At 43.5% G+C, this 144179-nt stretch overlaps 5 protein-coding genes and 1 pseudogene across 12 annotated transcripts; 2 read left to right on the top strand and 4 right to left on the bottom strand.

Moving 5' to 3' along the window:
* The first annotated feature begins 27370 nt into the window (after positions 1–27370).
* Positions 27371–30292, top strand: LOC311141107 (coiled-coil domain-containing protein 42 like-2-like; annotated as a pseudogene). The gene is made up of 7 exons: positions 27371–27384; positions 28034–28114; positions 28226–28486; positions 28575–28761; positions 29310–29531; positions 29644–29802; positions 30269–30292. The product of its transcript is annotated as a coiled-coil domain-containing protein 42 like-2-like (transcript).
* A 713-nt stretch (positions 30293–31005) lies between these two features.
* LOC311141106 (dynein regulatory complex protein 10-like) lies at positions 31006–63525 on the bottom strand (the record flags this gene model as incomplete). The annotated part of the gene is given in 8 exon segments (XM_084176371.1): positions 31006–31121; positions 31124–31164; positions 40687–40757; positions 46378–46512; positions 46712–46832; positions 58510–58648; positions 61564–61702; positions 63446–63525. Coding segments are annotated over 5 exon segments (468 nt in total). The 5' UTR covers positions 46817–46832; positions 58510–58648; positions 61564–61702; positions 63446–63525.
* tpcn1 (two pore segment channel 1) lies at positions 51423–83790 on the top strand. Of its 2 annotated transcripts, none has more exons than XM_084177305.1 (27): positions 51423–51625; positions 65978–66114; positions 66481–66657; positions 66805–66918; positions 67125–67255; positions 67375–67463; positions 67670–67704; positions 67821–67879; positions 70007–70106; positions 70183–70299; positions 70391–70515; positions 70597–70645; positions 77206–77269; positions 77381–77425; positions 77591–77647; positions 77830–77883; positions 78002–78074; positions 78192–78299; positions 80161–80232; positions 80322–80411; positions 80831–80946; positions 81064–81110; positions 81239–81307; positions 81405–81501; positions 81998–82137; positions 82270–82350; positions 82726–83790. In XM_084177305.1, the coding sequence occupies exons 1-27, from the start codon at positions 51532–51534 to the stop codon at positions 82885–82887; spliced, it is 2502 nt and encodes an 833-aa protein (XP_084033431.1). In that variant the 5' UTR covers positions 51423–51531; the 3' UTR covers positions 82888–83790. The 2 variants fall into 2 exon arrangements, with proteins under 2 accessions (XP_084033431.1, XP_084033430.1); XM_084177304.1 differs by lacking the exon at positions 51423–51625 and adding an exon at positions 63761–65767.
* A 126-nt stretch (positions 83791–83916) lies between these two features.
* Positions 83917–91838, bottom strand: LOC311141963 (mitochondrial sodium/calcium exchanger protein-like). Of its 6 annotated transcripts, XM_084177495.1 has the most exons (16): positions 91276–91836; positions 90572–90724; positions 89967–90019; positions 89383–89440; positions 89045–89150; positions 88706–88873; positions 88293–88409; positions 87808–87876; positions 87578–87708; positions 87213–87354; positions 86943–87064; positions 86692–86845; positions 86504–86584; positions 86283–86347; positions 85768–85853; positions 83917–85018 (listed from the first exon to the last, which is right to left on the bottom strand). In XM_084177495.1, exons 1-15 carry the CDS (start codon positions 91471–91473, stop codon positions 85776–85778), a joined length of 1695 nt encoding a protein of 564 aa, XP_084033621.1. In that variant the 5' UTR covers positions 91474–91836; the 3' UTR covers positions 83917–85018; positions 85768–85775. The 6 variants fall into 6 exon arrangements, with proteins under 6 accessions (XP_084033621.1, XP_084033620.1, XP_084033618.1 ...); XM_084177494.1 differs by lacking the exon at positions 85768–85853; XM_084177491.1 differs by having other exon boundaries at positions 84931–85018; positions 87578–87876; positions 91276–91816.
* A 1745-nt stretch (positions 91839–93583) lies between these two features.
* On the bottom strand, positions 93584–126457 carry LOC311141889 (ATPase MORC2-like). Its single transcript, XM_084177387.1, has 27 exons — positions 126315–126457; positions 124583–124744; positions 112670–112723; positions 112355–112389; positions 110301–110369; positions 110066–110156; positions 109750–109858; positions 109360–109519; positions 109124–109235; positions 108879–109004; positions 107165–107244; positions 106982–107064; positions 106789–106874; positions 106559–106699; positions 106299–106453; positions 105629–105757; positions 105426–105531; positions 103523–103742; positions 103085–103357; positions 102504–102758; positions 102006–102146; positions 98997–99054; positions 98738–98876; positions 97282–97455; positions 97057–97150; positions 95281–95469; positions 93584–95170 (listed from the first exon to the last, which is right to left on the bottom strand). The coding sequence occupies exons 2-27, from the start codon at positions 124648–124650 to the stop codon at positions 95102–95104; spliced, it is 3216 nt and encodes a 1071-aa protein (XP_084033513.1). The 5' UTR covers positions 124651–124744; positions 126315–126457; the 3' UTR covers positions 93584–95101.
* Positions 126458–127817: 1360 nt separating this feature from the next.
* LOC311141890 (insulin-like growth factor-binding protein 3 receptor) lies at positions 127818–140722 on the bottom strand. Its single transcript, XM_084177388.1, has 7 exons — positions 140358–140722; positions 140075–140239; positions 136746–137010; positions 136476–136584; positions 136164–136314; positions 128940–129080; positions 127818–128789 (listed from the first exon to the last, which is right to left on the bottom strand). Exons 1-7 carry the CDS (start codon positions 140364–140366, stop codon positions 128769–128771), a joined length of 861 nt encoding a protein of 286 aa, XP_084033514.1. The 5' UTR covers positions 140367–140722; the 3' UTR covers positions 127818–128768.
* Positions 140723–144179: the final 3457 nt, after the last annotated feature.

The raw sequence follows: 144179 nt of genomic DNA, 5'->3' as shown, positions 1-144179 counted from the left end.
ACTCTAAACAGAACTGGCGATCTATAAAATTCCCAGCTGCGCCTGAATCTACCAGCGCCTTATGCTGGGAACGAGGTGCAACCTGTGGGAAACAAACAGGCAAGGTTAGGTGCACGACAGAAAGCTCTGGGTAAGCAGGGCGCCTACTCACCTGGGGGGACCCCCCAATGCTAGACCTGCCATCTCCTCCCCTGGAGGACCCGCCCCAGCACCTAGCCGCAGTGTGCCCTCCACGACCACAGTTGGTGCAAGGGCCGGGTCCCCGTGGGCTCCTCCTCCTCCTTTCCCTAGCGCCAGCACCCCCGAGCTCCATAGGACTCGGCTCGGAGGAGCTGGAGAGTGGAATGGGCGAACCCCCCCCTCCGGGACGCCCACGGGTGGCGAGCAGGGTATCCAGCCGGATGGCCATGTCGACCAGTTGGTCGAAAGTTAACGACGTGTCCCTGCACGCCAACTCTCGCTGGACGTCCTCTCGGAGGCTGCAGCGGAAATGGTCAATATGGGCCCGCTCATTCCACCCTGCATCAGCCGCTAGGGTCCGGAACTCTAAGGCAAAGTCCTGTGCGCTCCTCATCCCCTGTCGGAGGTAGAACAGACGTTCCCCCGCCGCCTTCCCTTCTGGTGGATGGTCGAATACAGCACGGAAGCGGCGGGAGAACTCCGCATAGTTCGTGGTTGCGGCGTCCATTCTCCTCCACTCGGCGTTGGCCCACTCCAACGCCTTGCCGGTGAGACAGGAGATGAGGGCTGAGACGCTCTCGTGTCCCGAGGGCGCCGGGTGTACGGTGGCGAGGTAGAGCTCCACCTGCAGCAGGAACCCTTGACACCCGGCGGTGGAGCCGTCATACGCCCTCGGGAGCGAGAGCCGAATCCCACTGGGTTCCGGAGATGAAACCGGAGGGCTGACCGCTGGAGCTGGGTCGGTGGTTGGAGGTGAGGGCACCCCGCTGGTCTCCCATCGGTGTAGAGTGTTCATCACCCTCTCCAGGGCGTGACAGACCTGGTTCATTCGGTCCTCCTGACCACGAAGACGTTCGTCCATATCGGCGGTCGGCGCGGTCGCTCCTGCTGATTCCATTGTGATGCGTGATTCTGTCAGATTGGTGTAGGTGGATGATAGGAATCAGGCGCAGGAAACCAGGAGGACGTCAACAGATCTTTACTGAGTCCAAAACACAAGGATACGTCGCCAACCCAACCGGGTGGCGCGAACAATTACGCACGAAAATCACAGTGCGAGAAAACAAGGAAAAGCGCACACAGTGCGAGCTCTCGTAAATACACACAACGAGAGAACAACCTCGAAAAGGCAGGCTGACAAAAACAATCACGCATAACACCTGACCCAAACAAACAAACTAAATAAGGGGAACAATCAAGACACAAATAAGGGACAGGTGTTATGAACAGACAAAACCAAAAGAACAAGAAACATAGAACGGTGGCAGCTAGTACTCCGGAGACGACGACCGCCGAAGTCCGCCCGAACAAGGAAGAGGAGCAGCCTCGGCCGAAACCGTGACAATAGAAGCAAACCGGATGGACATCATTAAAATTATCGGAGAGGTTGAGAGTAGAAGAAGTTCAGGAGAAAAAACAAACAAAATATAATTATTGTAAAATTGACTGTGTCCATAAAATGTATATAGTACGTATAAGATGGAAGTAGAGGCCTAAGCATTGTTGTTCACTAGTTTACTCCAATTAGGGAAAGGGTGGTGTGGTCCTTTTTTTAAAGGATATGTATGTGTATGTATGTATGTATGTATGCATGCATGCATGTATGTATGTGTACGTATGTATATGTATGTATGTATATGTGTGTGTGTGTATGTATGTATATGTATGTGTATATATATATATATATATATATATATATATATATATATATATATATATATATATATATATATATATACATACAGTTGAAGTCGGAAGTTTACATACACTTAGGTTGGAGTAATTAAAACTCGTTTTTCAACCACTCCACAAATTTCTTGTTAACAAACTATCATTTTGGCAAGTCGGTTAGGACATCTACTTTGTGCATGACACAAGTAATTTTTCCAACAATTGTTTACAGACCAATTGTTTCACTTATAATTCACTGTATCACAATTCTAGTGGGTCAGAAGTTTACATACACTAAGTTGACTGTGCTTTTAAACAGCTTGGAAAATTCCAGAAAATTATGTCATGGCTTTAGAAGCTTCTGATAGGCTAATTGACATCATTTGAGTCAATTGGAGGTGTACCTATGGATGTATTTCAAGGCTTACCTTCAAACTCAGTGCCTCTTTGCTTGACATCATGGGAAAATCAAAAGAAATCAGCCAAGACCTCAGAAAAATAATTGTAAACCTCCACAAGACTGGTTCATCCTTGGAAGCAATTTCCAAACGCCTGAAGGTACCACGTTCATCTGTACAAACAATAGTACGCAAGTATAAACACCATGGGACCACGCAGCCATCATACCGCTCAGGAAGGAGACGCGTTCTGTCTCCTAGAGATGAACGTATTTTGGTGCGAAAAGTGCAAATCAATCCCAGAACAACAGCAAAGGACCTTGTGAAGATGCTGGAGGAAACAGGTACAAAAGTATCTATATCCACAGTAAAACAAGTCCTATATCGACATAACCTGAAAGGCCGCTCAGCAAAGAAGAAGCCACTGCTCCAAAACCGCCATAAAAAAGCCAGACTACGGTTTGCAACTGCACATGGGGACAAAGATCGTACTTTTTGGAGAAATGTCCTCTGGTCTGATTAAACAAAAATAGAACTGTTTGGCCATAATGACCATCGTTATGTTTGGAGGAAAAAGGTGGGGCTTGCAAGCCGAAGAACACCATCCCAACCGTGAAGCACGGGGGTGGCAGCATCATGCTGTGGGGGTGCTTTGCTGCAGGAGGGACTGGTGCACTTCACAGAATAGATGGCATCACGAGGAAGGAAAATTATGTGGATATATTGAAGCAACATCTCAAGACATCAGTCAGGAAGTTAAAGCTTGATCGCAAATGGGTCTTCCAAATGGACAATGACCCCAAGCATACTTCCAAAGTTGTGGCAAAATGGCTTAAGGACAACAAAGTCAAGGTATTGGAGTGGCCATCACAAAGCCCTGACCTCAATCCTATAGAACATTTGTGGGCAGAATTGAAAAAGCATGTGTGAGCAAGGAGGCCTACAAACCTGACTCAGTTACACCAGCTCTGTCAGGAGGAATTGGCCAAAATTCACCCAATTTATTGTGGGAAGCTTGTGGAAGGCTACCCGAAACATTTGACCCAAGTTAAACAATTTAAAGGCAATGCTACCAAATACTAATTGAGTGTATGTAAACTTCTGACCCACTGGGAATGTGATGAAATAAATAAAAGCTGAAATAAATCATTCTCTACTATTATTCTAACATTTCACATTCTTAAAATAAAGTGGTGATCCTAACTGACCTAAGACAGGGAACCTTTACTAGGATTAAATGTCAGGAATTGTGAAAAACTGAGTTTAAATGTATTTGGCTAAGGCATATGTAAACTTCCGACTTCAACTGTATATATATATATATATATATATATATATATATATATATATATATATATATATATATATATATAAACATGGGGGATTGGAAGTGATGCAGACAATTACATAGTTACAATCTATCTGCAATATTAAGCTGATATACCCCCCCCCCCCCCCCCCCCCCCCCCCCCCAAAAAAAAGAATGGTCCACCACCCAAAGGACATCCAGCCAACTTGACACAACTGTGGGAAGCATTGGAGTCAACATGGGCCAGCATCCCTGTGGAGTGCTTTCCACACCTTGTATAGTCCATGCCCCGACAAATTGAGGCTGTTCTGAGGGGAAAAGGGGGTGCAACTCCTAATGTGTTCTTAATGTTTTGGACACTCAGTGTATAACGCGATCTGTGCATTTGAACAACAGCATAAATACACCTATTTCACTTTTGCATGTCAAAAACTGAATGACCACTGCTGCACATGCTGCTACTGTTTTGAACAGATTAGATTATACAGTGCCTTGTAAAAGTATTCAGCCCCATTGGCATTTTTCCTATTTTGTTGCATTACAACCTGTAATTTAAATTGATTTTTATTTGGATTTCATGTAATGGACATACACAAAATAGTCCAAATTGGTGAAGTGAAATGCAAAAAATAACTTCTTACAAAAAATGCAAGAAAATAAATAATGGAAAAATGGTGCGTGCATATGTATTCACCCCCCTTTGCTATGAAGCCCCTAAATAAGATCTGGTGCAACCATTTACCTTCAGAAGTCACATAATTAGTTAAATAAAGTCCACCTGTGTGCAATCTAAGTGTCACATGATCTCAGTATATATACACCTGCTCTGAAAGGCCCCAGAGTCTGCAACACCCCTAAGCAAGGGGCACCACCAAGCAAGCGGCACCATGAAGACCAAGGAGCTCTCCAAACAGGTCAGGGACAAAGTTGTGGAGAAGTACAGATCAGGGTTGGGTTATAAAATAATATCTGAAACTTTGAACATCCCACGGAGCACCATAAAATCCATTCTTAAAAAATTGAAAGAATATGGCACAACAACAAACCTGCCAAGAGAGTGCCGCCCACCAAAACTCACGGACCAGGCAAAGAGGGCATTAATCAGAGAGGCAACAAAGAGACCAAAGATAACCCTGAAGGAGCTGCAAAGCTCCACAGCGGAGATTGGAGTATCTGTCCATAGGACCACTTTAAGCTGTACACTCCACAGAGGTTGGCTTTTTCGGAAGAGTGGCCAGAAAAAAGGCATTGCTTAAAGAAAAAAATAACATCACGTTTGGTGTTCGCCAAAAGGCATGTGGGAGACTCCCCAAACATATGGAAGAAGGTACTCTGGTCAGATTAGACTAAAATTGAGCTTTTTGACTATCAAGGAAAACGCTATGTCTGGCGCAAACCCAACACCTCTCATCACCCCGAGAACACCATCCCCACAGTGAAGCATGGTGTTGGCAGCATAATGCTGTGGGGATGTTTTTCATTGGCAGGGACTGGGAAACTGGTCAGAATTGAAGGAATGATGGATGGCGCTAAATACAGGGAAATTCTTGAGGGAAACTGTTTCAGTCTTCCAGAGATTTGAGACTAGGACGGAGGTTCACCTTCCAGCAGGACAATGACCCTAAGCATACTGCTAAAGCAACACTCAAGTGGTTTAAGGGGAAACATTTAAATGTCTTGGAATGGCCTAGCCAAAGCCCAGACCTCAATCCAATTGAGAATCTGTGGGGTTACTTAAAGATTGCTGTACACCAGCAGAACCCATCCAACTTGAAGAAGCTGGAGCAGTTTTGCCTTGAAGAATGGGAAAAAATTCCAGTGGCTAGATGTGCCAAGCTTATAGAGACATACCCCAAGAGACTTGCAGCTGTAATTGCCGCAAAATGTGGCTCTACAAAGTATTGACTTTGGGGGGGGGGGGGTGAATAGTTATGCACGCTCAAGTTTTCAGTTTTTTTGTCTTATTTCTTGTTTGTTTCACAAGAAAAAATATTTTGCATCTTCAAAGTGGTAGGCATGTTGTGTAAATCAAATGATACAAACCCCCCAAAAATCTATTTTAATTCCAGGTTGTAAGGCAACAAAATAGGAAAAATGCCAAGGGGGTGAATACTTTCGCAAGCCACTGTACTATTTAGAATAAGCAGCCAGCTCATGACCGAACGAATGCACCAAGGAGAACGCAACAAGCATGCAGATGCAATACGTGAAAACACATTATCTAACTGGGGATAGCTAGCTAACATAATGTCACAAAGCATGATGGGCCTCCTGTAGCTCAGTTGGTAGAGCATGGCGCTTGCAATGCCAGGGTTGTGGGTTCGATTCCCACGGGGGCCAGTATGGAAAATGTATGCACTCACTAACTGTAAGTCGCTCTGGATAAGAGCATCTGCTAAAATGACTAAAATGTAAATGATGACCTAGTGTGACAGGTTAAAGGACATATTCATAGCCTGTTATACACTAAAAAGTATTAGTAAGTTCATGGTATGTAAGGATCTTAAAATATCTAAGGTTAAAAAGATCATGCATCCAGTACTAGTTCATAGAGATTGATAAAATTCATAAATGTGTTAAAATCCGTCAAGTGTAAAAGGGTAAATATTGTAAGAGGAATGTGTAAACGTTATATTGACTACTTTATTTTGTGGTGCCTAATTTAAGGGTAAAAGTGTTAATCTGTGATCTACTAAATGCTCTTAATCTATGAGCCTGAGATCGATTGCTCTGGTCTCCACCCAACTTCCTGGGGAAATCGCGGTCTTTTTCCTCATTATACTAAAGTTTTCAGTGAGGAAACAACTGCATCACTCTCGTGATTATTTCTCCCCTTTTTCAGGTACGTTATTGATATAAAACGAGTTAATTTGAATGTAATAACTTGCTAACATGTCAAGAGAGTTTAAGGTATGTGTTAGTAACATCTTGAGTAAGTTAGAGTTAAGTTGAAGAGAGTATTTAGGTGCGTGTGTGAGTGAAATCTGCTTGGTTGCAGCGAAGATTAGCTTCGTACTGAGAGTAGCTGCCATTTTATGCTAATTGTGAATGAACATGTGCGCTGTTAATAATATATTTGGGGTTATTTGTATAATGTGTTTCGAATACTTTGTTGACATGGTTGATAAATGTAGTTATGGGTTACTGAGCTAAAGCTACTTTGTGTTTGACAGTTATATTGAAACATTTGTATATGTTTTAGTGAATTACAGTTTATGCTATTGTGATTTGAATAAGCTTTGTACCCTACAAAACTCTGGTTCCTGTAGATCTGTTGTTCTGTAAAATGTGGTATTTTTGTAAAAGGATTATACTAAAGTTTTCAGTGAGGAAACAACTGCATCACTCTCGTGATTATTTCTCCCCTTTTTCAGGGGCGTAACATTTTGGAGGCTCCGCTGAGATTGCTGCTCAGATGTCCGGCTTCCACATCCTGGTCGCTGAATTCCGAGCCAGCTAAATCCCTACATAACAACCCAGGCAGGCTGCAGTGAGGAAAGTGTTGCTGTCCGAGGGGAGCTGGAAGTTGGGGATTAAGTACGTGTCAACTGAGGCCGTTGAGAGACCATCAGAGACAGTAAGGACCATCTCATTCAGAGTCAACTCCTGCACAGTAAAGGTTCCTCCTGTCCTGTCAACATGACAACCGCCTTGGAAGAACTACAGGAAGAGGTAGTAGGAGAATTGCACACCCTGACTAAAGACAAGTTACTAGACGTATGTGATTTCCTTGACATATCAGGCGAACAGAGAAGAGATGTTCAAGACAAATCCCGCATATCATTGATGACTCACATTATGATGTTCCTTGAAAGAGAGGAAGTTGTAGAGTTAGAAGATGGCGGCATGTCGGAATTATTGCTACTTAAAGATAAAATGACGGAGATGATCAGTGGCATAGATAGCAAGACAGGGCAAACTGACCATGATATTGAAACAGCCAGAACACATCACAGAATAGAGGGACTGAGAACTGTAACCCCACAACAAGGGGTGGGAAATGAGCAGAGTACTGCAGACAAAGCCAGTGATTCCCCTGCCCATCTTCAGAGGAGTATGCAGCTCTCACCCAGTGCACAGCCCGGCTCATACTGGCGCAAAGAGTTAAAAATTTCTGGTCAGATAGGTGAACCGGGCCAGAAAGATAAACTGACTTTTTCCAGCCTTGCCCATCAGATTGAGAATGGACTTAACAGAGGCTATCCTGAGGTAGAAATAGTAGACGCAGTAATCAGGGCTATTTCTCCAGGCTCACAGCTACGCAGCTACTTGGAAGGTAAACCCCAGCTAACTCTTCCCACACTTAGATGCATCCTGCGTTCCCACTTCCAAGAGAAGAGTGCAACAGAGCTTTACAAACAGCTAGCTTCAGAAGCACAGCATAGCAAGGAGACCCCTCAAAGCTTCCTGATGCGCGTCTTAGATTTGAGGCAGAAAGTACTATTTGCGTCCCAGGAGTCAGAATCAGGGCTTAAGTATGACCCTGCTCTAGTCCAGCGCATGTGTTTACACACAGTCCTTACAGGTCTCCAGAGTGACAGTATCAGGATAGACATGCAGCCTCTCCTGCTTGATAGCGAAACATCAGATGAGGTTTTGCTAGAGAAGCTTAACATTGCTTGTGCTAATGAGATAGAAAGACGAAACAAAAAGCGTTTTAATGCCCCACAGCCTGCTACAACTGTAAGTGTAGTCCAGTTAGAAGATACGCCATCTGCAAAGTGTACTGTGAAGGAAGCCAAAGCTAAGATACCCGCAGAACTGTTAACAGAGTTAGCTGAACTTAAGACAGGTGTAGCTTCCCTAAAAGGTCTCAGTGCAGAGATTGCTCAGATTAAGGAGACATTACAGCAGCCTATGTTTCAGTCATCGCCTTATGCCCATGCCCCGCTTCCAGTTAGGAGGCCAAATAGGGACCCCCAGCCACCTGTTTCCCAGCAGCAGTATTACAGCAACTACAGTCAGCCCCAAGCACCTGACCCTGCGCAGTATCAATATGCACCTAACCTGTATACCAACCGCTCTGCTCAAGCTCCAAGGAGGTGTTTTGTCTGCCAGCAGGCCAGAACAGATGCACGCTGCACACACTGCTTCCGATGTGGGAGTGGAGAACATTTTCAAGCTGGATGTAAAATCCGGGGAGTCAGACCATCAAAAGAGGCCCCTTTAAACGGGGAAGGGTTACCGCTGAGGGACAAGTGTTAACCGTAGCTACCAAAAAGTCCCAGAAATGTGCAAATTGTGCCAGAGAAGATTCATTTGAGAACCTGAAACAATGTTCATCATGTAAAGAGACACTGTACTGTTCCAAAGGATGTCAAAACCAACATTGGACTAAACATAAGGAAAAATGCACTCACCTGAAAATTGACTCTACCTGTGAAAAGCTTTCCTGTACAGAAGAAAATGCCCACTCTTTACCATCCCTAGCTCAAGGTTGCCACCCCCATAAGGTCACCTCGCTAGTCGGTAGACAGTGCCTTGTTGAGTGTCACCTGAATCGCCACCACCTCCAAGCTCTATGGGACACAGGCTCTCAGGTATCGGTCATTGACGAACGATGGAAAGCGGAATCTCTCCCAAACGCAAGGCTGAGGGATGTTTCAGAAATTCTGGACTCACTTGATGATCTAAGATTGACGGCAGCAAATGGGACTGAAATGCCGTACCTGGGATGGATCGAAACAACTTTTCGGCTAGCCTCTGAAACTGACCAAACGAAGGAACTGATCATCCCAGTGCTGGTAATGAAAGGCTGTCACCTATCTCATCCCATCATAGGTTTCAATGTTATTGAGCACATCCTGACAAGGACCGAAAAGACTAAACGGTACAGTACAGTGAAAAAAGCTTTCCCAAGCCTCAAAAGAAATAAGGTGAGGGCTTTTATACAGGCTGTTAGCGCAGAACAGACAGATGAATACGCAGTGAAAACCAAGAAAGAGAAGGTTGCTGTACCAAAACACAGTAGCATTCAGATTGAGTGCCGGGTAGCTTCCCAGCCTTTCAAAGATGACATGACAATGCTTTTCCAGCCAGACCTGAACCCGCAGTGGCCAGATGAACTTGAGTTCTTTGACACACTAGTCAGAGTTAAGAAAGGTGTTTTTCCAGTTGTCATGCTTGATGTCTCTAACCCCACTGACCACGACATTGCCCTGCTAGGACGCACCATAATCGGTACAGTACAAACCATTATGACTGTGTTACCTGCCCAAGTCTTTGAAAAAGCTGTCACCCCAGCCACAGTGAATCACACCAGTGTTCAAACCCCATGTACTGCTACTGAACAGTGGGATCCACCAGTAGGTTTAAGTCACCTAACCGAAGAACAGAGAGAGGTTGTTAGGAAAATGCTTAGAGAAGAGTGTCACTCCTTCTCCAGATCAGACAATGACATTGGCTGCATTGAACGATTGAAAATGACTATTTCTCTAATGGACTCTGAACCAGTCAAGCGCACATACATGTCAGTGCCCAGGCCACTGTATCAGGAGATGAAGGGTTACCTTCATGACCTCATAGCCCAGGGTTGGGTTAGGAAGTCAAACTCTTCATATTCTTCACCTGTCGTGTGTGTTAGGAAGAAGGACGGGACCCTCCGGTTGTGTATAGATTACAGAGACCTGAACAGAAAGACACATCCCGACCGCCAGCCCATCCCTCGGGTCCAGGACATCATGGACAGTTTAGGTGGTAATTCCTGGTTCTCCCTTTTAGATCAGGGAAAAGCATATCACCAAGGGTTCATCTCTGAAGAAAGCAGATCACTGACAGCATTTGTGACCCCATGGGGACTCTATGAGTGGATACGTATGCCATTCGGCCTCATGAACGCTCCTGCAGCTTTTCAGCGTTGTATGGAGGAATGTTTGGAAGGGCTCCGGGACAACATCTGCATTCCTTATCTGGACGACACGCTAGTTTTCAGTAAAACTTTCGACAGCCATGTGAATGATGTGCAAAAGGTTTTGCAGCGTCTCAGAGAGTATGGCATCAAACTCAAGCCAAGTAAGTGTGATCTCTTTAAACCCCAGGTCCGTTATTTGGGCAGAATAGTGTCTGCAGACGGCAGCAAAGTTGACCCAGCCGATTTTGAAGCAGTAAGAGCATTGAAAGAGATCAGACCACAGACTGTGGGCCAGCTCAGAAAAATGCTTGGTTTACTCACTTACTACAGACAGTACATCAAAGACTTTTCTAGGAGGGCCAGCTGTCTGTATGACCTCCTGAAAGCAGATTCAGAGAAATTACCTGACCACCCACGGAAAGCAAAAACAAAGAAAGTAAGTCATGTGGTGCCCTCAAACAAGCCAATCCTGTGGACTGACCAGCATCAACAGGCACTTGAACAGCTGATTGAGTGTCTGCTTCACCCACCAGTCTTAGGTTTCCCTGACTTCACTCAGCCATTTGTTGTACACACTGATGCGTCACACCAAGGCTTGGGAGCAGTTCTTTATCAAGAGCAAGATGGGAAGCTTAGGGTCATTGCTTATGGCTCTCAAACCTTAACAGCAGCTGAGAAGAACTATCACTACCACTCTGGCAAGCTAGAATTTCTAGCTCTAAAATGGGCAATCACTGATAAGTTCCATGATTATTTGTACTATGCTCCGACCTTCACTGTATACAGTGATAACAACCCGCTCAGCTACATTCTGTCTACTGCAAAACTGAACGCAACCACTTCCAGGTGGGTTGCAGAATTGGCTGATTTCCACTTTACAATAAAGTACAGGCCAGGCAGAGAGAACGGTGATGCAGATGCTTTGTCGAGGATGCCACTGGATGTAGAGTCACTGATGAGAGAATGTTCTGAGGAGCTTCCACCAGACACCATTGCCGCCACGATACAAGCAGTAGAGGTACAGAAAGAGCCTTTTGTGCCTTGGTCAATTTCAGCTGCATCTATGTCAGTATCAGCTGAAGGTGAGACAACTACAGCAACAATCAGCTCGATCCCAAAAGAGGGGATAAGAGAGGCACAAGAGTCTGATCCGGTCATCCGTCCTGTGCTCGATTTCAAGCTGTCTGGTTCCAAACCGCCAGTTAAAGAGCAAAAGGAATTCAGTCCAAAGACAAAATGCCTATTCAGAGAATGGGACAAATTGACAATCGACAATGATGGTATTCTTTACAGAATCACTACAGCCCGCAAGCAGTTAGTTCTACCAGAGCAGTACAAAGGTAAAGTGATGGAAGAGTTGCACAATAACATGGGACACCAAGGTACTGACCGCACTGTATCACTAGTATGTGACCGCTTCTTCTGGCCTTATATGCAATCTGACATCGAGCACTATGTGACTAAAACTTGTAGCTGTGTCAAGCAGAAAAAGCCAGGCCATGAAACAAGAGCTCCTCTGACAAACATTGTGACAACACAGCCATTTGAACTGGTATGTATAGATTTCCTCCATCTCGACAGATGCAAAGGGGGATATGAGTACATCCTCGTGATTGTTGATCATTTTACACGTTTCACTCAAGCCTACGCCACCACATCAAAGTCAGGAAAAACTGCTGCAAATCTCATCTTCAATGACTTTTCCCTGAAGTTTGGGTTCCCCTCCCGCATCCACCATGACCAAGGGGGAGAATTCGAAAATCAGTTGTTCCATCAGTTAAAGAAACTCAGTGGCATGGTGGGGTCCAGAACAACACCCTACCACCCGATGGGGAACGGTCAAGTGGAACGAATGAACAGAACATTGTTGCAAATGCTAAAGACACTAACTGAGACACAAAAGTCAAACTGGAAGGAGTCTCTAAACAAACTGGTTTATGCCTATAACTGCACCCGTTGCGAAGTGACTGGCTATTCACCATTTTATCTTCTGTTTGGGAGATCACCCAGGCTTCCAGTTGATATGTTCTTTGGATTGTGCACAGAGGCAGGTTCCAGTAACCAGCGAGACTACGTGGAGAACTGGAAACGAGGAATGGAAGAAGCATACGCCATTGCAAATGAAAATGCTCAGAAAGCTGCTGAAAGAAGTAAGAAGTACTATGACACTAAAGTTAGGAGTTCAGTGCTACAGCCTGGCGAGCGAGTTCTGATTAAAAACCTGACACCAAGAGGAGGACCAGGCAAACTCCGTAACTATTGGGAAGATCAAATTCACACAGTAGTGAGACAAATGGGTTCAGACCTGCCGATTTATGAGTTGAGACCAGAAAAGGGTAGGGGACGCTCCAGGGTCCTGCACAGAAACCTGCTCATGTCCTGTGACTACTTACCTTTTGAGAGACAACCAGAAATGACTAAAGATGACAAAAGTAAGAAAAAGAGACATCAGCCTGGATCACAGCCTCTAGATTCTGATGAAGACAGCGGGGATGAATATGACCTTCATCATGAGCCGCTACAGGTCCCCACATCTCCTACAGTACCTGAGAGGTATGCTGAACCAGCGAGAGAGTCGGAAAACAGGCCCCCACCAGTGAAACAAACAGTTGCGATGCCAGTTCCTGATATGCTACCAGCACAGCCGCTTGTTGAAAATCAGCTGGAGGAGAAAACAACAGTTAAAGAACTGCCTGCTGAGGAGATGAACTTGCCTGCTGAAAATGTGCCTGATGATCGTGCACTAAGTGCCTTTCCTTCATTAACTGCTGCTGCTGAACCTGAGGAACCAGCTTACCAGCTGCCACAAAGAGAGAGACACCCTCCAAGACGTACCACCTATGATCAGCTTGGTATCCCTTCCTGCTACAGTATCCAGCCACAGCAACAGTTGTTCACTGTCTACCCTGCACCAGGACTGGTTCCATGGCTGCCATCACTACAGCGATATTACCTTCAGCCACCCTACATGTATGGACTTCAGCAAACTTGAGGCCACAGACAGAGTTGACATGTTTGACCATGGACTACTGACTGATTTCACAGACTTTCACGAGACAATTAGCAGACTATGCATATAGATCATTAAAACTGATGGACTGTTGACAATAGTATGAGAAAAGACTGCTTATGGACTGTTTATACAGCTGGTCAACAGATATGGACTGTGAATATAACTTCTTGGTTCTATTTGAACTGTGAACTTTGACCTCTGCTCAAGGACTATCTTACAGAAGAGGATTTTCTACGTCCAGTGCTTATAGACTGTTTAAGAAGACAATGTTGGTAATGTTGGGACAACATTTATTTTGTCGGGGAGAGTGTGACAGGTTAAAGGACATATTCATAGCCTGTTATACACTAAAAAGTATTAGTAAGTTCATGGTATGTAAGGATCTTAAAATATCTAAGGTTAAAAAGATCATGCATCCAGTACTAGTTCATAGAGATTGATAAAATTCATAAATGTGTTAAAATCCGTCAAGTGTAAAAGGGTAAATATTGTAAGAGGAATGTGTAAACGTTATATTGACTACTTTATTTTGTGGTGCCTAATTTAAGGGTAAAAGTGTTAATCTGTGATCTACTAAATGCTCTTAATCTATGAGCCTGAGATCGATTGCTCTGGTCTCCACCCAACTTCCTGGGGAAATCGCGGTCTTTTTCCTCATTATACTAAAGTTTTCAGTGAGGAAACAACTGCATCACTCTCGTGATTATTTCTCCCCTTTTTCAGGTACGTTATTGATATAAAACGAGTTAATTTGAATGTAATAACTTGCTAACATGTCAAGAGAGTTTAAGGTATGTGTTAGTAACATCTTGAGTAAGTTAGAGTTAAGTTGAAGAGAGTATTTAGGTGCATGTGTGAGTGAAATCTGCTTGGTTGCAGCGAAGATTAGCTTCGTACTGAGAGTAGCTGCCATTTTATGCTAATTGTGAATGAACATGTGCGCTGTTAATAATATATTTGGGGTTATTTGTATAATGTGTTTCGAATACTTTGTTGACATGGTTGATAAATGTAGTTATGGGTTACTGAGCTAAAGCTACTTTGTGTTTGACAGTTATATTGAAACATTTGTATATGTTTTAGTGAATTACAGTTTATGCTATTGTGATTTGAATAAGCTTTGTACCCTACAAAACTCTGGTTCCTGTAGATCTGTTGTTCTGTAAAATGTGGTATTTTTGTAAAAGGATTATACTAAAGTTTTCAGTGAGGAAACAACTGCATCACTCTCGTGATTATTTCTCCCCTTTTTCAGGGGCGTAACACTAGCCAGTTAACTTTCATTCTGAAATAACTTCATATTTCAGAGTTAGTCAGATATTAGTGTAGAAAGACTTGAAATTGGCATGGCCGCTAACTAGCTAGCATGCTACCAGCTAGCTATAGCTAGATAGCTGCTTATCAAAGGTAGATAACTGGTAATATGACCCAAAAGAATCAACCGAACTATTTCTCAATGTTTCTCAAAATTACTGTAGCTTTGTGATACACCCGGTCTTATGCTGTTTTAGTCCACACATGTCGCCCTGTCACCTACAGTAGAACCTGATGAACAACATTGGGGGAAACAATCAAATTGTCCAGCCACCGTCATGCTTTTTTGTCCTACCAGATCCGCAATGAGAAGGTTCCAGCTATTGTATCCCTCTGTCCTTCGACTCTTGTAAGATGTAGATGTCTGGTTTATCAAGACCCAGGCTCCCATGACTGTTATGATTATTGATTTACAAGTTAATTACAATTTGCTTTTTGCTTTATCGCAATCTGTACCTGATAGCGCAGATCTAGTTTCACGTGCGGAAGTAAGCTGTCTGGCGCGAGAGACTCATTGGGAAGGAGACTAGAGCAGACCCAGAAGTTTTGACTGAATGCACATTTGAGCGTCCCAGGACGGTCCATTTACTTTGTGCTGTTATAATTTATGCTATGAAATCCTGCGATTTCATTGGGGTAGTTCCCCCTCATAGAAAATAGCTGGCAAAACAATCCAAGTAATGTTCTCACGGCCTATGCGCCCCTGGAGGCGGAGCTGTTGCTGGCAGTCACTGAGGAGCAGAATAGTAAGTAACTGAACAGCTTGTTTTGAACAATATACACTGCTCAAAAAAATAAAGGGAACACTTAAACAACACTGTAATGTAACTCCAAGTCAATCACACTTCTGTGAAATCAAACTGTCCACTTAGGAAGCAACACTGATTGACAATAAATGTCACATGCTGTTGTGCAAATGGAATAGACAACAGCAACAGGTGGAAATTATAGGCAATTAGCAAGACACCCCCAATAAAGGACTGGTTTTGCAGGTGGTGACCACAGACCACTTCTCAGTTCCTATGCTTCCTGGCTGATGTTTTGGTCACTTTTGAATGCTGGCGGTGCTTTCACTCTAGTGGTAGCATGAGACGGAGTCTACAACCCACACAAGTGGCTCAGGTAGTGCAGCTCATCCAGGATGGCACATCAATGCGAGCTGTGGCAAGAAGGTTTGCTGTGTCTGTCAGCGTAGTGTCCAGAGCATGGAGGCGCTACCAGGAGACAGGCCAGTACATCAGGAGACGTGGAGGAGGCCGTAGGAGGGCAACAACCCAGCAGCAGGACTGCTACCTCCGCCTTTGTGCAAGGAGGAGCAGGAGGAGCACTGCCAGAGCCCTGCAAAATGACCTCCAGCAGGCCACAAATTTGCATGTGTCTGCTCAAACGGTCAGAAACAGACTCCATGAGGGTGGTATGACGGCCCAATGTCCACAGGTGGGGGTTGTGCTTACAGCCCAACACCGTGCAGGACGTTTGGCATTTGCCAGAGAACACCAAGATTGGCAAATTCGCCACTGGCGCCCTGTGCTCTTCACAGATGAAAGCAGGTTCACACTGAGCACATGTGTCTGGAGTCTGGAGACGCCGTGGAGAACGTTCTGCTGCCTGCAACATCCTCCAGCATGACCGGTTTGGCGGTGGGTCAGTCATGGTGTGGGGTGGCATTTCTTTGGGGGGCCGCACAGCCCTCCATGTGCTCGCCAGAGGTAGCCTGACTGCCATTAGGTACCGAGATGAGATCCTCAGACCCCTTGTGAGACCATATGCTGGTGCGGTTGGCCCTGGGTTCCTCCTAATGCAAGACAATGCTAGACCTCATGTGGCTGGAGTGTGTCAGCAGTTCCTGCAAGAGGAAGGCATTGATGCAATGGACTGGCCCGCCTGTTCCCAGACCTGAATCCAATTGAGCACATCTGGGACATCATGTCTCGCTCCATCCACGTTGCACCACAGACTGTCCAGGAGTTGGCGGATGCTTTAGTCCAGGTCTGGGAGGAGATCCCTCAGGAGACCATCCGCCACCTCATCAGGAGCATGCCCAGGCGTTGCAGGGAGGTCATACAGGCACGTGGAGGCCACACACACTACTGAGCCTCATTTTGACTTGTTTTAAGGACATTACATCAAAGTTGGATCAGCCTGTAGTGTGGTTTTCCACTTTAATTTTGAGGGTGACTCTATCGTATATGAAGATTATGTCTTTGTTAAATGTTTTTCATGAAGAAATGGAATGTTGTTTATGTTAGTATCAAAAGGGAATGTTTTAGTGTAACGCCACATACAACAGACAGGAAGTGTGTTGTAGACAGGGGAGACTGGTGATTGGCCAGAAGAGGGAGCATCTTTTTGCATTGTTTATAAATAGGGGCTAGACTACAGAAAGGGCAGAACGGCCATGACAATCTGAGACGCCGTTCTCCGGACACCGCGGGTCTGTAACTTATGCTGTAACCTTGTGATATTAATAAAAGCCTCTAAATCATTGTGCAGCATAAGCGGACTCTTTGTTGACAGCAATAATTGCCACCATTCACCCGATACGACAACTCCAAATCCAGACCTCCATGGGTTGATAAATTTGATTTCCATTGATAATTTTTTGTGTGATTTTGTTGTCAGCACATTCAACTATGTAAAGAAAAAAGTATTTAATAAGATTATTTCATTCATTCAGATCTAGGATGTGTTATTTTAGTTCCCTTAATTTTTTTGAGCAGTGTAGTTTTGAAACAGGAAAATGTACACATTTAGTGCACTTTTATGAGCATTTGAAACATAATCCATATTTTTTTACCAATCACAAGTGGGGCCGCCACTGGTCTAGTGCTGTATATAGCCCATACAGTCTGCAGTATAGATCCCTGTATGCGTTAAACAACCCTAATCCTGCAGGTTTAGAGTGTCAGAGGCTGTTCAGGTGGAGGACAGAGATCCATCCTAACTTCCCATCTGTTTGCAGCATGGAGCTCTGTGAGGAGGCCCAGTGACCAGCCTGCATGTCTCCAGTATGGCGCTCCATGAGGAGGCCCAGTGACCAGCCTGCATGTCTCCAGTACGGCGCTCGATGAGGAGGCCCAGTGACCAGCCTGCATGTCTCCAGTGAGGCGCTCCATTAGGAGGCCCAGTGACCAGCCTGCATGTCTCCAGTGCGGCGCTCCATGAGGAGGCCCAGTGACCAGCCTGCATGTCTCCAGTACGGCGCTCGATGAGGAGGCCCAGTGACCAGCCTGCATGTCTCCAGTGAGGCGCTCCATGAGGAGGCCCAGTGACCAGCCTGCATGTCTCCAGTGCGGCGCTCCATGAGGAGGCCCAGTGACCAGCCTGCATGTCTCCAGTACGGCGCTCCATGAGGAGGCCCAGTGACCAGCCTGCATGTCTCCAGTGAGGCGCTCCATGAGGAGGCACAGTGACCAGCCTGCATGTCTCCAGTGAGGCGATCCATGAGGAGTCCCAGTACCCAGCCTGCATGTCTCCAGTGCGGCGCTCCATGAGGAGGCCCAGTGACCAGCCTGCATGTTTCCAGTGCGGCGCTCCATAAGGAGGCCCAGTGACCAGCCTGCATGTCTCCAGTGCGGTGCTCCATGAGGAGGCCCAGTGACCAGCCTGTATGTCTCCAGTGCGGCGCTCCATGAGGAGGCCCAGTGACCAGCCTGCATGTCTCCAGTGCGGCGCTCTATAAGGAGGCCCAGTGACCAGCCTGCATGTCTCCAGTGAGGCACAAAAAGACAAACCACCTCTAATAGAGTCATGCTCTGTTCACCAGCCCAGAAACTCAAACAAATTACTACTAGACCCAAATAACCTCCGCTCTCATACACACAGGAATAGAGGCACAGACAGGCAGACAGACAGACAGACAGACACACACACACACACACACACACACACACACACACAGAGGCACACACACAGAGGCACACACACAGAGGCACACACATATGAAAGCGAGGAAAGGGGAGTAGAGACGCACCCCCCAGTGAGTAGTTGGAGGGTTGGGGGTCGACGTGGAGCCAGTGTCCAGTCTCATTACAGACAGGGGAGTTGAGAGGCACGCTAATCCACCCATCCCCCTCCACCCATAAACACACACACGTGCGCTCACACACACACGCACACATACACATACACACACACACAACCCTCTTTCACCACCTAGAAAATCAGCGAGTGTGACTTCAAATAATTGTATTTAATTATATAATTTATTATATTATAACGTCTCATGTCAATCAACAAAAAGTTTAAAAGCAACTTCAGATGAGACTACAACGTCCAGGCCTCAGGCCCTACTTCAGCAGCCAGGCAGCACATGCAGCCAGAAGGCTCCTCCCCCAGTGTTCCCCCAGTGTTCCCTGGAGGTTTGTTGTTACCCGTGTTCCATGATGTTGGCAAACAGCCCAACAAGACCCCTGCAGAGACACTAACGCACAACAAAAACATCAATAAACAAACAAATGCATACACACACTCCTACACACATCCATACACACATCCCCCAATGCACACACACACCCTCCCTTTTACCATCCCATTGTTGGCCATGTTTTCCCCTACTCCCCCCTCCCCAAACACACACACACACACATACTCTCCATGCATCCCTCAAATATGGTCTCTCATCACTAATCGATGAGCCCAAAGAGCATCATTACCATAAACACAGACTTCCTCTCAGGGACATACATGCTTTGTTTGGGCTGTCCTGTTGACCTTTAATAATGGATGTCCAAATGTTTATCGCCGCTCAGTGGGGGAGACAGAGAGAGTGAGGGAGAGAGAGAGAAGGAGAGAGAGAGGGAGAAAGGGAAGCGTCTTTTAGGAAGTTCCACTTTGGTTTTTTAACATTTGTTTTCTTCACGTTTTGTTAGTTACTGCAGATTTAGGCTTTGTGTTCGTGCATCCATCAAAGTAGCTGGAGTTGAGATGTGTGATGAGGTGGAGAGGGACAAGCTTTGATTGGGGAAAAGGGAAGGAAGGATCTATATTGTGACTCGCAAACCTGCTGTAAAATGATTAAGAGTTCTGGCCAAATTAGGAGAGGACGTGAAGTCATTATTATTTATTGTTTGCCATTATAGTTAAGATCCAATGGTGGTTATTGACAAGAGTGGAGATGGGCTCTATCCGAGGGATCAGGACGGGGGAGCTGGGAGGGCATCAGACACTTCCCTGAAGTGTATGTGGTGCCTCCACTCATCTCACTTTGGTCTCTCGGTTGACCCACTCTCCCCAAGTAGAGCCCCACCAGCCACCATACTTTTATTTAATTCACAAGGTATTACAAACTGACCACAGTATTTAGGTGGCAGTCTTTCTCCAATGTATTTGCAATGAAATAATCCACAGAATTTGGTACATTAGGGGAGGAGTAGGAGCTTAAAAGCCCTAAAAAGGCATAGCACCCTAAAGTACAAAGAAGTACTTGCTTTATGTTTTTTGTGTGTTCTCTGTTAAATGTTTGGTTAGCCTACATGTTCACACATTTTATATATGTAATGTATACAATAACTATGTATTCATACTTCGACTCTTCCGTATCCATGGGATGTCCACCACCCTCATATGGCATGTCTGATAAAATGTTTAATCTGGTTCTTCAATGACAGATGGAACAGACAAGGTTTGATGTTATACTTTGATTCTATACAAGTAAAGGCCAACAAAATCCAACTTATTATATGGAATGTGCACAGGCTTCATGATGCCAAAAAAAAGCCTACGGTACTTGAACATTTAAAGAGATTGTCAGCAGATGTGGTTTTCCTGCTTCAAAAAAATTGAAATTTGAAATGTAAAGAGGAGCTGGGTTGGAGAAGCCTATGCAGCCACCTACTGTAGTAACAAAAGAGGTGTAGGCATCCTGATAAATAAGAATACACCCTTTTCCCTTATATCCCAGCACACGGACCAAGGACATTTTCTAATTTTGAATTGTACCTTACAAGGGGAAAAAATAGACATTGATTTAAGGGGCAAACCTGGTGTTTTTAGATATAATTTAAGCTATATTAGATCTAACCCAGACAGGATCTATTATTTTAGCAGGTGACCTAAATCAAGCATTCAGCAGCTGTCACGCCCTGGCCTTGAGAGATCGGTTTTCTTTAGTTGGTTTGGTCAGGGTGTGTATTTCCATGTGTACATTCTATGTTTGTAGATCTATGTTGGCCGGGTGTGGTTCCCAATCAGAGGCAGCTGTCGATCGTTGTCTCTTATTGGGGATCATACTTACGTAGCCATTTTGCCTACCTATGTTGTGGGATCTTGACTCTTGTTTGGCTTGTTTGTGTGTAGCCATTGTGAGCTTCACGTTACGTTGCTTTTGTTGTTTTGTTGTGTGTTTACTTAGTTAATAAACATAGGTGCAGCATTCCACGCTGCACCTTGGTCCAATCCTGTACTCAACGAGCGTGACAGAAGATCCCACCACCAACGGACCAAGCAGCGTGCCCAGGAGGAGCAAACACCCTGGACACAGCGGGAAGCAACATTGGTAGATGCCCTCCTCGGTTGGGGGAAAATTAGAGAGGAGGAATCCGTCCGTTACGGTAAGGTAATGGAGGAGGGCTGGAGTCCGGATCGACGGCAATTCCAAAATGCGAAACGACGAAGGAGACCCGAGAGGCAACCACAAGAAAATGTTTTGGGGGGTCACACGGGGTGGTCGACGAAGCAGCAGGAGGCCGTGAAAGGGCTAACTGTGGGGGAGGAGGCCGCTATTGTAGAGGTCCTCCAAGACCTGCGGATCAGCAGTATGAGAGAGGAGGCCACCACATTACGGGAGCTGTTAGAGAAGAGGGAGCAGGAGCTCTCACTTCAGAAGGAGGCGCTGCAGGAGGCCCAAAGGGAGAAGGAATTAGTGGATGCACGGAGAGAGGAGCTGGCCAGGCAACAGGAGGAACTGAGAGAGGAGTTAACCCTCCAGCAGCAGAGAGCTCGGGCCTTAGAGCAGAGGTTTAGCAGAGCCAACTCCCCGTACTCGCTGTAAGGAGCATGTGTTCATTGAGGAACCAAGTTATGCGGAGATCCGCACTGTGTCGCCAGTCCGCCTTCACAGCCCAGTGTGTCCTGTGCCAGCGCCCCGCACGTGTCGTGCGAAAGTGGGCATCCAGCCAGGACGGGTTGTGCCAGCTTTACACTCCAGACCTCCAGTGCGCCTCCACGGTACAGTATATCCTGCTCCGGTCCTACGCACTGGGTTACCAGTGCGCCTCCCCAGACCGGTATGCCCCGTACCTGCTCCTCGCACCAAACCAGTGGTGCGTGTCTCCAGTCCGGTACGGCCCGTGCCTGCTCCCCGCACCAAACCAGTGGTGCATGTATCCAGTCCGGTACAGCCCATACCTGCTCCCCGCACCAAACCAGTGGTGCGTGTCGCCAGCCCGGTACGCCCCGTACCAGCTCCCCGCACCAAATCAGTGGTGCGTGTATCCAGTCCGGTACGGCCCGTACCTGCTCCCCGCACCAAACCAGGGGTGCGTGTCTCCAGTCCGGTACGGCCTGTGCCTGCTCCTTGCACCAGACCAGTGGTGCGTGTTCCCAGCCCGGTGCGGCCCGTGCCTGTTCCTCGCACCAGACCAGTGGTGCGTGTCCCCAGGTATGGCTGGTGCCAGAACAGTCCGCTCCACCGGTGCCCAGTCCAGCTCTGGTCAGCTGCTCCACTCCAGAGCCAGAGCAGTCCGATCCACCAGGGTCCAGTTCAGCTCCAGTCGGCGTCTCCACTCCAGAACCAGATGTCAACTCCTATCCAGGGTCGGGTACTCCCACACCAGGGTCCAGACAGGGCTTGGTGCATCGCGGGGGGATTGCTGGTCCAGGCCCAGACGTCGGCCCCTCTCCAGGGTCGGGGCCTCCCACACCAGGGTCCAGACAGGGCTTGGTGCATCGTGGGAAGACTGAGAGGGGAAGCATCGCGCCAAGGTCCAGACCGGACCAGCGGTGCAACGGGGAGTCTGCTCCACCGGTGCCCAGTCCAGCTCCGGTCAGCGGCTCCACTCCGGAGCCAGAGCAGGCCGCTCCACCGGTGCCCAGTCCAGCTCCGGTGAATTTATATGTGTATATCTAGTTTTGTATTTCTATGTTGGCCGGGTGTGGTTCCCAATCAGAGGCAGCTGTCGATCGTTGTCTCTGATTGGGGATCATACTTAGGTAGCCATTTTGCCTACCTATGTTGTGGGATCTTGACTCTTGTTTGGCTTGTTTGTGTGTAGCCATTGTGAGCTTCACGTTACGTTGCTTTTGTTGTTTTGTCGTGTGTTTACGTAGTTAATAAACATGTATGCATTCCACGCTGCACCTTGGTCCAATCCTGTACTCAACGAACGTGACAGCAGCTTAGACATAGCAATAAAAAAGGGAAATTCAAGGAGCCGCCAAAGAGGCTGACAAATTTCATCTATATACCATTTTTTACAGGACACCTGGAGATTATTATTCCCAACTACAAAAGACTACTCCTTTTTTTTCTCAAAGTAAGAAAAGCTATTCAAGAATTGACTACATTTTTATTTCCCAAAATGTACTCAACAATGTACTGGATTCTAAAATCTATTATATAGTGATATCGTTCATTCTCCTGTCCCATGCTTAGTTTTACAAACAGAGAATACACTTTGCGACAGAATATGGAGAAAAACACAGAGCGCATCTTCAAGACCCAAAATGTAAAGTTAAATCTGAGTTAGAAATTACAATTTAAGAAAAAGAAAACAAAATCACTATCTTAGAAAAAGCCCATAAAAAATCTTTACTTAAGCAGAAATATTATCTTTTACTTTGAAGAAAGTCAACAACTACAGGTTAAACTAAAATAAAGCATACTAATTAATGGCAAATATACCTGGTAAACACCTGGCAAAACCAGTTAACATTTTAAAAGATAAGGATACAAATGCCTTAATTAGAAACGACAATGCTATTAATAACACATTTAAAAGCTTCCATGAAAATCTATATAAATCAGAATTAAATAACAGTGACTGATCCTATAGCCTTCTTAGACTCAATAACCCTGAAGCAACTATCAGCAGATATAAAATTATCACAAAAAATGGAAAACACCCCAAAATCAATATTAGACACTGTTAAAACCTTTGTGTGGAGAAAAGCACCAGGGATGGACGGCTTTCCCATTGAATATTTTTAATATTATGGGACAAAGTAGCGCCCCTATTTACTCAAATGACATCACACATGTCACTCAATTCAGTGCTTCCAAGTTCCATGTATCAAACAGTTATCTCAGTTATATTAAAACCAGGATCATCTGGAGAGTCCCCTGCAGATTACAGACCCATACATTTAATAAATTGCGACAATAAAATAATACAAAACTCATAAGCAACAGAATGGCAAAAGTTTGACCAGACTTGAAACATATTAATCAAACAGTCATTATTAAAAATAGACACTTACAAATGAATACAAGTACAATACAATATGCAAAGAAACAAGATGCAGATTTATTAGTAATGGCCTTTTCTATTAAAAACTTTGGAAGCATTCATTTTTCCATCTGAAATAATACATTTCATACAAATATTATATAAATATCCTAAAGCAAAAATATACACAAATAATATATTATCTGGTGAAATTGCTTTAGAAAGGGGCATGAAACAGGGATGTCCTGTCTCCTCCCTCCTGTTTGCATTGGCAATTGAACCGCTTGCAGAAATAATTAGACACAGGACCCAAATGTAAGAGTTATTAGTATTGGTAAACATGAATATAAACTAAACGTATTTGCCGACGATCTCCTGATATACCTGACTAATATTGAAAACTCAATGCCCCCCTTGTCAAAAATATTTTCTGAATACTCTACAATCTTAAGATATAAAATTAATGTGGAAAAAACTGAAATAGTGTCAATAGGAAAAGAAAAAGAATAACTCATGATCTACAGCAATCCTTTCAGTGGACCACAAAAAATATGAAATGCTTAGGATGCTTAATAAGTGACAAAAACAACCATTAAAAAAAGAAAAGAAAAAAAAGAAACTTTATCCCATTACTCAACATGAAAGCAGATCTAATTAAATGGAACAATCTCCCCATTCATCTTATAGGTAGAATATACCTCTTTAGAATGGCATGGCTCCCAAAGTTTGTATATTTATTTTCACTAATACATTATTTAAAAAAGTATACTCACCATAACAGACTTTATATGGGCAAATAAAACTCAGAATATATAGGAAAGTTTTACATGTCCCTAAATCTGAGGGTGGTTTTAACTTCCCAGATTGGGAAGTGTGTCAACTCGCCACCCAAGGCTTTTAGGTGGCTTTTACTTGCGACATATTGTTAAATGCACTAAAGAGAAACAATGGGTACATATTGAGCATGTGCATGCTCATCCCCAGAATCTTTTCACTTGTTTGTTTTGAAAAGATGGAGCTAAGAACATTAACAACTTCATAGTAAAGAACACTATAACAACATGGGCGAAAATGAAACGCATTCTACAATAACCAATATCACTCCCTAAAAACACACATTTTTACATTACATTTTAGTCATTTAGCAGACGCTCTTATCCAGAGCGACTTACAGTTAGTGAATACATATTTTATTATACTGGCCCCCTGTGGGAATCGAACCCACAACCCTGGCATTGCAAACGCCATGCTCTATCAACTGAGCTACATCCCTGCCGGCCATTCCCTCCCCTACCCTGGACCAATTGTGCGCTGCCCATGAGTCTCCCGGTCGCGGCCGGCTGCGACAGAGCCTGGATTCGAACCAGGATCTCTAGTGGCACAGTTAGCACTGCGATGCAGTGCCTTAGACCACTGCGCCACTCACCGCTATGAAACAATCCTTGGATAGCTTTTCAGAATTCACAGATAAATTGGCCCACATGGAAAACTAAAGTCATAGAAACCGTAAATGACGTGGTAGTAGGAAATACAATTATTTCCATGACAGAATTAAAAATATCTATGCAACGTAAACGTTTTCTATCACGGAATTTCGACCTGAAAGCTTTTGGACATCAGAGCAATGTTGAGGGAATCCTATTTGAGTCAGAAAAAGATAGTCATATGTTAAGTAAGATATACCAAACCTTGCAGAGAGCCTATCCACCTGACAATCTCTTAGAAAAAAATATAAACTACTGGAACCAAGACTTAAAAATAACTGAAATTACAGTTAACAAAAATATACGCTTAATCCAGTATAAACTAATGTATAGAATTTATTATACAAGAGACAAAATTCACAAATTCTACAGCACAACTTCAGAGTCACATCTTAAGTGTAAAACTAACAATGACTCAATAATTCCTTATTTTTGGGAGTGCTATAAAGTCCAAAAGTTATGGGCAGTTAGAAAGCTGGCTGTCAGAAGTTGTATAATGTAAATTTACTTTTAATCCGTCTATCTGCATATTTCAAGACATGTCATATGGGGGTGCGGTGAGATACCCAATGGGTTGGACAATATTATTTTCGTCATTTATATTGAAGAAGCTATGACTTAAATACTGGAAGTCAAACGATACCAGCGTTAAGTGAATGGAAGAATCAAGCTCTTTATTATTTCAATATATTTTGCAAAAAATCTTGCTACAGACAGAAACAACATGAAGCAATTTGAAGTCATATGGGCAGAGTCTTAGAAGCATTAGAAACAACATTGGGTGTGGTTACTGTGGGAACATGTGGGTCTGAGCAAGTGTGATGTCATTAATGTTTGTGGAAATGTACGTAAATGTTAAGTTGTCTATTGTTTTTGTCTATGTATGTTTTGTTTATTGTAAAAAATAAATAAATAATAAGTTAAATAAATAAATAAAAAATTCAAGAGATGTGTGATGTGTGTCTCCGAAAGCTGAAGTGTGTGTATATTCATGGCTGGAGGTTGATGTGTGTGTGCTGGTGTCTGCCACTCCTCTCCTCTCCCAGGGGACAGCAGAGTGACAGAGAGAGACCCAGGGATAGATGGAGCAGAAAACGACAAAAAATCACAGATAATCAGCCTGAGAGTCAGGAGGATGCCTTCAAATATTAATCAGCTGTTAAAAGGTCTGGTGGCATTTACATGGGTGTGAGGTCTCCATCTCCTTAATCTCACACTGTCACCTCCAACAACACACTTTTATTTTAATAGTGTATGCATGTGTGTGTGGCATGTGTGTCCGTATGTGTGTGTGTGCGACATCTCCATGCATGAGTGGCCTGTGTGTGTGTCTTGCATCAAAAATACATACAGCTGAGTCTCCCTACTCCCTTCATCGTTGTATTGTTATTTTTCCCCTCCAATGGCTCTGGGTCACGGCAGTGTGTGTGTGTGTCACATTTGCATTTGTAGATGCCTTTTCCTGCTATTCTCTCATCTGTCTCACCATCTTTAACACATTACGATCAGTAGAGTTACACTCAACTGGCAGGCATAACATCACACTGTATTTCCATTAGCTACATTATATGATTGTTAATAACATTCCCATCTGTCTCCTGTTATGTTGTAATGTAGTCTAACAAGGTGACGACTGAGCTGTTTACTGTCTGCGATCTGAAGATGACAATGCTCTCTGGATCACAGGTAGCAACTAGTCAGTGAAGATCAGTTATAGTCACTAAATACGACTGGATGTATTAGCTGTGGCACAGTCCCCATAGAAATGTGTGATATCAGGTGTGACATTACAGCTTGAAGTCACGAGATTACACTTTTCTCTGTTTGTCAGCAGCCATTAGTCAGATGGGAGAAATACACACACATGCACGCACGCACACACACCTCTGAGGCTATCTGAAAGGATTCTGGGTAGTGAGAAATATATAGGCTAAAGATAGTCCTTATGGATATGTAGGTAGGCTATAAATAGAAGTAGAGAGAGAGACAGAGACAGCATGGAAAACAGACCACATGCCTTATCAGACGCACACACACACACACACACACACACAGACACACAGACACAGACACACACACACACACACACACACACACACACACACACACACACACACACACACACACACACACACACACACACACAGACAGACACAGACACACAGACACACAGACACACAGACACAGACACACAGAAACACAGACACACAGACACACACACACACACACACACACACACACACACACACACACACACACACACACACACACACACACACACACACACTGTAGTGGAGCTTCTATTTCAGTAGTTTGCCATTAGGGGCAACAGAGGCTTTGTCTATGTGTTGCCATAGAGACAAGACAGTACAGCAGGGTAGAGGGCAGTCTGAAGAGAACGTTTCTCAAGTTTCTAACCGCTGATCAGAAATTCCCTGGAGACAGTGGATAAAATTGCCTTGGATCTGGAGGATTATTTTCAGACTGTCTTCGAGGAACAACTCTTATTGTGAGTTTGTATGTGTTTGTGTTATGCTTCCACTAGTAGGGTTGTGTAAAGAAACACAGATTTATGTCCACTGAAAGTTTCTGAGTTCTGTGTGTGTGTGTGCGTGTGTAGGAAAATGCCTGTGCAGGACAAAGGTCTGATGAGTGGAGCCACATAGATGATTGAGAAACAGAGAGAGATCAGAGAGGTGGATAAACAGCTCCAGACAAACAGAGAGGTGAGGATCTATGTTCTTATTCATAATAATCATAGCAATCATAAAAACAAAGTGACAAAAATGTGACTATCGGAGTTAACATACGGAGAGATGAGGTGATGAAGAAGGAGGAGAAACTGAAGGAGTCGCTGCTCGAATTTGACAAATTCCTCATAGTGGGTGGCTAACACACACATACACACAAACACAAACACACACACAGACACTGGAAAAACCATCATAGTCACATGTGCCGTCTTGCAGGAGAACGACGCAAAGCGAGGTCATGGTAAGAAGGCGGCAGAAAGAGAGAGGGATGCTGTGTGTCAGAAAGAGGGAGGGAGAGACGGAGGAGTGCGCTATCCTGGAGGCTTGCAAACTGAGGCTGCAGCGCAGGGTGGAGATTGCCCTCTACTGGACCTTCCTGGAACAGGTCCTCAGACTGGCCAAGGTACCAACGATTGGCACATACTAAGGCCTTGTCACACCACTGACTGAGACAAAGATTTCTGGGAAAATTGACTACAACGTTTTCGGGAAAGTTACCTGGGAAAATTACCTGGGAAATTACCTGTGTGTGAAAATCTATAATATCAGGTCGTTAATTTGTGCCAATTTGAAGTTTGAAGTTTCTGGGAAAGTTACGGGAAGGTTTCCTGGAAGGATATCTAGAAAATGACCTGAAAAGTTATAATGGCTAAACCTATTTTCTAGGTATTATCATGGATCCACCCGGAGAGCCAGGCCATTATAGCCTACAATCCCCCTCCTGAGAAATGTGTTTATCTGTTCAACTTCAGAGCATTTAAAAAGCTCCCATTTTTCCTGTGGGATCAGTGCACATGCTTTCTCTTGGAAATGTGGGCTGATTCATCTACCAGCTCATGTTTGTTGCAAATGCCATGTCCACATCCCAGTTCAACCCAAATCCCAGCCTCAACCACAAACCTAACCCTAGCTTCATGTTCAAATGTATAACGTGTGCATGTGTATATGTAGTAAGAGGAGGTGTGGGAGCTGCTGGGGAGGTTTGCCACCTTGCTATCCACCAGAGAGTAGTTGCAGCAGAGGGAAAAGGAGGTGCAGGATCAGGCTGACGGCCAACGGGGGGCACTACAAAGATACACAGACCAGCAGAGCTGCAGCATTCTGCAGAAGAAAAACCTGCTGTCTCAGCTACAGACAGAGCTAGACCAGATACGCTCCAACACTCTCAGATGGGTACCAGACCTGATCACACACTCACAGACCTTTAGATGGGTCCCAGATTTACCATGTATTATAGTCCATGTGTCTCTGTCCAGACTATAAACCGTTTTTTGGGGGGGTTCAGGAGAGCACATGGTACCACATCCAAACCACAGCAGTAAAGGAGATGCTTCTATTGGGCCAAATCAAAGAGGTAACCTTTAGCCTTTACCACATGATGGGCGGGACCGCAGGGCAGGAAGAGGGAGTGGCCATCAATGACACAGTGACCCAGCTGGAGAAGGTAGTGATGTCATTATGTCATAGATTGAGGTTTGTGATGTCACAGATGGAGTAGATTTATGATGTCACAGCTGGAGAAGGTCAGTGATGTTACAGATGGAGGTTTGTGATGTCACAGATAGGGAGGGTTAGTGATGACAGCTGAAGGTCAGCTATTGCAGCGTTCATTTGCTAGTCGGAACTAGGAAACTCTACATTTCCAACTTGCTGTTTGTAGTTATACACGTGCCGCGTTCAATGAATCAGCAAGTCTGATTTTTGAGTTTCCTAGTTCCGACTAGCATATGAATGTGGCATATGTCACAGTGATGTCAGAGTTGGAGAAGGTTAGTGATGTCACCTTATTGTCACAGCTAGAGAAGGTTAGTGATGTCACAGTTAGAGAAGGTTAGTGATGTCACAGTGATGTAGAGTAGGGGAGAAATTAATTTGCTAACAGTAAAATCTAAATGTATTTTTCTCTCCAGACCCAGCTCTTCATCCAGCCATAGTTATCAACCTCAAACAGAGCCCTTCTCAGCTTACTACAAAAGCCAATTTGAAGTGAGCAGGTGGAGGATGATCAAGTGGACAGACATAGGATCCTGCAGAGCTTATTGTTGGGGGTTGATATTACATATATTGTGTTGTTTCCACACAAATACTAATGTAATGATCAGCAATGTGCAGCAAACGTGCCATGATGACAATAATACTTCTGCAATTAGTCTAGTACTGACAACTAGTGGCAACCAGAGGGAATAATTACTATACACACATCAATAGAGGGCCTACTAGTGTTTCTCAAGCCTCGATCAAGTGTATCCAACAATTGCACTGTGTCAGTATTCTATTATTCTGACCATGCAGTGTTGCATAACAATTATACAATTGTTGAGTTCTATTTATACTGCTTTATTAATACCTCATGCACTGTATATGTTTCAATAAAAATCTTCAGAATGGTTCAAAACAAAAATCACCTTTTTTTTTAAGGAACACTTTGGCATTGTTGTTGAACAAAGAGATAAAATAAAACATGGCATAGTAATCAGAAAATAGTCATCTAGTGCTGCGTTGACACCTAAAAGACAAACATACAAAAGAAGAAAAGGAAAATTTGCGTGTTTTTGGAGTGCTGCCACATCTTTTCCACAAATATAAAAACCATGCTAGACTAATAGGCTGTCCTGGTCTGACTGAGTTTTCCACAGGACAACTGCTGTTATTTGCCTTTCTTCCCCCTCATGGCCTTGCGGACACAGTGGCCACTCCAGTAGGCCTGGATCAGGGTGGCAGCGTGGCTCCTCTTTCCCATCTCTCTCTGCTCCTCCTCCCTCCCTCCTCAGCCACACCACTCATCCTAGACCTGACTGAAGTCCTCCTCCAGGACAGCATAGAGTACCACAGAATGAGTCATAATATCCATAAAACCTAGCAGTCAAACACAGAAATGGTTCCAATCGTTTTTCCACCATTCATTTTTCCCATAGGGGATTTTAGAAACACTTCAAATAAGGGCTGTGTTTGTGTAGGCTTACCCTGGCGTGATGTTTTGATAACCTTGTAAATCTCTCTCAGACAAGGTGACTTTTATCAATATATTCGCCTGTATTTACCCCCCTCCCCTCCCCCCAAAAAATAAAATGAAATGCTAATTAGCTGCTAATGTGGCTATCATACAGAACTGACTCAAGCTTCACGTCACTCACAAGGGCCACGATGATCTGGACGAGACTGCCGAATCGAGGCAAGAGTAAAATGCTCTGGATTAACTATCTAATGTTAGCTACATTTAGTAATTTATAAATTGGCTAAATTTGTTTAAATTGACAATTCTGTGTACTGTATTGGGCAAGTTTCTAAATGTACACAATACCTGTTATCTAGCTCGCTAGCTCAAGGTTAGCTAGCTAGTTAGCAACATTAGCCTGGCTAGATGGCTACATTAGTCGTCTGTTTGTCTAGCCATTTAAATGCATGAGAAATTCATCAAAACAAGTTTAGCTTTCTTTGGCTTTTATAAACCAACAGTCTACCATGCTAGTTAACTAGCTATCTAACTTAGATTAAGGTTAAGCTAGGCGTTCTTGATAATGTTTGTTTGTGTCTGTGTGTGAGGGGTGGGTAACCTACTTTAAGTAGCCTACTACTTGACTTGTAGCTACCCTAGCTAGCTGTATTATTTTGGTCTGGCTTTTTGAGAGGTTTCAGAGATGGACTGATTAGCTTCTCTTGAGTCAACAGTGTGCTTACTTTACTGAGGGGAAGACATTGATCTGTTTACTGTTACCCTCTGGACAGCAGATCATTCGTATAGCTTCAAGGCATAGTTATGTAACCTTATTTAGTCCCACTTGCTATGATGGGTTTTAAATTAATTGGTTTTCACAGCTCTAATACCTGACTTAAATAATCAACATAACGAATCACGGCAATAGGCTATGATTTGTAATCAGGTATGAGTTGAGCTTATACACACTCCTGCCATTCAGATCTGGAGATCCTTTTGATCTGGAGATCCACCCTTTTGTCATTATTCTGTACTATGGGTACAATGGGGGGTAGGGGGTTAACTTCAATGGTATTGATACATAACACCTGCTCCACTTTCAAGTTGAATTTGAACTGATGCCAGGGCGGCGGCTACTAAGAAGAAGGGAGCAGCTGCAGACCAGAAGACTGCAGCCAAGGCAGCACTGGTACACACCTCAAATCAAATGTTATTGGGTGCGTACACATATTTTGCAGATGTCATTGCCAGTGCAGCAAAATGGTTATGTTTCTAGCGCCAACAGTGCGGTAATACCTAACGATACAAAACACTACACACAAATCTCCAGAAAAAAGGAGCTAACTCTGCAGACAGCAATACTGGGTGATTTGAAAAGTCATAGTCAATCAATCAATAATACTTTTAGCAAAAATGTTTATCATTAATTTACAATCTGCAGAAACTATGAGAATAGAAAGGTTCAGAACTTTTGTGAAACATCACAGCACAGTTGAAAAAATATATGGCAAATAGAAATCCAATATGGATGGTGTTAAGAAATAAGATGGGAAGCGTTGAATGGAGCTGAAGGGTGGGACTAATAACAACAAGATAACTAATGTAAAATATACTGTGTCCGTAAATGTATATAGGTTAAGAACTCTTGTGAAACAGCACAGTTAAAAATATATGGCAAATAGAAATCAAACTGGATGGACATCAGAAATAGATGGGAGAGGTTAAGGGTAGAGGAAGGACTAAAAACAAACAAAATAGAACTATTGTAAAACAGATTGTGTCCGTAAAATGTATATAGTGTGTATAAGCTGGATGTAGAAGCTTAAGTATTGTTGTTCATTAGTTTATTCCAATTAGGGGAGTTAGTGGAAAATAATAAAGGAAAATATATTTGTAAAATATATGTATATATACAGTACCAGTCAAAAGTTTGGACACACCTACTCATTCAAGAGTTTTTCTTTATTTTTACTATTTTCTACATTATAGAATAATAGTGAAGACATCAAAACTATGAAATAACACATATGGAATCATGTAGTAACCAAAAAAGTGTTAAACAAATCAAAATATATTTCATATTTGAGATTCTTCAAAGTAGCCACCCTTTGCCTTGATGACAGCTTTGCACACTCTTGGCAATAGGGGGTTAATACTTTCTGAAGGCACTGTACATATGAAGTGGGTTAAACAGTATGTAAACATAATTAAAGTGACCAGTGTTCAATAACTATGTACATATATGGCAGCAGTCTCTAAGGTGCAGGGTAGAGTACCAGGTGGTAGCTGGCTAGTAACAGTGACTAAGTTCAGGGCAGGGTACTGGGCGGAGGCCGGCTAGTGGTGACTGTTTAACAGTCTAATTGGCTGTTAAATAATCTACCCTCTCTGTCGGGTGAGTATTACTGGTTGGTACTGTATGTGCCTTTAGGTTCCACTCCATGTGTAGGCTATTGTACCAGCCTGTGTGGTAGTCTTTCATATGTGTAATAGTTTGTTGCATCATATTGCTTAGTTTATAATTTGTGCCACAGATTGTTAACTTCCTCCATGTTGTACTTGACCTTTATAGATGCAGACCTGAAGACATTCAAGCAGCACTTTGAGAGCAAGCATCCCAAGTCTCCAATGTTCCCAGTACTGGTTGATGTAAAGGCCTAAGTGACCACACACACTCAAATGGACCTACAGCTGGGGTAAGATTCTTCCATCATTCACACACAGTAGACATAGTGTAAACCACCATGTTGTCAACAAAATGCTGTCGTCAATGCTTAAGTTGTATTGTGTATGGCTCAATTTGTGGAAATGCTGTGATCACTCATCGTCTTTAAGGTTGTGATTCACAGAGAGCAACTGAGACGGAATGACTTTGAGGGACACACACTGAGACCCTGAGTATGACTGGACATGGGCCGAATATTTGTAACAACATCCTAAAAGGGGTGCAGAAGCACACCAGCACCCCATTGAATGTTTATTCCATGGCCAACCATCCCTCTAGCTACCCCTTATTCCATACTATGACTTTTATGCCCCATGGTACCACAACCTCAGACACTTTGGAACTCTCCATCTTATCTCTATAAACTCCCCCTACCTTCGTAGGAGCATCATTATATCTCGAAGCTGTTTCCCAAAACCATTGTTATTAACGTTGCACTTGAAAATGCTTGTAATCTAGTGCCTTTCTCAGACAACTCGTTGAACAGTTTATACACTGAAGATGTCACGCCCTGGCTCTGGGGACACTTGTATGTTGAGCCAGGGTGTGCGTTTCATTTGTTTATCTAGTAGTTGCATTTCTATGTTGGCCAGATTGGTTCCCAATCAGAGGCAACGAGTGTCAGCTGTTGCTGGTTGTCTCTGATTGGGAACCATATTTATACAGGCTGTTTTCCCACAGTTGTTGTGGGATCTTGTTTCTAGTTGGTTTGTGTTAGACCGTGAACTGTCACGTTATCGTTTTGTTTATTTTGTCAATATATCGCTAAATAAAGAGTATGTTTGCCTGCAACACTGCGCCTTGGTCCTCCTCTGTTTCCGACGAGCGTGACAGAAGATCCCACCAAAACTGGACCAAGCAGCGTGTCCAGGAGCCATCGCCAGGGGAATCGCTAGCAGATCTCCGTGGCAGCCTCGACTGGGTCAAGCCTAGTGAAGAGCAGAGAGGGTGGACTTGGGAACAGTGGAGGAAGAGTCTCGACTGGGTCAAGCCAAATGAAGAGCAGAATGGCTGGAGTTGGAAGCAGAAGAGCGAGAGTTGGGCGAGAACTATAGAGGCCTGGCCCACGGGGAGGAGAGACCCCCAGAAATGTTTTAGGGGGGGCTCACACCGGGGACGACGGGGCAGCAGGAGGCCGCGATGGAGCGGTCCAGCGGGTGTGCAGAGGTGGCCACCAGGTTAAGGGGGCCACTGGTCACAGAGGAGAGGGAAAGTGTGGAGGCACGGCGAGAGGTACTGGGGTGTGTTACCAGTCTGGTCCGGCCCGTTCCTGATCCCTGCATAGGGCCAGTGGTGTGTGTCCCCAGTACGGTCCGGCCTGTTCCTGTTCCTCGCATCGAGCCTGTGGTGCGCGTCGCCAGCCCGGCCCGGCCTGTTCCTGCTCCCCGCACCGAGCCTATGGTGCGCGTCGCCAGCCCGGCCCGGCCTGTTCCTGCTCCCCGCACCGAGCCTATGGTACGCGTCGCCAGCCCGGTCCGGCCCGCTCCTGCTCCCCACACCAAGCCAGTGGTGTGCGTCGTCAGTCCGGCACGGCCCGTGCCTGTTCCCCACACCAAGCCAGTGGTGTGCGTCGCCAGCCCGGTCCGGCCCGCTCCTGCTCCCCACACCAAGCCAGTGGTGTGCGTCATCAGTCCGGCACGGCCCGTGCCTGTTCACCACACCAAGCCAGGGGTGTGCGTCGCCAGCCCGGTCCGGTCCGCTCCTGCTCCCCACACCAAGCCAGTGGTGTGCGTCGTCAGTCCGGCACGGCCCGTGCCTGTTCCCCACACCAAGCCAGTGGTGTGCGTCGCCAGTCCGGTCCGGCCCGCTCCTGTTCCCCGCACCAAGCCTATGGTACGCGTCGTCAGTCCGGCACGGCCCGTGCCTGTTCCACCGGTGCCTGGTCCGGCACCGGTCAGCTGCTTCACGCCGGAGCTAGAGCAGTCCAGCTCCGGTCAGCGGGGCCAGACCGGACCAGGGGTACTTTGGGGGGTTGGAGAGGGAGTGGGGATCAGGCCCGGAGCCGGATCCGCCGCCAAGGTGGAGTGCCCACCCGGTCCCTCCCCTGTGGTATTTAGTTGACGCGGTCGGAGTCCGCGCCTTTAGGGGGGGGGTACTGTCACGCCCTGGCTCTGGGGACACTTGTATGTTGAGCCAGGGTGTGCGTTTCATTTGTTTATCTAGTAGTTGCATTTCTATGTTGGCCAGATTGGTTCCCAATCAGAGGCAACGAGTGTCAGCTGTTGCTGGTTGTCTCTGATTGGGAACCATATTTATACAGGCTGTTTTCCCACAGTTGTTGTGGGATCTTGTTTCTAGTTAGTTTGTGTTAGACCGTGAACTGTCACGTTATCGTTTTGTTTATTTTGTCAATATATCGCTAAATAAAGAGTATGTTTGCCTGCAACGCTGCGCCTTGGTCCTCCTCTGTTTCCGACGAGCGTGACAGAAGATCTCCGCTAAACATAGAATCACATGATTTATCTGTCTCTCTGTGACCGCTGATAACTTCAGAATAAAATTGACTACAAATACAAAGTTGCCAATGTCTTTGCAATTGATACAAACAAGCGACATATAAAAAGACGCTTGAAATGAATACTGAGATGACTGCATTAAAATATAAACAGTAAGCTATAGGCCTATTTCAAACATTAAAATACATTTCACGTTCAATCAATTTACTTATATTTTGCTACTTGTAGGCAACTGTTTGTAATTTTGTAAGGAGCCTAAAACTCACTCACTCTCAGCATGCCCCAGCATCATCAAATACAGCAACTAATTTGCATAACATTGTGTGATAGGCTGAGAAACATTCGAATGTGTACACACATCACATTACACACTTCTTAGACTGAAACACACCCTGTGTTTAATAACCTGGATAAACATTTGTTTTATACAATTACTGTGGGAATTTGTACAGTAACCGTATACATTCAGATTGCATTGACCGTGTTCAACACAAAACCCTCTTGCCTCCTAATAGTTATTTGGGGTCTACCCCCCTGACCCACGTGACCTTCTGCTGCAATTGATTCAGGTACTTGACCCGTCTCAAATGAGACAGGTGCACAGGGCATCTCTGTGTTAATGTCCATTTACGTGGTCTCTGTGTCTTCGACTGAGCTTTCAGTCTTGACAGTGTCCAGTTCCCGTTCAGCTGACACATTAACATCCCTTGGAGCCCACAGTCTCACATTGTCCTCCACCCTTCTCTCAGTTTGGGTGACAACCCCTTTTTTTTCTGGTAGTCTCTAAGCCACACATATTCATTTTCCTCATACCTCTGGGGTGTCACTTTTAGATCAAAGTATTGCTTTTGTTAACCTGTGGCTTTTAGGTGATTTCTCTTTACAGCTTCCCTTACAGTGTTTAAATACCCTTGTACCTTTTGCACATACTGAGAAACCTACTGTTTCCCTTAATTTTGTTGTGTTCCCATAACCCCATCAACAGGTAAAGTCATTTTAGTACCAAACAGCACCTTGTATGCTGTGAACCCCGTGGAAGATTGAATACTACTCCTGTATGCCATCATCACATATGGGAGAATGTCATCCAAATTTCTTTGATTGTCATCAACAAAAAGTGACAGCATGTTGATCAGAGTTCTGTTCATTCTTTCCATTAAACCATCTGTTTTGTTCATTTGTAAAAGATTGCACGTCTCTAAAAAGAGCAGAACATTTCTCCCCGGGTCGCTATGGATTGACCGAGGAACGCCTAACTTCAACACAAATTCCTCTACCAGTTTCTTGGCCACTGTTACTGCTTCCTGATTAGGTATGGCATATGCCTCTGACCACCTAGTAAAGTAATCTGACACTATCATAATGTGCTTGTTACCTCGTCCAGTCTCTGTAAAAGGACCCATTAAGTCTACAGCTATCCTCGCGAAAGGGCGGCCTGTGACAGAACTTGTCAAGGGGCTCGACCCTGTAACTTGTATGCAGCGCACCCCACACAGCCCTTACACTACTTGCTCTGGTGAGTTTTTAAACTCCTAAATGACCTCCTGTTCTGTTATTGTGGATAAAGGTAAATATCTCATGTAGGAGCTCATCTGGTAAAACTCCTCTCCATTTTGTCACATGGAAGGTCCCCCAAACTTGTTTGAAGGGCTTGATCTTTGGCTCAGATTGCAGCTCCAGAGGGAGCTCTGCTCTACCCCCCCCCCCCCCCCCCCATTTATTTAATTGATAATTGATAGGCCACCGGTTCTCTATCCTGTGCTTCCAAAAGGAAAGCTGCATTTGTGGGGACTGAATGGCTTGTTTGAGCTCTGACTGCAGGCTCAATAGTGACATCCTGAGGCTTTTTAACGATGGCTCTCAGGTTGACAGTGGCCTCCTGTGTGTCGGCTGTGTCTACACTCTCTGTTTGTGTGTGTCTGCGTGACACACCATCTGCATTACCGTCTCCCTGGCCTGTGGACAATATCATAGTGAAACTGATCCAGTTTCTCTAGCCATCTAGCTATCTGTCCCTTAGGTTGTTTGAAGTTACTCAGCCACCTCAGTGAGCCTCGATCAGTTCTCAGTAGAGATTTCTTCCCCAGCGGAAAGTGTCTGAAATGTTTAAAAAAAAAAAAATTATTTGTTTTTTGGTCATTTAGCAGACGCTCTTATCCAGAGCGACTTACAGGAGCAATTAGGGTTAAGTGCCTTGCTCAAGGGCACATCGACAGATTTTTCACCTAGTCGGCTCGGGGATTAGAACCAGCGACCTTTCGGTTACTGGCACAACGCTCTTACCCACTAAGCTACCTGCCGCCCGTTTAAGAAACGCTACCAGTAGTTGAGTACTTCCTATCCTGTTTTGACAGTGCCCGACTGGCATATGCTACTACTATCTCCCTACCCTCGTGTTTCTGGTAGAGGACTGCCCCTATGCCTGTCATGCGTCAGTATCCATTATGAAATCTACATTTGGGTCAGGGAAAGCAAGTATGGGGGATGTGGTAAGCTTGGACTTTAGTTCATTAAAGGCCACTTCACACGCTGCGTTCCACTCAAACGTTTTCCCCTTATCTGCCAATCTGTACAAAGGCTCAGCCATACAGTACCAGTCAAAGGTTTGGACACACCTACTCATTCCAGGGTTTTTCTTTATTTTTACTATTTTCTACATTGTAGAATAACGATGAAATAACACACATGGAATCATGTAGTAACCAAAAAAGTGTTAAACTAATCAAAATATATTTTTTATTTGATATTCTTCAAATAGCCACCCTTTGCCTTGATGACAGCTTTGCACACTCTTGGCATTCTTTCAACCAGCTTCACCTGGAATGTTTTTCCAACAGTCTTGAAGGCTTTCCCACATATGCTGAGCACTTGTTGGCTGCTTTTCCTTCCCTCTGTGGTCCGACCATCTCAATTGGGTTGAGGTCTGGGGATTGTGGAGGCCAGGTCATCTGATGCAGCACTCCATCACTCTCCTTCTTGGTAAAATAGCCCTGACACAGCCTGGAGGTGTGTTGGGTCATTGTCCTGTTGAAAAACAAATGATAGTCCCACTAAACCCAAACCAGATGGGGTGGCATATCGCTGCAGAATGCTGTGGTAGCCATGCTGGTTAAGTGTACCTTGAATTCTAAATAAATCACAGACAGTGTCACCAGCAAAGCACCCCCACACCATAACACCTCCTCCTCCATGCTTTACGGTGGGAAATACACATGCGGAGATCATCCGTTCACCCACACCACGTCTCACAAAGACACGGCGGTTGGAACCAAAAATCTCCAATTTGGATTTCCACAGGTCTAATGTCCGTTGCTCGTGTTTCTTGGCCACAGCAAGTCTCTTCTTCATATTGGTGTCCTTTAATAGTGGTTTCTTTGCAGCAATTCGACCATGAAGGCCTGATTCACACAGTCTCCTCTGAACAGTTGATGTTGAGATGTGTCTGTTCCTTGAACTCTGTGAAGCATTTATTTGGGCTGCAATTTCTGAGACTGGTAACTCTAATGAACTTATCCTCTGCAGCAGAGGTAACTCTGGGTCTTCCATTCCTGTGGGTGTCCTCGTGAGAGCCAGTTTCATCATAGCACTTGTTAGTTTTTGTGACTGCACTTGAAGAAACTTTCAAAGTTCTTTAAATGTTGACTGACCTTCATGTCTTAAAGTAATGATGGACTGTTGTTTCTCTTTACTTATTTGAGCTGTTCTTGCCATAATATGGACTTGGTCTTTTACCAAATAGGGCTATCTTCTGAATACCGCCCCTACCTTGTCACAACACAACTGATTGGCTCAAACGCATTAAGAAGGAAAGAAATTCCACAAATTAACTTTTAAGAAGGCACACCTGTTAATTGAAATGCATTCCAGGTGACTATCTCATGAAGTTGGTTGAGAGAATGCCAAGAGTGTGCAAAGCTGTCATCAAGGCAAAGGGTGGCTATTTGAAGAATATGAAATATAAAATATTTTTTTGATTTGTTTAACACTTTTTTGGTGATATGATTCCATATGTTATTTCATAGTTGTGATGTCTTCACTATTATTTTACAATGTAAACAATTTTAAAAATAAAGAAAAACCCTTGAATGAGTAGGTGTGTCCAAACTTCTGACTAGTAGTGTAGCTGCAAAATCTGGTATGGACCTCCTGTAGTATGACGCCAGGCCTAAAAAGCTTCTTGCCTCTGTCAGTGACTTGGGGCTAGGACATGACCTGACTGTCTCTGTTTTCGTGGTGTTAGTGGTCACTCCCTCAGCCGAGATGATGTGTCCCCGGTAGCTCACCTGTGACCTGAACAAATGGCACGTAGATGGTTTCACCTTAACTGCTGCTTGTCCAATCTGCTGAAAACCTTGTCTAGGTGTTTCTTATGTTCTTGGGATGTACAACCAAACACTATGATGTCATCTAAGTACAGCAGACATGTTGTCCAATGTAAGTCAGCCAACACCAGGTCCATAAGATGCTGGAAGCTGGCTGCTTGGAGACATTTTCAACCCAAACCCCCCCATGACCTGGAATTCGAAAAAAGCCCCCTCTTTGACACAAAGCAGTTTTGCAATGATCCTCGGGGTGCATCTCAACTTGCCAGTACACACTGGCTAAGTCTAAAGTGGAAAACCACTGAGCGCCGGCAAGCTAATACAAGGGTTTATCTATCCTAGGAAGTGGATATGTATCTTTTAATGTGTTCTCGTTTAACTTTCTGTAATCCGCACAGAACCTGATTGAGCCATCCTTGTTTCTTACTAACACCACTGATGCTGCCCATGGACTGCTGAATGGGTTAACTATTCCCCTTTCTAACATGTCCTGCAAATGTTTGTTAAACTCTGCTTACAGATGAACAGGCACACGCCTCAATGCTTGTTTGATAGGCCTGGTGTCCATTGTGTCAATCCTATGCTGGACTAGTTTTGTGCAGCCCAACTCAAAGTCACCAGTGCTAAACACTCCCACATACCTCCCCACCATTTCCTTTACAGCTATCAGCTGCACCTCAGTTAGCTGGCTGCAATCTATGTCCAGCTCTTGCACTAACTATTCTACGTCCCACTTTGCAGTGGTGTGAGAGTACGGCGGCTGGTTAGAATCCTGTAGGCTATCAACGATAGTGTCTTCACTACCCTTCTCCCAGATAGAGAATCCCCCCTGTTCAGTGCCCTCCCTCATTAACTGTGATTCAGGGGTTACATTCATCACACGCACTGGCAGTTTACCCTTCACTGAGCTGCCAACGCTACATGCTACCAACAGGTTGTTTATATCAGTAACTTTAGCACAAGGCTCAAGAAGACCCTCCATTTTGTCATTGTTTACTGTACCCTCAACTTTACCAGTTACAAACATTTCACTTCTAGAGGGGATAATCGTGTCATTCATCACTACCACTTTACACACTCCCCATATCCGTCCCCTGAAAATCAATGGAATCTGCTTCCCCAAAACACAGCATGTTTTATTTTGCAAATCAATTACAGCCCTGTATTTTACCAGGAGTTTGTCCCTATCAGTTCTCTGGCTGGTCTGCGTTGCAAGCGACGACAACGTCCCAGGTCAGATTCAGACCGTCAATGACTGTGGACCAGCTCCCCAGGACTGAGAGAAACTGTACATTTTCTGCTTTAACTGTGCTGTGGTATGGTTGCAGTGTATCACTTTTACCTCCAGTAGCATTTCTCCATACCTCTTCGTGTACCATGGAAACCTGGGCCCCCCGAGTCCACCATGACCTCACACTCGAAGTCAGCAATTTTGCACTCAAGGTTAACCCCACTCCCCACAACACTTGAAGTAATCCTCGCTGCGGACTGGTCAGCTGTGCGTGTAGTTGAAGCCGATGCGGCACTGTCCTTTTCCACGTATGGACAGTCTTTTTTCATGTGCATTGTGCACCCACAGTGCCAGCAGGCCATACTATTGATCGCCATAGGTCATCCTCTGTTGCTTCTAGGGAACCTAGATTGCCCTCTCGGTATCCTCCCGCGGCGGCCGCCATTGCTGCTTTAGAAGACCCTGGAAACGATATTCTGCTCTGGTATGTCTCCCTCTGATGTGGCTCCCTCGCTGCCAGATGCTGCACCTCTCACTGCGACGCTCTCACACAATAACTCAAACATCTATTTTGGAACACTGACATTGTCTCTAACTGGAGGCAGATTAACCTTGCTTGTCCCACACATGTTCACTTTGTATTGTGTAGTGTCTTTGCTTTCCAGCAATTCTAGCTGCCTTATCTGATCAAGCTCTATAGCAATGCTAATTGCCTTTTCCAAAGTTTTTGGCACTGCCTTGCGCAGGTGCATACGAAGATCACTGCACCCAATGTATGTAATAAAATGGTCTCATGCAAGCGAATCACGTGTGCTCGTGCTATAATCTGGGTAAGCCTTTGAAGCTAGCCTGCTTAAGTTAAATCATGTCCAAAGTCACGAATACACTCACCCACTTTATGTTTTCTGTCCTGAGAAAATGCACAATTCCAGTCAGCATGCTCCGGTGGCTCAAAATGCTGCTGCAAAGCCACTTTCACACTGTTGTAATCGTTCTTGGTATCCTGAGGTAAAGTACTGCAAAATCTCTGCTCATTTCCCCTCAGCAAAAGCATAAGAAAGATGCAAATTGCCATCCATTCACTTGCGCTGCTTACTCAAACTGTTCAATCCAAGCAGTCCATTCCTCTTCTTTCCCCTCAAAAGATTCTGGCATAAACCCTGGCCGGTCAATCCACCTGTCCATGGCACCCGGCTGATCCACCACCGACTGTCGGTCGGTGGTTGTTGATTGCTGTTCTCGGGTTGTTCGACTTTTCCCTCCATTTTCCCACGCAACTAGCCAGCCAATGTTAGCCAAACTAGTGAGTTGCTGTTAGCTATATAGTTGACGTGCCACCAATTTGTAACGAGCCTGTAAGGCCACCAAAACTCACACATAGTTTGTTAACTAGCATAAACAGTCTAAGACGATGATTTCCAATGAAATAATCTAGTAGTTTTTTATTTGGATGAACACAGTGCACCCCAGCACTAACCCGACGCACATAGGTGCCTCTCAAAACTCCCTCACTCTCAACATGCCCCAGCATCATCACATACAGCAACTAATTTGCATAACATTATGTGCTAAGAGACATTCAAATGTGTACACACATTACAATATTTCATGATGTGTGGGCTAACATGTGCACATGTGCTGTGCCAAATCTGTGATTTTGTGAATTTTTATTGGGTAAGCATTTGAATAAGCCGCCTCAATATTTGCAGCCGTAGGTGGTAATATCTCTCTAGGAGCTGATCCATAGTCAGTATTTTTGAATAATTATAACGTTAAGGAAAGATTTGAATGTAGAAAGTTGATCCCGAGAGCAGCGCTGCCTTTCTTTTGATCCTGTCAGTATCAACACATGCTCCAACGACGCACTCTGCAGCGGTTCTCTTCGGCTGTTGTAGGAAAGCCAAACATGCTGACTAGACCTGGCACATGCGTGCGCCCCCCATCATGCGCATGTTGATTTTGTCCATCCACACCAGACGCGATCAGGACACGCAGGTTGAAATATCAAAACTAAATCTGAACCAACTATATTAATTTGGGGACAGGTCAAAACACATTAAACATTCGTGGCCATTTAGCTAGCTAGCTTGCTGTTTCTAGCTAATTTGTCCTGGGATATAAACATTGGGTTGTTATTTTACCTGAAATACACAAGGTCTTTTTTTTCTGGATCTTTGTAGAATTTTGACCCATTTTGAGTCACACAAAATCGTGTATTCTCTACTCTGACAATTAATCCACAGATAAAAGGGGAAACCTAGTCCGTTTCTAGTAGTCTGCTTCCTTCTTCTTCTTCTGTGGACTTTACATGGCGGTTGGCAACCAACTTTAAGGTGCATTACCACCTCCAACTGGACTGGAGTGTGGACCTCAGTTCATCTTCCAATCACCCATGTGGGTATATGCTCCTAAAAACCAAGGAGGAGATGGGAGAGGTGGGACTTGCAGCCTGCCAAGTGTCAAAAATAGAACCAAGAATAGAACCAAGAACCAAGTTCTATTTTAGTGTTTGCCTTTGCAGACGCTTGTTGAGCAGTTTGGATTAAATGATTGAATAACATGTATATGTAAATTTATTTTGCAATGCTCGCGCAAGTAACGCGATCGGTGTGGTCAGCATGTAAATTCCATCACTATCAGGAAACCGGGCCCAGGTTGCTAAACTGAACTCTCAGCTGATTGGCTTCCTGCTGCATACGGGCCGCCAGTTGTGACAATTTTTTACCAGTTGTGACAATTTTTTACCAGTTGTAGGTAGGCTATTTAGATTGTCATTACGGAGACACCTATTCCAAACCTTTTTCCATAAAACATATTAATACTCATATTAATGAAACTACCATTAGGCTAAATGTGGAGAATTATACATTTGCCTCTGTTGGCCATCAAGTAGCCTATTAATGTATATGTAATTGTAGGCTACCATTTGATACAATAAATATGTTTAAATTACGATATCACTGGAGTCATTGCAAATCAATTTGTGCCACTTGTGTAGCCTACCTGGAGCTGGCAAACCAATTTAATAAATAGCCTACAACTTCAGTTTATTGTTGTTGTAGCCTTGTGTTATTATGAACACATTAGATTGACCATAACAGTAGTCAGATTAGATTAGGCTACAGGTAAAACAAATTCTAAAAAATAAACACTGGCTGTTGTTGACAAGCATATTCAGTTCATATACATATTATTAATATTTAATTCAGTGATTTAAATTATGACCCCATCCTCAGTAGCTTATTCCAGCAGGCTCCTGGGGAAACAAGCACTTCTTATTGCGAAATCGCCTAGCTATTCATGTTGAATAACTTAGTCTGTTAATTTGAACTAAGCAAACGGCTAAACATTGCCTACATCTTGTCTAGGCTACTGTAGACTATCTGAAATGAGATGTAGGCCTACCAGGGGCAATAGGCTACCTGCATTTATCCAAGCAAACTATGGCAAAATGTAATTAGAATCATAATCCCAGATTTTTGTCTGTAGCCTATGCCTATTGAAATGACAAGTCAATCTCGCAAATGGGCCATTTATAACGGTTTGTAATCTTAACATCTGGCACATAATAACAGCACAATTGCTAGAAAATAGCCTAACATTTGTTTTTTTATGTTCATCCAAGTGTTTCTTGCTCAGAGATTTCGAGATCTTCTGTCCAACTTTCATCACTCAAACTCTCCTGTCGGATTTATCTATAGTTATGCACATGCGCAAAGGGGATTTATTTACAATTATAAACCTGGTTCGAGCCCTGAATGCTGATTGGCTGAAAGCCGTGGTATATGAGACCATATACCACGGGTATGACAAAACATTACTTTTTACTGTTGCAATTATGTTGGTAACCAGTTTATAACAGCAATAAGGCACCCTGGGGGTTTGTGGTATATGGCCAATATACCACGGCTAACGGCTGTATCCAGGCACTCCGCGTTAAGTCGTGCTTAAGAACAGCCCTTAGCTGTGGTATATTGGCTATACAGTATACCACAAACCCCCGGGGTGCCTTATTACTTAATCATAGCAGTCAAGGTGAGTTAAATCGACATCCATTGATGGAAAATGATCTTGCGAGTTTAATAAGGGCAAATTATATTTTCTCTTGTCACATATTCAAATTCCTTTATTACGTCATGTCATAGCTTGCAATTATTATTATTTTGAGGAAACCCGAAATTTGCTTCTAACGGTCGTTACAAGTTAATATGATATTCCTTCTTAATTGGCTCGATAACGTTATGGAAAAATTGTTATTGTAGATATGGCAACTCCTCTATTGCTGTGAGAGAAAAAAACAACTGGGCTAGTTTTCAGGCCTTTTGGGCAGGTTTTGAGTGGTCATTGAGCTAGAATTTTTTGCTTGACCTGGCAACCCTGCTTCTCGGCATCCTGTTGTGTTCTCAACACAAAGTCCTCAGAGATCTTCTCCATCTGGTGCAGAGAGCTCTTCAACTTCCTGATCACCTCATTTTTCTTAGAGATCTGAGAGAGCAGAGGGTAGGGGGGTGGGGAGAGAGTGGAGGGGGGAGAGATGAGAGTGAGAGAGAAAGATAGAGAAAATAAAGAGGTGAAGTTTTGGACAACTGATCTAGAATTATCATGGGTTAAATATTTCAAGGACTAAACTCTGGTGTAATAACAACAGTAGTATAATGATAATGATAACTGTATATATCAGCACCTCTGCATCTCTGTCTTTAATGGCGGCAGAGATTTCCGTCTCCAGTGTTGCAACCAGCTCCATGTTGTTGTCATGGCGTTGCAACCAGCTCCATGTTGTTGTCATGGCGCAGCGACACCTCCTGCATGTAGCATGTTCTTTCACATTACTCAGCCGGGCTGGTGAGCAGTTTCTCTAACAGTACCCCCTACAACTCCCGCAGCCCTCCAACCAGCCCCTCACTAATCTTTTTTGAATTCAGGCTGTAAAACTACAACATTTGGAATAAGTCAAAGGGTATGAATACTTACTGAAGGCACTGTATTTGTAGGTTTTACAACTCAGTTGCTAGAGACCAATGAGGTTGGCTTCCATAAGCATTTACATTTTAGTCATTTAGCAGACGCTCTTATCCAGAGCGACTTACAGTTAGTGAGTGCATACATTATTTTTTTATTTTTCATACTGGCCTCTCATGGGAATCGAACCCACAACCCTGGCGTTGCAAACGCCATTCTCTAACAACTGAGCTACATCCCTGCCGGCCATTCCCTCCCCTACCCTGGGCCAATTGTGCGCCGCCCCATGGGTCTCCCGGGTCACGGCCGGCTATGACAGAGCCTGGATTCGAACCAGGATCTCTAGTGGCACAGCTATGCGATGCAGTGCCTTAGACCACTGCGCCACTCCAAAGACAGCGCCGGAGAAGATGGCTGCCGTTTTACAGCCCTCTAACCAATTGTACTATTATGTGTGTTTTTCCGCGTTATTTGTAATTTATTTTGTACATAATGTTTCTGCCATCGTCTCTTATAACCAAAGAGAGCTTCTGGATATCAGGACAGCGATTACTCACCTCGCATTGGACGAATAATTTTTCTTCAACGAGGCGTTCGCGAAGGATTTCCTACAGACACCCTACAAGGCCCAGATCCCCGTCATTCGCGTGAGGAAGAGACGGAGATATCGTGGACGCAGATCCGGGTGCCTTGTAAGGATCCGACGGCGAGCGAGTAAACTGCCTCTCCCATCAATCCTATTAGCCAACGTTCAATCTTTTGAGAATAAAATTGACGATTTAAGATTACGGTTATCCTACCAACGGGACATTAAAAACTGTAATATCTTATGTTTCACGGAGTCGTGGCTGAACGACAACAATGATAACATTCAGCTAGCAGGCTATACGCTACATCGACAGGACAGAACGGCAGACTCCGGTAAGACAAGGGGCGGCGGTCTGTGTATATTTGTAAACAACAGCTGGTGCACAAAATCAAATACTAAGGAAGTCTCGAGGTTTTGCTCGCCTGAGGTAGAGTATCTTATGATAAGCTGTAGACCACACTATTTACCAAGAGAGTTTTCATCTATATTTTTCATAGCTGTCTATTTACCACCACAAACCAATGCTGGCATTAAGATTGCACTGAATGAGTTGTACAAGGCCATTAATCAACAGGAAAACGCTCATCCAGATGCAGCGCTCCTAGTAGCCGGGGACTTTAATGCAGGGAAACTTAAATCCGTTCTACCTAATTTCTACCAGCATGTTAAATGTGCAACCAGAGGGAAAAAAACTTTAGACCACCTTTACTCCACACACAGAGACGCATACAAAGCTCTCCCTCGCCCTCCATTTGGCAAATCTGACCATAACTCTATCCTCCTGATTCCTGCTTATAAGCAAAAACTGAAGCAGAAAGCACCAGTGATTCGGTTAATAAAAAAGTGGTCAGATGACGCAGATGCTAAGCTACAGGACTGTTTTGCTAGCACAGACTGGAACATGTTCCGGGATTCTTCAGACAGCATTGAGGAGTACACCACATCAGTCACTGGCTTCATCAATAAGTGCATCGATGATGTCGTCCCCACAGTGACCGTACGTACATACCCCAACCAGAAGCCATGGATTACAGGAAACATCCGCACTGAGCTAAAGGGTAGAGCTGCCGCTTTCAAGGAACGGGACTCTAACCCGGACGCTTATAAGAAATCCCGCTATGACCTCCGACGAACCATCAAACAGGCAAAGAGTCAATACAGGTCTAAGATTGAATCATACTACACTGGCTCTGACGCTCGTCGGATGTGGCAGGGCTTGAAAACTATTACAGACTACAAAGGGAAGCACAGCCGCGAGCTGCCCAGTGACACAAGCCTACCAGACAAGCTAAACCACTTCTATGCTCGCTTCGAGGCAAGCAACACTGAAGCATGCATGAGAGCACCAGCTGTTCCGGACGACTATGTGATCACGCTCTCCGTAGCCGATGTGAGTAAGACTTTTAAGCAGGTCAACATTCACAAGGCCGCAGGGCCAGACGGATTACCAGGACGTGTACTCCGAGCATGTGCTGACCAACTGGCAAGTGTCTTCACTGACATTTTCAACATGTCCCTGACTGAGTCTGTAATACCAACATGTTTCAAGCAGACCACCATAGTCCCCGTGCCCAAGAACTCTAAGATAACCTGCCTAAATGACTACCGACCCGTAGCACTGACGTCTGTAGCCATGAAGTGCTTTGAAAGACTGGTCATGGCTCACATCAACAGCATAATCCCAGAAACCCTAGACCCACTCCAATTTGCATACCGCCCCAACAGATCCACAGATGATGCAATCTCTATCGCACTCCACACTGCCCTTTCCCACCTGGACAAGAGGAACACCTACGTGAGAATGCTATTCATTGACTACAGCTCAGCATTCAACACCATAGTGCCCTCTAAGCTCATCACTAAGCTAAGGATCCTGGGACTAAACACCTCCCTCTGCAACTGGATCCTGGACTTCCTGACGGGCCGCCCCCAGGTGGTAAGGGTAGGTAACAACACATCTGCCACACTGATCCTCAACACGGGGGCCCCTCAGGGGTGCGTGCTCAGTCCCCTCCTGTACTCTCTGTTCACCCATGACTGCATGGCCAGGCACGACTCCAACACCATCATTAAGTTTGCCGACGACACAACAGTGGTAGGCCTGATCACCGACAACGATGAGACAGCCTATAGGGAGGAGGTCAGAGATCTGGCCGTGTGGTGCCAGGACAACAACCTCTCCCTCAACGTGACCAAGACAAAGGAGATGATTGTGGACTACAGGAAAAAAAAGAGGACTGAGCACACCCCCATTCTCATCGACGGGGCTGTAGTGGAACAGGTTGAGAGCTTCAAGTTCCTTGGTGTCCACATCACCAACGAACTATCATGGTCCAAACACACCAAGACAGTCGTGAAGAGGGCACGACAAAGCCTATTCCCCCTCAGGAGACTAAAAAGATTTGGCATGGGTCCTCAGATCCTCAAAAAATTATACAGCTGCACCATCGAGAGCATCCTGACTGGTTGCATCACCGCCTGGTATGGCAACTGCTTGGCCTCTGACCGCAAGGCACTACAGAGGGTAGTGCGTACGGCCCAGTACATCACTGGGGCAAAGCTCCCTGCCATCCAGGACCTCTATACCAGGCGGTGTCAGAGGAAGGCCCTCAAAATTGTCAAAGACTCCAGCCACCCTAGTCATAGACTGTTCTCTCTGCTACCGCACGGCAAGCGGTACCGGAGTGCCAAGTCTAGGTCCAAAAGACTTCTCAACAGCTTCTACCCCCAAGCCATAAGACTCCTGAACAGCTAATCATGGCTACCCGGACTATTTGCACTGCCCCCCCACCCCATCCTTTTTACGCTGCTGCTACTCTGTTAAGTAAGTATTTATGCATAGTCACTTTAACTCTACCCACATGTACATATTACCTCAACTACCTCAACTAGCCGGTGCCCCCGCACATTGACTCTGCAACGGTACCCCCCTGTATATATAGCCTCCCTACTGTCACTTTATTTTACTGTATATATAGCCTCCCTACTGTCACTTTATTTTACTTCTGCTCTTTTTTTCTCAACACTTTTTTTGTTGTTGTTTTATTCTTACTTTTTTGTTTAAAATAAATGCACTGTTGGTTAAGGGCTGTAAGTAAGCATTTCACTGTAATGTCTGCACCTGTTGTATTCGGCGCATGTGACCAATAAAATTTGATTTGATTTGATTTGATTTGACAATATAAGCCTTTTATATTGTTAAAAGTCACCTTGTTCGAGAGAGATTTACATGGTTATCAAAACGTTACACTAGGGTAAGCCTTCACGAAACACAGCCCTTATTTTAAGTGTTTCTAAAATTCCCTATGGTAAAAATTAATGCTGGAAAAACGACTGGAACCATTTTCCTGTTTGACCGCTAGGTTTTATGGGCATTATGACACCTCCACTGTGGGGCTCTATTTTGATGGAGATACCGTTATTTGAAAATATCTCATATTTATTTTTACTTTGGATACAAAACTTAGTTGATGGTGGTACCAACAAAATGCATATGAGTCATGGATTTACAAAACTCTTGACTTGACTCCTCTCATTCTTCCCGCTAGCAAATATTTTTGTAGGCAGTAGATGCTGATGGACTGGACATCGATTAGTTAGGATAGCATAGCTTCCTCGTCAATGACAGACGTCAACTCGGGACAAATCAAACAGCAGTAGCTAGCCATTTGACTAATAAACGAGCTTGTCTTCATTAACAGTCGTTTATCTGGTGCTTTTCGAGCACTCTTAGCTAGTTTAGTGGAGTCACCTGGAAAGTTAGCTAGTTATCCAGTTAGCAAGAAATCGCTAACGTTAGCTAGCTAGCAAGATGCGTCGTTATGCTAGATGGAGATGATAGCTAGCTATGTCGTGTATGGTTTGACCATAGCATTAGCCAGTAGCTAAGGGCTAGCCCAGGGGGGGTACAACGTCGCTTTTTCCTGTGGATTTCATCTTGCCAGGCCGGGAGAATGGAGGGTACTGATGACGACGTGCCCCTCATCCTGACCTGGGATGATGCGACCAGCGGTCTGTTGAGCGAGGAGACAGAGAGGGGAGACGAGAGTAAGTTTTTGTTGACATCCACATCTTACTGCGTAGCTAGATGCTAGAGATCAAAAGTGGCTGCAGCCCGTGACACATTTTATTGCATTTAGCACAGCATATTCATAATGGCTATCGTCATTTTTAGGATTTCTCTTTTGTAATCTGTTTGTAACTTTTGTTGTCTCATCATAATGATGATCATTAGTTTACTTGCTAGGCCCTCAGCTTCAGTCTTTTGCACATCAGTTCACTTCTAATTCTATTATATTCGTTCTAATGTTCAGCATAGATCAAATTATGCCTGCGAAACAACTATGAGCTATTCAGAGCCTTATTGTTTTGGTGACCTATCCTGTTTGGGGTTTGTTGGTTGATGATGACTCAGTTGTCATGATGACTCAATAAGTGTTTAACAGTTACAGATGTCCAGAACTTTCTGAACTTTTCGTTACTTCACTGAACTTTGTTCAATGTTTCAAGTTTCACATTTTGATTAGTGGTATGTACATGATACACATGGTGTACACCGTCCAACGACGGTGCAGGTTCCTTCTCGACAATGCAACAATAACAAGACCCATACACTAAAATGTATGCACGCATGACTGTAAGTCGCTTTGGATAAAAGCGTCTGCTAAATGGCATATTATTATATTATTATTATAAGAAAATATAAGAAAACGAACAAAGTAAATGGCGCAGTAATAATAATATAATTAACATTTTAGCATAAGTATAATACATGAAGGCACAATTTCTAGTCCAATATTTACACGTGTTTTGGGGAAGGGGGGCAAGTGTTTAAATTGTGTAGTATTTAGCAATCATAAGAGTGGTAGCAGCAGTTGTGTGTGTGTAGATGAGTGTATATTTATGTGGGTGGGTGAGTGAGTGCCAATGTGCTAACATGCTGACCACACCGCCCACGTCGCAAAATAAATGTAGACATACATGTTATTCAATCATTGCAGCCACACTGCTCGCGCGAGCGTCTGTGTAGCCAGGCGCTAAAATAGAACTTGGTTCTATTTGTGATGCTTGACATGCTGCAAGTCTCTCCTCTCCCATCTCCTCCTTGGATTTTAGGAGCATATATGCCAGTGTTGCCAACTCCTCAGTAAGGAAAGTAGCTATTGGCTGCCCTAAAAGTCGCTAGAAGTCACTAAATGACGTCATCACATAATTTGCATAATTGGCCATGTGCATGTAATTGTGATGGATGCTGTAGGAGAGAGGAATAAGGTCATGGGAGAGACAAAAAGTGAGTAAAAACACCCTAAATATGTTTAGAACTACAAATGAAAAGTCGCTAAGTTGGCAACACTGCATATACCCATGTGAGTGATTGAAAGCTGAACTGAGGTCCACACTCCAGTCCAGTTGGTGGTGGTAATGCACCTTAAAGTTGGTTGCCAACCGTCATATAAAGTCCGAAGAAGAAGAAGCCTGAAGGAGGAGAGATTATAATAATATAATATAATATGCCATTTAGCAGACGCTTTTATCCAAAGCGACTTACAGTCATGCGTGCATACATTTTTGTGTATGGGTGGTCCCGGGGATCGAACCCACTACCTTGGCGTTACAAGCGCCGTGCTCTACCAGCTGTGGCTTAATTGTCGGAGTAGAGGACCTTGTGCATTTCAGGTAAAATAACAACCCAATGTTTATATCCCAGGACAAATTAGCTAGCAACAGCAAGCTAGCTAGATAAATTGCCATACATGTTTAATGCCTTTCGACCTGTACCCAAATTAAAATAGTTGGTTCAGAGTTCGTTTTGATATTTCAACCTGCGTGTCCTGATCGCGTCTGGTGTGGGTGGACAAAACAAACATGCATGCGATGGCGCACGTGGACGCACATGCGTGCCCGGTCTAGTCAGCATGTAAGGTGCGGAGAGTCAGTACAGGTGGTCAGTCCAGTTCAAGTGTTCAGTAGTCTGATGGCTTGTAGATAGAAACTGTCTCTGAGCCTGTTGGTATCAGACCTCATGCTCTGATATACACACACACACACACAGATTCATGCTACACACACGTCACAACTGCTGCTACCAGACCCTTATTATGATTGCTAAATACTGCACAATTTAAAACACTTGCCCCCCAATTCCCCCTTCCCGAAAAGGGACTGAACAGCTCCTGGCTGGGGTGTGTGGGGTCCTTGATGATGTTGCGGGCCTTCCTCAGGCACCATTCCGAGTAACTGTCCTGGGTGGGTGGGAGTACGGTCCCAGTGATGTACTGGGCCGTCTTCACCACCTGCTGGAGGGCCTTGTGGTCATGGACGGAGCAATTCCTGTACCAGGCCGTGATGCAACCGTCTCGCTCTCTCTCTCTCTCTCTCTCTCTACCGCACCTGCTGTCTCAACCTCTGAATGCTCAGCTATAAAAAGCCAACTGACATTTACTCCTGTTGCACCCTCTAAAACCACTGTGATTATTATTTGACCCTGCTGGTCATCAATGAACGTTTGAACATCTTGAAGAATGATCTGGCCTTAATGGCCATCTACACTTGTAATCTCCACCCGGCACAGCCAGAAGAGGGCTGGCCACCTCTAAGAGCCTGGTTCCTCTCTAGGTTTCTTCCTAGGTTCCTGCCTTTTCTAGGGAGTTTTTCCTAGCCACCATGCTTCTACATCTGCATTGCTTGCTGTTTGGGGTTTTAGGCTGGGTTTCTGTATAAGCACTTTGTGACATCTGCTGATTGTAAAAAGGGCTTTATAAATACATTTGATTGATTGAGGACTCAGGACGCTCTCGATGGTGCAGCGGTAGTATTTGGAGAGGACCCAGGGTGGCATGCCACATTTTTTTCAGCCGCCTTAGGAAGTAGAGACGCTGTTGCAGGTGGGGACTAGCCTGGGACAGGGACAGGTTGATGATGTCTGAGAAGACAGTACAGGTCTTGTACAGGTAGGTTATGATGACTAGGTTATGAGTGACTATGAGGCACTATGAAAATCTGTTTTTAAATCAGTTAGGCTAAATGACCTCAAACTAGAATTAACTTTTAGGAATTAATGTTAATATGTTCTGCATTTCTCTAAGTGGTGCAGTAAAAAATAAATCTGGCTATATAATCTGTTCAAGAGATGTATTGCATGATCACATTTATGTGCAATTTTTTTTCATGTTCACATGCTTGAAAAAGTGGTCATACGCCAAACAACTTCGGCAAAGAACCACTGCCAAATTAATTGAATGAAGGGTCGTTCCATTTGATTTCGATCACTTTCTGACTGCACTCCTTTAGATTTTAAGGAACCCTTCCATACTTGGGAGAAGTGGACAGAAAGTGACTTTTTGGACCTGAATGCTAAAACATTCAGGCGATAGAGGTGCTCAAAGCTTTACCCATTTTTCATACCCCACCCTACCATGAGACATCCATGTCTTCATCACTGAAAAATATAAATTGTTGAGTTTGATATAATTTGAAAGCTTACAAACAGGGTTGTCAAACTATAATATAATTTCTTGAAATACGTTTTTTTAATGAAACAATTTCATTTTTTTTTACCTTTAACGTTATTTAGCAAAAAATGCGTAAAATGAGATTTTTTTTACATTTTCATATATGTTGGAGTTTAGATCTTATTTGACATAATCAAAGGTGTTTGTTGTGCCAACCATCGGTGAGACACAGCATGCTATTTAATACAGGGTGGGTGTCATGTTTTGGCGGATGAATGTACTAACATTTTAATAAAATAGACATTTAATAATAATAATAATAATATGCCATTTAGCAGACGCTTTTATCCAAAGCGACTTACAGTCGTGCGTGCATACATTTTTTTTTTGTGTATGATAAAGATGGTTAGAGGTCCATACATCAGAGAATGTTGGGAATATCCATTGTTTTAAATTGAATGGTCAATCTTCCATCGGAAAGCTATTGAAATCATAGTGTGTTCTAAGTTCATAAGTTCTGTAGTTGCCATGGCGCCCTAGTAGCTCCTGTAAATACAGCTGAAGTCGGAAGTTTACATACATACCAAATACATTTAAACTCAGTTTTTCACAATTCCTGACATTTAATCTTAGTAAAAATTCCCTGTCTTAGGTCAGTTAGGATCACCACTTTATTTTAAGAATGTGAAATGTCAGAATAATAGTAGAATGATTTATTTCAGCTTTTATTTCTTTCATCACATTCCCAGTGGGTCAGAAGTTTACATACACTCAATTAGTATTTGGTAGTGTCAAATTGCGTCCATTCGAATCTGGTATAGGAACAAAAAGAGGTCAATACACGTCTTCTAAGATAGACTAGTATTTTAATTAATGCAAACACTTGAATGGTAAATATGATGTTCGTATATACGGGCCCACTGAAACACCACGCAGGGCAGTCAGAAAACTAACTTTTTCAACCCAAGGTTCTTCTTTAATACTCTGACAGAGATAGTTCCTGCTCCAGGCTGGGCCTGTCAGAGTAGAGGCTGGGTGTGGTTTAAACTTACCCAACCTATCGATGGCGCACAGGCTGGTCCCAGCCTCTTGGCGCTTCACTGTTGCCAGGACTGTCCCTTGCTTCTTTATTGCTCCTCCCACTTCCTTTGTCTTTTATGGCGGCTAAATTCGACTTTCATTCAGTTCAGAATCAATAGTAATCCAATCAATCAATCCCTTATCTTGTAAAAACACTCATGTTTAGTTCAAACTCTGTTCTACCCCGGCTCTCCCGGGCTTGACCTGAAGACTGATGGTTGGTCATGACCGGTCCATACTTAAATCTTTCAAACCTAACACAAACCCCCTAAATTTAACATAACAACCCTTTATAACCATCATACTAGGTGTGTTGTTTTTTATTTGAAAAACCCAATTTGAAAAACAACAACCACAAATAGCCAGGCCCCACTTAATTTGGTAGCTCACTTTTATGACCTAAATACTGCCTAACTTCACTACTGCTCCCCCTAGCCCTGGGCAACATTCCAATGAGATAAGCTAATCTCTTTCTCCTGGTTATACATTTTGTTAACCTTCAATTACCATCAGTAATCTAAAGATGGTAGTACACACAAAACATGATACAGATATCCCCAGTCCTAACCCATCAATAATTGTTTGTATCAATCTAATTCCTCATAACTAATCCATAAAACCACTCAAAATTCCTCGAGTATACAATTATTATTTAATTGATTACCCTAAATCTGCTACATGTGATCTCATCTCAAATGATCCATTATCAATTATTTGATCAACCCCCTAGGAAAATCTGTCTCCCCTTCTATGTGCTAAGTCAATAGTAGCCAATTCAAACACCTCACAATTTGGATCAAAGGGTTCTACTCTTTCTCCCTCAAGGACTAGTCACGCCTTATCTTCCTCTTCCTCACACTCAAAGCTAGGAAATAGACGTCTGTTAGGCTTCTCTCTCTTTTCTTTCTTTCCTCCTCCCCTGGGTCTGCATTGAAATAGTTATGGCCTGTCTTACCACAGTATCTGCATGGGACCTCACACTCTCTGGCGAAATGCCCTCCTTTGTTACAGTTGAAGCATCGACCTCCCCCGCTGTAGCCTTCACTTTTCCCTGCCTTTACCCGCTATTTCCCCAAGAGTGGCCATTAGGTACTCTGCTCATTTCTGCTCTTTCTTGGCTCTGTCCTGTCTATTATTCTGCTCATGATGGATTGCATGTCTCTCTGAGGCTATTACACAATTCAGTTATTTTCCCAACATACTCTCCGTGATCGGCCCATGGCAAAAGTGTCCTCTGGGCATCCCCTGAAACCCATTGCCCTCTAACGGCAGCCCAAACCTTACTATTCCTGTTTTGGGGTGGGTCATTCCTTCTACCGCTCTGGCCACGTCCTCTGTGTTCATGGCCTGTCTGCTAAATGGCATATTATTATTATTACTGTATACATCTAAGGTTGCTGGGGCCTCTTTCATTCCCCGCCAATAGATTAGGTAGGGCTATCAGTGGGTACTGGCCCCCTCCTACTCTGTCTCTCTCTCACTGCTTCTTTCTCCTTTACACACCTTCCTCACATTAATTTCAAGTGTGGATTTTAGAACCTTCAATGTTCTTTCCGCTTCTCCACTGGTAGTCATGTTTTCGTTTTAATTTGTAATATTCGTCCGTTATTTAATTATTTAAAGTACGTCTATCTATTTATTTAAATCAAATTATTCCCACCTAATTAGTTAAAGTCGGTGCATATTTATATTTCAACGATAAACCAAATTATTTCAGTCTAATTATTTAACCAGTATTTTGCAGGGTCAAACATCAAACATTAAATTAAATAATAAACCAAATTGCTTCAACTTAATTATTTAAAACCAGTATTATGCTTTGTCAAACATCAAACGTTACAGTTCAGTTATATCAGTTCAAACGTTTCAGTTTAGTCATACTCGTTATTCATTATTTTTACCTTTATATTCCCAATTTACTATTACTCCTTCCAACCTCGCCTCCTATTCCTCCTCCTATCTACAAAATACTCCGCCGAACCTAGCCGTACCCTCGTAGTTACGGACCTTGCCGGTGTAATTCCTCGAACCTAGCCGTACCCTCGTAGTTACGAACCTTGCCGATACCAATTACTAATTCAATTATCCCCTATATTATCAAAAATTTCCCGAACCTAGCCGTACCCTCGTAGTTACGGACCTTGCCGGTGTAATTCCTCGAACCTAGCCGTACCCTCGTAGTTACGGACCTTGCCGGTAGAACAATACTCTATGGTACCATGGTTTAACATCACATTCACCACAGGTTTGCATGTCACAATATGGTGCTTATCTACTCATAATAATTCGTATAATAATTCATAATTTAGTTCACTTACATCAAACAGGTGTTTCACAAAATTAATTTGGATAAAGCCAATGTGCAGAACTTTAGTTCTATAACAATAGGTGTCTGCTTACCTGTTTTTAGTTGTCCGGACTCTTTGTGAAACACACCGTCCAACGGCAGCGATGTCCAATCGGCCGGACAATTCCCAGCGAAGTCCCTCTACCAGAACACGTCGTTGGTCACCAATTGTCAAATTGCGTCCATTCGAATCTGGTATAGGAACAAAAAGAGGTCAATACACGTCTTCTAAGATAGACTAGTATTTTAATTAATGCAAACACTTGAATGGTAAATATGATGTTCGTATATACGGGCCCACTGAAACACCACGCAGGGCAGTCAGAAAACTAACTTTTTCAACCCAATGTTCTTCTTTAATACTCTGACAGAGATAGTTCCTGCTCCAGGCTGGGCCTGTCAGAGTAGAGGCTGGGTGTGGTTTAAACTTACCCAACCTATCGATGGCGCACAGGCTGGTCCCAGCCTCTTGGCGCTTCACTGTTGCCAGGACTGTCCCTTGCTTCTTTATTGCTCCTCCCACTTCCTTTGTCTTTTATGGCGGCTAAATTCGACTTTCATTCAGTTCAGAATCAATAGTAATCCAATCAATCAATCCCTTATCTTGTAAAAACACTCATGTTTAGTTCAAACTCTGTTCTACCCCGGCTCTCCCGGGCTTGACCTGAAGACTGATGGTTGGTCATGACCGGTCCATACTTAAATCTTTCAAACCTAACACAAACCCCCTAAATTTAACATAACAACCCTTTATAACCATCATACTAGGTGTGTTGTTTTTTATTTGAAAAACCCAATTTGAAAAACAACAACCACAAATAGCCAGGCCCCACTTAATTTGGTAGCTCACTTTTATGACCTAAATACTGCCTAACTTCACTACTGCTCCCCCTAGCCCTGGGCAACATTCCAATGAGATAAGCTAATCTCTTTCTCCTGGTTATACATTTTGTTAACCTTCAATTACCATCAGTAATCTAAAGATGGTAGTACACACAAAACATGATACAGATATCCCCAGTCCTAACCCATCAATAATTGTTTGTATCAATCTAATTCCTCATAACTAATCCATAAAACCACTCAAAATTCCTCGAGTATACAATTATTATTTAATTGATTACCCTAAATCTGCTACATGTGATCTCATCTCAAATGATCCATTATCAATTATTTGATCAACCCCCTAGGAAAATCTGTCTCCCCTTCTATGTGCTAAGTCAATAGTAGCCAATTCAAACACCTCACAATTTGGATCAAAGGGTTCTACTCTTTCTCCCTCAAGGACTAGTCACGCCTTATCTTCCTCTTCCTCACACTCAAAGCTAGGAAATAGACGTCTGTTAGGCTTCTCTCTCTTTTCTTTCTTTCCTCCTCCCCTGGTTCTGCATTGAAAATAGTTATGGCCTGTCTTACCACAGTATCTGCATGGGACCTCACACTCTCTGGCGAAATGCCCTCCTTTGTTACAGTTGAAGCATCGACCTCCCCCGCTGTAGCCTTCACTTTTCCCTGCCTTTACCCGCTATTTCCCCAAGAGTGGCCATTAGGTACTCTGCTCATTTCTGCTCTTTCTTGGCTCTGTCCTGTCTGTTATTCTGCTCATGATGGATTGCATGTCTCTCTGAGGCTATTACACAATTCAGTTATTTTCCCAACATACTCTCCGTGATCGGCCCATGGCAAAAGTGTCCTCTGGGCATCCCCTGAAACCCATTGCCCTCTAACGGCAGCCCAAACCTTACTATTCCTGTTTTGGGGTGGGTCATTCCTTCTACCGCTCTGGCCACGTCCTCTGTGTTCATGGCCTGTCTGCTAAATGGCATATTATTATTATTACTGTATACATCTAAGGTTGCTGGGGCCTCTTTCATTCCCCGCCAATAGATTAGGTAGGGCTATCAGTGGGTACTGGCCCCCTCCTACTCTGTCTCTCTCTCACTGCTTCTTTCTCCTTTACACACCTTCCTCACATTCATTTCAAGTGTGGATTTTAGAGCCTTCAATGTTCTTTCCGCTTCTCCACTGGTAGTCATGTTTTCGTTTTAATTTGTAATATTCGTCCGTTATTTAATTATTTAAAGTACGTCTATCTATTTATTTAAATCAAATTATTCCCACCTAATTAGTTAAAGTCGGTGCATATTTATATTTCAACGATAAACCAAATTATTGCAGTCTAATTATTTAACCAGTATTTTGCAGGGTCAAACATCAAACATTAAATTAAATAATAAACCAAATTGCTTCAACTTAATTATTTAAAACCAGTATTATGCTATGTCAAACATCAAACGTTACAGTTCAGTTATATCAGTTCAAACGTTTCAGTTTAGTCATACTCGTTATTCATTATTTTTACCTTTATATTCCCAATTTACTATTACTCCTTCCAACCTCGCCTAATATTCCTCCTCCTATCTACAAAATACTCCGCCGAACCTAGCCGTACCCTCGTAGTTACGGACCTTGCCGGTCGCCAGTATTTATCTAAAATTTCCCGAACCTAGCCGTACCCTCGTAGTTACGGACCTTGCCGGTGTAATTCCTCGAACCTAGCCGTACCCTCGTAGTTACGGACCTTGCCGGTGTAATTCCTCGAACCTAGCCGTACCCTCGTAGTTACGAACCTTGCCGATACCAATTACTAATTCAATTATCCCCTATATTATCAAAAATTTCCCGAACCTAGCCGTACCCTCGTAGTTACGGACCTTGCCAGTGTAATTCCTCGAACCTAGCCGTACCCTCGTAGTTACGAACCTTGCCGATACCAATTACTAATTCAATTAGCCCCTATATTATCAAACATTTCCCGAACCTAGCCGTACCCTCGTAGTTACGGACCTTGCCGGTGTAATTCCTCGAACCTAGCCGTACCCTCGTAGTTACGGACCTTGCCGGTAGAACAATACTCTATGGTACCATGGTTTAACATCACATTCACCACAGGTTTGCATGTCACAATATGGTGCTTATCTACTCATAATAATTCGTATAATAATTCATAATTTAGTTCACTTACATCAAACAGGTATTTCACAAAATTAATTTGGATAAAGCCAATGTGCAGAACTTTAGTTATATAACAATAGGTGTCTGCTTACCTGTTTTTAGTTGTCCGGACTCTTTGTAAAACACACCGTCCAACGGCAGCGATGTCCAATCGGCCGGACAATTCCCAGCGAAGTCCCTCTACAAGATCACGTCGTTGGTCACCAATTGTCAAATTGCGTCCATTCGAATCTGGTATAGGAACAAAAAGAGGTCAATACACGTCTTCTAAGATAGACTAGTATTTTAATTAATGCAAACACTTGAATGGTAAATATGATGTTCGTATATACGGGCCCACTGAAACACCACGCAGGGCAGTCAGAGAACTAACTTTTTCAACCCAAGGTTCTTCTTTAATACTCTGACAGAGATAGTTCCTGCTCCAGGCTGGGCCTGTCAGAGTAGAGGCTGGGTGTGGTTTAAACTTACCCAACCTATCGATGCGCACAGGCTGGTCCCAGCCCCTTGGCGCTTCACTGTTGCCAGGTGTTAGTTGTTTCTGTTGCAGTACACATGTCCTTGAGCGGTTTAACAAAGAGGCAGTGTGTGTGTGTGAGTCACAAGTCTATCTCAGCCTACCCCCTAACGGTTCCTCACATTAATCACAGCTTGTTATGTTAAACAATCTATATCAGTACAGCACAAACCTATTATGTTTCATCATTAATGTATTCTTTCTAAGCTAGGCATCACATCTAGTTGTAAGAAAATAGATCCCCACAGTAGCATTGCCTTTAAATTGTTTAACTTGGATCAAACGTTTTGGGTAGCCTTCGACAAGCTTCCCACAATAAGTTGGGTGAATTTTGGCCCATTCCTCCTGACAGCTGGTGTAACTGAGTCAGGTTTGTAGGTCAGAAGCTTGTAGCATCATACCCAAGAAGACTTGAGGCTGTAATCACTGCCAAAGGTGCTTCAACAAAGTACTGAGTAAAGGGTCTGAATACTTATGTAAATGTGATATTTTTTTAATTAATTTTTTATACATTTGCTAAAAAACGTTTATGCTTTGTTATTATGGGGTATTGTATGTAGATTGATGTGGGGGGAAACTATTTCATCCATTTTAGAATAAGGCTGTAACGTAACAAAATGTGGAAAAAGTCAGGGGGTCTGAATACTTCCCAAATGCACTGTATAGATAATAGAATAGGCATTCCCATTCAAGTTGACATTCGACGGTGGGTGGACCGACAGGCCATCTTACCTGGTAGGAAATGGAAGTTAAAATGTCAATTCAATTTCAATGGTGTACCAGCTAAATTGCAGTGGTCTGAAGGGATGGCAGGTAGCCTAGCGGTTAAGAGCGTTGGGCCAGTAACTGAAAGGTCGCTGGTTTGAATCCCAGAGCCGACTGGGTGAAAAATCTGTCTGTGCCCTTGAGCAAGGCACTTAACCCTAATTGCTCTTGTAAGTCGCTCTGGATAAGAGCGTCTGCTACATTACGTAAATGTAAATTGGATAGGTCCATTCTATGAATTCTGTTTCTATGATTGAAATGACACCCACCCTGTATTTAAGAACCGATAACGGGCAAAACACAAGCACCTCAGATGAGCTACATACAACATGTGAAAATAAGAGAAATCTGAGTTAACGTATTTTTAGGTAATTGGCATTAAAGGTTAAAAAATTGCTATAAAATAAATACATTTTCAAGAAAGTATCAAACCGACATGGATGTCTCATGGTAGGCTGGGTTATACAAAATGGGTGAACTTTGACCAAATCTCTTTCTGACCACTATTACCATGGGAAAACATGAAAGGATTCATTCAATTCTAAAGGGGTGCAGTCATGAAGTGATTGAAATCATATGGAACAACCATGAAACAAAGAGCACAGAAGCAAATGCATTTTCTACTTGAACAGCCACTGTAAATTATTTGAAGATAAATACTGGTGTAACGTAACCCCTTCAAAGAGACTCACCAGAGAGGCAGCTCCTCTGCAGGCGGAGGTTAGGTTTTGGCTGATGGCGGTTTTGTCGTTTGAGGGTACGGTAGTTTGGGAGGTTCTGCTGATTGTCATCAGAGCAGGTAAACGCAGCGCTGGCTTGCTCCTCTGTCGCTTTAAATTAGAAGAGAGAGGTGTCCCCCTGACCCAGAGATCATGTTTGTGTGTGTTTGTGTGTGTCTCCACTTCAGTAATCCTGTAGCCTTTGTACCTCTCACACACACACACACTGCAGACTGCCTCACATACACGCTGGAAACTGCAGTATCAGCAGAGCGGCAGATACCTCTGTGTGTGGCCCCTCCCCTGCCCTGTGCTGCCCCCCACCCGCAGCGCACGCAGGGCAGTGTGTGTGTGTCTCTACGGCCCCTCGGGCCTCTCTGGTTCTGTGGGTCAGAGTGTGTGTGTGAGCTCTCGGTTTCCCCTCCTCTTGAAGTGGACAGGAAAAGGACTGTTTTTTTCCCAGGATATCTGGAGCGGGCGGTGTGGTGACTACCCTGAGGCCTGTGAGGAGAAGATTGTTCAACAGGCAGTGGAGAGCAGGACACAGCAAAGGGAGGCCTGCTCTGAAACACACAGCCTGGAGCAGACCGTCACAGGCACAGGCTCCGGCTCACGACAGGTCATGATCAAGCTGCTGGCTTTGTTCTTGTGATTTAGCCTAGTTGGAGAAGCCACTGTGGAGGAAAGAGAGGATTTCTGTAGTATTTTCCTCTTAGCCCAGAGGACTGACCAGGACTGCCCTGTGTGTGTTTCTATGGGCCTGTGGAACCACAGGCAGGCACGGGACCTCAGTGCGTTGTTGACGGGAGCTCTGAATGTTTTATTGTTCTGAAAAACAAACGAGTGGCTGGGACTTTACCCACAGACACAGTGCTATTAGGACAACAGCAGATACTAGGCCACTTCATTATCACCACAACACCAGAGGCCTGAGAGAACAGGAGCCTCACCAGGATTATTATTACTCAACTGGAGTTTGATCTCTACACAGCAGCAGACTGAGCTCAGCACACGCTACTGTCACAGCACCTGAAGAGGCTTCTGTGTGCAGGATCTGACTGGCTGACTGACGGACAGGCGGCTGGCATAATATCGATGAGCCCTGCCTACTTGGCACTCAGATGTCTGTCTGTAATTCCTAAGGAGAGGAGGGGACATCTACTACACCTCTACTAAGGATTTTACTGCTTGGTTTTATGAGGAATTTATTTTTAAATCCGTTTTTAGATCAGGATTTTTCTAAAGAGTCAGTGGTTAGCTGATTGTATATTATCTTTAGTAAGCATGACTTAGAGTTGGATTCAAAGATGGGTTGGGTTGATTTTTAAAGATTATTTATATCATTGTGTCAGAGACTGAAGTCATATTGTAAGTACTTAGGGGAAGTTTAAGACTAGTTTTGATTTTCCTCAGCCTGCTAAGGCTCCAGACAGCCAGACCAGACATCGCACGGATCTAACCAGGACCTTTTTTATTCTCTGTCTGGTATGTCTCACCATCAGGAGGTGACCTCACTTCCTGTCTATGACTTGAAGGACACTCCTCAAGCTAACGTCAATGAAGAGTGGCATTGTTGGTTATAAAATGGAGCCGTGTGCACGGAGAGCAGCACTGAGTTCAAAGGTGAAACTGCACTGAGCAGAGAGAGGGAGGAGCCCAGAGAGGGAGAGAGGAAGGGAGAAAGAGGGTAAGAGAAGCTGTAACTCCAGAGTGTGACTGTGCAGTCTGGACTCCCCAGTCTCCCAGGCTGATGCAGGCTGCTGACAGAGGCTGTGGGATCCTACCCTAGACCTTTGACTGGAGAGACACACTCTGGATGGTTCATCTGTCTACCAGCTGTTAATCGGACGCTCCAGCAACGTCTGTTTGTTCCTGGGACAGAGGAAAGACCAGTCTCTAAGAACACAGGGAGAACCACCTGCTCTGCATGTGTCTGGACCTCTGTGCTCAGGATCTGTTTCTGAGCTGTGGAGAACCTCTGCGGGGGATCTGTTTTTACATTTTCTCTCTGATGTGTGTCCATGTGCAGTGGCATGATAGCCCGTGTGTGTCCCTGGAGGCGCGCGGATGCTGGACTGTGAACTGTGAATGACACACACACTGCTTTAGCGGACCACTTCCACACACCCAAACACACACAAACTCCTGGACCACTGGAAGCCAGCAGAGCCATGGAGTGTTCGGCCGTGCAGGCGGAGACTCCTGGTATCCATAACAACAGTGTAGAGTTGACCCTGGAGGAGAGTCCGGTCCTCATCTCCTCATTCTGCACCGAGCTACAGCTAGATAGCATGGGTATGTGTGTGTGTGTGTGCGTGTAGGATATGTTGTGAACATGCAGGATACAGTGCTGTTGAAGCCGTCCCACCAGTTCGTATACTCTAGTGTGTTTTAGCTCCGTAATAGTGAAGGAAACGACTAAATATATCTTTGTCATGTTTTGGAGGCTCTTTAATTATTTTGTGTTAATGAATTAATAATGTTGTGGTTGTTTCTTCTGTGTAGATGGAGGAGGGGGGTATGACATAGTGAATAACCAGGTGATACCAACACCAGGGCCACCACCAAACTACAGATCACATAATGCCTCACTTCGACAAAGTTGGGAGATGAACTACCAGGAAGCAGCCATCTATCTACAGGTACCCCACACACACACACAGCCATTTTGGCATGTTGGCTAGCTAGACTATATTACGGTCTACTTGGTATTTACTTTAAAAGTTAGATGGTAATGATTAGCTACATTATAATGTTATGGGGTAGTTATAAGTTGTAAGCTGACTGTAAGAAAGCCAAGCTATGTTGGGACACATCAGCATTATGTGACGGGTAGATCATGTGAGTTTATTGTGTGCTAAACCCCTATGCTAAACATGGTACCTTTTATTTGTAGCTATAGGTATAGCTCAGGTGAATGGTAGAAAGCTGTAGAACAAATGTATCATATTTTCACACTTTTATTATTAAACAAAATTCTGATGTAAGTGTGTGTGGTCGGTCCATAGGAAGGAGAGAACAATGATAAGTTCTTCACACACCCTCGGAACCCCAAGGCGCTGGCAGCATACTTGTTTGCTCACAACCACCTGTTCTACATGATGGAGCTGCTAACAGGACTCCTACTGATGGTGCTGTCTCTCTCTGAGGCTCCCGCTGTACCATCACTACGCCTGGATGTTTATGTACGTACACACACACTACCACTGACACACACACACACACACTGCCACTGACACACACACTGCCACAGGTCCACACCACTCTGGACCTGCTGGGTTAGGGTTAGAGGTCGGAGGTGAAAGGTTAAAGGATGTGTTCTGTCTCTGTAGGTCCACGCCACTCTGGAGTTATTGGCTCTGGTTATGGTGGCGTTTGAACTCTGCATGAAGCTGCGCTGGCTCGGCTTCCACACATTCATCAGACACAAGAGGACCATGGTGAAGGTACATACACACAACTTTATAGGAGCATCCCAAGCAGTGCATATAGATTGCAAACAAGAGTGGTCCCATAATAGATCCCTGAGGGACCCCTTGTGACCCTTTATACTTACAAGAGTGACACATTCTTGCCTGTCAGTTAGATGGTTTACAAACAGTTATAGTTTCACCATTTCATATGACTGACAGCTGGTCTCTCCTGTGTGTAGACGTGTGTGTTGCTGCTCCAGTTTGTGGAAGCCATAGTGGTTCTGATCCGGCAGACATCACACTTGCGTGTGACCAGAGCTCTCAGACCCATATTCCTGGTGGACTGCAGATACTGTGGTGCCGTGCGCAGGTACACACACACTCATATACCGCAGATACATCACATACACACCTGTATTACCTCGCACTGCTTTGTTGTTTCCAATGTGTGAATAACTGTTGTGTGTTGTCACCCTCTTGACCAATCAGAAACCTGCGTCAGATCTTCCAGTCCCTTCCCCCTTTTATAGATATCCTGCTGCTGCTGCTCTTCTTCATGGTCATCTTCGCCATCCTGGGTGAGAGACACACACACACACCATCTTTACTGTTCATCAAAGTTGATCATGACATTGATCCTAAATGACAATCCTCGAGGAGCCTCCAAAAACATTGGAAATTATATAATCTTAAAAACAACCTTACAAACAACTCTACCTTGAAATCTAAAATAAATTATGTTCTATTGTGCCTGTCCGAGTATGGATCTGTTCTCTCTCTACAGGCTTCTGTCTGTTCTCCCCTAACACTTCTGATCCGGTAAGTGAAACAGTTTGACTGATATTTTCAGTATGTTGTGCCTCTGTAGACTGCTAGTCTGGTGCTAACTGGAGGGGTCTGTCTCATACTGTTTTGTCTGGCTTTTCTCTTCTCAGTACTTCAACACTCTGGAGAACAGCATCGTTAGTCTTTTTGTGCTCCTGACCACCGCAAAGTAAGACTTGCTCATCTACCACACACCATAACTCCTACTTTATACACCTGTCTCTCTAATAGTCTGACAGGTTTCTTACTCTGTGCCTGTTGAGATTGTAATGCTCTCTCAGGACAGCATAGTGCCTGTTGAGATTGTAATGCTCTCTCAGGACAGCATAGTGCCTGTTGAGATTGTAATGCTCTCTCAGGACAGCATAGTGCCTGTTGAGATTGTAATGCTCTCTCAGGACAGCATAGTGCCTGTTGAGATTGTAATGCTCTCTCAGGACAGCATAGTGCCTGTTGAGATTGTAATGCTCTCTCAGGACAGCATAGTGCCTGTTGAGATTGTAATGCTCTCTCAGGACAGCATAGTGCCTGTTGAGATTGTAATGCTCTCTCAGGACAGCATAGTGCCTGTTGAGATTGTAGTACTCTCTCAAGACAGCATCAGTAGTGGAAAAAGTACCCAGTTGTCTTACTTAAGTAAAAGTAAAAAGTTACCTTTAAAGAAAATGAGTCACCCAGTAAAATACTACTTGAGTAAACATCTAAAAGTATTTGGTTTGAAATATACTTAAGTATCAAAAGTAAAAGTATAAATCACTTCAAATTCCTTATTCCTCTTTTTATTGTATTTTTACGGATAGCCAGAGGCACACTCCAACACTCAGACATTATTTACAAACGAAGCATGTGTGTTTAGTGAGTCCGCCAGATCAGAGGCAGTAGGGATGACCAGGGATGTTCTCTTGATAAGTGGGTGAATTAGACCATTTTCCTGTCCTGCTTTTGGTACTTTTGGGTGTCAGGGAAAATGTATGGAGTAAAAAGTCAAAGTTTTCAAAAATATAAATATGAAAGTAAAGTACAGATACCCCCAAAAAACTAAATTGCTGTAATTTACAGCGTTAAATAACACTAATGTGTGAGAACAGTATTTTTTGTGAACAAATGTTTCATTTTGGCATTATAATAAGGTTGGTAGCAACATGGAAAATCGTTGTGGAAATCTGTTGCAGCTCAAGTCGACTACAAAATCCACAATTCAATGCTCTCTCTATGGGCTGGCTAGCTAGCTAGCAAACAATAATACCAAAGACAATATCAGCATCTAACGTAACTAGTTAGCTGTAAAATCGCCTAAACAAACTGCTCTGTCATTTTATGAGTCTACAATCTCACCATGTTCAACCTGCAGATCGATGTGCCTCACGGAGTGGAGTCTAACATTTGCAACGGCAGATATACGTTTGAGGAGTTGGGAAACGTTGCCCATGCTACGACAATGGACCGCGCGGTGCATTCTGGGCTATTCTGGGACAAGGAGCGCTCTCCTTCAGAGTGAATGGAAGTCTATTGTGCGCAAGCTGAAAAACCCAACATTAGCACGAATTTCATAAACAATGCTTGCTATCTGTAGTATCTTATAGCTTTGGAATCGTGACATTACGTTCTTTCGAGGAAAATAGGCACGTTTCTCGACATATACATTAACTTTGAGAAGGGATTGCGTGACGATTAGTTTAGCAACCGCTTTACGCAGCATGACAACGTGAGTGCGATTGGTCAACAGTCTGCTGGGTGGGGCGTAATACGTTCTTTGATTCATTGCATTCCTATCTCCTTTCTATAATATCTCTGGCAACGGCATCATGCAATGCACACTGCACTAAAGAGGCAGACAATTAGGAAAAATTTGCTACGACCTCCATTAAATTACACATTTCTCGAGGTACGAATATTGCAAAAATATTATCAATGGCTCATTCGAGAGAAGACATCCTCCCGAGTTATGACATCAGCCAGTATTGAAATCTGACATGTATGATATAAATTTTTGCAATCTAAAAGTTGTATTCCTATTAACTTCGAGTGTAGTGAGAGCGACTTTATCACAGTCCTACGTCATACCAGCTGGATTTCTGCCTGCTTGAACGCCAATAACTCACATGAAAACATGAAATGACCCAGGGAATCGATAGAACATCACTCAGAGATGCACAAAAACAATATTACATTCAAAATGGGTGAACCTTTCTTTTAAGTACTTTACACCACTGAACAGCTTAGTGCCTGTTGAGATTGTATTACGCTCAAGACAGTATAGTGCCTAATGAGATTGCTGGTGTTCTGTTTCCTCTAGCTTCCCAGACGTGATGATGCCAGCGTACTCTAGGAACCGCTGGTCCTGTGTCTTCTTCATCGTCTACCTTTCCATTGAACTCTACTTCATCATGAACCTGGTACACACACACACATGCTGTTGTTTCCTCCCTGTGCACCCTATGGCCACGGTTTGATAGTGTGTTTGTTTTGCAGCTTCTGGCAGTGGTGTTTGATACGTTTAACGGTGTTGAGAAGATGAAGTTTAAATCTCTGATGCTCCACAAACGCTCCGCTATCGACCATGCCTTCCAACTGCTGGTCAGCAGACAGGTATACACACACACACACACAGCTAGTGTCTGTAAGCTGTTGTAACTTATGTGTAACTGTTGCATTTCGTTCCTGTGTGTTGTCTCCTCAGAGGCCGATGGGTGTGTCTCTGAAGCAGTTTGATGGTCTAATGCGTTTCTACAGACCCCGTATGTCAGCCAGAGACCGCTTCCTCACATACAAGGCCCTTAACACTGCAGGAGCACCCATGCTCAGGTAACACACACACATACTGTATGAGCACACACATACTATAAGTGTTGCTGTTTTAAAGAAGTGTGTGATGTTCTGTTGCAGCCTAGATGACTTCTATAAATTCTATGAAGTAATCGGCCTCAAATGGAAGGTAAGCCTAACCGTTTTTATTTGGACAGTGAAGCTAAAATTAGTACATTTGGCTTTATACTCCAGCATTTTGGATTTGAGATCAAATGTTTCATGTGAGGCAACAGTACAGAATTTCTCATTTTATTCTGGGGTATTTTCATACATATACTACATGACCAAAAGTATGTGGACACCTGCTTGTCGAACATCTCATTCCAAAATCATGGATATTAATATGGAGTTGGTCCCCCCTTTGCCGCTATAGCAGCCTCCACTCTTCTGGGAAGGCTTTCCACTAGATGTTGGAACATTGCTGCGGGGACTTGCTTCCATTCAGCCACGAGCATTAGTGAGGTCGGGCACTGATATTGGGCGATTAGGCCTGGCTCGCAGTTGGCTTTCCAATTCATCCCAAAGGTGTTCGATGGGGTTGAGGTCAGGGCTCTGTGCAGGCCAGTCAAGTTCTTCCACACCAATCTCGACAAACCGTTTCTGTATGGAGCTCGCTTTGTGCACGGGGGCATTGTCATGCTGAAACAGGAAAGGGCCTTCCCCAAATTATTGCAACAAAGTTGGAAGCACAGAATCGTCTAGAATGTCATTGTATGCTGTAGCGTTAAAATGTCCCTTCACTGGAGCTAAGGGGCCAAGCCCGAACCATGAAAAACAGCCCCAGACCATTATTCCTCCTCCACCAAACTTTACAGGTGGCACTATGCATTGGGGCAGGTAGCGTTCTCCTGGCATCCGCCAAAAACCCAAGTTTGTCCGTCGGACTGCCAGATGGTGAAGCGTGATTCATCACTCCAGAGAACGCGTTTCCACTGCTCCAGAGCTTTACACCACTCCAGCTGACGCTTGGCATTGCGCATGGTGATCTTAGGCTTGTGTGCGGCTGCTCGGCCATGGAAACCCATTTCATGAAGCTCCTGACGTTGCTTCCAGAGGCAGTTTGGAACTCGGTAGTGAGTGTTGCAACCAAGGACAGACAAAATTTGACAAACTGACTTGTTGGAAAGGTGGCATCCTATGATGGTGCCACATTGAAAGTCACTGAGCTCTTCAGTAAGGCCATTCTACTGCCAATGTTTATCTATGGAGATTGGATGGCTGTGTGCTTGATTTTATACACATATCAGCAACGGGTGTGGCTAAAATAGCAGAATCCACTGATTTGAAAGGGTGTCCACATACATTTGTATGTATAGTGTATCTGTTTTACCGTTTAGAAATGAAAGCACTTTATGTGTCTAGTCCCCCCCATTTGAAAACGTGTTGTTTTCGTAAGTATTTGGACAAATTCTGTTTTGGTTGTGTTTCGAATTATGTTATGCCCAATTAAGATTAAAGGGATACGTCGAGATTTTGACAATGAGGCCCTTTATCTGCTGTAGGCTAATCACCACTGCCCCCGAAGCACCAGTTAGCCTTGAGCCTTGAGCTAGCCCCGGCTATCTACCTCTCTGTCTTCCGGACGGTAGTAGCCAGCTAACCAGCTAACTAGCTACTTGCTATTAGCCACCGTTAGCGGCTTTTCTCCATTGTCCATGGCCTGCACTACCTACCAGCCAGCTCTAGCCTGGACTATTATCGGCCAGTCTGCACTGTCTGCACAGCGCGTTATCGACCCAGACCCTATCGGATTTTCTGCCGGAATCACTGAATCACTGGACCTTTAACACTGGATAATCGCAACTAGCTAGATGCAACCAAATGAACGTTGTTGTTGGCTAATCAGCCTTGAGCTAGCCTTGAGTCAGGCACATCTCCCGGCTATCTACCTCTCTGTCAACCGGACGGGACCTCCTAGAGTCGACACGGAGCCCTGCCGATCCATCACGACTGGTCTGCCGACGTAATCGTCTGTGGTTTCAACAGGCTTCCCGTTGCGACGACCACGAAGATCCATCTGCTAGCCCCGCTCGCTAGCACACGCAAATAACAACCGTGCTTCCTGCTCGCTGTGCTGAAGCACCAATTTGAACTGCTCTCGGACTCACATATTGCTGTTCACTGGACCTTATGATCACTCAGCTGCACAGCTGATGCCTGCTGGACTGTTCCTTTACACGGTACCCTGTCCTGTTTATCTGTTTAGCCTCAGCCCAAACTCTATCGCCATTACCAGTTGTTGTCTTAGCTCTCTCTAATAACACCTGTGATTGCTTTATGCCTCTCTCCCATGTCAATATGCCTTGCCTATTGCTATTCCAGTTAGTTCTTATTATACAATTTCACTGTAGAACCCCAACTCCCTCTCAAACTGCCTCAAATAGTTCCTTTGTTCCACCCCTCATACACGCCGAGACCGGCTCAATCGGTGCCTCCAGTGATGCTATCTCTTTCATTGTTACCCAACGCTTAGGTTTACCTCCACTGTACTCATATCCTTCCATATCCTTGTCTGTACATAATGCCCTGAATCTTTTCTACAACGCCCGTAAATCTGCCCCCTTTATTCTCTGTACCCAACGCACTAGAAGACCAGTTCTTAAAGCCTTTAGCCATATCTTTATTCTAGTCCTCCTCTGTTCCTCTGGTGATGTAGAGGCTAACCCAGGCCCTGCAGCCCCCAGTATCACTCCTACTCCCCAGGAGCTATCATTTGTTGACTTCTGTAACCGTAAAAGCCTTGGTTTTCTGCACGTTAACATCAGAAGCCTCCTTCCTAAGTTTGAGTTATTCACTGCGTTAGCATACTCCGCCAACCCTGATGTTCTAGCAGTGTCTGAATCCTGGTTTAGGAAGGCCACCAAAAATTCTGAAATTTCCATCCTCAACTACAACATTTTCTGTCTAGATAGAACTGCCAAAGGGGGTGGAGTTGCAATCTACTGTAGAGATAGCCTGCAGAGCTCTATCATACTATCCAGGTCTGTGCCCAAACAGTTTGAGCTTCTACTTCTAAAAATCCACCTTTCCGGAAATAAGTCTCTCACTGTTGCCGCTTGCTACAGACCCCCCTCAGCCCCCAGCTGTGCCCTGGACACCATATGTGAATTGATTGCCCCCCATTTATCCTCAGAGTTCATACTGCTTGGTGACCTAAATTGGGATATGCTTAACACCCCGGCCATCCTACAATCCAAACTAGATGCCCTCAATCTCACGCAAATTATCAACGAACCTACCAGGTACAACACTAAATCAGTAAACATGGGTACCCTCATAGATATCATCCTGACTAACTTACCCTCTAAATACACCTCCGCTGTCTTCAACCAGGATCTCAGCGATCACTGCCTTATTGCCTGCGTCCGTAACGGGTCCGCGGTCAAACGACCACCCCCATCACTGTCAAACGCTCCCTAAAACACTTTAGCTTGGGGTCATAGGCAGCATTCCTCCTCCTCCAAACCCGGCGAGTTGAGTTGATGCCAAAGAGTTCGATTTTGGTCTCATCTGACCACAACACTTTCACCCAGTTCTCCTCTGAATCATTCAGATGTTCATTGGCAAACTTCAGACGGCCCTGTATATGTGCATTCTTGAGCAGGGGGACCTTGCGTGCGCTGCAGGATTTCAGTCCTTCACGGCGTAGTGTGTTACCAATTGTTTTCTTGGTGACTATGGTCCCAGCTGCCTTGAGATCATTGACAAGATCCTACTGTGTAGTTCTGGGCTGATTCCTCACCGTGCTCATGATCATTGCAACTCCACGAGGTGAGATCTTGCAAGGAGCCCCAGGCCGAGGGAGATTGACAGTTATTTTGTGTTTCTTCCATTTGCGAATAATCGCACCAACTGTTGTCACCTTGGTCTTGTAGCCCATTCCAGCCTTGTGTAGGTCTACAATCTTGTCCCTGACATCCTTGGAGAGCTCTTTGGTCCTGGCCATGGTGGAGAGTTTGGAATCTGATTGATTGATTGCTTCTGTGGACAGGTGTCTTTTATACAGGTAACAAACTGAGATTAGGAGCATTCCCTTTAAGAGTGTGCTCCTAATCTCAGCTCATTACCTGTATAAAAGACACCTGGGAGCCAGAAATCTTTCTGATTGAGAGGGGGTCAAATACTTATTTCCCCTCATTAAAATGCAAATCAATTTATAACATTTTTGACATGGGTTTTTCAGGATTTTTTTGTTGTTATTCTGTCTCTCACTGTTCAAATAAACCTACCATTAAAATTATAGACTGATCATGTCTTTGTCAGTGGGCAAACATACAACATCAGCAGGGGATCAGCAGGGATTTTTCCCTCACTGTATATCCATCCTGCCCTGCCTTTCGAAAGTTTTTGAAAGGCAAGTTAACAAACAGATCACCGACCATTTCGAATCCCACCGTACCTTCTCCGCTATGTAATCCGGTTTCCGAGCTGGTCATGGGTGCACCTCAGCCACGCTCAAGGTCCTAAACGATATTATAACCGCGATCGATAATAGACAGTACTGTGCAGCCGTCTTCATCGACCTGGCCAAGGCTTTCGACTCTGTTAACCTCCGCATTCTTATTGGCAGACTAACTAGCCTTGGTTTCTCAAATGACTGCCTCGCCTGGTTCACCAACTACTTCTCGGATAGAGTTCAATGTGTCAAATCGGAGGGCCTGTTGTCTGGACCTATGGCAGTCTCTATGGGGGTGCCACAGGGTTCAATTCTTGGGCCGACTCTTTTCTCCGTGTATATCAATGATGTCGCTCTTGCTGCTGGTGACTCTCAGATCCACCTCTATGCAGACGACACAATTTTGTATACATCTGGCCCTTCATTGGACACTGTGTTAACAAACCTCCAAACGAGCTTCAATGCCATACAACACTCCTTCAGTAGCCTCCAACTGCTCTTAAACACTAGTAAAACTAAATGCATGCTCTTCAATCGAACGCTGCTGGCACCCGCCCACCCGACTAGAATCACTACTCTTGACGGGTCTGACCTAGAGTATGTGGACAGCTACAAATACCTAGGTGTCTAGTTAGACTGTAAACTCTCCTTCCAGACTCACATTAAGAATCTCCAATCCAAAGTTACATCTAGAATCGGCTTCCTATTTCGCAACAAAGCCTCCTTCACTCATGCTGCCAAACATGCCCTCGTAAAACTGACTATCCTACCGATCCTTGACTTTGGTGATGTCATTTACAAAATAGCCTCCAACACTCTACTCAGCAAATTGGATGTAGTCTATCACATTGCCATCCGTTTTGTCACCAAAGCCCCATATACTACCCACCACTGTGACCTGTACGCTCTTGTTGGCTGGTCCTCACTACATATTCGTTGCCCAAACCCACTGGCTCCAGGCCATCTATAAATCACTGCTAGGCAAATCCCTGCCTTATCTTAGCTCATTGGTCACCATAGCAACACCCACCCGTAGTATGCGCTCCAGCAGGTATATCTCACTGGTCATCCCCAAAGCCAACACCTCCTTTGGCCGCCATTCCTTCCAGTTCTCTGCTGCCAATGACTGGAACGAATTGCAAAAATCTCTGAAGCTGGAGACTCTTATCTCCCTCACTAACTTTAAGCATCAGTTGTCAGAGCACCTTACTGATCACTGCACCTGTACACAGCCCATCTGAAATTAGCCCACCCAACTACCTCATCCCCATATTGTTATTTATTTTGCTCATTTGCACCCCAGTATCTCTATTTGCACATCATCTCTTGCACATCTATCATTCCAGTGTTAATACTAATTGTAATTATTTTTCACTATAGCATATTTATTGCCTTACCTCCATAACTTGCTACATTTGCACACACTGTATATATATTTTCTGTTGTATTTTTGACTATGTTTTGTTTTACCCCATATGTAACTCTGTGTTGTTGTTTTTATCGCACTGCTTTGCTTTATCTTGGCCAGGTTTACCTGGTTAAATAAAGGTGAAATAAATAAATAAATAAATACATATACTTCCCCAGAGTCAGCTGAACTCGTGGATAACATTTTTATGTCTCTGTGTCCAGTAAGAAGGAAGTTAGAGGTATTTTCACGAGTCAATGCTAACTAGCGTTCGCACAATGACTCGAAGTCTATGGGTATCTGCTAGCGTGCTAGCAGATACCCATAAACTTCCAGTCATTGTGCGAAAGCTAGTTAGCAATTGTGCTAGCGCTACTTACCAATTTCCTTCAAACCGCATGCAGACACATAAAAATGACTCTGAGGAAGTAGATAAAGGGCCTCATTGCCAAAATCCTGAAGTATCCCTTTAATCTTAATTGGGCACAACATAATCCGAAACACAACAAAAACAAAATCCAAATGCATCCAACAAGTTTGTAGAGGCACAAGCTTGATGTAATCATTGCGTGCTAGGAATATGGGACAAAATACTAAACTTTTGACTACTTTAATACACATATAAGTGAATTTCTCCAAATACTTATAACACCTTCAAATGGGGGGACTAGATACATAAAGTGCTTTCACTTCTAAACGGTAAAACAGATATGTATGAAAATACGAAACATTTGGTCTCCAATCCAAAATGCTGGAGTATAGAGCCAAATTAGAAGTTTTAGCTCCATTGACCAAATAAATATGATGGGGAGTGTATATATACACCTCACTGATGTGTGTGTGCTTGCGTGCGTGCGTGCGTGCATGTGATTGTACTTTGTAGGCACGGCGGAGCGGGGAACACTGGTTTGATGATCTTCCACACACTACTTTTCTTATCTTCAAAGGTGACTTGTATTTTTCCCTTCTTTCTTCCATCCCATCCACTGCTGTGTTCCTCTCCTCGTATCTGAGGTGACTCAGACTGACTGACATCCTTCTGTTAATGTTTCTACCAGGCATCAACCTGCTGGTCAAGTCTAAAGCCTTCCAGTACACAATGTGTGAGTGGACATCCATTATTAGTAGTATTAGCTATAGTGCTATCATCTGTGTTGTCAACCTAGAACAAGACTTAAATCTGGTACAAGACTTAACTCTAAGACAAAACTTAACTCTCGGACAGGACTAACCCTAGGACACAATTCTCTCCTCTCTCTCCCCTGTAGATGTGGTGGTGGCCGTCAACGGAGTGTGGATCCTAGTAGAGACCTACATGTTGAATAGTAACTAAACCTATTCCCAGAATATAAAGTACTTTTAATGCAGATTCTCTATTGTGCATGCTTTTTAATTCAGGACTAGGTTTAATCTGGGTCCAGGAAATCGTCCCTAAATGTCAAGTAGAGACCTACATGTTGAACAGTAAGGTTGTTTCTGATCTCTGTCCTGGCCCCTCCCTTGGCAGGTGGATTCTCCTCGTCCAGAATAGTCCCCTGGAGTTACATCATCTTCCTCACCAGTAAGATCAGGCACAAACACACACACTTACACACACACACACACAGAGCCACATCCTTTTCGTCACTAGTGAGAACACACATTTTTACTCCTCTCTCTCGCTCTTTTTCAATCTCTAGTCTATGGGGTGGAGGTGTTGTTGAAGATAACGGGCATGGGACCGTTGGCCTACTTCAGCTCCGGCTGGAACCTGTGAGTACTGACCATTAAACCCTTAACGCCTTAACCCTAACCCTCAACCCTTAGCATGTCCACTGTGTTTATTCAGTAGCTTAATGGCCATAAATGTCTCTGTGTTCGCCTCACCAGGTTTGACTTCTCTGTGACGGTGTTTGCCTTTCTGGGCTTGATTGCCCTGGCCTTCGACATGGAGCCCTTCTACTTTATTGTGGTTCTCAGACCGCTGCAGCTACTCAGGTGGGTTACCACGACAACACACACGTACTGGGACCGCTGCTATTCTCTCATTCATACACTTTTTCATTTATTTCCTAATAAAACTGGCCTATGCACTTCAGACGAAGATATTTCTCTGGTCACTACCTCTCTACAAAATGCTTATTACAGACAATTACAAACAGCTTATATATACAGTACCAGTCAAAGGTTTGGACACACCTACTCATTCAAGGGTTTTTCTTTATTTTTACTATTTTCTACAATGTAGAATAATAGTGAAAACATCAGAACTATGAAATAACACATGTGGAATAATGTAGTAACCAAAAATGTTAAACTAATCAAAATATATTTAATATTTTTCAAAGTAGACACCCTTTGCCTTGATGACAGTTTTGCACACTCTTGGCATTCTCTCAACCAGCTTCACCTGGAATGCTTTTCCAATAGTCTTGAAGGAGTTCCTACATAAGCTGAGCACTTTTTTGGTTGCTTTTCCTTCACTCTGCGGTCCAACTCTACCCAAACCATCTCAATTGGGTTGAGGTCGGGTGATTGTGGAGGCCAGGTCATCTGATGCAGCATTCCATCACTCTCCTTCTTGGTCAAATAGCCCTTACACAGCCTGGAGGTGTGTTGGGTCATTGTCCTGTTGAAAAACAAATGATAGTCCCACTAAGTGCAAACCAGATGAGATGGCGTATCGCTGCAGAATGCTGTGGTAGCCATGCTGGTTAAGTGTGCCTTGAATTCTAAATCAATCACAGACAGTGTCACCAGCAAACCACCATCACATCTCCTCCTCAACGCTTCACGGTGGGAACTACACATGCAGAGATAATCCGTTCACATACTCTGCGTCTAACAAAGACACCAAAACCAAAGATCTCAAATTTGGACTCATCAGACCAAAATACAGATTTCCCCCGTACTAATGTCCATTGTTCGTGTTTCTTGGCCCAAGCAAGTCTCTTCTTCTTATTGGTGTTCTTTAGTAGTGATTTCTTTACAGCAATTCGACCATGAAGGCCTCATTCATGCAGTCTCCTCTGAACACTTGAACTCTGTGAAGCATTTATTTGGGCTGCAAATTCTGAGGCTGGTAACTCTAATGAACTTATCCTCTGCAGCAGAGGTAACTCTGGGTCTTCCTTTCCTGTGGCGGTCCTCATGAGAGCCAGTTTCATCATAGTGCTTGATGGATTTTGCGACTGCACTTGAAGAAACGTTCAAAGTTCTTGACATTTTCCGTATTGACTGACCTTCATGTCTTAAAGTAATGATGGACTGTCGTTTCTCTTTGCTTATTTGAGCTGTTCTTGCCATATTATGGTATTTTACCAAATAGGGCTATCTTCTGTATACCACCCCTACCTTGTCACAACACAACTGATTGGCTCAAACTTTTAGCAAGGCACACCTGTTAATTTAAATGCATTCCAGGTGACTACCTCATGAAGCTGGTTGAGAGAATGCCAAGAGTGTGCAAAGCTGTCATCAAGGCAAAGGGTGTCTACTTTGAAAAGTAGACACCCTTCAAGGCAAAGGGTGTCTTATTTTGATTAGTTTAACGTTTATTTGGTTACTACATGATTCCATATGTGTTATTTCATAGTTTTGATGTCTTCACTATTATTCTACAATGTAGAAAATAGTAAAAATAAAGATAAACCCTGGAATGAGTCGGTGTGTCCAAACTTTTGACTGGTACTGTTTGTTGTCAGGTGGGCAATTATTTTGTGTGGGTATTTTGTTAGGTGCATATATGTGTGTTACCGGTATATAGAATTATAAATATTGTATTGATCATCATGTGTTAAGTATGTGCGCTCTATCAGGTTGTAAGTGTGTGTGTGTGTGTGTGTGTTCTCTCTCTTAGGTTGTTTAAGATAAAGCAGAGGTATCGTAACGTGTTGGACACCATGTTTGAACTCTTCCCAAGGATGGCAAGGTAACAACTTTGCTCACTATATTTACATACAACGCATGTATTAACCTTTTATAAGAACCTGCTTAATAAGAACTTTTATATGTTGTCAGTCTGGGGCTGACATTGATAATCTTCTACTACTCCTTTGCCATCGTGGGGATGGAGTTCTTCGCTGATGTAGTTTACCCTAACTGCTGCAAGTGAGTCACACATACACTCCTCTTACACACAGTTCACTCACACACTAACCTGTCAGTCTACCCTGACACTTTGTTCGAAGCAGAACCTACCACAGACTAAGAATACTAGAAAAGATATTGGCGCTCCAGTAATATGACGGCCATCTTGGTCAGGGTGGTTCACATGAGTTTCAGTTTCAGTCTCTCTCTCTTTCTCTCTCTCTCTCTCTCTCTCTCTCTCTCTCTCTCTCTCTCTCTCTCTCTCTCTCTCTCTCTCTCTCTCTCTCTCTCTCTCTCTCTCTCTCTCTCTCTCTCTCTACTATCTCTCTCTCTCTCTCTCTCTACTATCTCTCTCTCTTCTCTCTCTCTCTCTCTCTCTCTCTACTATCTCTCTCTCTCTCTCTCTCTCTACTATCTCTCTTTCGCTCCCCCCCTCATAGTACCAGTACAGTAGCAGATTCATACAGGCAGATCAATGTAACCATAGGCAACAGGACGGTGCTGGACGAGGGCTACTACTATCTCAACAACTTCAACAACATCCTCAGCAGCTTTGGTAAACACACACACAGTAGTCAATACTAGGCAGTTCCCTTTATACTATGTTGTTATATAATAAAGGGATAGGGATTGATTTGGGATTCAGCATCTCTCTCCCTCTCTCTCTCTGCAGTGACTCTGTTTGAGCTGACTGTGGTAAACAACTGGTACATCACCATGGTAAGACTCTTCCTTCTCACGCTGTATGCTGCCTGTCACCTATCTGATTAAACCTCTGCTGCTGCCTGACTGTCAAGCTTGTCCAGGTTGCTGAGGTTGATTGACAGCTGCTGTCCCCTACCCAACAGGAAGGAGTGACCTCCATGACAACTCACTGGAGCCGCCTCTACTTCATGACCTTCTACATTGTCACCATGGTGAGAGGCGTTGTCTGTGCATGTCTGTGTGTGCACAGATGCTTGTTTGTGTGTGTGTGTGTGCATGCGTGTGTAATGTTCTGTCTGTCCTCTCTAGGTGGTGATGACCATCATCGTTGCCTTCATCCTGGATGCGTTTGTGTTCCGTATGAACTACAGCCGGAAGAACAAAGAACCCCTGTTAGATCCTGAGGGTAAGTGTGTGCATGCGTACAAGTGAACAATTCTAGTAAGATGAGAACAGTATAGTGTTTGAGATGTGTGTAACAATGGTGTGTTTGTGTGTGGTAGATGAGAACGGTATAGTGTTTGAGATGTGTTTAACGATGGTGTGTTTGTGTGTGGTAGATGAGAACGGTATAGTGTTTGAGATGTGTGTAACGATGGTGTGTTTGTGTGTGGTAGATGAGAACGGTATAGTGTTTGAGATGTGTGTAACGATGGTGTGTTTGTGTGTGGTAGATGAGAACGGTATAGTATTTGAGATGTGTGTAACGATGGTGTGTTTGTGTGTGGTAGATGAGAACGGTATAGTGTTTGAGATGTGTGTAACGATGGTGTGTTTGTGTGTGGTAGATGAGAACGGTATAGTGTTTGAGATGTGTGTAACGATGGTGTGTTTGTGTGTGGTAGATGAGAACGGTATAGTGTTTGAGATGTGTGTAACGATGGTGTGTTTGTGTGTGGTAGATGAGAACGGTATAGTGTTTGAGGCAGAGGTGAATCGTGACGAGGCGTTGGCCACTCTGGAGCTTTATAAACAGACGTGCCCTGGACTCTCCTCACTCAACTCTCTACAGGGAGTACTGCTGGCCATGGACCGCAGCGGGGTGAGAACACACACACAGACCTACACTCACAAATAGACAGACACACTCACTCACACAGCAACACAAACCTGCCCCGTCCTATACTCTCAAAAATATAGACTGATGCGTGTGTGTGTGTGTGTGTGTGTGTAGAGCTCGTCTCTGGTGTATCTGGGTCGGCGGTCAAGGACCAAGAGTGACCTCAGCATGAAGATGTATGAGGAAGAGATCCAGGTGAGCCTCACGCTGCCATGACAACCATAATCCTGCTAACTGCTCAATGCTAGATTTCTCACTTTAAATAACACTTTAGCTTACATGACCTAGCTACAAAGGTGATTTTGATCTTGCCTTGTCTCGCAGAGGAGGCTGGTGGAAGGATCTATAGGAGGACAGGCTCATTGTAAAGACTGGAATGGAATAAATGGAACAGCATCAAACATATACTTCGTTCCATTACAATGAGCCTGTCCTCCTATAGCTCCTCCCACCAGCCTCTTCTGGTGTCTAGGGAATTGGATTACAAATGAGTATATTTCTGACATGTCAGCTGTGACAAAAAAAATGGTAATAGTATGACTAATGTGTTATTGGTGTGTGTGTGTGCAGGAGTGGTATGCGGAATACTCCAGAGAGAACCTACCCCAGTCAGACAGAAGCCTAGTGGAAAGAGAGCTGGAAATCCCTACCTCATGCCCTGACCCTGAACCCGACCCTGAACATGAACCCCAACCCCAGCTCAACTCACAAGGACCACTTAGCACTAACTAACAATCACTCACTGTTTTGCTCTCTCTCTCACACACACACACACACACACACACACACACACACACACACACACACACACACACACACACACACACACACACACACACACACACACCTCTCTGACTTCAGTCATCATGTCACAGAGCACTCTGTGAACTTAATGGGGATTGTCTTCCACAATGACAATACAGAGAACCCCTCAATACTCCAAGTCTGTCTCCCTCCCTTCTTCCCCCTCCTCCCATCCTGAGGGAGTGTACTCTAGCAGCCTGGTGGGACAGTTGGGATGTGGACAGATGTGATGGTGTCATTGACCTACAGCCTGGATCCTGGATGCAGCAGGGATTTCTGTTGATATGAATCATGTTCTCTAACTGACTGGATCTCAATGTTCAACTCAAGGACCTTAGTCTGCTGATGCATAGACAGCCGAAGCAGAGCATCGATTTAGGGGTTAGAGGACAGAGTTAGGCCCTCTAGCTGTGAGACAGAGAGCTGATGTTCAAGGCCACCGGAGTACGAGGAGCCACTAGGATGGACTTGGGATTTCACACTGCTCTGGACACGGCGAGGACATACATGTCTGGACAGTGAAAGGACACATACCTGTAGGTGAACACTGTGCTGCCTGTAGATACATACATACTCACACGATCCCGCCCCGTCTGCCAGCACTAAGCTAAGCCCCCTCAACAGCCACTATACCCACACCCCACAAATCCCACCCACCCAACACACACCCACACCCTTCAAACCCCAGCATATGCCAGTAACCTACAGCTATATCTCCTAGCCAGTGTCTGAACAAACCTAAGAGAATAGTTTACTTTTTTAACTTGTTATTCTGTAAGTGTATTATAATGTATTTGGTGTATTAAATGAGGAGTCATTTAAATACGTTGTTCACTTTGTCAAGTGCATTTGTGTAGCTACCTTTGCTTTAAAGTGGCAGGGCTCAGACTAGCCCTGAGACATGGCTATAGACACCTATGGTATTTTAACCATCTTCTCTGTGGATGTTACAGGAAGGATTTTTGATGTTTTTATTTATATCTTAAACAGGGACAATACACAATAATCAACATCTCAGAACCTAGACATGTGTCCACGCATAAGTGCTTTTTACCCTGATCTCACTTCCTTTAACAGACACACACACACACAGCCCTGACAGTTCCAACAAGATAATCCTTTACCAAAGGTGCTTTATATGCAACAATTCCACCTTCAAATATCTATCAGGGACAGTAATGTACTACCTCTATATCTATCATACATCTGTAGTAGTAAAATAATACAATTCCTTAATAAAAATGCATAACATTGATGCAACTGCATAAAGTAGCATGTTTAGGGCCATCTTTAAATGACTTAAACAGCTGCGCCTTGCTGTTTCACGATTGGTTCCCCTTCTCAGAAGTTGGAACTATATAGGTGTTTCTAAGCCATGTTATTTAAAATACATTAGGAAATCGAAATGATTGACAATGTGTTGCATAGAGCACATTTTATACAATTGACTCACATCAACCATTACAGACAGCAGTGTTTCTCACTAAGGAGACACTGCATTCACATTGATTTAAAAGAGAGAATTCCCTTAAAGTTTCTCCTTGTCGGTATATGGGTTACTTTTAAAACTGTGTGTTACTGTCCATACAGTCATTTCTGTATATGTATGTAATTGTTTTGTGTGGACCCCAGGAAGAGTAGCTTGTCCTCATGTAACAGCTAATGGCGATCTAAATATAAAAATATAGTCAGTGCAAACAGACAAAAGTTAAATCACACAGTTTGATTGGTTCCAACTCAGTTAAGGCACAGTGTGATTGGCTGTGACTCCATCTCTCCCAGGAGGAGGGAAGTATCTCAGGTCTCGGTCCGTCTTGTCAGTATTCGCAGGTGGCTCTATCAGACTGGTCCAAACCATCTCGTACAGGCTTCAGGTGTGGATAAAGCCGAACTCCGTGAGCAGCGCAACCAGGAGGAAGACTGCGTAGAAGAGCAGAAGGAAGATTCCATATGCCCGGCCCAGGTGGAAACAACGCAGAGGAACTAGGATGAAGGAGAAGACCAGAGAGAGACCCAGAGAACCTGCTAGAACCCAGGTCAACAAACCCTCTGGTTCCAACTGGGTGGTGTAGAGGAGAGGGTTGGGGGTTAGAGCGAGAGGGGGGTGGAGAAAATAAATTAGAAACTAACCTTCATTGGCACATTTTAACACGCAAATAAAATCAAGCTGTTGCAATACCGGGGTATCAGTCCAATTTTATGTGAACTGAAAAAGGTGTACCACAGGGTTCAATCCTGGGACTGCTTCTATTCTCTCATTCATACACTTTTTAATTTATTTCCTAATAAAACTGTCCTATGCACTTCAGACAAAGACATTTCTCTGTCACTACCTCTACAAAATTCTTATTACAGACAATTACAAACAGCTTATTTATATATATATATATATATATATATATATATATATATATATATATATATATATATATATATATATATATATATATATATATAACCAAAATATAAACGCAACATGTAAAGTGTTGGTCCCATGTTTTATGAGCTGAAATAAAAGATCCCACAAAAAATTCATACGTACTAATTTCTCTCAAATTTTGTGCACACATTTGTTTACATCCCTGTTAGTGCGCATTTCTCCTTTGCCAAGATAATCCATTCACCTGACAGGTGTGGCATTTTAAGAAGCTGATTAAACAGCATGATCATTACACAGGTGCACCTTGTGCTGGGGACAATAAAAGGCCACTTAAATGTTCAGTTTTGTCACACAACACAATGCCACAGATGTTTCAAGTTTTGAGGGCGTGTGCAATGTCCCAGTTCTTCCATGGCCTGCATACTCACCAGACATGTCAGCCATTGAGCATGTTTGGGATGCTCTGGATCGACGTGTACGACAGTGTGTTCCAGTTCCTGCCAATATCCAGCAACTTCGCACAGCCATTGAATAGGAGTGGGACAACATTCCACAATCAACAGCCTGATCAACTCTATATGAAGGAGATGTCGCGCTGCATGAGGCAAATGGTGGTCACACCAGATACTGACTGTTTTTTTAATCCACGTCCCTACTTTTTTTTAAAGGTATCTGTATAAATTGGAACACAGGACTGATAGTTGCTGATAATGGGCCTCTGTACGCCTATGTAGATATTCCATTAAAAATCAGCCGTTTCCAGCTACAATAGCCATTTACAACATTAACAATGTCTACACTGTATTTCGGATCAATTTGATGTTATTTTAATGGACAAAATAATTGCTTTTCTTTCGAAAACAAGGACATTTCTAAGTGACCACAAACTTTTGAACGGTAATATATATGAGGTTAATGGTACTGAAGCTAAGAGCAGACGTACCGTCACCACTGGCTCGTTGTTAAACATCTGCATCAGACAGCCAATGCCCACTCCAATCAGCATGTCTGAAAGGAACATGGTCAAGGGCAGAAACATGATGCACACATGACTGCATAGGCCTACACGTAGCACAGGTACACACATTCACAGGCATAAACAACACACACATACTCGCATTTAACTTGCACAAACACACGTCCAGCAGACACACAAAAGGATACTAAAGATGATTCCCCCAAAGCAGGCTGATAATGCCATCCGAGGATAGCCCTGGCGAGCGATGGTGATGTCAGAAAAACAATCTAGAAACCGAAACAAACAGAGTCAACACTACAGTAAGCAAGCTGTCTGTCTTCTGTTGTATATTTAGTAGGTGAGTGCAGGGGTAACCGCAGTGTGTGTGTCTCACCACCAATGCTATTTCCCCAGGCCAGCAGTGTGAGACCCAGTAAATTGTTGGACAGACTAAGGACCACACCGAGCATGTGCAGGATACTGACCACCTCCGAGGCTGCTGCACTGATCCACATCGCACTCACCACAAAGCCCAGCAGAGAGAACACCTATGGAGAAAACACACACATTATACAAACACTTACCACAACACCTAGCAGAAACAACAACAGCTACAGAGTGAACTAATGTGTACATGTGTCTTACTGAGTGGTATGCTGGGGGGTGGTCGTTAGAAGTGGTGAGGAAGACTATGGCGGAGAGGAAGAGGCCGAAGAGCAACGTCAACGCCCAGACAGGAAACTGACCCTCAATCAGATACAAACCGTCTATAGAGAGAGAGAGAGAGAGAGAGAGAGAGAGAGAGAGAGAGAGAACACCAGTCCAGTCGGTTAGCCCACTTCCTCTGGAGAGGATGTCACATCTTATTGAATAGAGATTAAGGTTATTTGACTACACACAGGCATGCAGACTTACACTCTCCGGAGCTGAAGGTGAGCACACACACCAGCGGCGCAGTGATAAGGTGGAGGCAGTTTAATGGTCTTCTCCAGTTCCTGTCTTCTTTGTCAGGATCCACCACTGGAACAGTCAGCAGCAGCAGTACCTCCAGTGGCATCTAGTGGACAGGGGAGGAACTGCAGCTCAGCAACAACTCACACTCAAAATTCACACTGATGCTCCTGTCCAAAAACAACCACAAGCTTTAGCTCTGTTTCCAACCCTTGTCCATTCCCCTAACCCTTAACCCTAATTCCTACAGATCTGCAAATAAAAAGTGCAAAGACACACATTCAGATCTGCAAACAGAAAAACATACACATACATTCATGCACACACACCTTCAGTATTTTCACAGCCCTCCAGCGCCAGGTCTTCCTCCTCCAGGTCCTGCTGTCCACCGGGTTTAGAGAACTCAGCAGGATGGAACTGGTCGACTCACAGTAGGGGATCAGGGGACGGTACTCACTATCTATACACGCACACACACACACACTCGACTGGATTGGTTCTCGTAGCACACCCCAGAGGTGTAACTTAGTGGAATGTGCACAGTGACTGTGGTTGTTACCATAGCCCTCCTGGATGCTGCCATTAGATAAAAGAGGACCCGCATCATCTGACTCAGACGTCTGGAGCTCTGCAGAGAGATACAACTGTCAGACACACAGGGTGTGTGTGTGTGAGTGTGTGTGTGTGTGTGTGTATGCTGGTTCTTCTATACTTGTGGGGACCTAAGATCCCTAAAAGTTCCCACAAGGTTAGTAAAACAAGGAAAATTATCCCTTGTGGGGACATTTCCCACATCCCCATGAGGACAAAGGCTATTTTAAGTTTAGGGTTAGGGCTACAATTAGGGTTAGAATTTGGGTTAGGGTTACGGATTAGGGTTATGGTAAGGGTTAGGCTTAGGTTTAGGGTTAGGGAAAATAGGATTTTGAATGGAAACACATTTTAGGTCCCCACGTGGATAGAAGAACATAATATGTTTGTGTGTGTGTGTGTGTGTGTGAGTGTGTGTGTGTGTGTGTGTGTGTGTGTGTGTGTGTGTGTCACCTGGTACGTGTGTTGAGCTCTGGACAGAACTTCTGGTTGCTGAGTGTTTCTGATGACTGTAGATGTAGGCACTCACAATGACTGTTATCACATACACCACATACAGCCCCAGGTACCCTACAGAGAGAAACACCGACAAACACTTTATTCTTATTCCACCCCATCCATCTCAGCGTAACTAGTCCTTCTAATTTCTGAAGTACACTGAACACAGTGTCTATGTCAGTAATATATTGACTTGATTCAAGCTTGACAGACACAGAGGCATGACTGATGAATGAACCAGCAATAGTGAAACGTCTGGTGTTGTATAGCTCCCAGGGTAATGTTGAATGTGGGCTGCCGCAACCCTCACGCAACTCTTATTCAACTCTAACACACTCTAACCAAACTGTCTGTGTGTGTGTGTGTACCCAGTGTCTCTCCCAGTGATATAGTTCCTCTGTAGAGGATGATGAAGGTCCAGAAGACTGCAGCCATGTAGAAGATGACATCCCGCAGGAAGGGGCGGGATGCTACAGTGAAGGGTTTGACCAATGACACAGCCCCGGCGACCACCGTGGTTACGAAGATACCCGCTCCTATGAACGGAGGGAGCGAGGGATTAAACTCTGTGTGTGTTTACTGAACAGTGCACATATAGCCAGGCAGTGTGTGTGTGTGTGTGTGTGTGTGTGTGTGTGTGTGTGTGTGTGTGTGTGTGTGTGTGTGTGTGTGTGCGCGTGTGCGTGTGTGCGTGCGCGTGCATGTACCAAACAGTGCTCCTATAGCCAGGCCAGCGGTGTGTGGTCGGGAGAAGGCCACAGTGGCACTGAAGACATCTGGAGCTCCATTACCTAGTGCCAGGAAAGTCACACCCTGACACACACAGTTAGGGAAAACACTTCTGGTACTGGAATAGAGTTTGTTTGTGAGTATGTGTGTGTCTGTGTGTGACAATGGTGATTATTTAAGCACATTTAAAGCAAACTGCATGACATTTTTTTGCATGTGATACAGTGTGTATGTGTACTGTGTGTGTGTGTGTGTGTGTGTGTGTGTGTGTGTGTGTGTGTGTGTGTGTGTGTGTGTGAGGCCTGTAGAAGGATACAGCCACGTTGTGTGTGAGTCGAAGGCTGGAGGAGATGGCTGAGAGGTTGGGACAGAAGCTGCAGAGAGAATAAACACAAAGATACACCTTCAATCAATCAATAGCTAACATAGAACACACCCTCACAGAGTCCAAACACTGTCCAAATATTTCTGTGCCGTTTATTTTAAATCAAACAGTGCTCTATTCATTGGTTGATACCACTGCTTCTGCTTTCACTGTTCAAACACAAAGGATGTTTGCTTTGTCTGTGATACATGTGATCAATCACATGACCAGATCACAAACGTTAGAGGTGAACAGAAGCACTGCAACTCTTATCTCCCTGAGAGAAAAACACTAGACACACACACACCTTAACCATGACACACTTATCTCCGGTGGTCAAGTGACTAGGCCCATGTGATCACATCAACTTGAACTGCTGGAGATAATACTGTTGTAACTCTGTAGTCAGCAGAACACAACTACAAACAATCCCTGTCTCTTTACAGCCAGTGTACAGGGAGCGAGAGAGAGAGAGTGTTACGAAACTCATGTTCAGTAAAGATATATTATAAACAGAAAATGTGAGAGAAACTTACAACTTTGACGCAGTCAGTCCGAGAACTATGAACAAGATGAACAACCAGATCATCTGTAGAGGAGGGGAGGGAGATGAAAGGTTAGTTTTCTGACATGGCTGAAATATCTGTGTTTATAAAATAACTTTCATGTCGACAAGCAGGTGTTGCATCTCTTTCTCCCCCAAAAAATAACTAGTATATACTACTAGGTTTATGGGGTAAACACAGTGTAAAGTGTGCACTACTGAGCCTATGCTGTAAATACAGTCTGGACCTAAGTAACCCAGACTAATTCAGCACTGTGAGGAGAAATCCTCAGTTAAACCCTGATTCATGAGTTTTACTGCATGGCTCAGTTAGAGGATGCCCTACTCAGAACAGGGGGAAGTGGCAGCTTCTGGGTTTATTCATGTTCATGATACTAGCCCCTATTGAGGTTGCTTCAGATTCCTTATTTGAATGCATGTAGGTCATTCTGGTTAAGAACACTTGCTAATGAGAAATGTGTGTATAATGCCTGTAATAATGCATGTAATAATGGTCTGCAAGCACGCACACGCACACACACACACACACACACACACACAAACACACACACACACATACACACACAGTGTGCTTACGCAGAGTGTGATGGTGAGGGGTGTGAGATTGGGTGGTAGTAGACAGAAGGCCAATTGGAGGTAGTTGATGAAGCTGTCTTCCATACTGCAGTCTGGAGTGGCCTTCACAAACGCACAGCGATCAACAGCACTCAGATTCATCACAATGTCACACTGAAAGACACACACAAATACTTAATTACTACATCACACTGGAGGAGAGAGGGGAGGGGAAGCTTTCAAATAAATACATCTTCATCCAATTATCTACTGCACTGAGCAGAACACACAGGTACGGAGAAGGGGAAAAAAGTATGAAATGAATGCACTCACTCCTGTAAGTCGCTCTGGATAAGAGCGTCTGCTAAATGACTAAAATTTTTAATGTAAAAGTAAAACATAACAATATGGTGGATGTAATTTGTTCTTTCACTGCAGTGCAGATGAAGGAAATGAGAGATGGATTTAAAACAGTCGAAAATAATATCAAATTGAACTTAAAGCAAAAAGTTTGCCCACACAAACAACGGTCACGAGACCAGATACAACAAGCGCATGCCCTACTTGAATAGTTGGCCAGTTCTGCAGCTATTGCGCAACACCACCAAACATGGCAAATCAAATCAACAAGATTTAAAATAACAATTTCAGGATGCAGCTGTCGGGGAAATTGAGTTGCAATAATTGAGATTTATGGTTGAAATCTAATTAGTTACCAGACTAACCTCGTCTGTGTTTCCCTGACGTAACATCGCGGAGTGCGTGCCCACCGTGGGACCCACAGAGGAGAGCAGGTCAGCACCGTCGGCGGATCGGTCTGGAAACGGAACTATCCCGGTACCAGACTCACCGGAGCCCAAGACATAGCGACAGTGACACCACAACAGCAACAACACGGATATAAAAACAACCCGAGATTTCATATTTTACTCCGTCCAGGAAGTGCGTCCATTCCGATTCCTTGCCACATGAGACTGGCGGGAGGTGGGTTTGGTGGTTCGGATTAGACCTGAGAATAGAATACTGGAGAACTGAAAGTGTTCCTCGTTGCTGTAAACAAAATGTTGCAGTGACAGGTTGAAGGCTCCCTGATCAGCAATAATTCATAACAGAGCTTGACCAACCGTTTGTTACAGCCAACTCTTTATTTTGTAGGCTACTCGTTACAAATAGGCGCGGAAAGCTCTTTTTCTTCTAGTTGTCGACATCATGCCTGTTCTAGTTTTCGAAAAGTCCGTGAACAATATGTACAAATACATCGGACTCGCGGACGCTCCTCCAAGCCTACGTCATCAGTTAGGCTAAACTCTGACGTCCACATTTAAACCCATCCCACTATTTTAATGAGGAGCAGGCCAGACAGACTCCTTCGAGTGTGTGTGACCGTGTGTGTGTGAAGGGGCGGATTTAGTGATTTGGAGGCCACAGGTCCCACCCATTTAACACAATCATGGCTACTGAATGAAGAGCTGTTCGGAAGCCAGCTCTTTTTTTTTTGTGAACAAAGCATAATGCAAAGCAACCTCCCGAGTGGCACAGTGGTCTAAGGCACTGCATCGCAGTGCTAACTGTGCCACTAGAGATCCTGGTTCAAATCCAGGCTCTGTCGTAGCTGACCGGGAGACATGGGGCGGCGCACAATTGGCCCAGCGTCGTCCAAGGTAGGGGAGGGTTTGCAATGCCAGGGTTTTGGGTTCGATTCCCATGGGGGGCCAGTATGAAAAAAATAATGTATGCACTCACTAACTGTAAGTTGCTCTGGATAAGAGCGTCTGCTAAATGACTAAAATAATGAAAAGGCTAACTGAAATGCCTGCACTAGTAAAAGTCTTTGCATCACCACATACAACAGTGGTGGGTCCCCTGTGGATCAGTTGGTAGAGCATGGCACTTGTAATGCCAGGGTTGTGGGTTTGATTCATATGGGGAAAATGTATTCACTCACTACTGAAAGTTGTTCTAGATAAGAGCTTCTACTAAAGTGTAAAAAAAAGTAATGTAATTTCGTCTCGAGGGCCACATTAGGATTTTTAAATAAAGGGCCGCATAGATTTTTTTTTCCGGACTGATTTCTTAGTCTTAAGTCATTTGCGGGCCAGAAAAAGGGCAGTTGTTTTAAAATATATAGCCTTGTCCTAGGTTCATTATAATTTCTAGCCTACATCTTTTCTATCTGTTTTTACACTTTCAAGTTAGGTATTCTGGGCCAATACAGGCCTATATCTGATATTTGATTTGCAATATTGACCAATACAGATATCTTTTTTCATTTTATGAACTTTTTAACCATTCTAGCACAGATACACACTGCAACCAAGTTTCTATGTTCATAAGGCTAATAAGATATTTTAAATGACTTGAATACGGGAAAGGTGTAATTATTTTTTATTTGCATCACAAAGTAAATGAAATGCATCAGAAAGGTATTGGAAAGTTTGGGAAAACATCAGGGAGATCATCAGGTAATAATTGTGTGTGTTGAAAACAAAATCTGCATTGTTTTCAATTGCGGTTTTGTCACAGTCCCTTTGAACGTGTCCTGCACAGCTTGTGAGTGTTGTAGAGGGAAGTAGAAGACAAGTACGTGTTCCTGAGAGTCATAGCGTTCAGGCATGGGCTAATAATAACTAATAGACCCAACTGTTCAAAAGCTAGAGACAAAAATTTGATCGGTTTGTTATAATAGCGCACATCAGTGATTACTCACGAGAGGAGGAGGGCGTCAAGCAGAGGAGGAAGGCAAAATAACATAAATAATTAATTATTAAACAAAATCATGCCCAGTTCACAAGGCCCCCTTATGTTGTGAGGCCCCAGGCAATTGCCTTAGTTGCATAATGGTAAGTCCGCCACCGTGTGTGTGTGTGTGTGTTTGCATGTGTGCTCTCACTGTCTGATGGCAACCCACTGACAGTCATAGGCCCCAGGGCCTATGACTTCTTAATCCAGCGGTGCAGTTGTCTGGGAACCACATTTGTTTCTCCATATAGAGACAGACAAGTAAAAAATACAATGAGTACACACCAGACAAAATAACGTACACCATTTAATAAAACGTTTCCTTGACATGTTAAAAATACCCATTAGAAGAAACATGACCACTGAAATAATATGAACAAAGAACATTAGATAACTATAAACTCAGAATCCAGATAATCACCTTTGAGACCAAAAAGAAAACGGTGAACTGTCATGTCACAATGGCAAGAGGAAACAATAGGGACATAATAGTTGTATTGAGGAGACGTCACAGAGAGTCGTACTGATAAAACCCAGTAAGTACTTCAGTCTCGAGGGTGTTGGAGTAACCCTCAATAGTCTGGCTGGTAAACCTGATGGCTACACTGTCAGAACAGGATGCATGTTGACGTTTATTGTCATGAAACTTGCCCTTGAGGCATAACTGAATGATTTCCGCTAGATAGGCCAGCTGCAACGTCAAAATTGGCTAGATTGTAAAAATTCATGAACCCAAAATTAGATTTTTGGTCTTAATTTAAGGTTCGGTTTAAAATCAGATTTTATGACTTTGTGGCTGTGCCAGCTAGTGACCACTCTGCAGAGCTGCCTCCAGAACAAGATTCATGGTGAAAAACTCTAACAGGATAGGGTGGGAGAGAAGGCTAGGGTGGGAGAGAGGAGGCTAGGGTGAGAGAGAGGAGGGTAGGGTGGGAGAGAGGTGGTTGAAAGCAGCTAGGCAACACTGATTCGTTTTTTTCAACACTGGATTAAAGATAATGCTTTAACACAGGGTAGAAAAGGCTAGACCATCTGATGGCAGCTAACATCAAATCTGGGATTCAATGGGACTGGATTTGCATCGGACTGTGACTGATGGTAATAAAGGGGTTATGGGTCAGGATTAGAGGTCAGGACGTTATTATTGGTTTATGATTCATGTCATTTCTCTCCACCTGATCACAGATCAATATGGAGAATACATATGAATCTTAACTGCTCCATAATTTAGGTTACCATCAGACCCTCTTCTGAAATCACAGAATCACCTGTCATCTACATCACAGGAGCTTTGATCGGAGACGCTTGGTGCCATTCTCAGACTGGCGTGTGTATGTATGTGTATAACGGCACATGGTCAGAACATAGCAACAGAGCAGAATCCGATTCCCACCTACAGATTGAGAAGAGTTCAGTTCTACAGTCTATCAGGACTGGTTGGCATATCATACAGTAGCTTAACATAGCTTGTATATAACATAATAGATTGTTGATATAAAAGGACTAAAAAGAGACGTCCGTTACGTGCTAATCACAGAATGGACCATCCAAAACCAGAGCATGCTAATGTTAAATAAACAGGAACAGACAGAAACAGAAAACCATACTGCAGTTTTATAAAAACAAACTTGGGGACCAAACGGCAACAGCAGCAGGTCAGGCAGCAGCTGCCACTCCTCTCCATCTGCAGAGTGGGGCGGGCAGGCCTCGTGGAGGGTTATGGGTAAAGGGCGTCTGTAGAGGAGCTACAGAGCTACAGTACTTTGGGAAGAACAGACGGACCAGGGTTCTGAGAGCCTGTCTGTCTCCTCTCTAGTCCCCCTTGGTCAGCAGGTCTTCTATGTAGGCATCCAGTTCGTCATCTGTGTTTATGTCAATGTCCTGCAGGAGGGAAATAGAGACATTAGTTTTCAGTTTGTGTGTGAGTGCGTGCATGTGTGTTACCTCATCTTCTCTGTGGCTAAGCTTCGATTTTGGTGTGTGTGTCTTACCTCCTGTACTTTCTGCAGCAGTTGTACGATGTTGGTTCGTAGTTTCTGTAGCTTCTCGTCTGCCTCCCTGAGTTTGGTCTCAGCGCTGCTACTCTTCTCCTCCACAGCTTTGGCTCTGGCGTCAGCTCTGCTCTGGTACGAGTTACACAGAGACTGGAGACCCAGCTCATACTGCTGGAAATACTCCTTCTGCAGACACGCATGAACACACAGTCAGATATATATACAGTACCAGTCAAAAGTTTGGACACACCTACTCATTCCAGGGTTTTTCTTTATTTTTACTATTTTTCTACATTGTAGAATATATTTTAGATTCTTCAAACAGCCACACTTTGGCTTGATGACAGCTTTGCACACTCTTGGCATTCTCTCAACCAGCTTCCCCTGGAATGCTTTTCCAACAGTCTTGAAGGAGTTCCCACATATGCTGAGCACTTGTTGGCTGCTTTTCCTTCACTCTGCCATCCGACTCATCCCAAACCATCTCAATTGGGTTGAGGTCGGGGGATTGTGGAGGCCAGGTCATCTGATGCAGCACTCCATCGCTCTCCTTCTTGGTAAAATAGCCCTTACACCGCCTGGAGGTGTGTTGGGTCATTGTCCTGTTGAAAAACAAATGATAGTCCCACTAAGCCCAAACCAGATGGGATGGCGTATCGCTACAGAATTCTGTGGTAGCCATGCTGGTTAAGTGTGCCTTGAATTCTAAAATCACAGACAGTGTCACCAGCAAAGCACCCCCACGCTTTACGGTGGGAAAAACACATGCGGAGATAATCCGTTCACCCACACCGCGTCTCACAAAGCCACGGCGGTTGGAACCAAAAATCTCAAATTTGGACTCCAGACCAAAGGACAAATTTCCACCGGTCTAATGTCCATTGCTCGTGTTTCTTGACCCAAGCAAGTCTCTTCTTCTTATTGGTGTCCATTAGTAGTGGTTTATTTGCAGCAATTCGACCACGAAGGCCTGATTCACACAGTCTCCTCTGAACAGCTGATGTTGAGATGTGTCTGTTACTTGAACTCTGTGAAGCATTTATTTGGGCTGCAATTTCTGAGGCTGGTAACTCAAATGAACTTATCCTCTGCAGCAGAGGTAACTCTGGGTCTTCCATTCCTGTGGCGGTCCTCATGAGCGCCAGTTTAATCATAGCGCTTGATGGTTTTTGCGACTGCACTTTCAAAGTTATTGAAATGTTCAGTATTGACTGACCTTCATGTCTTAAAGTAATAATGGACTCTTTGCTTATTTGAGCTGTTCTTGCCATAATATGGACTTGGTCTTTTACCAAATAGGGCTATCTTCTGTATACCACCCCTACCTTGTCACAACACAACAGATTGGCTCAAACGCATTAAGAAGGAAATAAATTCCACAAATTAACTTTTAAGAAGGCACACCTGTTAATTGAAATGCATTCCAGGTGACTACCTGATGAAGCTGGTTGAGAGAATGCCAAGAGTGTGCAAAGCTGTCAGCAAGACAAAGGGTGGCTATTTGAAGAATCTCAAATATATTTTCATTTGTTTAACACTTTTTTGGTTACTACATACTTCTATATGTGTTATTTCATGTAAAAAATTGTAAAAATAAAGACAAACCCTTGAATGAGTAGGTGTGTCCCAACTTTTGACTGGTAGTGTATATACACACAGATTTTGCTATGGCATGAATTACAATGATATGACTATGACTGCAGCAGACTCCAGGGTAGGTCTCTAGAAGACATGTGTTAAGGTTAGAGGTCAGGAGTTAATGGTCAGTCTCACCATAGGGAAGGCCACCAGCTCTTCTGCGGTCATGCTGTTGACATCGTCCTTCGGGATCCGGAAATCAGGAGGGAAGAAATAACGCAGCAGAGTCCTGAAGAGAACACACACAAAATTATAGTTGTGACATCCCCGTTCCATTCTCCCTCTGAAAAAAGGGGAATTGGAGGCCAAAAACCAACAGTTAGGACTCAATGACAGCGTATATCAGGTAGTCATGGTTACCTCATCATGCTGACCAGGTTGTCAGTCACCTCTCGACTGGCTCCTGGTTGGGTGGTGTCGGGTTCCATGGGGGCGGGCCCCTTGTCTGTCCCCTCCCCTTGCTGTGTGTCAGGGGTCTGGGAGAGGGGAGAGGGGGGTCGCATCAACCTCACCTCCTCACTGCCTTTGAAAACCCTAATAACAACAACAATAAATTATACCAACAACCTCTCCTCCTCACTGCCATTAACCACCATAATAACAACACCCTAAAACTCCTGAGAACACTAACTTAACAAAACAATAAACTAAACATTTGGAAATGACAGAAACTGGCACATCATTGGCCACTGTTACAGCATAGTGATGGGGGAAAAAAATCTATACAGTTACATTACCGTTCATAAGTTTGGGGTCACTTAGAAATGTCCTTGTTTTCGAAAGAAAAGCATTTTTTTGGTCCATTAAAATATCAAATTGATCAGAAATACAGTGTAGACATTGTTAATGTTGTAAATGGCTATTGTAGCTGGAAACGGCTGATTTTTTATGGAATATCTACGTAAGTCGCTTTGGATAAAAGCGTCTGCTAAATGGCATATTATTATTATTATTATTATAGGCGTACAGAGGCCCATTATCAGCAATCATCAGTCCTGTGTTCCAATGGCACGTTGTGTTTGCTAATCCAAGTTTATCATTTTAAAAGGCTAATTGATCATTAGAAAACCCTTTTGCAATTATATTAGCACAGCTGAAAACTGTTGTGCTGATTAAAGAAGCAATACAACTGGCCTTCTTGAGACTAGTTGAGTATCTGGAGCATCAGCAATTGTGGGTTCGATTACAGGAGCAAAATGGCCAGAAACAAATAACTTTCTTCTGAAACTCGTCAGTCTATTCTTGTTCTGAGAAATGAAGGCTATTCTATGTGAAAAATTCCCAAGAAACTGAAGATCTCGTACAACGCTGTGTACTACTCCCTTCACAGAACAGCGCAAACTGGCTCTAACCAGAATAGAAAGAGGAGTGGGAGGCCCCGGTGCACAACTGAGCAAGAGGACAAATACATTAGTGTGTCTAGTTTGAGAAACAGACGCCTTACAGGTCCTCAACTGTACATATCGCAATATTATTTTTGGACAATATTATATTGATATTTGACTCCAAGTACCGATTTAAATAAATAAAATAGCTATAGCTTGTTCTCCATCTTTTTAAATAGTGAGCCAACATGTTTTCAGCATTAATTTGCCTGACTGATCAAAACTTGTTTTCTCATGCCCCCTCGTCTCTCTGCAGCAGACATAGTTCGTAATATAATAAAATCGCAGTATCAAATCGCAATACATAGTATCGGCACCTAAGTATCTAGATAATATCGTATTGTGAGGTCCCTAGCAATTCCCTGCCGTAGTACAGCGCACACATAAACGTAAGACAACAGAGCACAAACACGGTGAGTTGGTGAGCCTACCATCGATCCTTGGGGGTGGATCTGGGGACGTAGTCAAACTTCACCTTCCACCGAACACTCTGCTTACTGGTTTCCACAGCAACCACTTTGCCTGTGAACCATTCCTTATTCACACGTACCTCCACCAACATACCCTTATCTACAGGAGACAACACAGAGGAGTTTTATGAAGCTTTGTCCTGAAACTCTGATGTCTATGGCATTGCTAATCGGAAATCTTCTCGGCCAATCAACTATCATCAAGAATGTAATAAATCACCTTTCTGAGCATTCTTCGGTTCATTCTCTGGGTGCTCGTCCTCTGCGCTGCCTATCACCTAAAAACATACACACACAGAAAACACACTGATCAAACTGTCTAACAGTAAGTGTGTGTGAAGAAATTCCAGGAAATACAAGAGTGGTGTGTTATTGAGAAAAGAGAGTAGGAGAAAAAGATGAAGCAGGAGAGAAGAATGTAACCAATTCTATTTAGAGTAGAGTTAGGAGACAGACAGGACCCATTCTATTTAGAATAGTTAGGAGACAGACAGGACCCATTCTAGTTAGAGTAGAGTTAGGAGACAGACAGGACCCATTCTATTTAGAGTAGAGTTAGGAGACAGACAGGACCCATTCTATTTAGAGTAGAGTTAGGAGACAGACAGACCCATTCCATTTAGGGTGTTTTCACACTTGGTCCCTCTCAGCCAATTTTTGTGAACTCAGTGTGGTTTGCTTAATTTTTTGTGCAGTGTGAACACAAAGTCACTCCGACCCCTCAAAAGAGCCCCTGAAGCAAACCGAACTGAGACCATCTCGAGAGGTGGTCAGAGTTCGAGTCGCTTGAATTCCGCGGTCCCGTTCTTAGGGCAATGTGAACACAAAGGTTCCCAGGTTTGCTTGTCATTATTCCCGCACCTCACACTAGACTACAGATTCGTTGAAAAAACATGTCGTTTTTGGATACTGATTAGAGATTGTCAAGGATGCACAGAAATGCCAAAATATGTCTGGTGATTTTAGTTCAGATTATTTGGTTTGCAATATGTGATCTATAGGCTGAGCGCTTCATAAGAGGTTTATTCGATTCTGGGATTTGAATAGTGTGAGAATATTTGGTGAGAATCACAACATGGGGTGCAAAATCAATTCTAGCTCTTAAAGGGGCAGTAGCCTACATTAGCTGTACAATTTTCAATTACAGCGTTATTTCATCTGCAGTTATTCTTCTGCTATTTATTCTGTTACCAATCATATTTACATGTTAATAGTATCTTCGGATTACAATTATTATGTCTCTTAACTAAATGCAATCTATTAGCTTCCAAAATTTAAGTAGGTATATCTAGCTGTCTGATAACACATTCTGATGTAATGGCTTGCCCTGCACTTTGAATGTTGGAAAAAGATCTTGGTTCCTTTCTAAACATAGCAATGTGAATGCAAAGAGGACTCGGACCACAAAATAAGTGAAGTGAACTGGCAAAAGAGTTGAGTCCTCATTCAAAGGCAAGGGCAGTGTGAATACAAAGATACAGTGGCTTGCTAAAGTACTCACCCCCATTGGCATTTTTCCTATTTTGTTGCCGACAAAAAAATCAGAAAACTTGAGCGTGCATAACTATTCACCCCCACAAAGTCAATACTTTGTAGAGCCACCTTTTGCAGCAATTACAGCTGCAAGTCTCTTGGGGTATATCTCTATAAGCTTGGCACATCTAGCCACTGGGATTTTTGCCCAATCTTCAAGGCAAAACTGCTCCAGCTCCTTCAAGTTGGATGGGTTCCGCTGGTGTACAGCAATCTTTAAGTCATACCACAGATTCTCAATTGGATTGAGGTCTGGGCTTTGACTAGGACATTCCAAGACATTTAAATGTTTCCCCTTAAACCACTCAAGTGTTGCTTTAGCAGTATGCTTAGGGTCATTGTCCTGCTGGAAGGTGAACCTCCGTCCCAGTCTCAAATCTCTGGAAGACTGAAACAGGTTTCCATCAAGTATTTCCCTGTATTTAGCGCCATACATCATTCCTTCAATTCTGACCAGTTTTCCAGTCCCTGCCGATGAAAAACATGATGTTCTCGGGGTGATGAGAGGTGTTGGGTTTGCGCCAGACATAGCGTTTTCCTTGATGGCCAAAAAGCTCAATTTTAGTCTCATCTGACCAGAGTACCTTCTTCCATATGTTTGGGGAGTCTCCCACATGCCTTTTGGCAAACACCAAACGTGTTTGCTTATTTTTTTCTTTAAGCAATGGCTTTTTTCTGGCCACTCTTCCATAAAGCCCAGCTCTGTGTAGTGTACGGCTTAAAGTGGTCCTATGGACAGATACTCCAATCTCCGCTGTGGTGCTTTGCAGCTCCTTCAGGGTTATCTTTGGTCTCTTTGTTGCCTCTCTGATTAATGCCCTCCTTGCCTGGTCCGTGAGTTTTGGTGGGCAGCCCTCTCTTGGCAGGTTTGTTGTGTTGCCATATTCTTTCCATTTTCAATACTGGATTTAATGGTGCTCCGTGAGATGTTCAAAGTTTCTGATACTTTTTTATAACCCAACCCTGATCTGTACTTCTCCACAACTTTGTCCCTGACCTGTTTGGAGAGCTCCTTGGTCTTCATGGTGCCGCTTGCTTGGTGGTGTCCCTTGCTTAGTGGTGTTGCAGACTCTGGGGCCTTTCAGAACAGGTGTATATATACTGAGATCATGTGACAGATCATGTGACACTTAGATTGTACACAGGTGGACTTTATTTAACTAATTATGTGACTTCTGAAGGTAATTGTTTGCACCAGATCTTATTTAGGGGCTTCATAGCAAAGGAGGTGAACACATATGCACGCACCACTTTTCCGTTATTTATTTTTTAGAATTTTCTGAAACAAGTTATTTTTTCATTTCACTTCACCAATTTGGACTATTTTGTGTATGTCCATTACATGAAATCCAAATAAAAATCCATTTAAATTACAGGTTGTAATGCAACAAAATAGGAAAAACGCCAAGGGGGATGAATACTTTTGCAAGGCACTGTAAGAGTTATTTTGCTTTTCTTTACTCTAGAGTTCACTTTAAAGAAGACTGAGATCAGTTATTTTAAAGAGGACTACATGCGAAAACAACCTTAAGAGTAGAGTTAGGAGACAGACAGGACCCATTCCATTTAGAGTAGAATTATGAGAGAAGGGTAGGATCTATTCTATTATGATTAGAGTTAGGAGAGAAGGATAGGACCGATTCCATTATGTGTAGAGAAAGCAAGTGTAGCCTCTTGCTCCGTGGCTGGTGGGTACCTTGGCTCTAGCCCCAGCCGAGGGCTTAGGGGGGGTGGGGATGGGTTTGGCCGGCGGTGGTGTTGCAGGGGGCAGCCGTGTTGCTATGGTAGCACTCCTCTCAGGCGTTGGGGGTTTGGTGCTGAGTGGGGGGGTGGGGACCTGTGGGGTCGATGACATCACATGACCTCTGACCTATGGGTCAACCTCTGACCTATGGGTCATCTGGTCTGCTCCATGTATTAGACTTATGTTCTTCCTCCAAAAGAGCTTTCACTCTCTCCGTACCTAACATAATCTCTCCGTCCTCACTCGTCTTCAGGGGACATCTTTCTGCCTGTCCTCTTCTTCCAAACATCACTTTCCCTTCATCTTTCTGTTCCCTCTCCTCTTACACATTCAGTGCTTTCCTCTGTCTGTCTGATACATTGTATAGAGATATTCTATAGATTGACAGTTTGATAGTCTGAGCAGTGAAAATGTGTGTGTGTGAGAAAGAGGGAGGGAGAGAGAGAGTACCTCTGTCACTTTTCCCCGTTTGAGTGGAGCTTTCTCAACAGCTTTCCCACGATTCCCCACTGCAGCTGCCATCTTGGATTTCTTGGGCTGAGGCTCCTTCTCCTCCTCACTGTCGTCCTCGCTGTCCTCCTCCTCTTCCTCCTCCTCTTCTTCTTCTTCTTCCTCCTCTTCATCACTCTCCTCCTGCTCCATCACTCTCTTGCGCTGGCTGCTAGCAGGTGTGGTTGCTTTGGCAGGAGACGATTTGGCTGGGGTCTGTAGAAACACCATAGATATTACTGCTACTGCTAAAGGACCATACATTTTAACAGCTGATAGATCATGTAAATATCTGCTTCACCCATTAAAGGTATTTTGACAATTATTTTGGCAATGAACTTTTGTGTCTCTGCATCCAGTATGAACGAAGTTAGAGGTAGTTTTGCGGGCAAATGCTAACTAGCGTTAGTGCAATGACTGGAAGTCTACCTCATCTGACTCTGGGTAAGTAGATAAATGGCTTAATTGCCAAAGTCTCGCACTATTCCTTTAACATAGCCGTAATAGATTTGAAAAAGGACAACACACACAAACACACTCACCCGTGAGCTGCGGCTTGGAGGGGTGGGTTTGGCGGGGATTTTGGCTGGGGCTTTGGGGGCGGGCTTAGCTGGAGGGGGTGATGGCTTCGCTGCAGCTCTGGCTCTAGATTGGTCGACTCTGGGGGCCGGGGGAGGGGCAGCAGGCCGGGTGGTCAGTCGAGGGGAATTGGTGGGTTTGCGGTTGAGGGCCGGGGGCTGGCTGGGGGCGTTCTTGAGGAGGGCAGGGAGAGGGGGGGAGCGAGGGCGTGACACACGCTCTGACGACCTGGTTGCCTAGGAGACAGAGAGAACATGAGACACATTATATTCAGATATCAGGAGACAGTATGTGTTATTGTGTGTGTGAAGCAGGTAGAGGGTAAGTATGTCTGTATAGCTGTAGTGTGTGTGTGTGTGTTTACCTGTAGATGGGGAGTATTTGTGAGTGTGTGTGTGTACCTGGGAAGAACTGTCATTCATGGGTCTCATGCTGACATCTAGAGGCAACTTCTTCACATCTGCTGCTGATCTGATGGTGCTGGTTTTCTGCAGAGCCTCTAGTTTTTCCTGCTGCTGTCTGATCTTCTCTGTCAGTTCTTTCTGTTTGTCCTCCGCTGTCTGTCTGTCCTTCTTTAGAACTCCACTTGGAAGGTTCTGTTTCTGTTCCGCTGCATCACACCTACAACACACACACAACATTTTGGAGATATACTGTACAGTGGGGAGAACAAGTATTTGATACACTGCCGATTTTGCAGGTTTTCCTACTTACAAAGCATGTAGAGGTCTGTAATTTTTATCATAGGTACACTTCAACTGTGAGAGATGGAATCTAAAACAAAAATCCAGAAAATCAAATTGTATGATTTTTAAGTAATTCATTTGCATTTTATTGCATGACATAAGTATTTGATCACCTACCAACCAGTAACAATTCCGTCTCTCACAGACCTGTTAGTTTTTCTTTAAGAAGCCCTCCTGTTCTCCACTCATTACCTGTATTAACTGCACCTGTTTGAACTCGTTACCTGTATAAAAGACACCTGTCCACACACTCAATCAAACAGACTCCAACCTCTCCACAATGGCCAAGACCAGAGAGCTGTGTAAGGACATCAGGGATAAAATTGTAGACCTGCACAAGGCTGGGATGGGCTACAGGACAATAGGCAAGCAGCTTGGTGAGAAGGCAACAACTGTTGGCGCAATTATTAGAAAATGGAAGAAGTTCAAGATGATGATCAATCACCCTCGGTCTGGGGCTCCATGCAAGATCTCACCTCGTGGGGCATCAATGATCATGAGGAAGGTGAGGGATCAGCCCAGAACTACACGGCAGGACCTGGTCAATGACCTGAGGAGAGCTGGGACCACAGTCTCAAAGAAAACCATTAGTAACACACTACGCCGTCATGGATTAAAATCCTGCAGCGCACGCAAGGTCCCCCTGCTCAAGCCAGCGCATGTCCAGGCCCGTCTTCTAGTTTGCCAATGACCATCTGGATGATCCAGAGGAGGAATGGGAGAAGGTCATGTGGTCTGATGAGACAAAAATAGAGCTTTTTGGTCTAAACTCCACTCGCCGTGTTTGGAGGAAGAAGAATGATGAGTACAACCCCAAGAACACCATCCCAACCGTGAAGCATGGAGGTGGAAACATCATTCTTTGGGGATGCTTTTCTGCAAAGGGGACAGGATGACTGCACCGTATTGAGGGGAGGATGGATGGGGCCATGTATCGCGAGATCTTGGCCAAAAACCTCCTTCCCTCAGTAAGAGCATTGAAGATGGGTCGTGGCTGGGGCTTCCAGCATTGACAACGACCCAAAACACACAGCCAGGGCAACTAAGGAGTGGCTCCGTAAGAAGCATCTCAAGGTCCTGGAGTGGCCTAGCCAGTCTCCAGACCTGAACCCAATAGAAAATCTTTGGAGGGAGCTGAAAGTCTGTATTGCCCAGCGACAGCCCCGAAACCTGAAGGATCTGGAGAAGGTCTGTATGGAGGAGTGGGCCAAAATCCCTGCTGCAGTGTGTGCAAACCTGGTCAAGATCTACAGGAAACGTATGATCTCTGTAATTGCAAACAAAGGTTTCTGTACCAAATATTAAGTTCTGCTTTTCTGATGTATCAAATACTTATGTCATGCAATAAAATGCAAATTAATTACTTAAAAATCATACAATGTGATTTTCTGGATTTTTGTTTTAGATTCCGTCTCTCACAGTTGAAGTGTACCTATGATAAAAAATTACAGACCTCTACATGCTTTGTAAGTAGGAAAACCTGCAAAATCGGCAGTGTATCAAATACTTGTTCTCCCCACTGTATGTTGTGTTCCTGCAGGTGTGTGTGTGTGTTTACCTGTCCTGAGTGCTGTCAGGGTTCATCAGACACACCCAGCTGTCCGGGTAACGTTTATCCACCGCATCCATCTGGAATGGTAGAGTCCTCCACTTCAGACATTTATCTACAGAGAGAGTGAGAGAAAGACAAACCTCAGAGCTTGTCTATTTGTGTGTGACTTGACACACTTAAAAGTATCTCTGTGTATGTGTACAACTCACCACACTGTATCGTGAGGGGCATCTCCATGGCGCGGCGTCTCTTGTATCTCTGCTCTGGCGAGGGAAGTGAGGACCAGCTGGCAGACAGGTACCCAAACTCATCCCAGAACTTCACTATGCCCTTCTGAGCTAAAAGTGGGAAAAGCAGAAACATGCTAGACATATGGACTAAGGCTGTTGCAGTAAGGATACAACCGCGCGTAACCATGCTCATTAACAGTAGTGTGTCTCTAACTAGAGCTATACACAGATGTAATAGTTACATTATTTTGCTACGCTTGATATGTTTATTTAGCCTACTAAACAATCCGCCTGCATTCACTGCTGTCCCTCTCTTGTTGCAGCCTAGACGTAGAGCGAGGAGGAGGGACATGGTAGGCTACACTTATTTTGACTGTATTCATTTAAGAATTATTTTCTATTTTTTCAATGCATTAGCTTACAACGTAAGTTGTATACTGTTGAAAAGCGGAGAATGTCAACTTTCTAACGCTATAATTACTCATGTATTCTAACCCTGAAGCGACCCTCTCCTCCCACCTGTAACTATTCCCCGGGTCGTTGCTGTAAATTAGAATGTGTTCTCAGTCAACTTACCTGGTAAAATAAGGGTTAAATTACAATCTCTAAGTACCTACTATCATGGTTATATAGACGTTGTGTGCGTTACCTATGTTGCTGTCCTTCCAGTACTGGGCTAGGTGTTCTCCCATGGCTCTCAGAAGGTGTCTGTATTCTTTAGCGTCCGCAAAGTCCTGCTTGTTGTGAGTGGGCTCCAGAACCAGGTATGGAACATCTACTACCCCCACAACACCCCCACACGCCCTGCACACACGCACACTTCATTAGAAAGCATTTCTGGTCGTCACACTGGTCACTGACTAGCCAATAAGAGAGGACTATCGAAGGGAGTGTGTGTGTGTTACTCACATTCCTCCCTCCAGCTGAGGGCCAGTCTTTTCGTACATCTTGATGAGACGAGAGCAGTTATACACAAACATCCCATCCAGGTCTCTCTGCTCAATGTTCACCCCGAAGATAAAACTCAGTTCCTTAGGCTCCTTCAATGCTCTGGGGGAAGGAGAGAGAGAAGTGTTAAAGTTTTATTGTTTGGCTTGACTTTCGTTCGTTTTTTTATAAAGTCCTATATTTTCACTGACTTCTGTTTGGACTCCTGAATCTTCTTCTTCACCTCCGCCTCCCGTCGAAGCATCATGGCCCCCTCCTGAGCCTTACGCAACATGACCTGGAGCAGAGACAAGAGGAGGATTTGAATAAGGGAGGAGAGAAGTCAGACCATTGGGTCAAGATATTGCTAATCTTGCTGTGTGGTGTGTGTGTGTTGGTTCTTACCCGTGATTCTTTAGACAGGTCGTCTCCCAGTTTGGCCTCCAGAGACAGACTTTTGCTCTCCGCCTCACGAGCCTTCTCCTCCGCTGGAACACACACAGTCAGTTAGAGAGGGGTGTGGGTTTTAAAGGCAGACCTGGTTCTGTGTCTTACCCATCTTGGCCAGGTGATCCGTGGGCAACTCACCTATCTTAGCGAGGTGATCAGCCTTTTTTACTTCCTGCTCAGCGCGGGTTTTGAATCGAGTCGATGTGTATTTATATACCCTGAGACAGACAGACACACACTTAGCTGAATGAACACAAACAGGACTTATGATTTCAGTCTTAGTGATGTCTCTAGACATGAGTCTCTGGATGCGGTGGTGTGTGTGTGTGTGTGTGTGTGTGTGTATATATATATATAAATATACACACACACACACACACACACACATACTACCGTTAAAAAGTTTGGGGTCACTTAGAAATGTCCTTGTTTTCGAAAGAAAAGCAAAAAAATGTGTCCATTAAAATAACATCAAATTGATCAGAAATACAGTGTAGACATTGTTAATGTTGTAAATGGCTATTGTAGCTGGAAACGGCAGATTTTTAATGGAATATCTACATAGGCATACAGAGGCCCATTATCAGCAACCATCAGTCCTGTGTTCCAATGGCACGTTGTGTTTGCTAATCCAAGTTTAGCATTTTAAAAAGGCTAATTGATCGTCAGAAAACCCTTTTGCAATTATGTTAGCTGTAGCCTATATTTGGCAGGCATGGTGCCCAAACTGCGGCCTTCCTGACTCTAGGCATACCGGTAACTGGCAAAATAAAGGAAACAAGGGATGTAAAGTATACAGTGCATTCAGAAAGTATTCAGACCCCTTGACCTTTTCCACATTTTGTTACGTTACAGCCTTATTCTAAAATTGATTAAATTGTTTTTTTCTCTTCTCATCAATCTAAACACAATACCCAATAACAGCAAAAACAGGTTTGTATATGTATAAAAACACCAGTCTCAACATCAACAGTGAAGCGGCAACTCCGGGATGCTGACCTTCTAGGCAGAGTCGCAAAGAGAAAGCCATATCTCAGACTGCCCATCTTAATCTTTTCTTTTTATTGCCCAGTCTGAGATATGGCTTTTTCTTTGCAACTCTGCCTAGAAGGTCAGCATCCCGGAGTCGCCTCTTCACTGTTGACGTTGAGACTGGTGTTTTGTGGGTACTATTTAATGAAGCTGCCAGTTGAAGACCTGTGAGGCACCTGTTTCTCAAACTAGACAATCTAATGTATTTGTCCTCTTGCTCAGTTGTGCACCGGGGCCTCCCACTCCTCTTTCTATTCTGGTTAGAGCCAGTTTGCGCTGTTCTGTGAAGGGAGTAGTACACAGCGTTGTACGGGATCTTCAGTTTCTTGGCAATTTCTCAGAACAAGAATAAACTGACGAGTTTCAGAAGAAAGTTATTTGTTTCTGGCCATTTTGAGCCTGTAATCAAACCCACAATTGCTGATGCTCCAGATACTCAACTAGTCTCAAGGCCAGTTTTATTGCTTCTTTAAATCAGCACAACAGTTTTCAGCTGTGCTAACATAATGGCAAAAGGGTTTTCTAATGATCAATTAGCCTTTTAAAATGCTAAACTTGGATTAGCAAACACAACGTGCCATTGGAACACAGGACTGATGGTTGCTGATAATGGGCTTCTGTACGCCTATGTAGATATTCCATTAAAAATCTGCCGTTTCCAGCTACAATAGCCATTTACAACATTAACAATGTCTACACTGTATTTCTGATAAATTTTATGTTATTTTAATGGCCAAAAAAACTGCTTTTCTTTTTCTAAGTGACCCCAAACTTTTGAACGGTAGTGTGTGTGTGTATATATATATATATATATGTAAACCTGGGTTTGTAGAGGCAGCAGGACAGTCTCTTGGTCCTGACTTTGTGTCCCTGTATGAAGATCCTCATCCTGGGATCGATGTAGAGGACAGCTGCGTACGCTCGGAACGACCGACGTTCTGGCTTCCTGTATGAGGGGAAGTGATGTCATCAACATAAACACACAATCCTAGGTAGTCTTCAGGTCACACGACACAGGAAAAACTTCATTTGAAACGTTCTTACCCACACAGACCCCATACTTACACTCCCTCTGAAGGAGTCCCAGCCATCAGGATATCCTGGTGGTCTGTCTCCACATCCAGCTCTGGTTCTCTGGTGTCCATCAACTTCAGGTTATAGATGATCACCAGAGTACCTACACACACAGTTCAGATTATAGATTATCACCTAGACAGACAGACACTCCGACACACAACCGCATGCTGACACACACACACACACACACACACAATAGACACACCCACAGCCACACGTCTCACCGCTGCTGCCCTCCATCTTGTTAAATTGTTCCATCAGCTGCTGTTCGTTTTTAAAAGGAGAGTATTTGTAGATGAGCTCCGTCTCTATGGCAAACTTCTCAGGGTCGCCTGTGATTGGCTGTCTGGTCAGTAGGTCCCAGGTGGGCAGGGGTACGATCACCTGACAGAGGAGACAAATGGACAACCTTAAGATACACACTGAAACACTTCTCAAGAGGTGATGTTATCTGTTGTTTCAAATAGGTGGACATAGTCACTAAAGGCTCTCAGTAAGTCAGAGTATAACACGACAGTCACAAAATAAAAACAATGTTTTAAGACAATTGACATATCATCACTGTGTCTGCTGGATGGGAGAGTGCCTGCTTCAGCTGATCCCTGACACCTCACCTCGTCAAGCCCCTCCTCCTCGTGGAACGTTCTAGACAGGAACAGGCAGGACAGAGTGTTGTCCTTCTTGGTGAACAAAACAAAGTCTTTCCCAATACGCATGGAGCCCCTAGAGAGAAACACACACACAAACGATGTGGCTCACTTGGTGAGAGCGTGGCACTAGCAACCCCAAGGTCGCAGGTTCGATCAATGCGAGGATCACATACAAACACTATAAATGTATGCACTAAATGTATGTACTGTAGGTAGATTTGAATGAAAGTGTCTGCAAAGGGGTATATATTATGTGCGAGAGAGGATTAAAGTGTCTTACGATTTGAGTCCGTTTCCATACTGGCCGATGTGAGTAGAATCTGGTGTACGCTTAGTGGACTTCCCAAATTGGATCACATGGGTCGCCTCGTCTGAGAGAGAGAGATGGGAGGGAAATATAACCGTCATATATGGTTGACTGTTGCATACTATGGCATTTCTTATAACTCATATATAGATATGTGGATCAACTTTATTACGGTCTACTTTAGTCATTTTATTTTAATGGAACTCACTGGGGTCCATTCCTGTGCCGTCGTCTAAGAAACATAGCATGTAGCCTCCACGCAAGTCTTGTCTCTTCTCTGTTGGCCACGAGGGGAAGAGAGGTTAGACACACGTTACAACAGGAGGTGGATAAGAAAGAGAGCCACACACAGGTTAGATACAAGAGGGGGAAAAGAGATAGCATAACACACGGAACTAGTACCGAAATAGATGGCTTTTTCAATAGCTGAAACTAAGCCTACTAAAATCAGAACTAGTCAAATTCTGGGTGTAGCTTATAATTAAAATCAGTAGTACAGTAACCATTGGCACTGTAGGTATTGTAGATTGTTGATAGGCAGCGTGATCTGTATAGTAGTGTCAGAGGGGTGAGCAATGTAAATTATTCCATATAGATTTGTGTCTATGTACCGGTGTATGAAGCAATATGTACAGTGGGGAGAACAAGTATTTGATACACTGCCGATTTTGCAGGTTTTCCTACTTACAAAGCATGTAGAGGTCTGTAATTTTTATCATAGGTACACTTCAACTGTGAGAGACGGAATCTATAACAAAAATCCAGAAAATCACATTGTATGATTTTTATGTAATTCATTTGCATTTTATTGCATGACATAAGTATTTGATACATCAGAAAAGCAGAACTTAATATTTGGTACAGAAACCTTTGTTTGCAATTACAGAGATCATACGTTTCCTGTAGGTCTTGACCAGGTTTGCACACACTGCAGCAGGGATTTTGGCCCACTCCTCCATACAGACCTTCTCCAGATCCTTCAGGCTTCGGGGCTGTCGCTGGGCAATACAGACTTTCAGCTCCCTCCAAAGATTTTCTATTGGGTTCAGGTCTGGAGACTGGCTAGGCCACTCCAGGACCTTGAGATGCTTCTTACGGAGCCACTCCTTAGTTGCCCTGGCTGTGTGTTTTGGGTCGTTGTCATGCTGGAAGACCCAGCCACGACCCATCTTCAATGCTCTTACTGAGGGAAGGAGGTTTTTGGCCAAGATCTCGCGATACATGGCCCCATCCATCCTCCCCTCAATACGGTGCAGTCGTCCTGTCCCCTTTGCAGAAAAGCATCCCCAAAGAATGATGTTTCCACCTCCATGCTTCACGGTTGGGATGGTGTTCTTGGGGTTGTACTCATCCTTCTTCTTCCTCCAAACACGGCGAGTGGAGTTTAGACCAAAAAGCTATATTTTTGTCTCATCAGACCACATGACCTTCTCCCATTCCTCCTCTGGATCATCCAGATTGTCATTGGCAAACTTCAGACGGGCCTGGACATGCGCTGGCTTGAGCAGGGGGACCTTGCGTGCGCTGCAGGATTTTAATCCATGACGGCGTAGTGTGTTACTAATGGTTTTCTTTGAGACTGTGGTCCAGCTCTCTTCAGGTCATTGACCAGGTCCTGCCGTGTAGTTCTGGGCTGATCCCTCACCTTCCTCATGATCATTGATGCCCCACGAGGTGAGATCTTGCATGGAGCCCCAGACCGAGGGTGATTGATCATCATCTTGAACTTCTTCCATTTTCTAATAATTGCGCCAACAGTTGTTGCCTTCTCACCAAGCTGCTTGCCTATTGTCCTGTAGCCCATCCCAGCCTTGTGCAGGTCTACAATTTTATCCCTGATGTCCTTACACAGCTCTCGTCTTGGCCATTGTGGAGAGGTTGGATTCTGTTTGATTGAGTGTGTGGACAGGTGTCTTTTATACAGGTAACGAGTTCAAGCAGGTGCAGTTAATACAGGTAATGAGTGGAGAACAGGAGGGCTTCTTAAAGAAAAACTAACAGGTCTGTGAGAGCCGGAATTCTTACTGGTTGGTAGGTGATCAAATACTTATGTCATGCAATAAAATGCAAATTAATTACTTCAAAATCATACAATGTGATTTTCTGGATTTTTGTTTTAGATTCCGTCTCTCACAGTTGAAGTGTACATATGATAAAAATTACAGACCTCTACATGCTTTGTAAGTAGGAAAACCTGTAAAATCGGCAGTGTATCAAATACTTGTTCTCCCCGACTGTATGTGTGTAAGTGTGTGTGTGTACCTGTGTAGATGTCAATCCGGGTGGCATTTGCATCCCTGTAGGAGATGATTGGCAGGTGACAGACCAATCAGAAGACAGATAAAACCAGTGTGGTTAGATGTGGTTCCTATTAGAAGGCTTTTATTTCAGAATATAGATAACAATAACACATTCATTTCCCACAGGTTTAATCCTGAATCAGTTCAGTATTGTGTTTTGCTGCAATTGTGATTTACTAACACCTATGCATGATGTCCCACATACATACAAACATTTTGGATGGGTAGAAGAAAAAAGAATTGTGGGTAAGAACAGAGAGAAGTGCATTGTTGGTACCTGGAGTTGTCCACCAGCTCAGCCAGAGCTCCAAACAGGAACTCATGTGTCGTTCTGGAAACAAACAACCAACCAACCAATCAACCTACAGTTCTGGTCCTTAAAAAGGTACATTTCCAAAACGCTTTGCTAAGGTAAGGAGAGTGCGTGCCAGCGAGCACAATTGCAAGTCAGTGTAAACATCAGTATGTTCAATGTGGGTGGAGGTTGGGCCCTGTGATATCATCAGGCCGGGGTTGGGTAACATCATTGGAGTTGTGGGGTGTGGTGACTCATTGGTTTAAGTCGACAGCTGGGGTAATGGGGCAGAATGGAACCTGATGTAGATTTTGGATGGGACACTATGTGATACTGGTAGTCAACCAGCCCTAGTTACTTGAATACATGCAGGTTTGAAGCACCTGAATCAGAAACAGAAAAATCAGCCTTGGGGCAAATTATTATTATACTACTAAGTAATGGACCTTTTCCATAGCAGCACCCGAGTGTCTCTAGTGATTAAAGTGATCCATTGTTATTATTTCATCAGTGTTTCTCCATCACCCAGGGTGACATTAAATACATGCAGTGAATTCTGAAAGTATTCAGACCCCTTGACTTTTTCCACATTTTGTTACGTTACAGCCTTATTCTAAAATTGATTAAAGTACTTTCCCCCCCTCAATCTATACACAATACCCCATAACGACAAAGCAAAAACAGGTTTTTAGAAATGTTTGCCAATTTATTAAAAATAAAAAACAGAAATACCTTATTTACATAAGTATTCAGACCCTTTGATATGAGACTCGAAATTGAGCTCAGGTGCATCCTGTTTCCATTGATCAGCCTTGAGATGTTTCTACAACTTGGAGTCCACCTGTGGTAAATTCAATTGATTGGACATGATTTGGAAAGGCACACAACTGTCTATATAAGGTTCCACAATTGACAGTGCATGTCAGAGCAAAAACCAATCCATGAGGTCGAAGGAATTGTCCGTAGAGCTCCAAGACAGGACTGTGTCAAGGCACAGATCTGGGGAAGGGTACCAAATCATGTCTGCAGCATTGAAGGTCCCCAAGAACACAGTGGCCTCCATCATTCTTAAATGGAAGAAGTTTGGAACCACCACCTCTTCCTAGAGCTGGCCGCCCGGCCAAACTGAGCAATCGGGGGAGAAGGGCCTTGGTCAGAGAGGAGACCAAGAACCCGATGGTCACTGACGGAGCTCCAGAGTTCCTCTGTGGAGATGGGAGAACCTTCCAGAAGGACAACCATCTCTGCAGCACTCACCAATCAGGCCATTATGGTAGAGTGGCCAGATGGAAGCCACTCCTCTGTAAAAGGCACATGACAGCCTGCTTGGAGTTTGCCAAAAATAACCTAAAGTACTCTCAGACCATAAGAAACAAGACTCTCTGGTCTGTTGAAACCAAGATTGAACTCTTTGGCCTGAATGGCAAGTGTCACGTCTGGAGGAAACCTGGCATTATCCCTACGGTGAAGCATGGTGGTGGCAGCATCATGCTGTGGGGATATTTGTCAGTGGCAGGGACTGGGAGACTAGTCAGGATCGAGGGAAAGATGAACGGAGGAAAGTACTGAGAGATCCTTGATGAAAACCTGCTCCAGAGCGCTCAGGACCTCAGACTGGGGCGAAGGTTCACCTTCCAACAGGACAACGACCCTAAGCACACAGCCAAGACAACGCAGGAGTGGCTTCGGGACAAGTCTCTGAATGTTCTTGAGTGGCCCAGCCAGAGCCCGGACTTGAACCCGATCGAACATCTCTGGAGACCAGAAAATAGCTGTGCAGCGACACTCCCCATCCAACCTGACAGAGCTTGAGAGGATCTGCAGAGAAGAATGGGAGAAACTCCCCAAATACAGGTGTGCCAAGCTTGTACCATCATACCCAAGAAGACATGGCTGTAATCGCTGCCAACGCTGCTTCAACAAAGTACTGAGCAAAGGGTCTGAATACTCATGTAAATGTTATTTTCCCCATCTTTTTCTGTATTTTTTCTTTACTTGCAAACATTTATAAAAACCTGTTTTTGCTTCATCATTATGGGGTATTGTGTGTAGATTGAGGGAGGAAAAAACAATTTAATAAATTTTAGAATAAGTCTATAACTTAACAAAATGTGGTAAAGGTGTCTGAATACTTTCCGAATGCACTGTATGAATAGAAGATTCAACAAACTCTGCATAATCAAAACAGTTGCTTTTTGAGAAGGTGTTTAAGGGATTCTCCAGTACTTTTGTATACTTTTTAGCCAGTAGTTCTTAACGTAGCCCCCACGAGCCAAAATTGCGTACTACACCACATATGCGCAGATACAGTTGAAGTCGGAAGTTTACATACACCTTTGCCACATATATTTTTTTCACAATTCCTGACATTTAATCCTAGTAAAAATTCCCTGTTAGTTAGGATCACCACTTTATTTTAAGAATGTGAAATGTCCGAATAATACAGTCATGGTCAAAAGTTGAGAATGACACAAGTATTGGTCTTCACAAAGTTTACTGCTTCAGTGTTTTTAGATATTTTTGTCAGATGTTACTATGGTATACTGAAGTATAATTACAAGCATTCCATAACTGTCAAAGGCTTTTATTGACAAGTACATTAAGTTTATGCTGAGAGTCAATATTTGCAGTGTTGACCCTTCTTTTTCAAGACCTCTGCAATCCGCCCTGGCATGCTGTCAATTAACTTCTGGGCCACATCCTGAATGATGGCAGCCCATTCTTGCAAAATCAATGCTTGGAGTTTGTGGGTTTTGGTTTGTCCACCCGCCTCTTGAGGATTGACCACAAGTTCTCAAATGGGATTAAGGTCTGGGGAGTTTCCTTGCCATGGACCCAAAATGTCGATGTTTTGTTCCCCGAGCCACTTAGTTTTCCCTTTTGCCTTATGGCAAGGTGCTCCATCATGCTGTAAAAGGCATTGTTCGTCACCAAACTGTTCTTGGATGGTTGGGAGAAGTTGCTCTTGGAGGATGTGTTGGTACCATTCTTTATTCATAGCTGTGTTCTTAGGCAAAATTGTGAGTGAGCCCACTCCCTTGGCTGAGAAGCAACCCCACACATCCATCCTCCAAAAGTCTTCGCCTCACTGTGCGTGCAGATGCACTCACACCTGCCTGCTGCCATTCCTGAGCAAGCTTTGCACTGGTGGTGCCCCGATCCCGCAGCTTAATCAACTTTAGGAGACGGTCCTGGCGCTTGCTGGACTTTCTTGGGCGCCCTGAAGCCTTCTTCACAACAATTGAACCTCTCTCCTTGAAGTTCTTGATGATCCGATACATTTTACATTTTAGTCATTTAGCAGACGCTCTTATCCAGAGCGACTTACAGTTAGTGAGTGCATACATTTTTCATACTGGCCCCCCCCGTGGGAATCGAACCCACAACCCTAGTGTTGCAAGCCCCATGCTCTACCAACTGAGCTACAAACTGGTTGATTTAGGTGCAATCTTACTAGCAGCAATATTCTTGCCTGTGAAGCCCTTTTTGTGCAAAGCAATGATGACGGCACGTTTCCTTGCAGGTAACCATGGTTAACAGAGGAAGAACAATGATTTCAAGCACCACCCTCATTTTAAAGCTTCCAGTCTGTTATTCTAACTCAATCAGCATGACAGAGTGATCTCCAGCCTTGTTCTCGTCAACACTCTCACCTGTGTTAACGAGAGAATCACTGACATGATGTCAGCTGGTCCTTTTGTGGCAGTGGAAATGTTTTTTGGGGGATTAAGTTCATTTTCATGGCAATGAGGGACTTTGCAATTAATTGCAATTCATCTGATCACTCTTCATAACATTCTGGAGTATATGCAAATTGCCATCATAAAAACTGAGGGAGCAGACTTTGTGAAAATATTTGTGTCACCTCAAAACTTTTGACCACGGCTGTAGTAGAGAGAATGATTTATTTCTGCTTTTATTTCTTTAATCACATTCCCAGTGGGTCAGAAGTTTACATACACTCAATTAGTATTTGGTAGCATTGCCTTTAAATTGTTTAACTTGGGTCAAACGTTTCAGGTAGCCTTCCACAAGCTTCCCACAATAAGTTGGGTGAAATTTGGCCCATTCCTCCTGACAGAGCTGGTGTAACTGAGTCAGGTTTGTAGGCCTACTTGCTCGCACATGCTTTTCCAGTTCTGCCCACAGATTTTCTATAGGATTGAGGTCATGGCTTTGTGATGACCACTCCAATACCTTGACTTTGTTGTCCTTAAGCCATTTTGCCACAACTTTGGAAGTATGCTTGGGGTCATTGTCCATTTGGAAGACCCATTTCCGACCAAGCTTTAACTTCCTGACTGATGTCTTGAGATGTTGCTTCAATATATCCACATAATTGTCCTTCCTCATGATGCCATCTATTTTGTGAAGTGCACCAGTCCCTCCTGCAGCAAAGCACCCCGACAGCATGATGCTGCCACCCCTGTGCTTCACGGTTGGGATGGTGTTCTTCGCCTTGCAAGCCCCCCTTTTTCCTCCAAACATAACGATGGCCATTATGGCCAAACAGTTATATTTTTGTTTCATCAGACCTGAGGACATTTCTCCAAAAAGTACGATCTTTGTCCCCATGTGCAGTTGTAAACCGTAGTCTGCCTTTTTTATGGCGGTTTTGGAGCAGTGGCTTCTTCCTTGCAGAGCGGCCTTTCAGGTTACGTCGATATAGGACTCATTTTACTGTGGATATAGATACTTTTGTACCCGTTTCTTCCAGCATCTTCTCAAGGTCCTTTGCTGTTGTTCTGGGATTGATTTGCACTTTCCGCACCAAAGTACGTTCATCTCTAGGAGACAGAACGCGTCTCCTTCCTGAGCGGTATGACGGCTGCGTGGTCCCATGGTGTTTATACAGTGAGGGAAAAAAGTATTTGATCCCCTGCTGATTTTGTACGTTTGCCCACTGACAAAGACATGATCAGTCTATAATTTTAATGATAGGCTTATTTGAACAGAGAGACAGAATAACAACAATAAAGTCCAGAAAAACGCATGTAAAAAATGCTATAAATTGATTTGCATTTTAATGAGGGAAATAAGTATTTGACCCCTCTGCAAAACATGACTTTGTACTTGGTGGCAAAACCCTTGTTGGCAATCACAGAGGTCAGACGTTTCTTGTAGTTGGCCACCAGGTTTGCACACATCTCAGGAGGGATTTTGTCCCACTCCTCTTTGCAGATCTTCTCCAAGTCATTAAGGTTTCGAGCCTGACGTTTGGCAACTCGAACCTTCAGCTCCCTCCACAGATTTTCTATGGGATTAAGGTCTGGAGACTGGCTAGGCTCCAGGACCTTAATGTGCTTCTTCTTGAGCCACTCCTTTGTTGCTTTAGCCGTGTGTTTTGGGTCATTGTCATGCTGGAATACCCATCCACGACCCATTTTCAATGCCCTGGCTGAGGGAAGGAGGTTCTCACCCAAGATTTGACGGTACATGGCCCCGTCCATCATCCCTTTGATGCGGTGAAGTTGTCCTGTCCCCTTAGCAGAAAAACACCCCCAAATCATAATGTTTACACCTCCATGTTTGACGGTGGGGATGGTGTTCTTGGGGTCATAGGCAGCATTCCTCCTCCTCCAAACACAGCGAGTTGAGTTGATGCCAAAGAGCTTGATTTTGGTCTCATCTGACCACAACACTTTCACCCAGTTCTCCTCTGAATCATTCAGATGTTCATTGGCAAACTTCAGACGGGCCTGTATATGTGCTTTCTTGAGCAGGGGGACCTTGCGGGCGCTGCAGGATTTCAGTCCTTCACGGCGTAGTGTGTTACCAATTGTTTTCTTGGTGACTATGGTCCCAGCTGCCTTGACATCATTGACAAGATCCTCCCGTGTAGTTCTGGGCTGATTCCTCACCGTTCTCATGATCATTGCAACTCCACGAGGTGAGATCTTGCATGGAGCCCCAGGCCGAGGGAGATTGACAGGTCTTTTGTGTTTCTTCCATTTGCGAATAATCGCACCAACTGTTGTCACCTTCTCACCAAGCTGCTCAGCGATGGTCTTGTAGCCCATTCCAGCCTTGTGTAGGTCTACATCCTTGGAGAGCTCTTTGGTCTTGGCCATGGTGGAGAGTTTGGAATCTGATTGATTGATTGCTTCTGTGGACAGGTGTCTTTTATACAGGTAACAAACTGAGATTAGGAGCACTCCCTTTAAGAGTGTGCTCCTAATCTCAGCTCGTTACCTGTATAAAAGACACCTGGGAGCCAGAAATCTTTCTGATTGAGAGGGGGTCAAATACTTATTTCCCTCATTAAAATGCAAATCAATCTATAACATTTTTGACATGTGTTTTTCTGGATTATTTTGTTGTTATTCTGTCTCTCACTGTTCAAATAAACCTACCATTAAAATTATAGACTGATAATTTATTTGTCAGTGGGCAAATGTACAAAATCAGCAGGGGATCAAATACTTTTTTCCCTCACTGTACTTGCGTACTATTGTTTGTATAGATGAACGTTTGTATATACCTTCAGCCGTTTGGAAATTGCTCCCAAGGATGAACCAGAGGTCTACAATGTTTTTTCTGAGGTGTATGTAAACTTCTGACCCACTGGAATTGTGATACAGTGAATTATAAGTGAAATAATCTGTCTGTAAACAATTGTTGGAAAAAGTACTTGTGTCATGCACAAAGTAGATGTCCTAACCGACTTGCCAAAACTATAGTTTGTTAACAAGAAATTTGTGGAGTGGTTGAAAAACAAGTTTTAATGACTCCAACGTAAGTGTATGTAAACTTCCGACTTCAACTGTATGTGCAACATGTCAATGCTTGCTTTCTCGCTCTGCTCTGTGTGATTCTTGCTAGCTGTCACTCAAATGGCGAGGGGCTGAATCTCATTGGCTGGAACGCAAATTGCTAGGGAGCCCACATGTACAAAATGTTCTTATTAAATGGAAAACAAATATATTTTGATTAAGTAAGTATTCAACCCCTGAGTCAATATGTTAGAAATACCATTGGCAGCGATTACGGCTTTGAGTCTTTCTGGACAAGTCTCGAAGAGCTTTGCAAACCTGGATTGTACAATATTTGCCTATTATTCTTTAAAAAATTATTCAAGCTCTGTCAAGTTGGTTATTGATCATTGCTAGACAGTCATTTTCAAATCTTGCCATAGATTTTCAAGCCGATTTATGTCAAAAATGTAACCAGGCCACTCAGGAACATTCAATGTTGTCTTGGTAAGTAACTCCAGTGTATATTTGGCCTTGAGTTTTAGGTTATTGTCCTGCTGAAAGGTGGATTTGTTTCCCAGTGTCTGAAGTAGACTGAACCAGGTTTTCCTCTAGGACTTTGCCTGTGCTCAGCTCTATTCCTTTTCTTTTTATCCTAAATAACTCCCTAGTCTTTGCCGATGACAAACATACCCATAACATGATGCAGCCACCACCATGCTTGAAAATATGAAGAGTGGTACTCAGTGATGTGTTGTATTTGCCCCAAACATAATGTTTTGTATTCAGGACAAAAATGTTTTGCAGAATTACTTTAGTGCCTTATTGCAAACTGGATGGATGTTTGGGATTATTTGTATTCTGTACAGGCTCCCTTCTTTTCACTCTGTCAATTAGGTTAGCATTGTGGAGTAACTACAATGTTGTTGATCCCCAGTTCTCCCCTACCACAAGCCATTTAACTATGTAACTGGTTTAAATCACCATTGGCTTCATGGTGAAATTCCTGAGTGGTTTCCTTCCTCTCCATCAACCGAGTTAAGAAGGACACCTGTATCATTGTAGTGACTGGGTGTATTGATACACCATCCAAAGTGTAATTAATAACTTCACCATGTTCAGAGGGAAAGTCAATGTCTGCTATTATAATTATTATTTTTATTTTATTTTTTTTACACACATCTACCAATAGGTGCCCTTCTTTGCAAGGCATTGGAAAACCTCCCTGGTCTTTGTCGTTGAATCTGTGCTTGAAATGTATTGCTCAACTGAAGGACCTTACATATAATTGTATGTGTGGGGTACAGAGATGGGGTCATCATTCAAAAATCATGTTAGACACCATTATTGCACACAGAGTGAGTACATTCAACTTATCTGACTTGTTAAGCAAATTTTTACTCCTGAAATTATTTAGGCGTGCCATAACAAAGGGGTTGAATACTCAAGACATTTCAGCTTTAAATGTTTTATTAATTTGTAAAAAAGTGTAAAAACATAATTACTTTAACATTATGGGGTATTGTGTGTAGATCAGTGACATAAAAAATAAATGTAATCAATTTTAAATTCGGGCTTTAACAACAAAATGTGGAAAAAGTCTAGCTCCTCCCACCAGCCTCCACTGGGGGAAATGTAGGGAAAATGGCACAGCACAGCTTCCAGAAAACAGACGGTTTCAAACTAGGGATTTCATGGCTAATTGAGGTAAGAAAGTCATTATGCTCATAGGTTATGCATGTATGAACTACACATTGACACATCTAGCCCAAAGCGGGAGGTTTAAAAAATACTTACTAGTCTCCAAAGTACCGAAGCATGTCCTTAACCCATGTTCACAGTTAGCCATTGTTATGTAAAGTCCATCAAAAAGTCCCCAGCGATCTCACCTTGGCCCCAAGTAAGAGCAGGTCCGATGAGGCCATGGCCCAGTGAGTTTGTGTCTGAGATTCTCTACTGGAGTGTTTCATATTTATGTAATTGTGTAGCACTGCCTGGCTACCCAAACTCCTTGCTCCGGCCAAACACTACGCCACGCCCACAGACGTTAGTGTCTTCTCCGCAATAAGTTTAGATATGAATACCTCTCAGACGATTTCTAGAAAGTAAACATATTCTAACCGTTCCGATTGGTCCCAGAAACCGATGGGTTAGGCCAGAGCCAGAACACGTGGGTAAAGCGTCATTTCTGAAAATGTGTCATTGGCTTTGATACTCTGGTTAGAAATGATCCCATCGCTGATGACTTTGTTTTGTACAACACCCTTCATTTTGAGGTCACCACAAACTACTTCAATGAAGGCAGTCTCAGACTGAAGTATATAGCGAACATAGAGGAGCGGAAGAATTCAGTTTGAGTCGTCAGGCAATGTGTAGCAGATGTGTTCTGGTGAACTAAGTAACTTTGCTCGAGACCTGAACACGCATGCTAGCTCCCAGAAAGAATGCCAAGTGGGCCAACATGGTCTTAGGGCGCATGGACGATCCAGGTTTGATTGCAGTTTGTATCCTTCTTCCTCTTTGGCTGTTCCATTCATTCATCCCAGTGAAGGCAAGACATTATACTTTCCTTTTGTTGTTTGAGAGGAAATGCCACAGGAGAGGGTGGAGTGCATGAAGTATTAACCTCGGGCAGCAGGTATAAGAGGCTTTAGGAAGCTAAACCTCCTCTAAAATAGTTTTACCTTATTTTTAGAATACCTTGTTATACCTGTTATGATCTCTATCCTCTCCAAACGTGAGAACATAAAAATGCCCCTGTGGGGATATTATTCCTTGCTCTGGCAAACCATGAATGTGGCGTTATTTACATGTGGCCAGAGTTCAACAGCACTCTGCATGAAGAAGTACAGTATGTGTGTGTGTTTTCAGGGGTGGGGGTGTTAAGAATCCTCAAATGAAAATCTCACATTGCCTGCATCATCATCAAGCATCATATACAGTTGGTCTCTGGTGATTTCATGAGTCCTACATAGTCAGGCTGTGCTTAGACTCATATCCAATATGATTAATTAATGCCCATTTTATGTAAACAGGGCTTTATATGTTGAAGCCTCCCAGTGAAATATCTTCACGTTTTGAGGGGAGAGTATTGATCTACAAGTTGCATCAGCTATTTATGGGGTGATGTTTGATGGTGTTAGTCTCTCTTTCTCATCTTGGCCTTAGTCCAAAGTGCATCACTCCTGTCCATAAATCACTTATACCAGTGGCCTTCTCTGAGCCCTTAGCTGCCAAACAGTAGTTGTTTATGTAGTGTTTTCAGGGAGGTAGCTAAAGTTCAGACACCCTGGACAGCTGTCATGTATCAACTGGATCCATCAATGACTTTGTTATGTAGGTACCATTAGCAGCCATTTTCATCGACTTTCTACTCCTCCGCGTTTTGCTTATGAAGGTCTTTCAACCGTATGATGTAGCAATATTTTGCGGTAAAAACGCTTTTTAGCGTAACCGTTCCTTTTTATGTAGTCTATTCAACCATCTTGTGACATTTCAAAAAGACACAATTTTAGTCACTCATGTTGTTGACTGTCAAGGAATGCAATGTCCTGCTCCATAGTGTGGGCAGTCTGTAAATCATTCTCACTTGCCGGGCACAATGACATTCCTCTCTTCTTTACAATGTCCACATTGGAAAAACGTGTTGTGTAATACTTTCATGTGTCTTTTGTAATTTGTGACCTCCATGTGATGTGTGTAGTATTAATGATTCATGAAAACTATGAAATAACACATATGGAATCATGTAGTAACCCAAAAAGTGTTAAACAAATCAAAATATATTATATATTTGAGATTCTTTAAAGTAGACACCCTTTGCCTTGATTTCAGCGTTGCACACTCTTGGCATTCTCTCAACCAGCTTCATGAGGTAGTCACCTGGAATGCATTTCAATTAACAGGTGTGCCTTGTTAAAGGTTAATTTGTGGAATTTCTTTCCTTCTTAATGCGTTTGAGCCAATCAGGTAGGGGTGGTATACAGAAGATATTTGGTAAAAGACCAAGTCCATATTATGGCAAGCACAGCTAAAATAAGCAAAGAGAAACAACAGTCCATCATTACTTTAAGACATGAAGGTCAGTCAATATGGAATATTTCAAGAACTTTGAAAGTTTCTTCAAGTGCAGTTGCAAAAACCATCAAGCACTATGATGTAACTGGCTCTCATGAGGACCACCACAGGAAAAGAAGACCCAGAGTTACCTCTGCTGCAGAGGATAAGCTCATTAGAGTTAACTGCACCTCAGATTGCAGCCCAAATAAATGCTTCACAGAGTTCAAGTAACATACATCTCAACATCAACTGTTCAGAGGAGAATGCGTGTATCAGGCCTTCCTGGTCAAATTGCTGCAAAGAAACCACTACTAAAGGACACCAATAAGAAGAGGAGACTTGCTTGGGTCAAGAAACACAAGCAATGGACATTAGACCGGTGGAAATCTGTCCTTTGGTCTGATGAGTCAAAATTTGAGATTTTTGGTTCCAACCGCCGTGTCTTTGTAAGACGCAGAGTAGGTGAATGGATGATCTCCGCATGTGTGGTTCCCACCATGAAGCATGGAGGAGAAGGTGTGATGGTGCTTTGCTGGTAACACTGTCTGTGATTTATTTAGAATTCAAGGCACACTTAACCAGCATGGCTACCACAGCATTCTGCAGCAATATGCCATCCCATCTGGTTTGCACTTAGTCTGACTATTATTTGTTTTTCAAAAGGACAATGACCCAAAACATAGTGATGGAGTGCTGCATCAGATGACCTGGCCTCCACAATCACCCGACCTCAACCCAATTGAGATGGTTTGGGATGAGTTGAACCGCAGAGTGAAGGAAAAGCAGCCAACAAGTGCTCAGTATATGTGGGAACTCCTTCAAGACTGTTGGAAAAGCATTCCTCATGAAGCTGGTTGAGAGAATGCCAAGAATGTGCAAAGCTGTCATCAAGGCAAAGGGGTGGCTACTTTGAAGAATCTAAAATATAAAATATATTTTCATTTGTTTAACACTTTTTGGGTTACTACATTATTCCATGTGTGTTATTTCATAGTTTTGATGTCTTCAATATTATTCTACAATGTAGAAAATTGTAAAAATAAAGAAAAACCCTTGAACGAGTAGGTGTGTCCAAACTTTTGACTGGTACTGTGTGTGTGTGTGTGTAAAATATATATATATATATACTGCAGGCGGTACTTACGAGTTGGTGTGCAGATACTCGAAGGTGAGCTGAGCCCTGTTCAGGGTGCTGTAGTTTGAGTAGGCCATCGCCACTCGTTAAAAGCTACTTCCTGGTCTTCTTTCTGACTTCCTCTCAGTCCGGTGTGGCTTTTCAAGAGCTCTATTCAAGAGCTTCATGCACCTACAGAATCACAGCAGCAGTCAGCTCCACTGGTCAAACGTATGCATGGTGTCAAGGATTTATGATTGTGTGAAATAACAAGAGCCTGGAATATAATTAGCTTTCATTAAGATCAAAGGGCAATTCCACAGTAACGGAATTACGCTGAGACTCCGATTTTTTCACTTAAAAATGTAAGCCAAACAAAAAACATTGATTTCAAAGAACCATACAACTCTATGCACAATGACTACTTTGAACACAGTAAAAAATATAAAAAAATACACTGTTGCTGGAAAAACTGTGCAGATCCAAAGTTTGTTAAAATCTCCCTTAGTTTTATTATCAGTTTGTCAATAAATGTATCTGCACACTTCTTCCTGTAAATGTGGTTCTATAAAATGTTCAGTGGAAATTGTTAAAAGTAGTCCTTGTGCAATTTTAAACTTTGAAATCAATGGTTTTTGTTTGCTATACTATACATCTTAAAGTGAATCTGAGTGTCAGCGTAATTCCGTTACAATGGAATTGCCCAGAACAAATACCACTGGAGGAAAAGCCTCTAGATATCTGATACTTCATCTGAACAGAAAGAATAAGTCCTGTTGAAAAGTAAGTATGAGTATTCAAACTTGGAAATAAGTCCTGTGGTGGTTGGCAACCTCTGCCAATTCATGGCTGGGTTTGAGTGCTTTTTCTTGAGGTAAAGACATGTTGCTACTTAGTACTATGACAGTCTCTCTATCAACACACAAACAAGCTCCACTCCTGTCCTGTTTATAGCTTGCCAGCTTGTAGATCTAAAAAAACAGAAAGGAGTTACTTCTGGTTGGTTCAGCCATTCCTATGGTGAAAATGAATGGGGAAAGAACTGGGTTTTGGGATAAATGCCAAAAATATGGTCTTTAGTTAACACAGGCTTAGGAGTTCCTATACGTTTTGTTATATGATATAATAGTCAGTTAACATGACCTTTATGAATTATGAAACCTTTGTGCTTTTTCTGATTACATAAATGCTTCAAAATCCACAAAAAATGATGTTAGCTGATTAAGATCTCATAGAACAAAACATAAAAGATATCCTACCCCTGTGACATTAATTTGGCCGTTTATCAAAAAACCGTACAAAAACACTATTTTCCCATAGGCTTTGTCCAACGAACGAAGGCGGAGTTATTGCCTAGAAAAAGATGCCACTACTAATTTCTCTCTATAGACCACGCGCCAGGTAACACTCCACTTTCAAACGGGCCCGCCGAGAAGAGAACACTCACGTGGGAGGCCTGTTAGTGCTGTTAATCTGGATCATTCCATAAGACTCATCTAGGCTAAATCTTGACGTAATTTTTATTATCGAGTATGGATGAGTAAAGAGACGATGTTATTGTCAATGTTGGCGAGTTGCAATGTCCAGTCATGCTTTAACAAATGGTTCGTCTACTGACCAAGTTAACTAGCAACCTATCTTGGCTCTCACACCCACAATATCTGGTAGCTACCCATCCATGTACGTTAGCTAGCTAGCTAGTTGGGTAACGTAAACACCTGTAAAGAGCACATTAGCATGTATATTTATCCAATATGCAAACCGTTTAGAGCGCCAGCAGCTTCAAATTGACTTTAGGTCCGTGTAAAACATCCGTCGAATCGATAACTATGTTACATTTCTGAATACAACCAACTCTACAGGCCGCGAAAACCTCCTCCTTTCTCCCCTCCCTCACAGTACTGCGCACAGAGGAGAGGAAGGTCCGAAGGGTACGCCCGCCTCTACTGTTCATCTGAACACCAATAGAAACACGTCTCATTTATTTACATTACTGTGATTCGTCAATTATTGTCCACGTCTATGATCAGGAAGTAAAATGTCTCGATTCTCTCTTAGCTCGATTGAAGAAATAAGCTAATATAATAACGATATTTAAAGACATTGACCTTTACGTCGTGTAATCAATATATAAATGTGAGCATTTTGCCTGTAAAAGTTTTGTTTAATATTATTGTAATATGCGTAATGAAGCCCAGCACATGCTAGTGCTGAGGGCCCGATAGTACTAATTTCTCTAAGTATCTCTGTCTGCTCTAACTCAGCCTAGGCTAGCTCTAAAGTTGAACTCTTATTAGCCAAAACTAAACGTTTATCTTTGTTTTGGACATGCAGTTCGACTTTGCTCTATTATCCCCATGGTAAGTTTGTTGAACTAGCAACGTTAGTCGCCTGCTAACTGCTAGTTAGTTGACGGTTATACATCAGTAAAGAATACCCATTTGGTTCTGCTAATGGAACAGGTTTTTACCTTGTTTCCAGAATATTCAGTCGTTTGAATCCTTTTGCTTGTTCATTTAGGACCTAGATTTAGCTTTGTGTTTTGTGTCAGTATGTGTTGTTAGTTACTACTAGACAGCCATGTTGAATGGCAAATTCTGAAATGGCTGCCATTGTCTCCTTGTTTTATGCAATAGTTGACCCATGCATGCTTGTACTTTATTTGAGTACTACACCCATATCTGTGCACAACTGTCTATTTTAAGTAGGCTACATATGTTCAGCTACTGTAAATGGTCAACTCCACAACACTTAATTCCAACCTTCCTTGATTGTGGGGGGAATTCAGACCTGAGTCACTTCCAGTTAAATGGAACTTAAATGCACTTTTCTCCCTATCGTATACTGACCTTGAACTTAAGCATGGGGAAACGCAAGTGCCAGCCAGGTATTCGTTTGGGGTGGAGATCACAGAAATTGAGGTGTGCCTACAGATATTCCGTATTCTGACCTTAACTTAATTCCCACACCTTTAAGCAGGAGGAAACCATGAATAAAGTCAAGCGAACCTATCGGTTCCAAGTGGAAAAACATACTGGGTGTGTCCCCAAATACCCATACTTGCTTCCTAAATAGTAGGCCGTTTGAGTGTACAAAAAAAAAGTTTAATAGTATGAGACATTTCGAAAATCGAGTATACTTTAAATGCCTGGATGTCATACTCATTTCAGCTTTGACAAAAGCTGATCAATTAGATAGGGGGATACGCTACTGAAATCAACGAATAGCAGGAAACAACGCAATCATGCATGACGCATTCTCAGTATTCAAAACTATAATGTTTAATATGCGAAAAGCATATCAACATGACAAGCATTTCCACCCCTTTCCCACAGTGAAGAATAAAATGCTGTGACCTTATGCATTATTTTGAACACAAGTGAATTTGTCCCAATACTTCTGGTCCCCTAAAATGGGGGGTACTATGTACAAAAAGTGCTGTAATTTATTAAACTAATAAACTGCAAGATTCAACACAAGTTTGCACCACAAGTGATCTTTGTAGGAGAAGTGATAAGATGGGGCGGCAGGTAGCTTAGTGGTTAAGAGCATTGTGCCAGTAACCGAAAGGTCGCTGGTTCTAATCCCCGAGCCGACTAGGTGAAAAATCTGTCGATGTGCCCTTGAGCAAGGCACTTAACCCTAATTGCTCATGTAAGTCGCTCTGGATAAGAGCGTCTGCTAAATGACAAAAAAAATAAAATAAAAATAATAATAATGGGGAAGACAGTACTGGAATCAAGGTGCAGTATGAAGAGATGGATTTTCAGTCTGCTGCAGAAGATGGGCAGCGACTCCGCTTTTTTTGACAGTGGTGGAGAGGACGCTACAGAGAGAGGAGCTGGACTGGGATGAACAGCTGCAGGTGGCTCAGATGGATGGAAGTGCCAAGAGGCCTGAACAGATAAAACCACCTTAGGATGTAGCAACGTGTTGAAATAAAATTGAAATATTTAATAACGTGCCCAATCACCCTGCAGTCATAACATAACATGACAGAGTAGAACCTCAAAAGTATTATCAGAGGGCAATGTTTGTGGACAGGGCATGGGTTGAGATCAACAACAGCAGCTAAGCAGTTTGAAATGAGATGCTCCATCAAACTCTGATCCCAACAGCAGAAGCAGCACTCTCAGAAAGAGTCCTTTAATCGAACCATCCTCCCTCTTTCTTCTTCTCTACTGGGTACTAGCTGCATGGTGTGGTGGAGACTGGTTCAGGAGCAAATCAGTGGTTCCTGTGACGGGGGGAAGCAGTGATGACATCTGGGTTAAATAACACTCACATAAACAACATGTCACTTAGATTGCAGAGCTGTAAGAATACAGCGACCCATTAACTGTATATTAGTTATATTATTATTAATCAGAAAGATTAGCAACCTTACCCTTTGCAGGTCCAGGCTGTTGCTGTGGTAGTGGCGTACGTGTGAGTGTGTGAGACTGGCGGAGAAACAGAGCATCACACACACCCCCAGCAGACACACACTCACCTGGATCAGATGCCTACCCGCCAGACCCAGCTCCTTCTGCAGAGTTACACACAGGTTTAGAGGGACTGACCTAGGGCAGTGTGTTTGTACTTGTGTTTCCATGGCTGTGTGTGTAGTGTGTACCTTTGACAGCATGTGTTTGTATCTCAGGGATTATTGAAAGACCGGACCATCACAACCTTTTTGTCACAAGTATTTTTCTTAATATTAACAACATTTTCAATATAAATGTTTATAGACCAAAGTATCAGCTATCACACCATGTAAAGGAGCAACACAATTACATTTTTTTTCTTCATAACATGCACCTAACTGGATTTGTCAACTCCATCACACACACCATAAAAAATATTTTATTGTTATATTTAAATTGTCCAACAAGCGTTTAAAGGCCTTGATTGTTTCATTCTAACAGATTATTCAAATATACACTGAACAAAAATATAAAACGCAACATGTAAAGCGTTCGTCCCATGTTTAATGAGCTGAAATAAATAAGATTCTGTCTGTAATAAAGCCGTTTGTGGGGAAAAACTAATTCTGATTGGCTGGGCCTGGCTCCCCAGTTGGTGGGCCTGGCTGCCAAGTGGGTGGGCCTACATTGCATTAGAAAAGTATTCAGACCCCCTTGACTTTTTCCACATTTACATTACATTACAGCCTTATTCTAAAATGGATTAAATAGTTTTTTCCCCTCATCAATCTACACACAATACCCAAAATGATCAAGCAAAAACAGGTTTGTTGAAATTTTTGCAAATGTATATCACATTTACTCAGCACTTTGTTGAAGCACCTTTGGCAGCACTTACAGCCTTGAGTCTTCTTCGGTATGACGCAACAAGCTTGGCACACCTGTATTTGGGGAGTTTCTCCCATTCTTCACTGCAGATCCTCTCAAGCTCTGTCAGGTTGGATGGGGAGCATTGCTGCACAGCTATTTTCAGATCTCTCCAGATATGTTAGATCGGGTTCAAGTCCGGGCTCTGGCTGGCCCACTCAAGGACATTCAGAGACTCCTGCGTTGTCTTGGCTGTGTGCTTAGGGTCGTTGTCCTGTTGGAAGGTGAACCTTCACCCCGGTCTGAGGTCCTGAGCGCTCTGGAGCAGGTTTTTATCAAGGATCTCTCTGTACTCTGCTCCGTTCATCTTTCCCTCGATCCTGTCTTTCAGTCCCTGCCACTGAAAAACATCGCCACAGCATGATGCTGCCACCACCATGCTTCACCGTAGGGATGGTGCCAGGTTTCCTCCAGACGTGACACTTGGCATTCAGGCCAAAGAGTTAAATCTTGGTTTCATCAGACCAGATAATGTTGTTTCTCATGGTGTGAGAGTCCTTTTGGTGTCTTTTGGCAAACTCCAAGCAGGCTGTCATGTCTTTTACTGAGGAATGGCTTTCGTCTGGCCACTCTACCTTAAAGGCCTGATTGGTGGAGTGCTGCAGAGATGGTTGTCCTTCTGGAAGGTTCTCCCATCTCCACAGAGGAACTCTGGAGCTCTGTCAGAGTGACCATCGGGTCCTTGGTTACATCCCTGACCAAGACCCTTCTTCCCCGATTGCTCAGTTTGGCCGGGCGGTCATCTCTAGGAAGAGTCTTAGTGATTCCTAACTTCTTCCATTTAAGAATGATGGAGGCCACTGTGTTCTTGGGGACCTTTAATGCTGCAGAAATTTTTTGGTACCCTTCCCCAGATCTGTGCCTCGACACAATCCTGTCTCGGAGCTCCTCGACCTCATGGCTTGGTTTCTGCTCTGACATGCACTGTCAACTGTGGGACCTTATATAGACAGATGCAGGGGCGGTGTGTTCATTAGGGCGATATGGGCGACGCACTGCCAAACGGGAAAAGGAAGTGATTTTTTTCTAATCAATTATATCACGGCAACAGTAGTTATCAGTGTTCTAATCTAGACGTCTGATCTGCCACTAAATGTCCAATCAGGCTAAAGTCGTGCTTCAAATGGCCCCGCCCCTTTTGGGGCGATTTCAGTCAGGTTGAAAATCGCCCCAGAAGTATCTCATAGACTCTCATGTAAAATCTATTTTTTTCAAATATCAGAGCTTTCAATACAATCACTATGGGTTTCTGAGGGCTTGCACTTACGCGCTTTCGTCATACGTAACATAACCATGAACGTAACTAAGAAAAGAGCGGGTAGCAGCGTCAATCAATTCACGTACTACTATCAAGATGGCTAGCGTTCAGTGCAACTCGATTGTCTCTTTGAAAGAAGTTCACATCAAAGACCATTCAAAACGAGCTACTGGAGTGTATGCTAGCGGTCATGAGGGAACATATTGTGGAGGAGGTGAAGTCGGCGAACTTCGTAGCTATCCAAGCTGACGAGACCACGGACGTTTCTACACAGACACAGCTGGTGCTTGTGCTGAGGTACATAGATAGCAACCACAAAGTGCAGGAGCGCTTTTTTGAGTTCCTTCCCATCTCGGAATCAACCTCAGTCTCAATCGCCAGTGTGCTTTTGGAGAGACTGAACGGTCTTTTTGCCGACGACGAGAAAGTCAAACTGTGGTGCACTGGCACTGTACCAGGTTCTCATGAGCTACAACCTCCAGGAGACGTTCTCTGAGACTGTGACTCTGTTGAACATCCTCATAACTACTCCCATGACAACAGCTGAAGCTGAGAGATGTTTCTCAACTTTGACACGAGTTAAGACATTCCTGCGAAATGCAATGGGCCAGGAACGTCTGAATGCACTGGCCATGCTTTCCATGGAGAGGGAACTAGTCCTCAGCATGCCTGATTTCAATGAGAAAGTCATTGACCGCTTTGCTGCATTGAAAGAGAGAAGAGAACAGTTTCAGTACAAGTAATGTAGCCTCTCTCTCTCTTTGTCCCTCCCTGTCTGTCTCTTTAACACACACACGCCCAAATCAGTTCACAGTTGATGTTGTTTAAAATAGTTATTTTTCATTTTAAAAAAAGTAAAAAAATAATAATAATCTGTTCATGTTCATTTTTACAAATCTATACAATTGGCCAGAATATGGTTGTTCATATTTACAAATCTATACAATTGGCCAGAATATGGTTGTTCATTTTTACAAAGCCATACAGATAGCTGTGTTTACCTTTTCTATAAATTATTTTCAAATTCTGTTTTCAGGCAAAATGTCTATCACTGTTCATTTTCACAAATCTATACAAGAGGGCAGAATATGGAAGTCTATAAAAATTTCTTATTACCAATAACTTGCATCAATGTTTTCAGTAGCCTCTATCAAAAGCTCCTGCTTGCTTGTTGTGAATTATGCTCAGGTGCACATATTTCCAATTCAACCATGAGGCAAAAAATGTGGTAAAAGCTCTTGTTGATCCTGCAATCTGAACAAATACCAAGATGCTGTATTTTCAGCTGATATTTCATTTTGTTTATGGAAATTCATATTGTTTATGCAGTGTTGAGGAATGTGAAAGAACACCCTTGATTATTTTTACTGTGATAACTTATTTTGCTTTTGTAAGCCAACACTTTTGAGATCAGTCAATAAATGCTTCTGGCATTGACTTATATGCTGCCCCTGTCTTCATGTTGTTGCTGGACATATCTTTTTTAAAATGTGTGTAGGTCACCTAAATCATCAGAAAAATTGCCCCCCCCTGAGAATTTTTTCAGGAGCCGCCACTGGACAGTTGTGTGCCTTTCCAAATCATGTCCAATCAATTGAATTTACCACAGGTGTACTCCAATCAAGTTGTAGAAACATCTCAAGGATGTAACCGAAAGGTCGCTGGTTCTAATCCCTGAGCCGACTAGGTGAGAAATCTGCCGATGTGCCCTTGAGCAAGGCACTTAACCCTAATTGCTCCTGTAAGTCGCTCTGGATAAGAGCGTCTGCTAAATAAAAAAATAGAAATAGAAATAGAATGATCAACGTAAACAGGATGCACCTGAGCTCTATTTCGTGTCTCATAGCAAAGGGTCTGAATACTTATGCAAATAAGGTATTTCTGTTGAAATGTTTTTATACATTTGCAAACATTTCTAAAAACCTGTTTTCGATTTGTCCTTATGGGGTATTGTGTGTAGATTGATGAGGGGGAAAAAGCGATAACCGATTTTAGAATAAGGCTGTAATGTAACAAAACGTGGAAAAAGTCAAGGGGTCTGAATACTTTCCAAATGCACTGTATGCCCTCCCAGGCCCACCCATGGCTGCACACCTGCCCAGTCATGTGAAATCCATAGATTAGGGCCTAATGACTTTATTTCAATTGGCTGATTTCCTTATATGAACTGTAACACAGTAAAATCTTTCAAATTGTTGCATGTTGCGTTTATATTTTTGTTCAGTATATAAAACAAATATCCAAACGTCTTTATGTTTTGTTTTATATCATTGCATAATGCTCCAGGGCTAATTTCGTTAGCATTTTGGTATGTTTTTCTAGATTCATAACATAAAACAAGATTTATAAAGCGAACATATATCCCTTGTGTCTAGCACAGCAAGTACTTCAATAGTTTAAGCATATATTGCAGGACAATGAACATATTTTTTCAGAATATTTACAACAAAAATCGATCTTAAGGGGGTTAGCAATCAATGACGGAGTTGACAACAGAAACTCAAGACAGATATTATTGTCTTAAAGTTAAATACAAACATGAGTAAAATATGGAAAATTATTCATTTGACAATTCCCAACAAAATGACAGAGTTGACAAAATACATTATTTTCTTCATTATTCATGTGGTATACAAAGTAGCAATTTAGTTTTTCCTGAGTTGCTTTGACTCTAAAACCTAATTAAAATGAACATATTTGAACCAAAATTCATATTCTATCTTAATATTAAAGGAAGATGGATTTATCAGGTTATGGTTGTAACCATGGGGATTTCAATATTGTTTTGTTTAAATCTATCAAAAGTACAGAACTTTTCAGCCCATGGGTGGTCTTGTTGCACTACAGTTAATCAGGAGATGAAGGCGTTCTCATGGTATTGCTGAAGCTGCTCATTTCGGATTAATTTATGATTTTAGATAAATCTGATGGAGTTCACCATAATTCCAGACAAATTTGATAGGAATCACAGTTTTGAGAGAAATATTCCTTAAGTCAGAGGTGGTTATTGCAAGAAACTACAGTGGGGAAAAAAAGTATTTAGTCAGCCACCAATTGTGCAAGTTCTCCCACTTAAAAAGATGAGAGAGGCCTGTAATTTTCATCATAGGTACACGTCAACTATGACAGACAAAATGAGAAAAAAAAATCCAGAAAATCACTTTGTAGGATTTTTAATGAATTTATTGGCAAACGATGGTGGAAAATAAGTATTTGGTCAATAACAAAAGTTTCTCAATACTTTGTTATATACCCTTTGTTGGCAATGACACAGGTCAAACGTTTTCTGTAAGTCTTCACAAGGTTTTCACACACTGTTGCTTGTATTTTGGCCCATTCCTCCATGCAGATCTCCTCTAGAGCAGTGATGTTTTGGGGCTGTCGCTGGGCAACACAGACTTTCAACTCCCTCCAAAGATTTTCTATGGGGTTGAGATCTGGAGACTGGCTAGGCCACTCCAGGACCTTGAAATGCTTCTTACGAAGCCACTCCTTCGTTGCCCGGGCGGTGTGTTTGGGATCATTGTCATGCTGAAAGACCCAGCCACGTTTCATCTTCAATGCCCTTGCTGATGGAAGGAGGTATTCACTCAAAATCTCACGATACATGGCCCCATTCATTCTTTCCTTTACACGGATCAGTCGTCCTGGTCCCTTTGCAGAAAAACAGCCCAAAAGCATGATGTTTCCACCCCCATGCTTCACAGTAGGTATGGTGTTCTTTGGATGCAACTCAGCATTCTTTGTCCTCCAAACATGACGAGTTGAGTTTTTACCAAAAAGTTATATTTTGGTTTCATCTGACCATATGACTTTCTCCCAATCCTCTTCTGGATCATCCAAATGCACTTCAGACGGGCCTGGACATGTACTGGCTTAAGCAGGGGGACACGTCTCGCACTGCAGGATTTGAGTCCCTGGCGGCGTAGTGTGTTACTGATGGTAGGCTTTGTTACTTTAGTCCCAGCTCTCTGCAGGTCATTCACTAGGTCCCCCCGTGTGGTTCTGGGATTTTTGCTCACCGTTCTTGTGATCATTTTGACCCCACGGGGTGAGATCTTGCGTGGAGCCCCAGATTGAGGGAGATTATCAGTGGTCTTGTATGTCTTCCATTTCCTAATAATTGCTCCCACAGTTGATTTCTTCAAACCAAGCTGCTTACCTATTGCAGATTCAGTCTTCCCAGCCTGGTGCAAGTCTACAATTTTGTTTCTGGTGTCCTTTGACAGCTCTTTGGTCTTGGCCATTGTGGAGTTTGGAGTGTGACTGTTTGAGGTTGTGGACAGGTGTCTTTTATACTGATAACAAGTTCAAACAGGTGCCATTAATACAGGTAACGAGTGGAGGACAGAGGAGCCTCTTAAAGAAGAAGTTACAGGTCTGTGAGAGCCAGAAATCTTGCTTGTTTGTAGGTGACCAAATACTTATTTTCCACCATAATTTGCAAATAAATTCATTAAAAATCCTACAATGGGATTTTCTGGATTTTTTTTTCTCAATTTGTCTGTCATAGTTGACGTGTACCTATGTTGAAAATTACAGGCCTCTCTCATCTTTTTAAGTGGGAGAACTTGCACAATTGGTGGCTGACTAAATACTTTTTTTCCCCACTGTACATGTGATCATTTTTCAATTAATATACATTTTTGCCAGTTAATAGAATTTGAAAAACGTTTTTGGGTAGTTTGAAATTGTGATAATTTACTCTGGACAAGGGCATTTCCTGGCAGAGAGCCAACATGGAACTGAATAAAATCAAAAATATTTGGAAAATTACAAAAACAAATATTTTCCATAATAAAATTCCCCTAAATGTATTTTTTAAGATCAAATAATGAAGAGATTCTTTTTTTCTACTATAAAAAATAAAATTTCCCTGCCGGACAAAGATTGTCCCGACTTTCAAGAATCCCTGACCTGTTAGCATGGCGGTGAGTACCGTAAGTTGTGACTTGTGTGTGAGTGTGTCGCCGGAAATGTTAGAACATGGCTGTGAGTGTGGGGTCATGTGTATGTGTACCTGCGTTAGCATGGCGGTGAGTGTAGGATCAGGTGTGTACTGTAGACTGTAGCAAGACTGTGACGCTGAGGGCTTCTGGCTGCTTATCTCCATTGCAATCGCTCTGACAGGAGAGGATGTCCCTTCATTGGTAGGGCACACAGGTGGCAGCCTGGACATACATACACACACGCTTTACTGAAGACACTAGACATCACGCAGAGACACTCCAGAGGAGATAACGCAGAAGTTCCATCCAGGCACTCTGTACAGAGCTGAATGCAACAGGTGAATGAACCAGTGTATGTAAGACTAGGTATGTGTGTGACTCACAGGGTCGGAGGTAGGATGTGTGTAGGTGCACTGACGTGAAGGCAGGCGTGTGAGTTGCCCCCCAGAGATGGAGAGGAGAACATCAGTGTCACGTTTACAGCCTCGTTACCTGAGGAGAGAGACATTTTCAACTTTTACTGCTGCTACTGTAGTTATTTCACCATGACACATCATTCTCATTTATGTATTATTAAGCATGCTTTCATCATATAAAACCAATTAACCATAACATAAAATGTGCACCATTACCGTTCGAGGACAAAAACTGACCTGTGAGGCCCAGCTGACTGGCCAATAACGTTGCATGGAGGCAGAGGTCGCTCAGGGATTGGCTGTCTGAGCTGTCCATCACAGCCAGTGGCACCCAAAGGGACAACTGGGTGATGGATGGTGGACTCTGGGTGGAGTTCAGCAATGCTGTTCCACCTACCTCCTCTTTCCCAAATGGAGGATAGGAAACCGTCTCCATTGCTGTACCATTGGCTCTTGCACACAACTGGAGGTGGGCCAACGATGACAGGAAGTGGTTCCAGTCCTTTGCAAGAAAATATGCATTTCCATTTTCCTGTACATCTAAAGTGGTCTGCACTCATCTAGCCCTTAGGGGATTTTTTTGGCCTGCATGCCCAATATACATTGAGCAGACAGCGGAGCCAAAAGCCAAAAACTGTGTTCTGCAGTCATCTAGCCAGGTCTCTCAACTGTATGGACAAAAGTAAAAGAACGAGGTAAAAGGGCAGTTCCCTAACCTCCGGCATAATAGTATAAGTTACCATGAACTTTGTTCTTTGCCTATTGGTGTGTGTGTTGTACAGTGCCTTGCAAAAGTATTCATCCCCCTTGGCATTTTTCCTATTTTGTTGCATTACAACCTGTAATTTAAATGGATTTTTATTTGGATTTCATGTAATGGACATACACAACATAGTCCAAATTGGTGAAGTGAAATGAAAAAAATAACTTGTTAAAAGAAATGCTCTAAAATAAATAAAGGAAAAGTGGTGCGTGCATATGTATTCACCCCCTTTGCTATGAAGCCCCTAAATAAGATCTGGTGCAACCAATTGCCTTCAGAAGTCACATAATTAGTTAAATAAAGTCCTCCTGTGTGCAATCTAAGTGTCACATGATCTGTCACATGATCTCAGTATATATACACCTGTTCTGAAAGGCCCCAGTCTGCAACACCACTAAGCAAGGGGCACCACGAAGCAAGCGGCACCATGAAGACCAAGGAGCTCTCCAAATAGGTCAGGGACAAAGTTGTAGAGAAGTACAGCTCAGGGTTGGGTTATAAAAAAATATCAGAAACTTTGAACATCCCACGGAGCACCATTAAATCCATTATTAAAGAATATGGCACCACAACAAACCTGCAAAGAGAGGGCCGCCCACCAAAACTCACGGACCAGGCAAGGAGGGCATTAATCAGAGAGGCAACAAAGAGACCAAAGATAACCCTGAAGGAGCTGTAAAGCTCCACAGCGGAGATTGGAGTATCTGTCCATAGGACCACTTTAAGCCGTACACTCCACAGAGCTGGGCTTTACAGAAGAGTGGCCAGAAAAAAGCCATTGCTTAAAGAAAAAAATAAGCAAACACGTTTGGTGTTTGCCAAAAGGCATGTGGGAGACTCCCCAAACATATGGAAGAAGGTACTCTGGTCAGATGAGACAAAAATTGAGCTTTTTGGCCATCAAGGAAAACGCTATGTCTGGCACAACCCCAACACCTCTCATCACCCCGAGAACACCATCCCCACAGTGAAGCATGGTGGTGGCAGCATCATGCTGTGGAGATGTTTTTCATCGGCAGGGACTGGGAAACTGGTCAGAATTGAAGGAATGGTGGATGGCGCTAACTACAGGGAAATTCTTGAGGGAAACCTGTTTCAGTCTTCCAGAGATTTGACACTGGGACAGAGGTTCACCTTCCAGCAGGACAATGACCCTAAGCATACTGCTAAAGCAACACTCGAGTGGTTTAAGGGGAAACATTTAAATGTCTTGAAATGGCCTAGTCAAAGCCCAGACCTCAATCCAATTGAGAATCTGTGGTATGACTTAAAGATTGTTGTACACCAGCGGAACCCATCCAACTTGAAGGAGCTGGAGCAGTTTTGCCTTGAAGAATGGGCAACAATCCCAGTGGCTAGATGTGCCAAGCTTATAGAGACATACCCCAAGAGACTTGCAGCTGTAATTGCTGCAAAAGGTGGCTCTACAAAGTATTGATTTGTGGGGGGGGGGGGGGGGGGGTGAATAGTTATGCACGCTCAAGTTTTCTGTCTTGTCTTATTTCTTGTTTGTTTCGCAATAAAAAATATTTTGCATCTTCAAAGTGGTAAGCATGTTGTGTAAATGAAATGATACAAACCCCAAAAAAATCAAATTTAATTTCAGGTTTTAAGGTAACAAAATAGGAAAAATGCCAAGGGGGGTGAATAACTGTAGAGTGTCGGAGTTGGGCAGGCATTGTGTGTAATGTGTAGGGCTGGACAGTATACCATATTTTACTATAGACCGGTATTGATGCATGGACCGTTTTTTTATTTTACCTTTTAAAACAGTATTTAAATGTTTAGTTTGTTAAATGTGATACGCAACTCTGGCGCGTGTAATGTCCGTTTTTATAGTTTACTCTGGATGTCCCACCCAGTTGACTACATTAAAATTGTGGAAGCTCTCAATGGTGCTGCCCATGCTAATATAGCCTTTTGGCCACTAGAGGCCTCTATCATTCTCTATGGTTAAATGTAATCAGTCAGAGCAAACATAGCTAGCTAATATACAGCCTGAGACCAGTGCTGGGGTAGGCCTAGATCAGTATGTTGTTTGTGCAACTGTATCTTCTAAATCAGCGAGGAATAGGCAAAGCATGAATATATTAGCTAGCTACATGAAGTAAGTGAATAACATAGAGATAAAGATGAGTCCTCTATATCTGTACCATTAGAGTCTGTGACAGCATGGGCAGCGCCATTGAGGCTACAACCCATAGGAATCCCCACCCAGTTCCCTACTTTAAAATGGCGGAAGTATGGTGGAAGCCCTCAATGGCACTGCCCATGCTAAAATGGCCTTTTGCCCACTAGAGGCCTCTATCATTCTCTATGGAGAATACACATGTACTGTAACATCATATAGGGTCCCCTAGGAAACACTGAAAATCCCTTTGGTTCCTACCCTGTCAAAATAATTACTGCCTGGCTTATTCCTTTGTTGTCATGTCAAACAGCAATGTATTCAAAATGCTGCCCACTATATTCTAATTTTTGAATTACAATTTCCATGATTTCAACAGTTCACCAATAAACTACTGTAGGCCTAGATTTTTGGCCCATATCTATTATACAGTCCTACTGAGTACTACTTGACACGGTGTGGAAATGATAACAAAAGTGCAGGAAATGTATAAATCAGTCAGAATGGAGAATGCCCCATTGAAAACACAGAATTAATGTGTTGCCACTCTAGGGTCCTGAATATTTATAACTTTTATTATTCTAAAACATAAAATACCGTCAAATGTGAAAAATATCGTGATATGATATTTTGGCCATATCGCCCAACCTTAACTGTGTGTAATGTATGTTGTACCTGCGTGTCTGGGTTGGGCAGGCGGTGTGTGTGCGTATATAACCCGATGCTTAGGAAGGTGAGGGCAAGGGTCAGCACACACAGGAAGAAGGTGACCCCAGGAGGGTGCTGGGAAACATAGTCCCTTAGATTAGCAACTGGCTGCCTGGAACCCATCACACACACCTGTAACACACACAACAGATTGCTGCTATAAAAAACTGATGACAATACAGGATTCAGGAAAACATACCATAAGCGCATTGCATTCGCCACACAGCGATTTAGCAACAACATATGTTACCTGGCTCATGGGTTCATCTACACAGACAGGTCCACAGGGATGACGTAGGCTTAGTCCAACGTCGAGCCGTTCTCTGCAATGCTACCTCGCGTTGCTTGACATGTCAAGACAACGGAGTTTACCAGTCAAAGTACAACTTTCGTAGCTATCTGTGGTTTTCTTGATAGCAAAAGTCCAGCGCCTAGCTAGCCATACAGTTCCGTACAATTTACAACTCACTAGTTAACTCGGATCAGAAGAAAGTTAATCAGCTAGCAAGCAGCTTTCTAAGATAGCTACATCTGAAGTATGCAGTTCACATGAGGAAAACTAGCCACGTCTGAGAATTGACCATATTGTTTTGAAAGGCAAACTAGTATTCTGCCAGCAGCACAAACAATGACGTCAATTTGTATGGTAATGATGAATACTTAAAAATAAAAGCCCGGATTTAAAATGCTATTCTTCACATACTTCGTAAACAAACAGGTGTAGACTAACAGTGAAATGCGTACTTATGGGCCCTTCCCAACAATGCAGAGAATACATAATAGAAAAGTACAACACATAAATGTAATAATAACTTGGCTATATACACAGGGTACCAGTACCAAGTCGATGTGCAGGGGTACGAGGTAATTGAGGTAGATATATACACTGAACAAAAATATAAACGCAACATGCAACAGTTTCTAAGATTTTACTGAGTTATTGCTTGTATAAGGAAATCAGTCAATTGAAATAAATTCATTAGTCCCTAATCGATGGATTTCACATGACTGGGAATACAGATATGCATCTGTTGGTCACGGATACCTTAAAAAAAAGGTGGGGGCGTGGATCAGAAAACCAGTCAGTATGTGGTGTGACCACCATTTGCCGCATGCAGCGCGACACATCAGGCTGTTGATCAGGCTGTCGATTGTGGCCTGATAGTGGAATGTTGTCCCACTCCTCTTCAATGGCTGTGTGAAGTTGCTGGATAATGGCAGGAACTGGAACACGCTGTCATACAAGTCGATCCAGAGCATCCCAAACATGCTCAATGGGTGACATGTCTGGTGAGTATGCAGGCCATGGAAGAACTGGGGCATTTTCAGCTTCCAGGAATTGTGTGCAGATCCTTGCGACATGGGGCCGTGCATTATCATGCTGAAACATGAGGCGACGGATGAATGGCATTCATCCGTGAAGAGCACACTTCTCCAGCGTGGCAGTGGCCATAGAAGGTGAGCATTTGCCCACTGAAGTTGGTTACGTGCCGAACTGCGGTCAGGTGAAGGCCCTGGTGAGGACAACGAGCACGCAGATGAGCTTCCTTGAGATGGCTTCTGACAGTTAGTGCAGCAATTCTTTGGTTGTGCAAACCCAGTTTCATCAGCTGTCTGGGTGGCTGGTCTCAGACGATCCCACAGGTGAAGAAGCCGGATGTGGAGGTCCTGGGCTAAAGTGGTTACACGTGGTCTGCGGTTGTGAGGCCGGTTAGACGTACTGCCAAATTCTCTAAAACAACGTTGGAGGTAGCTAATGGTAGAGAAAAGAACATTCAATTATCTGGCAACAGCTCTGGTGGACATTCCTGCCGTCAGCATGCCAACTGCACACATTTTAGTGGCCTTTTATTGTCCCCAGCACAAGGGGCACCTTTGTAATGATCATGCTGTTTAATCAGCTTCTTGATATACCACACCTGTCAGGTGGATGGATTATCTTGGCAAAGGAGAAATGCTTACTAACAGGGATGTTAACAAATTTGTGCACAACATTTTAGAGAAATAAGCTTTTTGTGCGTATGGAACATTTCTGGGATCTTTTAATTCAGCTCATTAAACATGGGACCAACACTTTACATTTTTCGTTTATAATTTTGTTCAGTATACATATAACTAGGAATAAAGTGACAGATAATAAACAGTAGCAGCAGCATATGTGATGTGTGATGCAATGTGGATAGATATTCTAAAGATATTACATTTGAATCAATGTCCATTTTTATTGTGCTTATAAGCAAATGCAAGGACTTTATGGAAACAATTACAAATATGCTTCTATTTGTTTTTTTTAAGAGCACTATTGAAAAGTACAATGTTTAGATTGGTATGTTCACATTAGGCTGTAGAGAAAAAACTTTTCCATGTGCCAAGGTAAAAGTGGAGTTGGCAATACTCCATAGGGTCTAGAGAATCTATATATGGTGTTATTTCTTGGGGGACTGAGATCTAAATACCCAGCAGCACTTTCTATTCCACCCATTCCATGCACTGCAGTGCAATACAGTGTAAGCCTATAAATTACATATTGTCGTATAGAGAAAAAAACGATTCTATGTGCCAAAGTAAAAGTGGGGTTGGGAATACTCAGTACGGTCTGTACCACAGGAGGTTGGTGGTACCTTAATTAGGGAGAACGGGCTTGTGTTAATGACTGTTGCAGAATCAGTGGAATGGTATCAAATACATCAAACACATGGTTTCCAGACATTTTTATTATTATGAGCCACTCTCCCCTCAGCAGCCTCCTGTGGTCTGTAATCTATATATTGTGTTATTTCTTTGGGTACTGAGGTCTAAATACCCAGTAGCACTTTCTACTCCACCCACTGCAATGCAATACACTACATGCCTAAAAATTACATATTGGGCTATAGAGGAAAAACATTCTATGTGCCAAGGTAAAAGTGTGGTTGGGATTAATCTATATATGGTGTTATTTTATGGGGGACTGTGGTCTAAATACCTAGCAGCACAATTGCCCTATAAATAATACAATATCACAATTAAAAGTATGCTGTGAAAAAGAGTTGTAATGCACTAGTAAAAACAATCGATATTCCCAAAGTCTAGCATGTCTTTGCAGGGGGACTCTTATTTTAAAAATAAAATAATCCGCGATCGTGCTGCCATCATAATATCCTGCTGCTAGGAGAACGGTAATAAGGCAGACGAACCAGAAGGATCGACCTCAGTTAAAGAGTTCTGATTGGCGGAAAGCAGAGCCACGTGCATTGTCATTGGATTAAACAATGTGTTGACAGTATGTCCCTCCCCTTTTTTCAATCATGTTGTGTTTTGCTTTCAGGTATGCTTGAAAAAGTCTGGGCCATCACTGACAACAGTGTCAGACACCAAAAGACAGTACGCCAACTTTATATTTCTAAATAAGCTACACATAACATGGCTATAAAGTAAAGTTCCAAACGAATTGAATGCCAAAAACCATTGACCGTATTAAAGCTCATATGTCAAATGATAACATTTACAAATTGTAATACATTTTTTTATGAGATTTCTGTCTAAGGTCAATATTAATTTAATGAATTGACCAGTGTCATAGCAGCATGAATCAAATGGTAGAATACTTTAAGTAGGCTACACTAAACTGTTTGATTTCAAATTAAAAACAAAAATAATTATCTATTGGCCAAACTAATAGTGCATTTTTTCCTAGTACAATTTCCTACCTCTATATTGCCATTAGTGGAACTCAAGTTTGCCCATCTCACATGTCAGTATGAGCAAAACATTATTTAAAAAAAAGTAATAAACCCCCCCAGTTAAAACCCATTTCCTTTTCTCAAGATTGTTCAAACAACAGAGCAGTAAACACACATGCTAACCCTGAGCTTACTGTTGTACTGTATACCTAATACATTACATTACTTTTGTAATAATTTCCCTTTTGAATGGAAACCCCATCACCCCTTAGTTTCTTCTCTGACACTGAGGGGTGTGTGCGTGTAGGGTTAATGTAAGGGGTATGGGTTATGTTTACATTTTAGTCAGTTAGCAGACACTCTTATCCAGAGTGACTTACAGTTAGTGCATTCATCTTAAGATAGCTAGG

Source organism: Coregonus lavaretus, assembly GCF_964263955.1.
Source record: "Coregonus lavaretus genome assembly, chromosome: 14".
NCBI lineage: Eukaryota > Metazoa > Chordata > Actinopteri > Salmoniformes > Salmonidae > Coregonus > Coregonus lavaretus.
This window is presented reverse-complemented; position numbering and strand designations above follow the sequence as displayed.

Coding starts and splice junctions, on each gene's coding strand:
- LOC311141889 (XM_084177387.1), bottom strand. CDS start 124,650: ATGGCCTACTCAAACTACAGCACCCTGAACAGGGCTCAGCTCACCTTC. Junction 109,236..109,359: donor CAAGATGGAGGGCAGCAGCG/GTGAGACGTGTG, acceptor CTGTGTGTGTAG/GTACTCTGGTGATCATCTAT. Junction 106,875..106,981: donor ACCTGTCTAAAGAATCACGG/GTAAGAACCAAC, acceptor TCTCTGCTCCAG/GTCATGTTGCGTAAGGCTCA.
- LOC311141890 (XM_084177388.1), bottom strand. Junction 136,585..136,745: donor CAGTCAGCTGGGCCTCACAG/GTCAGTTTTTGT, acceptor CTCTCTCCTCAG/GTAACGAGGCTGTAAACGTG. Junction 128,790..128,939: donor ACAGCCTGGACCTGCAAAGG/GTAAGGTTGCTA, acceptor CCCCCGTCACAG/GAACCACTGATTTGCTCCTG.
- LOC311141963 (XM_084177492.1), bottom strand. CDS start 91,473: ATGAAATCTCGGGTTGTTTTTATATCCGTGTTGTTGCTGTTGTGGTGT. Junction 90,725..91,275: donor GTCAGGGAAACACAGACGAG/GTTAGTCTGGTA, acceptor TGTGTCTTTCAG/TGTGACATTGTGATGAATCT. Junction 90,020..90,571: donor CCCTCACCATCACACTCTGC/GTAAGCACACTG, acceptor CCTCCTCTACAG/ATGATCTGGTTGTTCATCTT.
- tpcn1 (XM_084177304.1), top strand. CDS start 65,644: ATGGAGTGTTCGGCCGTGCAGGCGGAGACTCCTGGTATCCATAACAAC. Junction 66,115..66,480: donor AAGCAGCCATCTATCTACAG/GTACCCCACACA, acceptor GTCGGTCCATAG/GAAGGAGAGAACAATGATAA. Junction 67,464..67,669: donor GGTCATCTTCGCCATCCTGG/GTGAGAGACACA, acceptor CTCTCTCTACAG/GCTTCTGTCTGTTCTCCCCT.